Source organism: Aulonocara stuartgranti (genome assembly GCF_965226115.1).
Source record: "Aulonocara stuartgranti genome assembly, chromosome: 20".
Taxonomy (NCBI): Eukaryota; Metazoa; Chordata; class Actinopteri; order Cichliformes; family Cichlidae; genus Aulonocara; species Aulonocara stuartgranti.
In genome coordinates, this window is record NC_138956.1 from 26,782,541 (window position 1) to 26,904,436 (window position 121,896).

Sequence of the window (121,896 nt, forward strand, 5' to 3'; positions counted from 1 at the left end):
TCTTTGTCAACATCGTCATCCGAAGCTCCCCTCTCTTCCAAAATCAATTGGATGGCCCTTGCAGCAGATAATCTTTTGCCATCTTGATCAGTTGTGGTAAAGAACCACACTGGCAAAGTCTTATTTATAGTATTATGCCCCTAATTTGCAGGTGGGACAGGGTATGAGAAAATAAAATTTGGATCCCTCAAGAAAGAGGGTAAAATGTGTGGGAATGTCAGAGCAGACGGTGTTGATAGTTGAATTTTCAACAATGTTGCAACTTTGTGCGGGAGCAGGAGGGGAAGAAAACACTATCAGCAGCACCAGAAAGGAGGAGGACAGAGTGTGGGAACACAGGACCTGCACTTTCAACACTTTTATTAGGCCTGGGTCCAGTGGACCCGAACACCTTGTATGTAATGTAAATGCGTGGGGGGAGGTACAGTATGAGGTCATTGAAAATTAGTTCGGATTTATGTTCTTCACAGAAAATAAGCCAAAGCCAATGAATTTCAGGTTGAAAAAATAATTAATTGTTTAATTTTTCTTTTAAGAAAAACTGAAAACGGGTCTCACAGACCCGAACACCATACAAGGGTTAAGCTGATACTGTGATACTGTCAAAGGAGGTAACACCTCAAATCCGATGAAACACCTGGCGACGCATAGCGTTTTTTTTAAAAGCCCAGAAATGCGCCGTATTTGATAGCTTGCTGCGAGACCTCACACCGAGCGCATCTACTGCGGGTGGGTTGGCTGTTATGCAACATCCCCCAAAAACACGAAGAGGAGAGTCCTGGCCCCTAGCCCTGCCAGTGTAGCAGAAATGATGATGGATGATGATGCAGCAGCAGCCGTTCTTTTCTGCGTGAGTAGCTTAATGTTGTTCGAGTGTAATTTACGTTGAGTAGGCTAACCACGTTATTACATTAATGCATGTAAGGTGAACTAGCAAACACCATCATAGCTACATGATGTCTTCTTGTTTGATGGCAGATACTCCCTTCACCCTGGCCAAAAAGGCTAAAATGACCAAAGAAAAAGTGGAAAACAGTTAAACATGAGAGGTTTTTGGACAAAGTTTGTGTTTTTTCCATTGTTTAAGCACTGCTTCCAGCCAAGAGTGATAACATATATGCCCCATAGCTGCAGAAAAGGCTAACATTGTTATCTTTTTACAAAAAACAGCTAAACATGAGAGGTTTTTGGACCAATTTTGTGTTCTCCATTCTTTAAGCACCGGTTTGAGCACCGTTTGAGCACCGGCACCGTTTCAAAAGTACCGATTTGGCACCGGTATCGGATAAAACCTAAACAATACCCATCCCTACTCACAAGCGTCCTTATTTTTATTTTTTTTACAAACTGTCCTTAACATTTTCTTCTTTCTAAAAGGGTAAAAAGAAACAAACTATAGATGCAAAGCTTTCTGCTTCATTAACTGGAACCAACTATCTGACATAAGACAAATTAGTGGCTAGAGTAGCATGTGTGACCTACATAGAGGACAGACATGGAGACATGGACTGAAAATGAGCCAGAGGATTGAGAAAGTGTCAGAAATAATCATCAAAACATGCAGAGAAGCTCTGGAAGGGTTGACTGACTGAGATGTGGTGTGGTTGAAAAAACAAAAACTGAGACAAGCTTGTTGGGATTTTTTTGTTTGTTTGTTTTATTGTCCTCAGTATACTTAAAGAGAAAAAAATTCAACCACGTAAACAAGCATATGTGTGTCAAGCAAACACATTAACTGTACATTATCAAAATGCATCAAACTCTTAAGGATATTTATGCTGCTATAACTATTTAAAGAATGTTAGCTATGTTTATGTTTCCGTGATGTAGGAGCACATCCACATCCACACACTAGTCATTAGCATGTGTGCGTCTTTGATCACACTCGGGACACGCTTGCTTGTTTACTCCAGTGCAAGGTCACTCTTATCTCTTTGTCAAGTTGTAAAACTCAATTAGTGATTTATCACTTTGTTTCAGTTGGATGAACTGACATTCAAATTCATCATCGTCATGACTACATTACAGTATGTGGCCTGTGCAAAGCCCACGTTATTGCTCGTCTATATATCACAATAAAAGAGCTGTATATCGCCTGCTTGGCATTTTCCAAATCTATATAATGTTCTGCTTTTCTGCATTGAGTGATATCTTCCTAGAACTTGTGTGCATGTTGGAAACTTGCCCAAGACAGATTAGTTACGCTAATGGTGTATTATGGTGCTAGTACTGTTATTCTGAAGGATGTAATGTTTTGACATTTTTTTTACGTGTTACAGGGAGAAAGGCTGACACATCTCAGCGGCTCTAGGCATGCTTGTGTGTAGCACTCTGCCTACACAGTGACAATGATTGTGAGAACCAACGCTTAGTTTACTGTTCATCCATGCCAAGTCAATAAAGTGTTCCTCATGGGTGATGACAGGTCAAATTCAACGACTTGAATGAAAAAAAACAAACATATTTTTTGCAGTTATAGCTCATTAGTCCGCCCACCTTTTCTTCTGCACATTTTCAGTGTAAATATTTAAAGAAAAAAAAAGTAAAAAAAGGAAATTTTGGAAAGAAATGGAAACAAAAAGAGAAAAAATATAAACATATGAATATATAGCTCAGTGGTGACAGTTGCTGCTTTTTATTGCATTTTTTATTAAATTTACACTTGGATTTAATAAATGCACAGGCCTTGTCTGCTCAACAGCCTTACAATATTTAAATAAATAGAGATAGCTGTGTAGTGTGTGTGGAGTGTGTTGCTTTACAATACTGAGGAGAACATTCTCTATTGTAAGTGTTTGTCTCAAGGTTATTTTACAGCATGTGTACTGGGTTCATCTCTGGCCTATGGCTGGCTACAAAAGGAGGGTTTTATTTGTTTGAAGACATTTTATAATAGATTTACTTCAGTGTTTTTCTCCAAGCATGACATCCCGGTGCATTTCAGACCCAGCAACACGCTCAGACAAAAACTGGTTCACCCGAAAGACAAAACTCCAAAACACAGACTTAACAATGTGGTGTATGCTGTACAGTGCAGCGAGGAATGCCCAGACCTCTACATTGGAGAGACCAAACAGCCACTTCACAAGCGCATGGCACAACACAGAAGAGCCACCTCCACAGGACAAGACTCAGCAGTCCATCTGCATCTTAAGGATAAAGGACACTCTTTCGAGGATGCCAATGTTCACATTTTGGACAGAGAGGACAGATGGTTTGAAAGAGGAGTGAAAGAAGCCATCTATGTCCACTGTGAGCGACCATCTTTGAACAGAGGCGGGGGTTTATGACACCAACTCTCTGCCATCTATAATCCAGTTTTGAGATCCCTCCCCAGACGCCTTAACGCCCACTCACATCCTGGGCCATCTGATCTCAGGAATTTGCATGATAAGGTGGGGCCAGGTTTCACAAAGAGCTCACCTGAAACCCTGGCTGATTGGGACCCACACCCAGTTTCACACCTTGGCTCAGGCGATTAGAGGATCATCAAGGGGTCCTTTTGTCCCTCTTTGGGGGGTCACTCCCACTAGGCTTAAATCTGGGACTCCCCACCATTTGATCTTAGAACTGAAGAAGCTTCTCGGATGAGAGGTGAAACATCTTCAAGCAACTTAAAGAAGTCGAGACGCTTTTCTTTGCAAACTCCTTTGACTTCAGTGTTTGCAGTTATTGGTGGTTCCTGTCGCAACGCAAGTCTCACTCAGCTTCAAATTAAGGACATCCCGACCTGCAGTAATCACCTAACTTAATAAAACTGGGAATTTTTTTCCTTTAGTTGGTGCAAGACAGCCCCAAACCATAATGTGTTAGTGGGATTATGTTTTCATGATGGTATATTGTGTCTTTTTCATGGCACATAGTCGATACTCCCAAAAACATTCATCAGTTGTGTTTTGGATTTCTCTGTTCTTTCTCTGTCTTACTCGCTTTGTCTTCACAGCATAATGCCTGTTGATTGGTTTGTTTTAGGGCAGAATCATGCACATAGCTGTTTACAAGGGCTAAATATTAATTAAATCCTTTGGCTGGTAATCTGTGGTTCATTTTTAGCTGATCGTACACTTAGATTTTTCTTTTGAAATCAGCTCAGTGAAGCATAGGGAACGGTATCACAGTAATAAATCATCCCCACTTTTGAAAGATTGTTTAACTGATGAATAGCTAAACACAGATCAACTCTCAGTCTGGAGTCTTCTGACATCTTTTTTTTTTTTTTGACCATTTTAAGACAAAGATATTTATCTTTCTGAAACAGAGAACAAACACGTTGGAATCACAGATACGGAGCTTACACTGGATAATAGTAATGCTCAAATGTCTGTGCAGCATATCTTCCTATTTCAATTATTATGTTATTATGGTGTTGAATATGTATATGTCACAATGAATACTGTTACATGACATTATATTGTGTGAAAGTTCGTTCAGTTATGCACTTACAGCTTTTTAAAAAGCAATGAAAATAAAATTCATTTTCCAACTTTAGAATTGGAACCTAAAAAACATATGTAACCTACAGAAAAACACTAAAACACAACTAAAATACCCATAAGCCTTGAGAGGTGTGTTATCTCCACTGCACCTGGTTCACTGTCATTGTATGTTTGTTTCTCTTTCTCTCTGTGAAACTGGGTAGTGGAGGTCGGCGGTTGGAGGGGGCCCTACCTGACCCTGCAGTGACACAGAGAAAGATAAGACACAACCAGGCAACCAGAAATGAAAAAAAGTTGGCTCAGGTGCTGTATAAAACTCTTATAATTTTAGTAAAAACCCTGTAATTTATCCTTGAACCAGTATGTTTTATGAGAAGTTAATAAAAACACATATTGTACTAAGCTGTTATGGCTGCTATAGGGAAACAGATAAACGTGATATTATCATAGCACACTGATGCATTATAATTACAACAGAAAATAGTTTATGTAGTAAATACTCTCCAACCTAAGATTCTGTACTATCTACGCTAAATTTGAAAAAGCTGTGGTGCCTCAAAATCTGAAAATATGCATTCAGTCATGATGATTCCACATCTATTGGTCTAAGAATCATAAGAAGTCAAATGGATTATTCAATAGCAATCCCCTGACAAGCTCGTGGGAAGTGCATCAGTGTGTGTCCTATTGTAGTCATGCTGGAGAGAGACACAAGGATTACTGATTTGTTACAGTCCAGTGTGTACTAACATGTGACCACAATCTTCTCTTTTTTTTCCTCAACAAAACACTCCATGTATTCCTAGGAGCCATTTCTGTTTTCTTCTGGTTTTTGTCAAAAACCACAGATTGTCCCAGCACTCATATCATTAAAACAGAAAGGAAAAAAAAAACAAAGACAAAGAGAGACAATAAGCCAAGAGAGGCACCCATGATCGAGATATTAGGGTAGGTAAAAAAAAACAAACAAAAATAATTTTAAGGTGTCTGTTCAGTACATACAGCGGTGTGAAAAAGTGTTTCCCCCCTTTCTGATTCCCTATTTTTTGTATGTTCATCACACTTAAATGTTTCATATCATCAAAAGATTTAAAATTAAGATAAAGATAAAAGTAAACACAACATGCAGTTTCTAAATGAAGGTGGCCCACAGGTGGCGCTGTGTGAATAAGTGATTGTGCCCCCCACTCCACCAGCACATCTGCTATAACATCATGTACAACATGTATCACAACTTTGGAAAGCTGAGTTCAATTTCTCTAGCCACACCCAGGCCCGATTAATGCCACACCTGTCAGTCACCAATCAAGAATTCACTTAAATAGGACCTGCCTGACAAAGTGGAGTATAACAAAACATTCTCAAAAGCCAGACATCATGTCATGATCCAAGGAAATTCAGGGACAAATGAGAAACAAAGTAAATGAGATCTCTCCCCCACAGTGAGAATCATTATCCACAAATGGCGAAAACATGGAACAGAGGTGAACATTCCCAGCAGTGGCTGGCCGACCAAAATTACCCCGACAACCTGTCCAAGACATCACAAAAGACCCAAGAACAAAATCCAAAAAACTGCAGCCCTCACTTGCCTCAGTTAAGGTCTGTGTTCATGGCTCCATCATAAGAAAGAGACTGGGCGAAGATGGCCTGCATGGCAGAGTTCCAAGCCAAAAACCACTCCTGAGCAACAGGAACATAAAGGTGTCATGGTCTGGGTCTGATGACCCAGAGCTCATGTATTTCTTGTATATGTTTTTCCATATGTTATGGTGGTTTTCTCTCCCTTTTTGTCCTTTCTCCCTGGGTGCTCCCGGATGTTTTGGGGTCGCTGAGGGGACTGCGACCCGGAAGTGTTCCCGCACTGGGGACTGCCGCACCTGCCGCCCATTAGCCCTCACCAGCTGCAGCTGATGGCTTCATGAGGGGCGCCTTATTTAAGAAGGTGGCGGAGCCCCAGTCGGCGCGGGATTATACTAAGTCGAACCTGTTAAGTACCTCCGTAGATTAGTGTGTTGTGATCGGCTTCGCTACTAAAGGCTGCCTGCTGAGCTGTGTGTGTTTTTGTGTCACCAGGAGTCGGGAGTCAGGAACGTCGTCACGAGGGGAAATCACAGAGTGGAATCGGGTTTTTGGAGTTGTCACCTTTTCACTGCTATGGACACGTGCACTGTGTGGGATTCTTGGAGGAATCGCCACAGGAGTCACAGTGCTTGAATTGTATATAGTTGTCGTTTCTGTCCACTCGCCATAAATAAATCCACTGTCCTTCACTTGAGTCTCGCGTTTGGGCCCTACTTTCTCTACAACTCCACGGTCTGCCGTCGCAGCCCGTGACAGAATAATCCCGCCATTATGGGCCCAGCGGACTCAAGGACCGTCTCACAGGAGGGATCGCTCGCCCAGCTCTGGAATTACTGTCGGAGCATTATCCAGGCGGCAGATCCACATAAGAGACACATACAGGTCGTATTTTTTGATACTTTCCTGTCTTCAACCACCTTTTCTGTGAGCTTTTTGGACATTAAGAGATTAATTTCGATTATAACCGTACTGAGGGCAAGTTCCAGCTTTGAGCTTTTTGGTTTGGGCTGTCCGGGTGAGGCGGATGTGGCGACCTCCCTGGGAGCCCTTGCTGCCTGTTTCTTTTTTCATAGGCAAGTAGCTTCCCCACCGTCGCTTGCAGCTCACTTGTTGGACCCTCCATTGCGGGGGAAACGGTTCCCACGCTCTCTGAACCTCACCACATCTCCACTTACCCCCGCGGCATCTGTTGAGTCAGCAGACGAAGGACCGACAGCTCGAAACCACGCAGCTGCTGTCCTGCCCGGTCGGCTGGTGGAACCTCAGTCGGACATGCCGGCCCCGGCATCGTTTGGAAAGCGACGTTCACACCGTCGGCGCGCCTCACCACCGCCAGGTTCCCTGACTTCTCCTCAGCCGATTGGGTCGGAGGTCGATACACCGGCTGGACCCACTCCACCAGCGCCCCATCAGTCTGCTATGAGCGCAGCTCTCTCGGCTTCACTGTCCACATCACCTACTTTACCATCATCTCCACCGCCTGCGGATGCCGTATTACCATCTACGCCACCGGCTCGACCATCCATAGCTGCAATGCAGCCGGAGGGGCTCGGCGAGCGAGAGGAGCCCTCGCCGCCTGCAGAGGAGCCTGCAGAGGAGCTCGGCGAGCGGGAGGAGCTCGCGCTGCCCGAGCCGGAGCTCAGCGAGCGGGAGGAGCTCGCGCTGCCGGAGCTCGGCGAGCCTGCACCGCCGCTGAAGGAGGGACCTGCGCCGCCAGCTGTGGAGCTCAGCGAGCTAATGCTGGAGGAGCTCGGCATGCCGAAGGAGCACAGTGAGCCGGGGGAGCCCAGCGAGCTAATGCCGGAGGAGCACTGTGAGCCGGAGCAGCTCAGCGAGCCACCCACTGAGAAGCCCGCACCGCTGCTGGCGGACCTCAACGAGCCGGAGGGACCGGCGTTGCCAGCAGAGGAGCTCAGCGAGCCTGGTGAGCCCGCGCTGCCACCGGAGGAGCTCGGAGGTCCGGAGGGATCCGCTGAGCCAGAGCTGGAGGTCGGCGTGCCGGAGGGGCCGCCACGTCCTGCAGCCCGGCCGCCACGTCCAGCAGCCCGGCCGCCACGTCCAGCAGCCCGGCCGGTACATCGGGAATCGTGGGTTGTGCTGAGGCGGGAGCAGCAACACCGTCGCCACCGGACCCGTGGCCGCCCGCCGGAGCTGCAACGCCGTCGCCACCGGACCCGTGGCCGCCCGCCGGAGCTGCAACGCCGCCGCCACCGGACCCATGGTCGCCCGCTGGAGATGCAGCACCACCGGATCTGTGGCAGGCCACCTGACGTGCTCTGTTGCTGCCACTGGACCCGAGGTAGGCCGCCTGAACTATTTTTCCACCACTGCCTGACCCACAGCGGGCTTCGCCTGTTTTGCTGTCCACTGGGTCGGCCGCCAGAACTGTTGCTGCCACTAGGGAAGTGGTTGGACTATTGAACTTGGTTTTTTCTTTTTTGTTGGCTGGTTTTGACGGAGAGGTTTTGGGGCCCTCCGTCCTGGACCCCCGCCGCCCGCCCTGGGTTGGTTGTGCTGTGGCTTTTGTTTTTGGGGTTTTTTTTGGGTTTTTTTGGGTCGTCGGGTGCCGACCCTTAGAGGGGGGGTACTGTTATGGTCTGGGTCTGATGACCCAGAGCTCATGTATTTCTTGTATATGTTTTTCCATATGTTATGGTGGTTTTCTCTCCCTTTTTGTCCTTTCTCCCTGGGTGCTCCCGGATGTTTTGGGGTCGCTGAGGGGACTGCGACCCGGAAGTGTTCCCGCACTGGGGACTGCCGCACCTGCCGCCCATTAGCCCTCACCAGCTGCAGCTGATGGCTTCATGAGGGGCGCCTTATTTAAAAAGGTGGCGGAGCCCCAGTCGGCGCGGGATTATACTAAGTCGAACCTGTTAAGTACCTCCGTAGATTAGTGTGTTGTGATCGGCTTCGCTACTAAAGGCTGCCTGCTGAGCTGTGTGTGTTTTTGTGTCACCAGGAGTCGGGAGTCAGGAACGTCGTCACGAGGGGAAATCACAGAGTGGAATCGGGTTTTTGGAGTTGTCACCTTTTCACTGCTATGGACACGTGCACTGTGTGGGATTCTTGGAGGAATCGCCACAGGAGTCACAGTGCTTGAATTGTATATAGTTGTCGTTTCTGTCCACTCGCCATAAATAAATCCACTGTCCTTCACTTGAGTCTCGCGTTTGGGCCCTACTTTCTCTACAACTCCACGGTCTGCCGTCGCAGCCCGTGACAAAAGGCTCAGCTCAGGTTTGCCAGAAACATCTTGGTAAACCCCAAGACTTTTGGGGAAATACTCTGTGGACTGACAAGACAAAAGTTGAACTTTTTGGAAGGTGTGTGTCCCATTACATCTGGCATAAAAGTAAAAGCTTTTCAGAAAAAACAACATCATATCAACAGTAAAATGTGGTGGTGGTAGTGTGATCGTCTGGGTCTGTTTTACTGCTTCAGGACAGTAAATGTAACAATGAATTCTGCTGTCTATCAAAACGTCCTAAAGGAGAATGTCTGGCCATCTGTTTGTGACCTCAAGCTGAAGCACACTTGAGTTCTGCAGCAGGACAATAATCCAAAACACAAGTCCATCTCTGAATGGCTTAAAAAAAACACAATGAAGACTTTGAAGTAGCCTAGTCAAAGTCCTGACCTGAATCTAATTCAGATGACCTTAAAAAGGTGGTTCATCTTTGAAAAACCCTCCAGTGAGGCTGAATTACAACAATTCTGCAAAGATGACTGGACCAAAATTCCTTCACAGTGCAGTAAAAGACTTATTGCCAGTTATTGCAAATGGTTAACTGCATTTGTTGCTGCTTTGGGTGGCCCAACCATTTATTAGGATTAATGGGCAATCACTTTTTATCCTTTTAATAATAAACACCTTCACTTAAAAGCTGCATTTTGCGTTTACAAGTGTTATCTTTGTTCAATATTTACATTTGTTAGATGATCTGAAACATTTAATTGTGACAAACATACAAAAAAAACGGGATCACTTTTTTCACACCACTGTACAGACATAAATACAGACGCAATAAACACTGTAAATGTTCATGAAAAGTCAAATTTATACTAACCAAAATATAGATCATGAACAAATGTACTTACAGAAATGTGTTTTTAGCAGACATTTAAATAACATTTGAGGGAAATATAAAGGAAACATTGGTGCTGCTACCTCAAAAGACTGGTTGTATCTCGGTTTTAAAAGATTCCACGCATTTAGTCATGTAGACACGGTAATTTGACCTGCTGAAACTCAAACTGAACATCAGAATGGGGACGAGAGGTTATTTAGCTGACCTTGACTTTGTTTATGCCAGGCGAGTTGGTTTGAGTATTTTACATTCTGTGGTTGTCATGAACTGGCTGTGTGGAGGCAGATGAGGACCCAAACGCAAAACTCACGGAGGCAGGAACTGAACTCAAAATCACTGCTTTATTGCAGGTTTCACAAAGGAACAGAACTAAACTGGGAATACTAACAGAAGACCATGGGAACACAGAAAGACACACAGGTTCGGGGAGAAGACATTGACGACGCGACACTGACCTGATGGAGACACGCACATAAATACACAGAGGGTTAACAAGGGAAGTGGGAGCACACGGGGAACACAGCTGACACAGATAATCATAACGAGACAGGGCAGGAGTGAACACAACATGACGCATACTGATGAGAGACTGTCAAAGTAAAACAGGAAGTACACAGAGGTTCAGACAGGAGGAGAGAGAGCACGGGGGGAACACAGACATAACAGGCTGGGGAAAACATGGAATAAAACACAAGGAGAGACGAGGGCTCACAGATACACAGGGGCACACAGGGAGGTAACCAAATAAGGAACATCTTAACTAAATAACCTAGGAACCAAGGCATAAATAGGGAACAAAATACAAAAACACACAAAAACTAAGAATACTGGGCCAACATGGCCCAGGACCATGACAGTGGTTTACAGAGAATGATCCAGAGAAAAAAAGAAAAATATTAAATAAGACACAGTTTGCTGAAGAGTTGATTGAGTCTTGCTGATGCCAGAGATCAATGTAGTATCCTTAGTACCAACTGAGCATTGTTTAAATGTCACAGCCTCCCAGAATATTGTTTCTGACCATGTCCCTCCTTTATGAACACAGTATATTAATCTTTTGATCGCTGCTTCCTGCAGGATAATGTGCAAAACTCAAATTGATTTATTGAACATCACAATAACTTCACTGTCCTCAAATAGTCTCTACAGTCACCAGATCCCATTCCAATAGAGCACATTTGGGATATAGTGCAATGGGAGATTCACATCATAGACGTGCAGCTGACAAACCTACAGGAACTGTGTGATGATATTGTGTCAAAATATGGACCAAAATCTGTGATGACTGTTTCCAGCCCCTTGTTGAATCTATGCCAAGAAGAATTAAGGCAGTTCTGAAAGCAAAAGCGTTCTAAGAAAGTGGCCCATGACTGTAAAACATTCCCAACAGCAATGATGGAGCTCAGGATTCAACCTGAGGGCAACTGCTGTGTATAAAACGTCTTTGTGTGACAGTTCAACTGTCTCAGTTGCACAGAGTAGATTTTTATTTGCTGTTAGGTCCTGATAGAATCTATCTCGGGAGTAATTGATAGTTCTGACTTGAAATAATGAATAGTTATGGATAATGCTTTCGCATGCTGTGTCACGCCATATTTCATTAACTGAAACAGCTGGAAGTTACAAACATTGCTTCAGCTCCTGTTGTCAAACCAGTGAGGCTGACTCCGATAACTCAAGCAGGTAAACCAATCAGTGTTCTCAGATATTCATGGATCAAGTTTGGATCTGAAATGTGGAAAAAGTCACTAAATACTCTGTACAGAAAAAACAAGCTTACTTCGCCATTATCTGGGGAAGTGTTGTGTTTCTGTTATTTTTCCACTCGGCTCCTCCACCTTGGCTTCGCTGGTCTTGGGCGGAGTCTGGCACCAGGGCCAGCCCAGTCTCACCTGCAAGCCATTGGCAGCAATTAGCAGTCCTGCATTTAAGGCCAGCGCTGATTTCCACTCTTTGCCAGATCGTCTGCTACTCCCAGTGGTAAATCAGCCTCCATGTATGAGTTCAAGTTTGTTTTCCAAATGTTAATATTCCGTCTCCCTGTGCTACAGTCTCCACGCCTAAGGACATATTTTCCTACATTTCAATAACTCCTTGGATCACTGTCCCTTTGGCCATTCTTGCAACATCCACGGCTCCTGTACCACTCACCTGCTCTCAGGATTCCCCAGATCACTCACCTGCCCGGCTCTCTGCTCCAGCAAACACCTGTCGAAGGAATTCCCCTCCTGTATCCTTCTCTGTTTGGACACCTCAACACTTACCTGGACACTCCCCTTCCCCCTCAAAGCTCCACAGCTCTGCCAAACAAAGTAAGGAGACTCTTGTCTCTTTCCTTCCCCTGTGATTCAGTCTCTTGAGAAAAAGATGTAATAAACCTTCCATTCCTGTGAAACTTCCCTTCTGTTGAGTCTGCTTTTGGGTCCGCCTTTTTTGATCCAGCCTTTCGGCTGTCTGGCAGACTTGTGTTGTTTTTTTGCTTATTTGTCCTTAGATTTTCTTTTTTGCCTGGCATGAGAACATGTGAAGGAACATAGATCACATACTTCACTCTATATGTTCTATATGAAATGGTATATTTGTAATAACCTGCTTCCTCAGGAAAGCAATAAAATCCTTAGTTTGCTAGATTCTGAGGATAAACAGGGTATGGTGGCTGTGATTTTTCTTTATATGCAAACACTTGAGCTAATGACAGGAATGAAGGTGGAAAGGAAATATTTTGACTGTGGGTTCATGACTTTGTGGTGACATTACTTTCTAATTCGTGTAAGGACCTGGCAACACAACTCGGTGATAATGTGGTAATAGTGGTGTAATAAAGTGGAAACAAGGAGAGCAGTAATGTGTAAGTTTTTACCAATTAATTACCACTTTTGTATCCAAGTAATTATCTTGTATCAACAGCAGATATAGTTTGTGTGACAGGCTAGCAACAGGAGGTACTAATGTGGAAAATAGTGAATACTGAGGAAAACAAGCTAGCGCTACAGAAGAGGAGCGAGCACAAAGAGAGCAATGTTTTTTTTAAGTGGCAGGTAATTTAAAATGCAATTGTTCAAACAATTCAACAAATTTCAGAAACAAAGCAAAGAATTGTGCAATTTCTCACACAGTTTGTCTGCCAACTAAAGTTACAGGTGCTGTTTTTCCCAGGAAGAGAACAGAGTGTGAGATGGCTTCACTCACAGAAGGTGAAAGATGTAAGAAAGGCAGGACAGGAGAGGAAGAAGAGAGGTTACATTTAAAGTTGAGGACTTCTCTGCAATATCTGTTAAATTGGAAATTTAGAGCTCACGTGTAACATTAGGACAAACAGATTAGCTTGTCTTGAATTTAGAGCCAAACATTGTGTTGCCCTGGTGCAGAGTGGCTGTGTGGAGTCTGTTTAGATGTGGAGACAAATACTAATATAACAAAAATAGTTATTTTTGTTTGTTCTCTTTGCACAAAAATAGTTAGTAGAAATGTTCTCTAAAGACTTTTTACTGTGAGTACATTTCAGAGTCTGTACTTTATCACTTTGATTACTTTTACTACACTTTTAAGTATTTGTACTAAAATTAAAAAATGTGCTGATAATGATGAAGAAGACGTTCGCTCCCCCAGAATAAACAAAAAATTCATTGATCAGCAATCCTTCGCTGCATGCAAATTTTTACAATTCATTCATAAATAAATCATTACATTCAAAGGACTTTAGACTACAAGAAACATTTGCCCATACAGCACTTTATTCTGGAGGAAGCCAGAGTACCCATGGCACAGAGAGAACATGCAAACTCCGTACCAAAGGGCCCATCTGCAGAAGATTCAAATGCAGATCGTTTTTGCTGTGGGTGACAGGTAGCCACTGTTAGCCCCTCTTCTGCCGTGTACTAGAGAAGAATTGCACATCCTTATTCTTGTGTTAGATGGGCTATCAGTGATGGGCTATGGGGTATCACCATGTGTGCACTCAGCATTTGTTACCTACAGCCTGTCTCATCTGTCGTTACAGTTTACATGTCAAGTATGCACCTGTCCAACACTGTGTTGTCTCTATGTCTGTCTACAATGGAACGAACTCTGCTTTCAACAGTTGTCTAATTCTGCAAAATAGTATGCAAAACTCTAAAATCCTCCCTCATGTATTTTTATTTTTCTAGGAAAAGGGGAAATAGGTGCAGACATAAATGGAAATAAAGCAAGGGTTTTACAATTTTAAATAACTTCAATGTCAGCATTTAGTTTGGTCACCCTTATTCTTCAACACTGCCTGAACTCTGTTAGATAAGCTTTTTTGTAATATTTATACGTAGTCTTCAAGAATAGTTCTCTGGACTTCTTGAAGGACATTCAAAACTCTTCTTCAGAAGTGTTTTGCACAGGGTTGGTGTGACAGCATGATGATGCTAGGAATAGGGTAAGATGAAGGGAGATGATAAAGACGAATAACTGAAAGAAAAAGACTAAATATGAAATTTTAATTTGAGAAATATTATCTTTTTCATAACCATAGCTACATTTTTAATACACTGCAAGCGATGCATATTAAAAAAGTGGGGTCAAGGGCAAAAGACTGGAAAAATTCTGTAATGCCATCGCCCATCAGTATGTCATGTCACACATTCAAGTCATGAAGACAGATGTGACATCTCAACCAGCTGCGACAGCATGGCCGGCATTGTTTTCAGTCTGTCTTTCTGTGTTTGTGTACTAGTGGTAAAATGCGGATCTGAAGACACCTGCTGTAGCTAAAAGTAGCACAGAGAGTAGTTTGGCAGATGTATACAGTGGGGCAAAAAAGTATTTAGTCAGCCACCGATTGTGCAAGTTCCCCCACTTAAAATGATGACAGAGGTCAGTAATTTGAACCAGAGGTACACTTCAACTGTGAGAGACAGAATGTGAAAAAAAAATCCATGAATCCACATGGTAGGATTTGTAAAGAATTTATTTGTAAATTAGGGTGGAAAATAAGTATTTGGTCACCTCAAACAAGGAAAATCTCTGGCTCTCACAGACCTGTAACGTCTTCTGTAAGAAGCTTTTCTGTCCCCCACTCGTTACCTGTATGAATGGCACCTGTTTGAACTCATCATCTGTATAAAAGACACCTGTCCACAGCCTCAAACACTCCAAACTCCGCCATGGCCAAGACCAAAGAGCTTTCGAAGGACACCAGGAAAAGTATTGTAGACCTGCACCAGACTGGGAAGAGTGAATCTACAATAGGCAAGCAGCTTGGTGTGAAAAAATCAACTGTGGGAGCAATCATCAGAAAATGGAAGACATACAAGACCACTGATAATCTCCCTCGATCTGGGGCTCCACGCAAGATCTCATCCCGTGGGGTCAAAATGATCATGAGAACGGTGAGCAAAGATCCCAGAACCACACGGGGGGACCTGGTGAATGACCTGCAGAGAGCTGGGACCAAAGTAACAAAGGTCACCATCAGTAACACACTACAACGGCAGGGAATCAAATCCCGCAGTGCCAGACGTGTTCCGCTGCTGAAGCCAGTGCATGTCCAGGCCCGTCTGAAGTTTGCCAGAGAGCACATGGATGATACAGCAGAGGATTGGGAGAATGTCATGTGGTCAGATGAAACCAAAGTAGAACTTTTTGGTATAAACTCAACTCGTCGTGTTTGGAGGAAGAAGAATACTGAGTTGCATCCCAAGAACACCATACCTACTGTGAAGCATGGGGGTGGAAACATCATGCTATGGGGCTGTTTTTCTGCCAAGGGGACAGGACGACTGATCCGTGTTAAGGACAGAATGAATGGGGCCATGTATCGTGAGATTTTGAGCCAAAACCTCCTTCCATCAGTGAGAACTTTGAAGATGAAACGAGGCTGGGTCTTCCAACATGACAATGATCCAAAACACACCGCCCGGGCAACAAAGGAGTGGCTCCGTAAGAAGCATTTGAAAGTCCTGGAGTGGCCTAGCCAGTCTCCAGACCTCAACCCCATAGAAAATCTGTGGCGGGAGTTGAAAGTCCGTGTTGCTCGGCGACAGCCCCAAAACATCACTGCTCTCGAGAAGATCTGCATGGAGGAATGGGCCAAAATACCAGCTACTGTGTGTGCAAACCTGGTAAAGACCTATAGTAAACGTTTGACCTCTGTTATTGCCAACAAAGGTTATGTTACAAAGTATTGAGTTGTATTTTTGTTATTGACCAAATACTTATTTTCCACCCTGATTTACGAATAAATTCTTTACAAATCCTACCATGTGGATTCATGGATTTTTTTTTCACTTTCTGTCTCTCACAGTTGAAGTGTACCTCTGGTGCAAATTACTGACCTCTGTCATCATTTTAGGTGGGGGAACTTGCACAATCGGTGGCTGACTAAATACTTTTTTGCCCCACTGTATATATCTGCCTGTATGTGGATAGATTTTGTTAACATGGTGATGTTGCTATTGCTGAGATGCATTCGCTCAGACCCATGAATGCTGAATAAGGGGCACTGGAAATTAATCGTTTCCCACTTTACACCCCCGTCACACAATCTTCTGAAATTTTCATGTGTTTTAACTCCAGCTGAGACAAATTTTTATCTTGTGTATGAAAATGTAAATAGTTTATAATTAGTGTGGTCTGCAAATTCTGTGTTGTTGCAGCTTTTGGGACCCCTTTTTCTCCAGCCTTGTGAAATTCTATTCAAGCAACTTGGGGAGCAAATGCACCCACACTAGTGTGACTTTGCTGGTAGCAATAAACTGTGCTAAGGGAGCGAACATTAAGCATGACATTTTGCTTTCAGTTGCACTTCAAAGTCAAACCTGTGCCCCAGTCCACTCCCGAGAACTCCCCACATTAAGATATTCATTTTGTGCGCGTGTGTCATTGTGCCTTTGCATTCTCACGGTTAGCTTTCTGTTTTCATCTTTCTCTCTTCAGTGCCTCTGTCTTTCTCCTGTATAGTATGTTAAATCTCTAAAATCCAATGTACATCAAGGGTTAGGGCTAAAAGTGAAAATGTGATAACAGAAAAAAATACTGGGAGGAGAGATTGTAAAGAGGGAAAAGTAACTAGAATGAATTGGAAAATATAGAGACATTAAAACCATTAAAGAGTATTTGGGGTAACTACAAGGAGAACGTGGTGTGTTAAGAAAAATGCTGGAACATAAAAATTGAGAGAGATGTACGCGTGTGTGTGTTTGTGAGAGAAAGCGAGGCAGCAGATGCAGTGTGGAAAATGCATGTGTGTACAAGAGCGAGATTTAAGGGGGGAGAGAGAGACAGAGCAGAGCAACACAGACTGGTGAGAGAGTGGGAGCTGCAGACAGAGAGACAGAGGAGAGTGCTGGAGAGCAGAGACCGGCAGCACAAGGCAGCATGTCTGTTTCTATCTGACGACTCTTGGATCTCCCCGAGCACAGCTGTCGGGCTGCTGCTGCTGACGACTTGTGTGCTCACTCGGTGAGGGAGCGCTTGAGCGCGTAGTATACACCAGAGTTTACCAGTGGCAATGCATGTTCAACTCTACTGGTTTTCATAGCACTACCACACGTGTGAGAAGATTTAACCAGCTTTGCACTGGACCTGACTCAACACCCATGATCCCCAGCCAACCCTGGCATACCCTCTCATTAAGGTAAGGAGATCATTTATTTTACTGACTGGATGTGTTTGGTGTTGTAACCAGACTCGTACAAGTTTTCTGTTTCTTTGCTCAAATACTGAATTTCTGATTATAAAGTATTGCTGTACAAGCTTTGTAAATTTAGAATAATATTTTTTTTAAATAAAGAAACTACATGTAGCCAAGTACATCTTGAGCTTGTCCCAAGCTTGTTCCAAGCTCAAGTTTCACTGTTTATTGTCTGACCTGCTTAACATGTACACACATTTTTATAGACTTGCTTATATCAAGTGCTGAAATCCCAAAGCTCTTACATTACCGAATTAACGAAGACACAATCCTACTATATGTTCTTACATCCAAGAGTAACTCTTTTCCTTAAGGAGTTAAAGCAATAAAAGGTGACTGGGTGAGCGTGTAAGTGTAGGTTTAAAAGATTAAGCTGTTGAGTTATTTGGTTTTCTTGCTTCATCATCTATTGAATTAAAGTCACTTTAAATATGTCATGTGAATCACAGTAGCTATGGCTAAAACACCTTTGAGTCATTTACTCTGTACACCGAGTGTATTTTATAAGATGAAGATTCTATTAAACTTTGATTAACCTTGAATAACATGGAGCAAAATGTACCCCTGCCATACATGCGACTCGGATTTCCCGGTTGATGTGTCTGTAAATTGTGTCAGTGAATGTACTTGTAGCGAAGACTCTCATAAAACATAAATAGGGATCATCAGTGTCTCTCCTGAGGAGCTTGACCAAAGATACGTTGCTCCCTCAGTAATGCCAGCTGTATCTATCAGAATCTCTCTCTGTCTCTGCGTGCCTCATGTTGAGACTCCAGTGTGTCTAACTCTATTTGCTTTGGTGTTTTATGGTGAGTTTACCATCAGAGTTTGACACGGAAAGGTCAAATGTGAATAAAGACTTTCTTGTGTTAATGGGCTAAGAACAAATCCTTTATGTTGGTTATCTTATGAGCTAACCAAACAATACTCGATTTGATTTTATCTAATCAATTCTGCTCAGTTACAATGATGCCTTCTTGAACTGTTGTATGACGCAAAAGCTTGCCCAAATAGCTAAATCAAATGTGATTGCCTTCAAGCTTTTTGGTTCTCTAATTTAATCACAGCTCGATAAAATCTTTATCAAAGGTGTTTAGTGCTAAAGATAAAAACAAAAGTATCACAGGGAGAAATCTAACCGCTTGTGCATCTGTTAATTTGATGATCACAGCATCGCTAGACTAGAAAAGCCTGATAGGCAAAGCAAAGATATTTAATTACTTACGGAGGCTATATACAAACCAGCTGCATAATATTTGACTTGTAAAACAAACAAAGACTCTAAAGGCAACTTGTAGCATTAGGCACTAAGACTTTAGCAGCAGTCACATTGTAAGGTTGTTCTTACAGCACAGAAGATACATCAAACTGAAAACAAGTCAATGCCTAGAAGTCTTTGGTGTGTCCTCTAACCATTCCTCAGCAGCTCTTGCAGTGTGACAACATTAGAGATCAGAGCCAGCCTTTACTTCCAATGCACATCACTATGCCCACATCCCTGTCACCTATGCATTGGTTTTCCTTCCTTCCACTAACCTCTGCAGAACATGGCCATCTGACCCTTTCTACCCATCACAGTTTGTCTCTTTTCAAAAATCTCTTAGGTCCTATCACTTACCCACATTTAGCTCTCCAAGGAATGACTGTGTCTAATAGGATATATACCCCAGCTTCCACCCCCTTCACATAACTGACACCTTTGAAACAGTATTAATTAATCTCACCTGTCAGTAGCTGGTAATTGTATATGTAATGATGAGGATCAGACATGGGAAAAGATTAATGTTAAGAATTCAAGGACCACAAACGCCTCCACTGATAAGATATCAGCAGAGGCAAACAAAACACTACGTAGCCACAGTAGTGATTTTAAAAATGAACATGATAAATATCTGAGATACATAAAAAGTACTGATAAATTAAAGTTTCAGTGAATTTCAGTGGAAGGTTTAGCATTTGAGAACAATGCAGGGTTTTAAATCAAACTGGGAATTCTGTGGAGTATTGATTTGTAGTGGGACTTAAACAACCTGACTAGAGGCAGTTGCAAAGTAGACTTCTATGTGAAAAAGCTGACGTTTGAATTTCAAATATTTTAATCAATATGAATAGAAAGATCAGTCCGAGATGAGGACCAATTTCTGGGGCACATCTTCAGATGAGCCCAGGAGGCTAGAAGTGGTACTCTGGGCGATTGCATTGAAATCTGCCCAACAGGATATTATTCAAAGCCTTCCTACATGGGTCTTCAAGTCTTCAGTTTAAAACTGATCCACAGAGTCAAAAGCTTTATAGATGTCAATAAAAAGCTCAATGTTGCATGCTGTTTTTTTATCTGGATAAATTGTATAAGTTGCCACAGAGAGATTAACCCTCTCAGGCTCAAAGTAAACTTTTTGTTGCTAATGCACAACCAAGTCCTGCAGTGGTACTTCTGAGTAAAAAAAACTCAAATAAAATATGTATGTGGGGTAATCAGGTTGTTAGTTTTTAACTGTTGCAAATCGGCAACGCCTGCCTTGAGAGGGTTAAAAAGATATGGCAAAAGCAGAGTAATAAAATCCACTGCTAGCTTTAAAAAGTAAAAGTTTGAGGTTAAAAGGACCTGCCGACTTCCTGGCTTGTGGGCTTCCAAATGTTTGAGGGCTTTATGCACCTGTGGGACTGTCTCTGGAAGAAAATTAAAGGAATAACTTCTGAGAATATTATCATTAGAGCAAACATTAGAGGGAATCTGATAAGTAATGTTAAGAGAATCAGAGAAAATGAAAGTCTTGTTCAGACTGGCAAGAATTTCAGCCTTATCAGAAATTATTTATGAATCCTCAAAGATCTTTGTGACCTTGTTTTTGTTTCAGACATTTTAAAGACCAAATGATTCTTTAATCTTAAAAATTGAGCTATTAGTTGCAGGTCTAACATGAAGTTATGAAGACATCCCTTTGACTTCAGTGAATGGTGAATCTTTTTGTCTTTCATTTCTGACATTTAAGATCCTCATAATAATCGCTGGTTGATGCCCTACTTATTATGAAAGTATACACCTATTTGTGGCACATGTTTAGCGTGTGTGGATGAATGCGTGTATGTATGTGTCATCTGACTCTGACTTTATTTATTTATAACCCATGATATAACCCAGCTAGTCGCACTCTGTGACTTTATGGAGGTGTCATTTCAAGCATCAGTTTCCACATCAATGTGGGAGGGAAGGCGGGTTGCAGTGACGTACCAGTGGGTGTGAAAGGCTGAGTCCACAATAAATCAGGTTTATGGAGCAGATGAAGGAGAACTCCCAAGTACCTTTGTATTAGGAAGGTGATATTTTATATTGACCACTCACCACATCTGCTCTTTCTTCAAGGTGATTACATCATGTTGGTGTCCTGATGTTTCCGGACTACTACTTTTTACTCTATTTGCTCCTGTTATTTTACATCTTTCCTTTAAAATGGGTTGAAGAGTTGCCAGAACAAATTAATGTAATCTATTTAGTTGGGGAAAGTGCTAGCATGCTAGAACGATAGTCAAGGTTACGTCATTGATTATGAATAAAGAGGGCATGCACACACACATGAACACGCACACACTCAAAAAAAGCCTTATTACCCTTGTTTTTATGGTGAGATGTAAGTGGAAGAGGTCACTGACGGTGTATAGGAGTGCATTATGAATGAAGATTCATCATATTTCCAGTGGAAAGCCACACATGTGGTTATTATGTTCACACACAAACTGGCGGAAAGGCTCATTGATCCATTAACTCAGACCTTCCCAAAGTGTGGGGCCCGCCCCCTAGGCAGAGCCATTGCGGGGTGGGGGCGGCATGAAAAGGGAAAAAAACCCCAAAAACAACACTTGGACACTGCTAGCATGGAGCGCCCCACACAAACGCAAAGCAGGAGATGAAGCATCGCAGAATATGTTTCCAAACCAACTTCATTCTAAGCCAAAGACTTGAAAATATGGTGAAGCATATCTGCCCTTTGGTTTCACCTGCACAAGTGCCAGGTCTCCCCTGCAGAATTGGTTTTCCCTGCGTCGGGAGCACGCGCCTGGCTCTCCAAACGGGATCCCACAGCTGTTTATGTTTTTAGACTCATTTTGCACAGAGAGACATTTTTTTTGATAAATGTATTGATAGCAATGTTGAATATTATTACACAGAAAAAAAACCCAACTACACGTAAAATAATTACACCATGATGCTTCTGCCTTTGTAAATAGAGGGACAGTAACTGCGTGTTTATATGTAAGCGTGTAAAACCTGCAGATAGAGACAAAATACTGTTAATCTGACTATCTGCCATTCTGCAATTCATCTCATGTAAACAATAACGTGGCGCACAGCTGACGTGAAAAAAGGCGCATACCTTTAACGTTGCATGACGAACTCTGTATTCCTCGTCCACACGTAAACGCAAAAAATGAGTTTTAAAAAATCTCAGTTTTCGGTGATTCCAAACGCCGTTTACGTGTGGACGAAACAGTTGCGTTTTCAAAAGTACCCGTGTAGGTGCGGACGTAGCGTAAAAGAGTTAGTAGTTTATTTTCTTACTACCTGCAGATTACTTGTATTTGCTTAATTGTTTACTAAATATTTGAGGTGTGAAATAAACCGCAATTGAGCAAAATATGGGTTTGTGTGGTTGGAGGATGTGTTAGCGTACGTTAGTGTTAGCGTGCGTTAGTGTTAGCGTGCGTTTGTGTGTGTGCGCGTGCAGGGGGGGGCACAAACATTTTTCTGTAAAACAAAGGGGGGCCCAGCAAAAATTAATTTGGGAACCACTGCATTAACTAGTAAGACCAAGCGTGCGGCTGTGGGCCAACTAAATCATGTTTCATTTACTTTTGCTAACTTGATGTCTGTCATTTGAATTTCATCTTTTTGCACATTTAATGAAGATGCAGAATGAATGTTTGAGAATCTGACAGGAAATTAAATGATAATCTACTGTTAGTAGTTGATGTATTAGTTAGTGCTGTCAATAGATTAAAAAAAATTAACTAACTAATCTCACAATTTTCTGTTATTAATTGCGATTAATCTCAATTACTTTATTAATAGCCTGGCTCCAATTACATTTTTTTATTCTTTATATTTTAAGTAATTATCGTTGTTCACCGAAGTCCAGTGGTCTCCGGTGAGAGCGACATTCCTTACTTGCACAAGCTTGCTGGACTGCTGAGCCCTCTGGTCCCCATACAAAGTGTGCAGTCTCGACACAATGGTTCCTCTCGAGGGCAGATTGTAACACTCATCTCCTGATGCAGCACGAATGACTTCTCTCAGTCCATCATCTTCTACTATGCTAACTGGTCGGCAGTTTTTAGCTATCCAAACAACCAAGGAATTGGTTACCTTTTCTCTCACATTTTTTGTTATTCGTCCACAAGCACCATACTCCTGAAGCGTAGACTGGCGAGGTCCCGTAGAGGTGGATTCAGTTGGGTGTTTTGCTCTCAGGTGATACGCCAGTGATGAACTGCTTCTGTGGTACTTGAATTCAGCGTTGCAAATTGTGCATCTTACTCTCGTTTTGTCCAACAAGCCATCAGGCAACTTCTTAAAGAGAAACTTTCCACCCAAAAGTCTGCCCTCGTCCATGCTTGCGTGTGTTAGCTAGTGTTAGCTAGATAGTAGCATGGTGTCACTTCTTCTTCTTCTTCTAATCATTTCTGTCAGGCCAAACGCCAGCATAGCACACTGTTGCCCCCTCCTCCAGAGGTGCTCATGAATTTAAAGGTCTTAGATTACAGGAAATTAATAAAAAAACAAAATCAGCGTTAAATTTTTTTAATGCATTAAACATTTCGCGTTGATCTTAACAATTAACGCGATAATTTTGACAGCACTAGTATTAGTACATCTTAATATGCTTCTACCATAATTAGCTACATTGGTATAATTGAATTATAATTGCATTTAGTCAGTTACAGTGTATACGGACAGTCTACTGTGCAGTGTTTTTGTGTTATTACAATCAGTCCAAGTCTTGGGTGATAGAACGGCAACTTGTTTTTTTTATTACTCTGTTTGGTCTAATGCAGCAATAATATTTATTATCTTACAGTCAAAGTAATAAAGGTCAAAATTATTTATCGCTTGTTAAAAAAATTCAAACAGTCTTTTTATAATCTTTATCCTTTATATGAAATTTTACAGGCTTAAAACCAAATAACAGGATCAATAAAATAAATCTTTTACATATCTGGCCCTCCAATAACACTGCTCTTCACTGCTTTTCCAAATTAAAAAACAAAAATAAATAAAACCCAATACAAAACCATATAAACAACAGATCACAAATCCCAGCTTCATTCAAGAATGTCTTAAACAGAAAGTTGGAAAATGCTGCTTAGGGCATTATGAGAATCAGAACAAGTGTAAAGCACATAGTTTTCTACAAAGAGCTTTTTTAGCTGGAGTCTGATCTCAGAGCTTCTAAAGACCATAACAATTTTGTCAAAGATTTCCCCTTCTTCCCAGCACAAATCAGCAGAAATCACAGGACATGCCCAAGGGATAATGTGACACCGAAGAGCACAATACCCTCTTTGCTTTCATTCTCAATTGTTTCTTACCACATTGAGAGTTTAATACATTACAAATACACAGAACGGCTGAGAACCCCAATTTACATCAAAAAGACCCTTGTTTTTCTCTCTTTAGTCTATTTATAGACTACTTCATTTGAAATCCTTAGCTTTTCCTTGTACGCAGCACTATCTCTACTCTATGCTTTGTATGTGGACCATATGAAATTGCATTTTAAGGACAAACACAAAGAGCTAATAAAAGTTAAGAATTTCTTGACTTCCTCAGTGTGTCCAAAGAAGCATTTCTTTGCAATTTAGTGTCCTAATCTGCAACTTGTGTGTAGGAATGCAGTTTAACAGCATTAATTGAGTGAATCCAGTTTGGAGTTACCAAAGTGATTCATTAACCATGTCTTGACTTTTTACTTTTGCTGCATGGGGAAATCATGTTTGCTTCTCACTATCTGCTCTGTTGCAGCTGCGGGCTCAAGTAAAAACAAACACAAGGAAAAGCCTCTCAATTCTCCAACCTACAATGAATATCAGTTATTGAATTGGTAATAATTTGCATGCATTTTACACCTAATGTTTGCTGAAGGCAGACACATTGCACTTCTTGCTTCTCATCAGATGTTAACACTCTGAAAGCTGAATATACACTGTGTAAGGCAAGAGTCAAATGCCCGCCAATAAAACAATTGACATTGAGTGGCTGTAATTTGACAGTAGCTGTGACAACTCATTGACAACTCATTGAGGTAGTAATGGTTCTTTAAAACGCTTAGTAAAAAATCACTTCTCTGAGTTACCATATCCTACAATACTAGGTGTGACATCATCACATGAAATAATTTGCCTTTGATTGTGATGATGCCTAGCAACTAGAGTGACAGGCTACACCCATTGCCTAGCAACAGCGAAAAGGCACCTAAAATGAGACCGCCGACCTCTAACTTCAGGGTGCACTTACTTGAGTCCCCAGCAGTGTGCCTGGATAATCGGTTCTCAGAAAAAGTACAGCAACACACACAGAAGGAGACTGCTTGATTCAGTGGATGTTAGAGATTTACACGTTAGATGATGTGCTTCTATGGCTGAAAAAAAAAAGTACACAGAACATTTTATTTTTTTTACCACGGTTTTAGATTTAATTAAGTCAATAGTGAGTGTGCATCACTTTAAAGGCAATTTTGCAGCTGTGGTTCCTGATGATCACACAGAAACTACCACAGGTAATTAGTGGTAATAACTTAGAAATCACACATTATGACATTCTTGTTACTCTACTATCACCACTTTATTACCGAGCAGTGCAGCCACATTATTACACCCAGTTTTTGGCCCTTTATTATCCAGTTATATTCATTTTAGTGTAATGTTACTCAAATGTGACCACTGTTGCTGCCACGATACTTGGATATTCAGTGGTTATTACTTTGGTAATTGAGCTGTAATTATTTAGATTTCATTTTTGCCTTGTTACCCTACTTTTACCACTTTATTACCGAGCAATAATAGAAAGGGTGACTAAGATGTCAAATGTTTAAACTGGGAAAATGCACCATTTGAAGAAAGAAAAAAAAAAGTAGGGACATTTCGATTTGATGACAGCAACATGTCTCAAAAATAGAGCTATGTTTGCCCATCTTTAGCTTCCCCTTTTCTTTTAACAACAGTACGTAAATGTTTGGGTACTGAGCTGCTGGACTTTTGGGAGAGGAATGTTGTCCCATTATTTTCTGATAGAGAAGTCTAGCTGCTCAACAGTCCAGCTGTATCCATTTGTTTCATCATGCAAATGCCACCAGATATTTTTAGTTGGCGAAAGGCTGCAGTATGTTGTTTATGCAAGGCCTTGCCTGAAATTATCTGGATGAGAAAAGAGTTTTAACTAAATTCTTTAAAAAATTAATTAATTAACTAATTAATTAATTTTAAAGTCTTTAAAATTAAATTTGCAAATTACGATTAAATAAGTATTAAATAAAAAAAATGAATGAAATTTAATTAAAATGTCAAAATTAAATTATTGACTAAATAAACTTACACTGTTGCCAAAGAGTGATTGAGAATATGCTGCTATCATAAACATGCTGCAAAATTTACAGTACTACAAGCTGAAGTCTCTCATACAAAATGTTTTTAGTCATGCTAATTAAACAGTCAGGATTTCAAAAGAAATCTTGCTGAACACATTTAACAACAGCTATATTTAAAAGCATTTGTATTATGAAGTAGTCAGAGGGAAACTTTGCAGTGTGTTTGTAAGCGATCTCATATCACTGAAACTGCATACAAAACAAAAAAACTGGCATTTTCTACAATTTTAACAGTGAATCAGTCTAAGATGATGCAGGGTGAAGTGGAACAAGAAGGACCTTCCACACTGAGGTGTAGATGAAGAGCTGCAGGCAACAGTCGGAATCCAACTTCTGAGCAAGGTAACCAGCTCCTTTGACTGTGCCCTGCTGTTTCACAGGCTCACGTTCAGCATAAAATCAGATCATAATGGTTCCCTGAATAAAGAAATAATGCCAATTGCTCTCTCCCTTTCTCATCAAAACATTAGCAATTTCTTTTTGCTTCCCCTAGAATTGTGTAATTTCCAGCATTGAACCATTTAAGCTGTTTTGTTAGGAGCAGCTAATCAGAGTTAGATGTCCAAATAGAATGTTTTTACTCAGCTGTGTAGCTGCAAATTGGTTATGGGTTTAGTTTTCCAAAACTCTGCAGAGTTACAGTAATAGCATCAGCCAACTACTGCCTGCAGTATAAAGACTCACATGTTCAGTCAGTCCTATACTGTGAATTGTTAACCTAATGGTTGCTGTAGTCAGTGAATTTAAGAAATCCATGAGGAATTTCAGTGGCTGCTTAGTGGCTTTTGGTATGTTCGTATATTCAATTCTATATTGAAATTATTATACAAAAATTTCCAGGTTACACAATGTTCATAAAGTTGACTGAAAAAACAGTCTTGCTTGCTAGCTTTACAAAAACAGATCATGTGATGTGGAATTAAATTCTATCTACCAGGCTGAGACTGTGGCCACAGTAATTGCCCACATTAAATGGTCTGTGTACAACATTTAAAAAAAAGCTTCTGTGTTCACAGTCATTTCAGAGTTTAAACAGCACAGAAGTAATTTTCATGTTTCTTTAATTGGTATCATTTTTAACCTCTTAAGCCCCTACGCCCCCTGATACGGGGGCAAAAAGCAGGAGATCAGGTAGGCTTGGGGCTTAAGAGATTAATTGGGATTTGAGGATGTCACAGGTAAAGTTTTCACTGAGGGCAAATAGTACCAGACTATACTGGTACTAATTATGACAATGGTAAATGCCTTAAATACCCAACTGTGTCAAATTAGGGCGTTCAACTCTCAGCCTAATGCTCACACTATAACCACCTTTAGTGGAGGGTATCTTTTAATTTTTTTTCTCTAAACACTGCGTCACACCGTTCGCATGTATACCGTTCTCTTCTGAAATTCCTCGGCTTGTCGTACAGCCTTTGTTTTCTTTCTGTCTTTCTTTTTTTTTACAGCCTTTCTTGAGCATAGTTTTCTTTTTGAAAAGCAAAATTGCGACTTGAGTTGAAGCTGATATTCACCTGTTAATCGAGTTCAGCTCCAAACCCACTTCCCTTCTCTTGTGGTTCTCTCGCCCATAGTCACAAGTTCCCTGGCTATTAAAAATTGCCCTCAGCGCGAACACAACTTAAGTGTTGATGTATTTAGTATGGTGCAATATTGACATTATCGCAAGTGGCACAATATTCATGTGCTGTGTTGCCTTTTTAAAATTAAATTTACTCACATTACAAGGAGATTAACTCAGGTGAGTCAAAGGTTGAAAATAAAAATCTTTTCTGGCACAAACTTTAACCTTATAACTCTATAATCAAAAGTGTTCACCCAACGCACGGTTTTAGTTAACTATACAAAACAGTAAACCGGTAAATGACTGACAAACATAAATCTAAAATGTTCAGACAGCTCTTTAAGTTTTGTTGTGACATGCTCATATCATTCCCCACATTTGATCTCCTCTTGATGAAATAAACAGACGGTTTAAAAATAAAAGTGTTCTTGCAGCAGTAAGCCCTGGCTGCGCAGCTGCTTCCTACATGTCTGTGTCACCGAGTTATGTGTGTTATGTACTGTATATGCTTCAGTAGACAACATGAACTTATGTAACATGCTGGTCTAAATACCATAACTGATGCAGTGTGGCTACACTTTACATTCTGGACAAATATTATAAAAATGAAAAAAAAAATGTAACTGTGTCGTAATTGCAACCAAAGAATAAGAATTAAAAATGCTTGAATTATACATATTTGACTGTAACTCTCACATTTCACTAAGCATTGTAGACACATGAGCCCATGCTGCATGCACACTGTGCTTTAAGCTGTTTAATCAGCTATTGTTTAATACGGTTACACAGAGCTGAATCCAGCCTTTGACTCTGACTTGAACATCTGCCATTTACAGTACCCGGATGAGAAATACTGTATACTTTGGCTTATGTACAGCAACGTGTGTGTGTGTGTGTGTGTGTGTGTGTGTATTAATACCCATGTGTGATTATCTGAGAGCGTAGTCCCCCCCAGGGGGGGGGGGCAACCAAATGTCAACTATCCTTATCCTCATGTTCTTAATGCATTATGTATGAGGCTGTCACTCTCAGCTTAGACTATAAGGACAACATGAACATGATTTTGCACACATACACCAGTACACTAGCAAATGCATAAATAAAAACACACACACACACACACACACACACACACACACACACACACACACACACACACACACACACACACACACACACACCTACCTGTGTGCTAAATTCCATCACATTTACACACTGAGTTATATTGGTAATTTAATAGGTTGTGTTCATACTTGCCAGATGTCTGTCTCCGTTCCTCTTTAAATATGGTGCTGTAATCTCCCACACTTAAGAAGCTACAATACAATAACTATATTACTGTGTTTCATATAGCGTGTGTCATATATTGTCTATATGTGATTATTAAAATGTGCCTACACTAATGTTAGGCAAGCACATTTAAGTTGGCAAGCTGAATAGACATATCCAACAACCTAGCCAGCAAGTATAACAAAATCAACACACTGTTGGATTTAGAACTGATTATCATGTCTTTACAGCTGGAGCATGTAGCATCCTTTTAGTATGTGTCTTTTGTCTGGTTTTCAGTTCTCTTCTATCTGTAAATCCATATCCATACACACAAACAGAAATACTCTCTCTCACACACGCACACATACATATGGATATATTTAAATATTTACTACTTTGCCATCTTCAAAGAAAAGCAAGTCCAATCACTCAAGTAAAATCAATTTGCAACAGCAACAAATTTGTTCCCAAGATGCATCCATGGCAACAAAAATGGGAAGTACCCATTTGTTGTCTTTCATAATCCTCCCTCCAGTCATTCAGAACAAAGCATCAGCAACACCTATAAGATTAAATATATAAAACCAAGAATACCAGATTCAGGTGGAGAAACTCTGTGCACTGCAAACTCCCACATGCGTTATGCACACAGGCTTTCCATTGCCGTAAACTTCGAGATGATTCATTTAGGATTCAGACAAGCAGTTAGTAGAACAGTCCACATATCTTACAGTGTCGCCTCTTCATCTCTCACATTCTTTTCCTCTGAAAGATTACATTACATCTCTGTGCTATTCTCCCTCTTGCCATTCCCTTTTCATGTCTGACACAGATCCAAATCCCCAGTACCACCCCACACCTTCTATCAACCTATAACCACCTCATTTGTGTCAGGTCTGAGGGTGACACACTCTGAATTCTTTAAAAAATGTAGTAATATGATGCTCACCAGTTTCAGATAAAGAACCAGAATTTGAAAATAACCCAACTGTTGAAAAACTCACACTGCAGCAGACATGTTCCACCAATATACAAATAACTCACTTTGTACCTGCTGATATGAATGAACCTCCTACCTGTTTTCACCTCCAGTCTGTGCACTGGACATCCTACTGGCACAAAACAGTCATCCACACATGTATTTTTCTACAAGGGAAAAATGCATTTCAAGGTCAGGAAAAACAGCTTTCGCTGGCTGTTCCAAACACATGAATAGGGTTTTAAAAGACTACACCGTTTAGGAAAAACATGACTGCCTGTATCCAATATGCTAAAAATACTCGTTTTCATGCTATAAAAATAAAAGCTGAAAATCACAAAGAAGTCCTGTATAATGTATAAGGCAGGATCCTTTTGGTGTATGACATCAACAGCTTATCAGCAAACTACAAAACCTTTCTACAAAACCCTGACGTCAGGGTTTTTGTAGAAAATTACTCATAAAAAATATCCCTGCTGACCATAAATGCTCCAAAAGTTATGCAGTTTCAGGTATTACCTAGTTATTTGTACCTAATGATTTGGCATTTACCAAAGGTACTCAGGACTTCATGTCTTCCTAATCTAAAACATCCAGAACAAAAAATATTATTAAAAAGCCTTCACACCATACCGTAAAGATAAGAGACATGAAAGTGCTACAGAGGCCTGGAGAAGTCATACGTCAGCTAAGTTTTATGATTAATTCTTGACACGAGGCAGCAAAAATTAATTAGTGTTCACAGGAAAAAGTTATAAATGTCATCACGCCAAAATTCTCCAGGAACCCATAAATTGTAGAAATTCATAGAAGTGCTAAAACCACCTGCAGCAGGGGTGTAATTTCTAGTTGTTGAAATCTGTCACTGTTGCCAATGTATCAGAATTTCACAATTTACTTATTTAAAGAGTCTATATACTACCAAGACTACATGAAGATGTGAATGCTGCTTTAAGGCCAATCCATCACTGCAACCAAAGTAGCTGATTTACACCAAGGCAACAGTGGTTCTTGAGAAGCTTGGCAATAAGATGAACAGTACCCAGCAGCAGTAACTCCCATGATGGCCAAGATCAAGGTAGCACAGAGAGAAGCTAGCCAACTGTCAGATCTGTAGAAAGGTGTGATGAAGAAAGGGCTGCCTAAAAATACACCAAGCCGCCGGTGCCTGAGGTCTTACGATGGCCCAGGATCCAGAAACCATCACAGCGGCAGACACAGAGAAAGTAAAAGAAAAAAATACTCTTTCACAGTTTGTCTTGTGTAATGAACATTGTTTGTTGTACAAAGCTTGTGACTGATATATTCTTATGATGTTATTCTATATAGTGGAAAAACAAAAAAATACTGTAAAAATACAAGTCACTGAATAAACAGTATATTTTAGACAAGAATACAACCTCCAGTATCTCATATTATGCCGGGCTCACACTGTGCGATTTTTGGCCCATTTTGAGGGGATTTTTGAGTCGTGCGACCGTTTTGGCGATTGGCCCGATTTTGGCCTTCATCGTGTGTCGTGCATCATGTAGTATACATGGGGTAACGAGAAGCGATTAACACCTCACGACCAGCTTCCGATCATCAATCGCTTGGTCGTGAGGATTTCAAACCTGTTTGAGGTGAGGGTGTCACCGCAGTTTGTCACACTGCGCACGCGCAAACACAAATGTCAGCGAAAAAGACGGCGCAGCACGGCAGTGCAGCGTGTGATCTGGACACAAGCGATGGAGGCACTTGTAGAACTTTGGAAAGCTCATCCGAGCCTTTTCGATGTGGCCTCACAAAATTATCACGACCACAACAACCGTGAAAATAGTTGGATAGACATTGCTGCTCAATCACAGCTGCCTGATCAATGTTTTTCATTAGCAATTTAGCAAAGTTGATGGTGGTGGTGTGCGTGTCTGTGTGAGTGAAAGACAGAGAGGGAGAGGGAGCGACAGAATTTCTGTTATAACCTTCATGGACCTTTTATGGACGCACAGTGTGAGCACTCAGGTCGCATCCGAGCATCGGGTCGTATAGTGTGAGACCCTGCATCGTGACCTACGAACTTCTAACTCCTGCGAGTCAATCGTACAGTTTGAGCAGGAGCTGAATCGCGCGACTGACAAAATCGCACAGTGTGAGCCCGGCATTAGAGACTCATATTTTACTGCCACCTTCTCTTTTGCATTTCTGTGGAAGGGTGAGTTGAACAAAATATAGCATCATTCAAGCAATGCACTTACAAATCTGTGAACCTGTGGTCAGCAAAAACACTTTAGGGAGTTTAGGGATCAAGAAATATAGCACATTCATGTCACAAATGATAGTAAAGGAGGTTGTGGAGTTTGCTTTTGTGACAATGGCTTGGAGGAAAATAGAGTGTCACCCCCTCTATTTGCTTTTGGCTGGTGCAGTATCATTGGGGCATTGATAGGAATATGTGTGTCATTGATGCCATTTATATACACTGTATACAATGTTTCCAATCAATCCATTGTCTCTTGGAGCTGTGCACCATTTAGGACGCCAACGCATATATACAAAAACCAATTCATATCAAAATTCATGGGCAGCACGGTGGCACGGTGGTTAGCACTGTTGCCGCACAGCAAGAAAGTCCTGAGTTCAATTCCACCATCAGGTCGGGGTCTTTCTGTGTGGAGTTTGCATGTTCTCCCCGTGTTTGCGTGGGTTCTCTCCGGGTACTCTGGCTTCCTCCCACCGTCCAAAGACATGCAGCTTGTGGGGATAGGTTAATTGGATAATCCAAATTGCCACTAAGTGTGAATTTGTGAGTGAATGTGAGTGTGAATGGTTGTCTGTCCTTGTGTGTTGGCCCTGCGACAGACTGGCGACCTGTCCAGGGTGTACCCTGCCTCTCGCCCTATGACAGCTGGGATAGGCTCCAGCGCCCCCCGCAACCCTGAAAAGGATAAGCGGAACCGAATGGATGGATGGATGGATCAAAATTCATATGAGGCTACAATTCAATACAAAATAACAGTGACACTAATTGACTATGTGCACATTAGCATATGCTACTTCCGGTGCGGAAACTCCTGTGGGGAGCTTTGTTTCCGGTGTCCTATTCGCGCCTGGTTTAAGGTCCAAAACAAGTTAAGCAAATGAATGAATCAAGCGGCGATTTACATTTCTATAGATGTCTTGGGTATTTACCCAATATATCTGTAAATGATGTTCATCGACTTGTCGATATTTTTGCCCCGCGCCTCAGAGCAAAAGAGAAAAGGGATTCAAATGTTATATTTCTGAGCTGTCCCTCGTTTATCGCGGGTGTTATGTCCTAAAAATAACCAGCGATAGGTGAAATCAAGTAGCCAATTTTATGACGGTAAAATTGACGGTACAAAACGTTTCGTGGACATTGTGGACATACAGTACTGCACTTCAGAGTCACACTGCTAGCGATCGATGCAGCGATTCTGTACTGTACGGGAGAGACGTCACGGAGGAGATCGTCTGGTCGCAGGACACAATGTGACGTAAAAAAACGTGCAAACTTGCACTAAAAAATCTGCGAAACAGCGAGGTGAAAGGTGAACCGCGTTATAGCGAGGGACCGCTGTAATTTTGAAGGTAAGTCACAACATACCCTTCATAAATACTAATGTATAGAAACCGTTACCAGCAATCGTTCATTTTTTTTGTGGCTTTTTTCACGGTTTGTTAACATGCTGTGTAGCTGTGTACTTGACTAGCTGATATCGACATAACGGGGGAAACATCTGGTTTGACTATTCTTCACCTGTAGTTTGAATGCTGAACATTTGCCTGTTTAAATCATAAGACCAGTCACTATACAGAGATGTGCTTCTGAATGTGGACGATGTGTCTTCTGCTGCAGTAATGCAGTTCTGCTGTTGAGTGATGTAAACAACTGATCGATCTAAACTCTTTAAACGTCAAAATTGATCATTAGATTTTTTATGACACAACAGCAGTGAGTGTTCCCACCTTCTGCTCTTTGTAACTTAACGCAATCTTTCCGTTTTCGAGTTTTGGACATGATTTTGGAGTATATCTTCGCAGTAGCGATTGACTGCAAAGTAAAGCTGCCGGAAATGCACAACCCCACATCCGGTCTCAAACCAGGAAGTTAGCATTTTCTCATGCACATAGTCAATATGATTTCACCAGTGTATTGTTTTACTCCTTAGGTTTGACTTAACAAGTTCAGATACAGTGTCAAACATGTTTAGACTCTATTTATCTACATAAAACTGTTGAGACATTTGACCGAGCCACAAAGTCTCATAATCTCCCGCTACTTCCTACTTTCTGTGACTAGCATGAATTGAGAATCCTCTGTTTGCAGCATCTAAAAGGTTAAGACAAATTTATATATTTACTGTTTATGAATAGTCAGAGAGTCAGAGAATTAAGTGGAGAATAACTGAGCTTGACAGACAGATAATCAGATCTGAGTGGATAAATGTGCTCTTTGAGTGACAGTAGCATCTGCCTTGTGACAATTTCAAAGGGGAATATTTGTGTCAAGGGGCTGGGTCTGTGACCCAGCATTTTGAGTTATTTTGTCATTTTTGATTACTTATGAGATAAGGTTAAGTTCAGGGGTTATTATTAGTTCGTCTTAGTTGAAGTTTAGTCTAGTTTATGTTATCCTCCATGTCTACTTGAGTCTTTTTCTGTTTATCATGTATTATCTCCTTGTCTGTGTAGGTTCCTCTTGTGTCTCTCTCCTCTGTGTCCCTCCTCCTCTCCTGCCCCTCTCTCTGTCTCTTGTGTCAAGCTTGCATGTTCCAGTTCATGTGTCTCCATGTTTCCTGCTTTATTTTGAAAGTCTTGTTTCCATGTTCAGTGTGTTTAGTTTTGCTTCCTCTGTGGTGTCATGTTCAATTCAATACAGTTCAATTCAATTTTATTTATATAGCGCCAAATCACAACAACAGTCACCTCAAGGCGCTTTATATTGTACAGTAGATCCTACAATAGTGGATATAGAGAAAAACCCAACAAACATATGACCCCCTATGAGCAAGCACTTTGGCGACAGTGGGAAGGAAAAAGTCCCTTTTAACAGGAAGAAACCTCCGGCAGAACCAAGCTCAGGGAGGGGCGGGGCCATCTGCTTCGACTGGTTGGGGTGAGAGAAGGAAGACAGGATAAAGACATGCTGTGGAAGAGAGACAGAGGTTAATAACAGATATGATTCAATGCAGAGAGGTCTATTAACACATAGTGAGTGAGAAAGGTTACTGGAAAGGAAAAACTCAATGCATCATGGGAATCCCCCGACAGCCTATGCCTATTGCAGCATAACTAAGGGAGGATTTAGGGTCACCTGATCCAGCCCTAACTATATGCTTTAGCAAAAAGGGAAGTTTTAAGCCTAATCTTAAAATCTTAAAATCCAAACTGGAAGTTGGTTCCACAGAAGAGGGGCCTGAAATCTGAAGGCTCTCCCTCCCATTCTACTTACTCTAGGAACAACAAGCAAGCCTGTAGTGCGAGCAGTGTTCATTTGTGTCAGCTGTGTTTCCCCAGGTGTTTCCACTTCCCTCATTACCCTTCTGTGTATTTAAGTCCTCTGTCGAGTTCTTGCCATCATTTATCCAGGTTTTTCCATGTCCAGGTTCTTATCATGCTCAAGGTTTTATTCTTTGTCTATTGTGTTTAGCATTTAGTTTTCCCAGTTTAGTTCTAGTTAGGTTTGCCTCAGTTTACCTCTGCCTTTTGCTTTGTACCTTTTCCCGGCCACAAATAAACTGCTCGCCTTTTGTGAAATTATAGTTTTATTCTAAGTGTCTGCATTTGGGTCCTCTTCGACCCTAAACACGGTCTGCCAAGGCAAGCTGTGACATTTAGTTTTTTTCTATCAGTTTTTCAGCAATATCACTTCCTCACATTGTAGTGAAAGCTCTTAACGACAGTAACAGAGAGGTCAGAGCTGCATGATCTATTTTCCTTTGGCTTCTTAGATTGTTTCAAAAACAACGCTACACTACATTTGTGATGTTTATTGACTTGTATTTTGGCGGTTAAACAGTTTGTATTTGGATATTCAAAATGGAGTGAGCCTGAAGATTTTTTCAGGCAGACATCCCAAGCTGCACTGCTTCATACATAGGTAACATGCAGTTTCTTCGGGCCTTACAATTTGGTGTTGTTTTTAGGCTGCAAAGTTTCAAATTTCTCCATCTGACAGTTCTCTCACACCCCCTCCACCTTCATCCTACCATCCACCTGTAGACATTTAACTCTCTCCCTATATGTAATAAGTATCTTCATTTAACACAACATGAAAACAGTGCATACATTAATGTCAGATAAGTTCAATAAGAAACTAGACAAGCATTGTTTTTGTCTAACACAGATCTTCATGGCCACTAATAATTTTGCTTTAATGCACTGACTACAGACTGGTCTTTGGGCTGCAGGATACAAATGCTGACTGAATGAAAGGATTGTTCCCAATGAAATTATTCCTCACTAGACAACCAAACGCATCATAGTTTCAGTTTAATGCATCCTGTCACAACTTTGAACAAACGCAAGCCTTTTTTCCTGGCTTTCTTTTAACCAACACTCACTGTAACATTGACACTACGAGTAGAGAACAGTTGCCTAAGGCAACATCTGATAGACTTCTGCTGAAATCCATTGGACTGTACATTGCAAAAAGGGTACCCAGTGTTTTAAGATTTGACTCGTGCTAACATTTTTGTGGGGGAGGGGGGGGGGGTCTTTTATGTTGAAATGGACTATAATTTCTTAAATAAAAGTTTTTCAAAGTTTTTTTTATTAGCCAACGTATGTGACAAGCTGTGAGTGAGTGCTCTATTCAGGTATAGTGGAACTGTAACATTGTCATTGTGGATATATATTTTCCCTCAGCTACCTGGTAAATAATCCATCTGGATTGAGATAGCTTTTACTTTGAAAAGACTCAACAGGAATTTTCCTAAATTATGTCCTGTTCCACAGTGCCTCTAATTTGATTGTATTTAGAGGGTTAGGTTGACGCATGACTCATGAGGAATGATAATTGGTTGGTTTAGATGCCAGGAGGGAATGAGTAGGGTCAAAGACATTGAATAACTTTTGCTCTTGAGCTACTTAAATCTCAAGTGAATAAATAACTTTTTAAGGTTTACTTTATTTCCTTGTTTTATACAAAAAACACTCATCTTCCATGTTTCTACATAAACAGCTCCTCCAGCTAAAGTGGGAAACTGTGTAAAATAAAGTCCCTCAGACTTTTCTAAATTTCTGGCTTTGATTATATTGCATCTCTAGGACCTTGTCTCTTTAGAAGTATAGCCTTATCCATTTTTTATTGGACAACAGGTGCTAAATTTGAAATATGACGCATCAAGAAGCAAAATTCTGGACCTCAGTAATTCCCTGGTTACAGCCCTGGATTCAAGGTACAGCAAATGCTTGGAAGTCAATGGCTTTACTTTGGTAAATCTACTCAATGAGCAGTCTCAAGAGTCTAGTTTAATGTGTTTATTTCAGTATTCTGTCAGCATCTGTCCAAGAAATAATCTGCCACTGAATCAGTCTAATGATCTCTTCCCTTCTGCCCCCCTTTATCAATTACTTCATTTCCTTTGGTCAGTTTCATATCAAGATTCAGGATCAAGCTGTTCGTCACCATAAATCCTATTTCCTTTGCCATGGAACTCACAATTTTGAATATAACCCAGCTTGTAAAGTAATTAGAAGGGAGTTTAGAAAGGGTCTGAAATTAGAAGTGAAACATCGGTGAAATATTTTTTTTATAGATGTCTGACCTTGATTTGAGGTGGGTGTAAATTACATTTATGACCAAGCACTGGCATCCTGCCAGCACTTTATCTCTCTTGAAGCTTTTTGGCATGCACATGTTCTGCAGCTTTCACTCCATTACCGTGGATCAGCCAACAGACAATGCAAATGAGGTGTAGCTTTTCTCCATTGTAGCCATTTGATTAACCAAAATTAGATTCTTCAGTGTAAGCCTTCCTCTGGGTCACTGCATGCTATAATAAATGACTTCTTCACTCTGCAACATGAGAATAGTGCGGCTGTGCCGTTTCAAAGGGAACAAATCGCTGTTAAAGTATATACTCACCAAACACACAGCTACTACTGGATAAAAATGTAAAAATTGTATAGTTTTTATAGTCATACGTTTTACATACATCTTTTTTTTATATGACGATTTGTGTTATATATTGGTTGAAGTAGAGAAAACATCAAATATTTAGCATACAGGTTTAATACCTAAGCTTATGTGTGATTCCCTAAGCTCTCATAAAGTACCAGTCATATAATTCCCAGCTAATCCCCTTTAAAAGTCAGTATCTGTGGGTGATTTTTGTCAAAACTTGGATGCATTGTTTTGCGGTCACATGAGATTTGGAAAACACTGCAAACTGGCAAGTTGTCTCTTCATAAGCACTGGTGCTGGATACACTAACAGGATTGTCTTTATGTGTTGTTGTTCCTTCTGTTTAGGCTGAAAACAGTTTGATGTTTGTTTGAAGGCACACTGTGACACCTCTGCTTTTTGTGTAGTGGCATGGCTCCAAGGAATGTTGGCCTATTAGTTAGACTGTTATGCAATTTTCTACATTTTGTGGACAGGAGAAGAATGCTACTGAGACCTTTGATATGTTTTTTTTACTATACCATAGCAAGTCTGATTTTTTTTTAATTTAACTGGAATATCTTTTGTGGGTTGTCAGTACTCTAAGTGTAACACAGGCTTTTATCATTGCCAGAGGATGAATTGGGAAACTGCACTATGTGTTGGACAATGTTGGTATTCTAATGTGCCAAGCCAACATGGTAAAATGCTTATAAACTATAAATGTGATTATAATAACTGTCAGACGATTTGTGTGTGGATTTCAGCATCTAGCTTCATATTTAATGTATGAAGCTAGATGTAAATAAATTAAAAGTTAAGTTCAATTGCAACCTTACCCACAGATAAATTTCATTTTCTTGAAAACCCTTAAAATATCCTTTTTCCAGGGAGTTGGCTGGGCTCACAGGCTTAGCAGGTGACTTTGGGTTGCAAGGCAGTCAGGGTTTGACTCCAACCCGAGGCCCTTTGTTTTCTTTTCTTCCCCCACTCTCTTTCTCTTCTTCACTGCACTGTACAATAAAAGCAGACTTAAATCTTATTTCAGGTGTTATGACTGTTTTAAGTGTAGGATGTGAGAATGGAGCTGACAGGAAGGAGGAAAAGTGAAAGACCACAGAGACGATACATGAATGTAATGAAGGAGGACATGCAGAGGGTTGGCGTGACAGAAGAGGATAGGGTGAAATGGAGGTAGATGACTCTGCTGTTGCAACCCACAAAAAAGAATAAGAAAAAAGAAGTTTTTGTTTCCTTCAGGAAGAACAACTTAAAAGAGGTTTTGACTTTTCAGGAAGAGCCATCAGCGGGTCTGCATTCTTTCCAGCACTATGGAACATAGCAAGTTGTGTACAAAACATGACTCCATGACTCCATCTGCTTTAATTGTTTGTGGTTTGTGATCTTCACTATGCAAAATGCATTGTAATCTCTATTCCTGCTGTAAACATCAGCATAATTGCAAAGTGTGTATATTAGCATGCTGACATTTAGTTTAAAATAAAAAACCAAAAAGTTTTAAGTACAAACTCGACAGTTTGACTACAATAGAATATATTTTTATTGCTTTGATTGAAAGTCAGTGTTTTCGGTTGAGAAGCAGAACCGCATACATCATCATACATATTTTATAACTTAAAGTGTATGACATATTCAGTGCCAAGGTTCTGGAAAAAGGGAAGAAAGTACTGTGCCAAACAGAGGAGGAGCCAGACATTTGAAACACCCGGGGCTTAGCCCTAAAGGGTAGTATGCATGTGGGATTTTTTTTTTTTTTTTGAGGGGGGGGGGGTGTAGAAATGACTGAAAGATTAATTGGCTCTGTTTTGAGTTTTGTTCAAAAAAGAATGACTTCATATAGGGAAATATATATATCACACATGCAGGACACCTTAAACTAGTTTTTTAATTAAGCAGCAAGACAGAACGAAGTCGGGGCTGTATCAAGACACAGGGACTAAACCCCAATTCAACCAGACGCAGAACTGATCCAGAATTAAAACAGGACTACAACAGTTCAAAATCAGGACTACTGAGGACTTAACCAAGACATAACCACAATCAGAACTAGATGATAGTAGCACTAAAAATCATCATAGACCTGCACTACACTTATTTATTTAATTCTACCAAAGTACACTATTTAGATTGAGAAAAGTTTATATAATTATTTAGCCTTGTTGTGCAAACAAGCCTGCAGAACTTAATAAATATAGAATTTGAAAAATAGCAAACCTAAAAAGAAACACTAGGTACGAGATACATGAGTACCTATGATACAGTGATACTTTTAGTAAGCAACCATTTGACTAACATGTGTGTCTCACCTGCTCTTGTTCATCTGTTCTGTCCTCATTCTCCATCTCAATCTCTGCTCCTCTCTCTCTCTCTTTGTGCTGACAATCATCAAATATACAGTTGAAACCAGATATTCACAAACTCTTCAGATAAAAACACAAACACTTTTTTAATTGTAACATCAAATCAGACTAAATGTTTATTTTTTTAGATTGATAAATATAAAAACATATTTGTTAACTTTAAGAGTAAAGAGAGAAACTGTCTGTGTTTTTTAATTGCAAATGGCACCAAATTGTATTCAAACTGAGCCACACTTATGGAGCTCCACAGTTCTTTTCCTGGTGTTTTGGTTGACATCTCTTGATTTTCCCATGTCACAGAAACAGGCTCTGTGTTTTGCCTTATATGCATCCACAGCTGTGCCACCAATTTACTCACATGGACTCTACTAACCTATCAGAAGCTTCTTCAGCTCAGAATGGAATCCTCTGGAGTTTTCTTATTAATTAACAATAAACTTAGTGTATATGTACTCCTAAATTTAATGAAAGTGATAAAAAATAGACAGCTCTGTCTCTCTTTATTCTGACATTTAACTAATTCAAAAGATATTTCAATATTTATCTAAAACAAAAGTTTTGATGTTGTACAGTAAAAATGTTTTATGTTTTCTCCCTAAAGTGTATGTAAATATCTGGTTACAAATGTGAATATCCTGCTGTGTACTGAAATCCCTCTTGTTTTGCATAGAAATATACTGAACAACATACAAAGCATAATATATAAAATAACATTTACCTGAGTTTTTTCTTTGAAAGAACCCTCTAATGTCCATTCTTATGTTTCAGTACATAACTGAAACCGATTTAGTCGGGGAGGGTAAGAACTGAAAATATGAAATAAACACACGTAAGCTAAGACTCTAAAAAAAATAGCATTTGTTCGGCTTTTCATTTTGCCATTTGTTGATTCACTTGAAGAGCAAGTAACATAATATTGGTCAAGTGATCAGTTTCATATCAATCTTTCGTGATGCACCGTCATATTTACATTATTTGTACAGTACGAATGATTTGCTTTGGTACCTGGTCAAACTTAAGCTCTCCTTAGTATGGCTGGCTCCGTCTCTCCAACAGCGCACTCACGGGCAGCAGCTGCCCCGCCCCCTCGCTCAGTCGCTTAGTGCCTGAGCTTGGATCATACCAATATCAGGGGGGGATTCACGCACAGTCGTAAATTCCCACAGTGTGCACTATGTGCTTCGAATATTGTGTGTACTTTTTGTTTTATACAGTTGTCAGCCAGGCATCTAACTATGAAAAAATTACACTCCAAAATACCCCGGGCTTCTGACAAAACAACCCGGGCTTAAGCCCCGTAAGCCACCCCCACGCTCCGCCCCTGGTGCCAAACAAGGATTTGAGTTTTCTTTGTAACGGAAAGAACCACATCATTGAATAAAGTCATTGATTGTGTAATACTGCTAAAAAAAGATCCCATTAATGTCCTCATTCTGTCATCAGCTGACTGAATTAACTATTATAGTTCAAGAAGACTCCTTTGGCTGAACTCTTATGACACAGTATAGCCTATTGTTCAGCTCCCATGTGGACGTTAAACAATAGCCTGAATGCATGAATCCTTCATATGCAGTGTTCTTATCAAGTCTCCCTCGAGAGTACATAAAGGTACACGTAAAGGTATACGTTCCTTCAAGTATGAGATATTTTTGTCTTGTGTTTTATTATAAAGGTGTCCTCTTTCCATAATCTTTTTCTTAGGGGTGAATAGCCGGGGTGTCAAATCTAGTGTCCGGGGGTCAGAATTGGTCTGATAAAGATTCAATTTTGGTCCGCTGGATGGCTTCGGACAATATGAAGTAGGACAAATTTTGGACTTCCCCCATAGCCATTCACAATACACCAAGATAATTAATTTATAGATTTCTGTGATTTTCCATTTTACTGCTTACAATTTAGGAAGTAAATTTACAATTTTTTCATTCACTACAGGAGCATTTCTTTATCACGTAGAAACTAAGAGATGCTGTTGAAATTGTCCTTCTTTCTCTTTTATCTTATTGATTAAATGCATAGATAGTTTAAGAAAGAGATAGTTTAAGAGTTTAAGAAAACATTTTTAACAGTGTCCATCAAACAAGGAAAATGGTATATAAAAATGGCACGCAAGTTTTGGATGTGTTTGTATGTTTGGGCCCTTTTTTTTGGTAATCCTTCACAGCCTGTTCTTATAACCAGTGAAATATGGAGATACTTGTAACTTTTAACCATGATATAAACATGGGTTTGATGTACGTAAATATGCGATTGTCATTAAAGTTTTACTTATTGAATTACAAAATTAAGCAGTGTCTTATGAAATTTGTACACTTTTTGAAACAGTTTCTTCATTGTTGTCTTACACAAGGCTCCTTGTATATTATAAAAGCATTTGTGACCCCCTTTTCCCCTCTCTCTGTGTAACTGGTCAGTTCAGCAGTTCATAGAAAACAAACAAAAATGCTATTGTGTGTTTTGGTTTTATTCTTCCTCAGTGATATCCTTGTGGAAAACAGCAGGCCAAATACTTCATTTGTTGTTTATTGTGAGGTTAAAATAAAGCACTGATCTGAAGTGTTCAATCTTATCTATCTTGACCTCATCTAAGGAGATCTGTAGAGCAGTGACTCTGCCTGAGGTTACAGTGATAATGTCTTCTTGGATTAATTTAGTAAGTCGTCTTTTGCTTTTTTGTTTTCTGTTCATTCCATTGCAGTCAGGATGTTAGAGCCTTGAAGGCCATTATGCTGAAGTTCATGACTGGCTAACTTGTAATGTAATATAAAAAAAAAATTATAATTTATTTATTTTGGAACAACAGAGCATTTTGTAGCGAATCGGGGAAACGGATTACTGAAAGTTGTGGTGGCTTGCAGAGATGTGGTTTACATGGTAATTGCAATGATATGCTCAAAAGTGTTTCCTTGGCAAGTGATCCTGTTTTTGAAATGCTTTTTATTTTACCAGAATACTGTCATTGGGTGATGTGATGATGTGAAATAATGCAGTCATTGTCCTCACTGGTCATGTTACATGACTAAACAGCCCCTCACACATTGACACATGGATACAGGATCTGGACTGATAACATCCACAGTGGGTGTCACATGTTTGCAGCAGATCTGTGTGTAAAGTCTTCTATGATCAGGGTTGTTCTGGTGCATCACTTGTACACTCGGTCGGATGGGGATCAGGGCAGTTTTGCTGTGCTGTTTTTTCTAGCTATTCTTGAGCAGTGTGGTGGGGTGCATTATCATGCTAGAGGAAGGTCACTAGTGTCAGGGAATGCCATTCCCATGAGTGGGTTTGCTTGGGGAGAAATGGAGTTTAGATGCATGCCAAAATAATATAGACATGAATGCCAGAAACCAAGAATATCCAGCAGAAAATAGCTTCAGCATCAGCATTATTCACTTGACCCGTCAGTGGTTTTGATAGTGTGGCTGGTGTGCATACAGTACTATACAATACAGTTTGAATACCCAAACAGAATAAATATTCCCCATAAAAGTCCTTAGTATTTGTAACTTATTTAAGTTGGTTCCTTTATGCTTTGCATTTGTCATGACAGAAATGTGTGCATATCAAAAATGTTGATTTCCAATCTGAAATGGTTCTCTGCAGACAGTTGGCATTTCAAAAGTGTGTGGTTATCTTCTCAGACATGTCCAGAAAGCTTCCAGGGTGGTTCTTATTTTTATGATACTCCCTGGACGTTCTAACCACTTGAACTGCTGCACCACTTCCAACTTCTGCTTCAAACTGACCTGAATTTAATGTGAAGGATGATCACTGAGAATCGTTTACAGCAAAAACATTTCAGTTAAACAGCCCACCATAGTGTAGAAGGTGAAGGGTGAGAACCATGGGCGATTCTAGGATCAGAGCTTTGGGGGTGCTGAGCACCCAGAGAGCTGCCCAGCCAGCCAAGATACACTTTACTTGTCACAATGAGACTAGGGGTGGGTTTTGATAATCGATTTATCGATTAAAATCGATTATGGCTTGGATAACGTGATGTGGATTCATTAAAATCCTGAATCGATTTTGCCCGAAACGCCAGAATCTCAGGTTAAACCTCACAAAATTTCAACAACCACCAAACAGCTAAAACAGTAAATGAGAGCAGGTACACGGATTCTGCACAAAGACGTAAACACAAAGCGCGGACCCGCCGACAGATCAGAATCAGTGAGATGCCACCTTTCTCACCCGACGGCACGGACACGGTCGGGGCTGAAAGCCGACAGCTCGCTGATTCTGATGTTTCGGCGGGTCCGCACTTTGTGTTTACGCCCTTTTTGCGCTGATTCTAAAGCTGTTCGTTTTATCTCTCTCCAAACAATACTGACCGAACCAGCAGCAAAAGAAGATCCCAACTACACTTCACAAAAACATCGTCATGAATTCCCTCTGACTTTTGCTGTTTTGCTTCCTCCACACTTCATGCACAGCTCTCTCTCTCTCTCTCTCTTACTCTCTCTCTCTCTTGCTCTCTCAGTGTACTTCAAGAACAGTTTCCCGTTTAAAAATCTGTTTTCTGCATTATTCGCTTGCTTGTTACGCACAAGTCTACCGTTGTTTACAGGCTGTCGGCCGCTGTTTTTTTCCTTTTACTTACTTCCGAAAAGAAAACCTAATTTCTGCCGTTCAATAGTCTTCTGAACAAATTTAAACTTTTTAAAATTATACAAAATGCAAAACGCCATGTCTCTAATAAAACCGCTGTAACTTCAGAGGTAATGTTCATATGTTGATTAATGGTTTTCTTTTGTTTTTGATGTACTGCAGAATATTTTTATAAAATCCCAGGCCTGGAAAATAACCTTCATGTTTTTCTGTGTTTTATCTTCAGCTACTTTGACACAAAGGCATCTGCTGTGATGCTCACACCTTTGATAAAGTGTGGAAAGTGTCAGCTTCCTTTTTATAGATACAAAAATATGTAAATGTACTGATCTGAATTATAATATTCCTAACTGTCTGAGGCAAAATTTCCCAGATTTAAATCAAATTGAATCAATTCGATCCACGATTTGATTCGACACCTTGTGAATCGGAATCGAATCGATTCTAGGAAAAAGTGACGATACCCAGCCCTAAATGAGACTTCTTCCCTGTCTCTGTCAGTCCCTGCATCAGTTATGCATCCAATACAGATGCATAAAAAAACACTCCCAAAACAGAATAAATTATTACAAATAAATTATTACAAAATATATAGAAAAAAAAAATATAAAAATAGAGGCAACTTTGCCTGTGGTGAACGTATACAATGCATGAAAAAAATCTTTACTGCAGATACTAATTTGACTAATTTAATAATACAAATTTTGTGTTGTAAGATTTATGACTTTCATGCTTTCATAGTGGTACTTAGGAGAGCTTGACATTTTTTATCAGGTGGTACACACTGTAAAAAGTTTGAGAAACACTGATAAAGTAAGTGTATGTGTGCTTTTGGAAAACATTTAAAGCTGCTGTACATAGTCTTTGAAACAAGCTTAAAACATTTTTAGAATATAAACAGAGCACTCTGCTTCTCTTTACAGCTCCTCACGTACGTACTGCGGCAGTCATAGAGACAACTGGACGGTCCAAAAGTTGGCCTACCTATTACTGGCTGAGGTTTTAGTAGAGTTGTGGCTGAACCACATAAAAATATATCATTAATTTTCATCTCCCCAATCAATTATAATGTTATGTTGGAATGTTGTTAAAGAGGGTCAAAATGTTTCAACCCAGTTTGTTTTGCAGATTCTGTATAGCAGCTTTAATATAGGGAGAACACAACTTCCAGATTGTGTTGAGTAAAATCAGGTTTTTTCACTTTGTCGGTTTAACAGTTTTTGTTTTGCCTGTCACTGTTCCCTGTCTGTTTTCTTACCTGGTTCTTCCTGACCTTGCCCTTTCTCCTCACATTCCCCTCGTTCCTCTCTCCCTGTTCGGACTGACAATCATACACAGATTGTATTCAATTAGATGAAAAATGACATTAATATGAAAAAAAAAAACTATTAAGCTCACTAACAAAAAGTCCTCTCTCAGTGTACTTTCAACCAAAAGGCAAATAACCAAACCACATGAACATCTAATAAAAGATATGAATATTAAAACACTGATCCAACATTATTCTTGATTGACGGATCATTTGATTTTACACTTTTACCTGAATGTGACTTCCTTATATCCATTATAAACCTGGCTGTCTCTCTCTACACAAACACACACACACAACAGGAGTTATGAGGTTAATGGGCATCCAGTCAGTTAGCTACTGTCCTGTAAAGTAGCCACAGGACACAGGTGTGAGGACAGCAATACTTTTATTAATACTGTGGTTTTCAGTTCACTGGGACACAGTCACTCCCGCTCTCTGCTGTCACGTCCGCCCTTCCACCTCCGACTGTCACTGTGAACATATAAAGAGTGACAATCACATTCACTTCTCAGCACACCTGTTCACCCCGCCCCTGCGCCACCCCGGGAGCTCACTGCGTCACCCCTCCTCTGCAGCCGGCCAGAGACCACACCCACGCCACAGTATCCATTTCAAACAGGACAGTGGTAACAACAGTAGGCTAAGGACAATTTTAGGTTTTAGATTTTAAATAGGTTATATAAATTTCAATGGGAGCAACAGGACGGTCAAATGTCGCTGATTTTACTACAGAGCAGGACGGATTGTAGGGTAGCAAACATCGTCGTTTTCAACACTGCAGGTTACCTGGGTGTAATGTTTTTCAGCTAAGAAGTGTCATGAATCGCTGTGTGGCAGGCAAGCAGGAGTGGTGGACCCAAAATGCAGAACTCAGACACGGAAGTGAAACTTAAAGCGCAGCTTTATTGCTGGGAAAAACCTCCTACAAACTAAACTCACCAAAAGAAAACCAAAAGTCAGAACAGAGGAACCAAGGACTGAAACACTGGAAAGAAACACTAAACTGGAGCAGGAGACCAAACACTAGGAACATACACTCAACAAAAATATAAACGCAACACCTTTGTTACTGCTCCCATTCCCCATGGGATGGACGTAGAGACCTAAAATTCATTCCAGATACACAATATAACCATCCCTCCCAAACAGTGGTCACAAATCAGTCCAAATGTGTGGTAGTGGGCACATCTGCTATATTGAGATAATCCATCCCACCTCACAGGTGTGCCACATCAGGATGCTGATCTGACATCATGAGTAGTGCACAGGTGTGCCTCAGACTGCCCACAACAAAAGGCTACCCTGGAATGTGCAGTTTTTTGCGCTATTGGGGGTCTGGGGACCCAGAACCGGTCAGTATCTGGTGTGACCACCATTTGCCTCATGCAGTGCAACACATCGTCGCATGGAGTCTATCAGATTGTCAATTGTGGCCTGTGGAATGTTGGTCCACTCCACTTCAATGGCTGTGCGAGGTTGTTGGATATTCGTGGGAACTGGTACACGCTGTCGTATACGCCGGTCAAGCACATCCCGAACATGCTCAATGGGTGACATGTCCGGTGAGTATGCTGGCCATGCAAGAACTGGGACATTCTCAGCTGCCATCTGCCCTGAACAATGTGAACCATGATTCATCCGTGAAGCGCACACCTCTCCAACGTGCCAGACGCCATGTGAGCAATGTGAGCATTTGCCCACACAAGTCTGTTACGGCGACGAGCTGGAGTCAGGTCAAGACCCCAATGAGGACGACGGGCATGCAGTTGAGCGTCCCTGAGATGGTTTCTGACAGTTTGTGCAGAAATTGTTTGGTTGTGCAAACCAATTGTTCCAGCAGCTGCCTGGGTGGCTGGTCTCAGACGATCTTGGAGGTGAACCTGCTGGATGTGGAGGTCCTGGGCTGGTGTGGTTACACGAGGTCTGCGTGTTGAGGGTATGACGCGACACTGACACAGAGAAACACAGGGCTTAAATACACAGATGGCAGTAATCAAGGGATGAGAGACAGGAGGGGAACACACCTGGGAGAAATCACAGCTGACGAGACAGGGGAAACGTAAACTGAGCACACTCACATACGACAGACCTTCACAATAAAACAGGAAACTCAGACACATGGAACCAGACAAGACATTGAACTAAACAGACAGATTCACAAACAGATGGGGTGACACCATAGACAGACAGAGACACATGCGCACAAAAAAATCTAACCTGAATTGAAAGTAATGTAGCGTCCCTCGACAGAAGACACAGACGATCAGCGTTCCAGTTACCGGTGTTTATTTAGAAGAGTAACACGGGCTACTGTGGGCCGTAGCCAACGCCAAAACAACAGCGAAAAAGTGCCTCTCAGCAACAGCACAACCCCCGACACTCTCCTTCTCCTCCGCCCCACACACACACTCTCTAACCCCCACCCCCCGAACACTCTCAGCCAACCACACACCTGCTCTCCTCCAGACTCTCTGTCATTGGTAGCTGATCTGATTGACAGGCCAACCGGCCTCTAGACTACTGCACATTCAAGGACACTCAGTAAATCACCATGCTGCGGGTGTGGTCCAACTATGCCATAAGTAACTGGCAATTCTGAACACAAAACACTGATAACACAACAGTCAACTAACTTGTAACCCAGTCCGTTACATTACCCCGACCCGTCAAAGTCCCTCGCCCACGAGGGTGGATAAAGTCTCTCACTCTATGGTGCCTCCTTGGGCGAAGGTGCCCGGAGGGAGGTGGGGGAGGGGCCACGCCCAAAGTGGCTGTGGGCCCAGGGCTCACAGGACTCACAGTAGGGGCTGTCCCAATGGTGGTGGCAGAGTCTGTATGGGTGGAGTCCATGTCCGTCTGCGGCCCACCCTGTTGTGCCAGTGAAGTGGCCACACCCCGATAGGGAGCCAGTCTGTCCCGGTGCAGGGCGACTCTCCGGCCCCTTGGGGGCAGTTACCCTATACACCACTTCCCCCAGACGTTCCAGACCCTACAGGGTCCAACCCAGTCACTGTTCAGCTTAGGGCATCTGCCCTTTTTCCCCTGGGGGCTGCACACCCAGACCAGTTCCCCCACCTTAAAATGTCGGCCTCTGGAATGGACGTCGTAGTTCCTCTTCTGCCGCGCCCCCGCACTTATCAGTTTCCTCCTAGCAAAGTCATGAGCAGAATCCATGCGATCCTGGAGCTTCCTCGCATAGTCAGGACCTGGTTGGTCCCCATCAGCATCCCTGGCCAACATCAAAAGGGCAGGGATGCACGAAGTGGAGTCTTGGACCGCCGAACGATATGCCATGAGGACCAGGGGAACATGACTGTCCCAGTCACGTTGGTGTTTAGCCGTCACTAGCGCCAGTTGCTCTGCCAGTGTACGGTTAAATCTCTCAACGAGTCCATCACTCTGTGGGTGGAGGGGAGTTGTACGGGTCTTATGGGAGCCTAGTTTCTCGCACATGGCCGCGAACACACGGGACTCAAAGTTCCTGCCCTGGTCCATGTGGATTACTTCAGACACCCTAAATCTGCTGAAAATCCCCTCCACCAGGGCATCCACAATTGTCTCGGCCTCTTGGTCAGGTAAACTGTATGCCTCTGGCCACTTTGTGAAATAGTCCATAGCTGTGAGGATATAGCGGTTTCCCCTTTCTGTGCGGGGAAAAGGACCCAGGATGTCCATCCCCACCCTCTCCATAGGGTACCCTGAAGGAAACTGTTGCAGTTGGGCATGGGATTTGGCTGTGGGTCCCTTCCGTGCTGTACAGCTGTCACAGCGGCGGCAAAACTCCTCTACATCCCGTCTATGTCGGGCCCAATAGAACCCCTGCCGGAGGCGGCGGAGTGTTTTGGTGACACCAAAGTGGCCAGACCCTGGGGCCCCATGCACTGCGCGAAGCACCATCTCCTGCAGGGCCCGCGGGACAACCAGCTGCCACCTCGTCTCGCCCGTAGCCGGTTCCTTCCAGTCCCTTTGCAGCACTCCATTGTGCCGCCGCAAGGCATTAAACATGGACCAGAGTCCCTTTGTGGCCCGTGACAACATGGCGATTTCCTCCCATTGGGGTTGTCGCTGTTCCTCAATCCACCCAAGCACTGGCTTGATGTCAGCATCCTCCTCCTGTTGACGTCTCCACTCCGCTGCATCCAGCCTCTGACTGGATGGCCGTTCCTCCACCCCCGTCACAGCACACTTGGTACCAATTGGTTTGGTACCAAATGCCATAAGTAACTGGCAATTCTGAACACAAAACACTGATAACACAACAGTCAACTAACTTGTAACCCTTGTAATGCGATTTACATTCGTATATATGCAGCTAATCAACGTCGTTGACAGACTATGACAGCGTCCTTATGTGCCGACACCCGTGTTTTAGCTAGCAAAGCGGCGTGGCTGATGTGGAGTGAAGCCACGTTAATAACAACGTGGACAACCATTGGAGATGTGTGAGCAGGACAGATGGAACAATTGACGGAAAAAGTGTGGACTTTATACCAGTTTTTAAATTGTGTTGATAGGCCACGTAAAACCAGAGTTATGATAAAAAATATCTGCAATGTTTGGTTTCCTTGCTGAATACTACCGTTGTTTATATTTACTGCGGGAAGAAACGGTAAAAACTGCGTTTTATAAGAAAAAAGGCTCGAAAGCGCTCTCCACCTGTGAGCAAAAACAAACTCAACCCCCCTCTCCCTTTCCTATTCGTCCAAAAAAGTACCATGTCGACCAATCAAAAAATGATATGGCAACGTGGCATCTAGTTGTTAAGAAACGGGGGGAAGTTTTAGGAGTGACGGCGGTGCTTTGAGATGTGAGACATTTAAGACGTTTAGCGCAAATCTTGTGTAGTTAGTGTGTAGTGTAGTTTTGTTGTGTGTGTCAGAACAATGAGGCGACTGCTGAATGTTACAGGTGACACATCTCCTGTTGTCAGGCCTGCAGGTATCAGACTGTTGTTCTCCTTTATCTCAGAGTGGACAGAAATATTTTTTGGAGTGTCACAAATGATTTGTGTGGCATCAAATTTGACGCAGAACAACTGATTGTTCTGTAAATAGTTTGAAATGTTTATTTAAAAATGCCTTGGCTGCATTTAAAAAAATATAGCTGCAAAAAACTTTGCTATTTGCCAAACTGAGTTACTTTTTTGAAAAAGTAACTATATAATTAATTGCCCAGCATTGGTCATTATATACTATATTTTGCAGACAGGACCCTCTCCCAGACCACAGACTCATACTCATAATACAAGTCAGAGCTTTATAAAAAAGAAAAGAAAAGAAAAAAGTAAGTTGTGTTTTCGAAATTGGAGTTCAAGTTATTTTTACTTCCAATATTAGTAACATGCTACACAGGTCAATGACTAGATTTTGTTTTAAATTTTCATTGTAAGTGGGTTAAAGCAGTTAATTAAAAATAGTCTAACATAAATGTAAATGGTGTAATTTGATTATTTTAATAAACCATGTAATTTGGATGGATTAGATGCCGGTGTGACCACAGCGCACACGTCTGATGTCGCTCATAGTGATCCAAGGGACCGCTCAGGGAGTTTGTGTGTTCGCTCAGACACATGAAAAACTAGAGGGAACATTGGGGTGGGGGGGTGTATCTATACTTTCGTTGTTGAAATGTTACGTTTCAACCAAGTACTGTAATCTTTTTATATTTTTAGTAGTGTGTCACACAAACAGCAAATATTGTGAAAAAAAGGAAGATATCTTTGGGGGTACTTCATTTTGGCTAAAATCACCCCTGGTGAGAACATTTGACAGTTTCACAATTTTTTAAAATTCCTGCTGAATCGTTTGCTAGCTACCCGTAACTATCTTTCTTACTATTTTTCTTGCTGTTTTGACACTAGAGAAGATCCAGCACCCATTTGCAGAGGCACATTGCAAGACTTCCACTAAGAGACGTAAAAACAGCAGTTTCAATAAAGAGAGTTCAGAGGTGCATAAGAAAATAATCCTGAACAAAACTGCAGTTGGGGATTTGACTTAAACAGTTCTGCGTGCTGAGGAGCAGGTGAGAGCAGGTGTTAGAAATAAACACCTGTCCATCACTCATAGTTAGAATCACCATCAACCACCATCATTCTACCACTCAGAATAAAATAACACCTGAGACTTGTGCTTCTCTCTGCACCAAATGCCACTGTTTGACTTCTTTTCGTGCAGAAGCATAATGGAAAAAGGCTGAAACCCTAAATTCCCAAAACACTTAATGCAATGCAGAGCACCAAAACAATGAGCAATGCACACAGGCACACACACATGCAAAAAATCCATGCCCACAAAGACCACAAAACACTGACAACTGCAAGACTTTTTTTTAAATCTAATATTCTGACAGTACACAGTTGCAGTAATATGAATATTGACCTTAACAAGACAGAAAAACCCCACTGCACAGCAGACACTGACAGCTTTTTAATTTAACTAATCACATGTTAACTTTCTGCAGCTGTCTGACACATCCGCTGCCCTCTAGAAAGTATTCCCAGCACACATTCAAATACTGAAATGTCAAAAAGGGGTTGGCTATTGATGTCACATGTGACATCAATAGCCCAACTGGCCTGTCAGATGCAATAGAGTCATGATCTACCAGATGTCCAACAGATGACTCATGCTATATTAAGTGTACTAAATAGTAAATAGTCTGGTACTTGTGTAGCACTTTTCAACTCTATTTGAGCCCTCAAAGGATTTTTGTACAACATCTGAGCACTTTTAATCTAAAATTCACACATCAGTCGCATCAGGGGCAACTAAGGTTTCAGTCTCCTGCCCAGACAAGAGGAGACTTGAGCACCCATTATATGTCCTGACTGAGCCAAAGTTGCTCCTCAACTCCAGTCACAAGGGCTGGCATTTGCACTCAACAGATTAGCTTAAAAAGTTGCAGACAGAACAGAAGAAGGCTTTTTCTTTATACTGCCTTGAACCTTATGGACGTTTTTGTGTAATTTTGTACATGCAAGTAAGACATTTGAAGTTTTGGAAGCAAGCAAAAGATTAAATGGGCGAAGATTGTTTTATTAAATTTAAGCTTTTCATTAATGCATTTGTACAGTTAAATTCATGTTTTGCAAACAAACAATATTACTTTAATAGCCAGATACAGAGTCTCTGTAATATCATGCACACGATACTTTATGTGCATGATAGCCCAGTCAGAAGAGTGTATCAGTTGATGTCTCATTTGAGACCCTCTTTTTTTCACAATAATAATAAACAAAACTGGCCAGTTACTAAAACAGCTTCACAGAAATCATCTTCTGTTCAGAGTTTGATTATTTTTAAAGAAACCTGATGTGGAAAACAAACCCAGGCTCTAGCAACTAAACTTTGATATTTAATCTTCACACGCCATCACCACAAATGTCCTTCAAGCCAAGGAAATTGGAAAACACTGAGATGATAAGGTAGGCATTTACTTATTCACAGGGGACATATTATTCAAATTCCACTTTTTCGTTCTTTTTTCTTTTCTTTTCTCTTTTCTTTTTTTTTTTTACCATAATAAGTTGTGCATCCAGAAATCCAAAAAAATATGAGAAGAGACTGTCCCCGTGTTTCTTTCCTTTCTCCATAGGTCAGAGAGTGCTCCTGAAAGGCGCTCTGTTCAGATGTCAAAAACCTTCCCCTTGTGAACACATCGAAACAGCACAGATCTGCCATAAAATCCACATGATCAGCCACAGTTTGATGCTGTTATTTGCTCACTAGAGTTACTGTTTCTAACTCTTAGTGAAGGAAGCCAGTGGCCTGTTTCTGTCTGCAAGAGTGAACAGTCTTCTTTAACTCCCAGCTGATAACCCAGTGAAAATCTATCAGAAAACAATTTCCTAAACTGCTGGCTGGCTATAATAACAGTCAAATAACAGTCATAAAAAGTGAACTATTTTATAATAAATTGGCCAGAATAACATAATTATTTTTATTTGCACGCATGAAAACATTTAAGAGTACAAAATATTGTTTTCAGGGGTGTGGTATTTAAAACTGTGCATTACAAAACCTAATTAATTCATTACTTCACTTCAGCAAAACATTTATTTTTTTAATATTAGCGTTCGAGATGGAGCATACAAGGCTTGAGGAACATAATGTTGGAATTAATGCAAGTTTTTATGCACTGATTACAGTGGGTGTAATTACAAACAGAGCTGCTGCAGGCTATACAAAATGAAATTAACACTGTGGGTTACACAGTTAAATTAAAATAAGTTTGAAAGAGTGATCTGCTATCTGTTCTGCTTTACCGTTTATTATTGCAGTCCCAGGAGAAGTATTTTCTGCTCGGAGCTATATCTACATTATAAGTTATACAAGGTAAAGAAATAAAAACAAGTAAGAAACGTTTAAATATATGTAAAGTACTAAAAAGTATTCACATTATACTCATTGCCTCAGAGTAAGCCATGGGTGCATGCTAAAGTTTTTTTTCCAGCATGCTCTGACTGAATTGCAATATGACTGAATTATGGGCACAGTTAATAACTTACCTTGTAACTTATCTTGTAAGCACAGTACGAATAAACTAAAAGGAATGGTCAATGCCATTAGTCCTTCTGAAAACACGAGATGGTTGTACACTTCAGGATAAAATGATTCAAAATAATTTGTATGTCTGAAATGACAAATGAATAAAGGGAAAATTGTGAATTATTACATTTATTAAATATTATCTCTCCATCAGTTCTTTAGTATACAATTGGTATCAACATTATCTAAATTTTGGATCAGAAGTTAGTATTGATAAAGCACTCATTAAAAGTCAGGTCATTCCTGCTTCATCCCTGACTTGTTCTTTGTCTTTGCATTGTCTTTACTTTTCCTGAGGACTGCGCTCTTCTGGACAGAGATCTTGGATGCCCTGCCAGCTAGCATCTTGAACCCTGCTGTTACAGTATGTGCATGTGATGGATTGTCTGGGGGTTTTCCTGGTGTGGTAGACCAAGAGACTGCTCCTGTTGATCATGTATAGTTTTGGACTCTCCAGGATCAATGTGTGAGGCATTCTTTTGAGGCTTTACTGTAGTCAGTACACAAGATGCACAGATTGGTCAGTCTGGTCTTACACTCTTCAGTGGGTGCTCTATCAGTCTATTAGTAGTTTGTGTTTTCCCTCTGGTGTTTTGCCACTTTCTCAACGCTGCTCATGTAATGACTGAGCAATGTGCCTGTCCAACAGGAGCTTGCATGCCGTGCTGAGGCTATTGACTGATCACATCTGTGGATCCTTGGGGATCAGAACTGTCTGGCTTTTGGCAGCTCTGGGTGTGTCTCATCCATTAGCAATTGGTTCATTTCTGTTGCCGAACTCTCATGGAGTGCATTTTGCTTCTTAAGCCAAGAGGTACATCTTGTCAGGGCCTAGTGTTGTCCAACTCTTCATGCTTGAGATTCTTTCTTGGATGTCTGCAGCTATGGTGGTTACTTGATTCTGTTCAGGAAGGTTGCTGTGGTCTGTGGGCGTTGTTGTTATGGGTTGTGTCCTCCAATATGCTCTTCCAGTATTGCTCCGTCTCCAGCCTTGGTGGGGCTGTTTTCAGATTTTTACTGAGAGTACACCTCGGATGGTTCAGTGGAGAACAGCTTGTCAAGGCTGTGAGTATTTTCTTGGGAGTTTCTAAGGCCTCAGGTATGAACAGCTTGTTGTACTTCTTAGGCCTACCTTTCTTCATTAGCAAAAACAAGTAAATATCATAGTCTGGGTGAGTCACAGTAATTCCCCCTCTGGGTGGAGCCTTCATCGCTCCTCCCAGGATTCCCACCTGGAGCTAATCAGATCAGCTGTATTTAAGACGACTGTTCTCAACCAGCCTTTGCCAGATTGTCTGCTAACCAATTCGGATCATGGAAAATACTTAACCAACCTTGCCATAACCCAGACCTTCCCAAAGTGTAGGGCCCGCAGAGCCATTGCAGGGGGGGCGCGGAATGAAAGGGGGGGGGGACTGAAGGAAATTGCCTTCCCGGGTTTCCTCCGTGGCGTGAGCGATAAGCAGAGTTTGTCCTTTCCTTATAAGACTCCTAATTATTCAAAGTAACACTCAGGTATGCCATTCAGCTGGGTTAGTTACGACGTCGGGAGCAGCTTGGGAGAACAAGGAAACACAGACTGCTTCAGGTTGTCTTCCCAATCGACTCAAAGGTTTATTTGATACACAGCAGTTTATATAGATGAAAAAAAAGGTTCCGTGTGTCAGCTTTCCCAGTTCAAACCGGTACAGACCAAATAAGGAAACGTCTTCCTGCCTTCTGAGCAAAGTATCCCTTGTGTAGTTTATCAGTTCAGCTACAATTTATGATCATCCCAGCAAAATACACTCCTAGACATAAAATACAGAGTTCTTTCATCAGTGAATTCTGAAACAAACCACCTAGCCTTTAACGAGCCTTTTCCAGGAGATAAAGAAAAAGGGAGGATGGGAGTAAGGAAGTGGTCTCATCTCTGTGGTGTTTTCGACCTTGGGGTACCAGCTTGTGAGTCCTACACATTAATTCTTGGGTCACAGAGAAAGAGAAAAACAACTAGTAGTTGGGCCTTATTGAGTAACAGTTTTCCTGTATAAAACAATATCCTGTAAATGCTACTATGGTATCAAAATACCTAACAGGGACAAAACGCTTGGACACTGCTAGCACGGGGCGCCCACAGAAACGCAAAGCATGAGATGAAGCATATCTGAATATGTTTCCAAACCAACTTCATTCTAAGCCAAAGACTAGAAAATATGGTGAAGCATATCTTCCCTTTGGCTTCACCTGCACAAGTGCCAAGGTAGGTCTCCCCTGCAGAAATGTTTTTTCCTTCGTCGGGAGCAGCGCTGGGCTGTTCAAATCACAGACAAACATTATCCCACAGTTGTTTATGTTTTTAAACCCATTTTGCACAGAGAGGCATTTTTTGAAAAATGTATTGACAGCAATGTTGAATATTATTACACATGAAAAAAAAAACTACACGTAAAATAATTACACCGTGATGCCTCTGCCTTTCTAAATGGAGGGACTAGGGATGGGTATCGAAAACCGGTTCTTGTTGAGAACCGGTTCCCACTGTTTCAATTCCTTGGAATCGTTTGCCACTTTTAAAAACGATTCCCTTATCGATTCCAGTCGCCCCGAATGACGTCATCACGTTGAGTAGCGTCTTTTACCCAGTAGGAAACACGGCGCCTGAGCGGCACAAACGCTCAAAAGTTTGGTTACACTTTATGAGAAAGGATGACAACAGGGCAACTTGCAATACTTGCAAAGTAGAGATTTCATCAAAGGGAGGAAACACTACGAATATGCAAAAGCATTTGCTCAAAAAACACGCGATTGCTTTCAACGAATGTCGTGTTTTTGATCCGCTCCGGACTAGCGAAGCTCAACCCAGCAGCAGCGGTAGCGTTTCCACGTCCTCTCCCGTTAATACTGTTTACAAAAATACAAAACAGCAACTCAGGTAAAAATACCGCCGGATGCTAACGTTAGCACGGCTCTCAGCCTCTTGCTCAACACCATAAACAAACAACAGCTTGCCCACCCCGATGGGGTTTTTATTGTCGCCGGCGACTTTAACAAAGCGTGCCTAAAGACTGTGCTTCCTAAATTTGTCCAGTTCGTGGACTTTGCTACGAGAGGAGAACACACTTTGGACCATGTCTATTCAAACATCAGGCATGCTTTCAGAGCGACACTCCTCCCCCACCTGGCTGGATCTGACCACCTCTGCATGTCCCTCACCCCCACCTACACCCCCCTGCTGAGAAAAACAAAGCCCCAGACAAAGACAATAAAAACCTGGCCTGAAGGAGCCCTTTCTCAACTGCAGGACTGCTTCTCAACAACTGTATGGGATTTATTCTCCAGCCACAACCTCCAGGAGTACACGGACACTGTACTCTCGTACATCAGGAACTGTGTTGACAATGTCACCGTCAACAAAAGGGTCAGGGTGTTTCCAAATCAAAAACTCTGGATGAATAGCGAAGTGCAATCCCTCCTAAAAAGCCGCAACACTGCCTTCAAGTCAGGGGACAGGGCTGCGTATAGGGCGGCCAGGGCAGACCTGAGTAGAGGCATCAGGAAAGCTAAGGCTGCCTATAGGAGGAGGATTGAAGATCACTTTGCTGACAACGACCCCAGAAAAATGTGGCAGGGGATCAATCACATTACCAACTACAGAAGCAATAACCAGGCAACATCTAGGACTGATGCCTCACTGGCTGAGGATCTAAACCTTTTCTTTCTCGCTTTGAGACGACCAAGCCCTCAGCTGCCACACCACTTCCACCCGCCCCCAGCACTGGCACACTAACACTTAGGGAGCACCAAGTGAGGTGTGTTCTAAGGTCAGTGAATACCAGGAAGGCGGCAGGTCCTGATGGAATACATGGAAAGGTTCTCAGAGCATGTGCTGACGAACTGACCGGAGTCTTCACTAAAATCTTCAACCTTTCCTTGTCATCAAACACCGTCCCGCCCTGCCTCAAAACCTCCACCATCATCCCCATCGCCAAGAAGACAGCTGTGGCCAGCCCAAATGACTACAGGCCTGTTGCACTTACGCCTGTAGTGATGAAGTGCTTTGAGAGACTGGTCTGTCAGCACATCAGGGCCGGTCTGCCTCCCACTCTGGACCCCCACCAATTTGCCTACAGGACAAATCGTTCCACCGAGGACGCTATCACCATAGCACTCCACACTGCGCTGAGTCACCTGGAGCACCGAGGAAGCTATGTGAGAATGCTCTTTCTGGACTTCAGCTCAGCATTCAATCATATCATCCCGGAGATCCTGGTCCAGAAACTGTCTCACCTGGGACTCTCCACCCCCATCTGCCTCTGGATCAAGGACTTCCTGACAAATAGACCACAGTCTGTCAGACTCGGCCCCCACCGGTCCAGCACCATCACACTCAGCACCGGGTCTCCACAAGGATGTGTTTTGAGTCCCCTCCTGTTTACGCTCTACACATCCGACTGCTCCCCTACCCATCTCTCAAACACCATCATAAAGTTCGCGGATGACACCACAGTGGTTGGACTCATCTCAAGGGGGGATGAGTCGGACTACAGAGATGAGGTCAACAGACTGACTGAGTGGTGTTCAGTTGACAACCTCCAACTGAACACCACGAAAACTAAAGAACTTATCTTGGACTTCAGGAAGGGCAGAGCAGACCCGGCCCCACTTTACATTCACGGGAGCTGTGTGGAGAGGGTACACTCCATGAGGTTTCTGGGCGTGCAGATATCTGATGACCTCTCCTGGACTGCAAATACTACAGCGGTGGTTAAAAAGGCCCAGCAGCGTCTCCACTTTCTGAGAGTGCTCAGGAGGAACAACCTGGAGGAGAGGCTGCTGGTGACATTTTACAGAGCCACCATAGAGAGCATCCTAACGTACGGCATAACAACATGGTATGCAGGGTGCTCAGCTGCAGACAGGAAAGTACTGCAGAGGGTCATCAACACAGCCCAGAAGATCACTGGCTGCTCTCTGCCCAGCCTGGAGGTCACTGCAAACTCTCGGTACCTCAGCAGAGCTGGCAATATCATCAAGGACCACTCTCACCCCAGCAACCAACTGTTTGAACTATTACCGTCAGGCCGACGGTACAGGTCACATAAAACCAGGACAAACAGATTCAGGGATAGCTTCTTTCCCAGAGCTATCACCGTAGTAAATAAGCACAAAAACAATTGAACCTATTCCATACCGTCACTGTCATTATATTATGCTGCTATTCATACTGTCATTATATTAATGCTGCTATCCTGTATATATTGTACATACTATTGTTTGAGTACTTACGATTGTTTTTTTTGTACTTTTTATATTTTACATTTATATTTATTGTTGAAACTTGCACCAAGGGAGTGGCACTCCAATTTCGTTGTACTCTGTACAATGACAATAAAGGCTATTCTATTCTATTCTATTCTATTCTATTCTATTCTATTCTATACTGCAGGTAACTAATCAATTAGCATTGCATATTATGTTAGCGCGATTTACCTTATTACAAAACCTGCTATTACTGTGCGTTGCATTTAGATAACCATGATGAGAGAGACAGAGTCTGGCTGGCTCAGATGCTGGCAGTTCTCGTTGCAGTCTACCGGTAGCGTCTCCTTTCAGGCCAGGATAGACGAATGTCACCGAGCAGTGACTAAGTTTGTGGTCAAAGGCTTGCACCCATTTGCCACAGCAGATGCCCCCGATTTCACTTTGGTAAGTGAATGTGTTTAATTGTAGGCAGGACATTACTGGATATTCTTGTGTAATTGCTACAGAATAATTTATGTTAAACTTTGTTATTGCTACAGGAGAATATTTATTTTATTATTTTACATATACATTTTTTTTCCTGGGGACCCTGTGACACCCCATTGAAGAGCCGTAGGCTGTGGCTCTCTTAAGATCTCACTGTTGGGTTTGTAAGGCCATGTTACTCCTAAATTTCTATCTTGTTCAAAGAGAAGATATAAAACACAGTTCTAAGCTAATCGACTTTAGTGTTCTCCTTTAAAAAAAAAAAAAGAATCGATAAGGAATCGAATCGTTAAACAGAATCGAAAATGGAATCGGAATCGTTAAAATCTTATCAATACCCATCCCTAGGAGGGACAGTAACTGCGTGTGTATATGTAAGCGTGTAAAACCTGAAAATAGTCAGATTAACAGTATTTTGTCTCTATCTGCCATTCTGCAATTCATCTCATGTAAAAAATAATTTGCGCACAGCGTGACGTGAAAAAAAGGCACATCCCTTTGACGTTGCGTGACGAACTCTGTATTCCTCGTCCACACGTAAATGCAAAAAAGGAGTTTAAAAAATCTCAGTTTTCGGTGATTTGAAACGCCGTTTACGTGTGGACGAAACAGCTGCGTTTTCAAAAATACCCGTGTACGTGTGGACATAGTTAGTAGTTTATTTTATTACTACCTGTAATTTATTGCAGATTACTTGTATTTGCTTAATTGTTTACTAAATGTTTGAGGTGTGAAATATGGGTGTGTGTGGTTGGAGAATGTGTTTGTGTTTGTGCTCGTGCACGCGCGAGACAGGGGGCGCGAACATTTTTCTTGTAAAACAAGGGGGGCCCAGCAAAAAAAGTTTGGGAACCACTGCCATAGCCTCTCACGCCTGGATGTTGGTCTCCTCTGCTTACCCACAGCTGGTAACATTTCTTTGCATGCTCTTCAGCCTCACCTGCCTGCCTCCCTACTCCTCTGTTTTGAAAACCTTTGAACAATTCTCCACTGGACTCACCCAGGTCTCTACCTCACGTCCTCCTCCTCCTGCATCACTTCACCTGCAGACAACCGGAACAGTATTCATTCAATCCTTGGAACCGCCCTGACCCCCTCTGTTTCAGTGGCCTAGACCACCAGCTCTCGATCCGCATTTTGTTTGTCAAGTTCGAGCACCTGAATCCAGTCGCCCTAGCCCAGAACCTCACTGTCCATGTGTATTGCATTTAGTTAATCTCGGTCTAGAATCTCATAGTTCATGTTAATCATTCATAATCATGTTCAGAGCTTTAGTTCATGTTTTCAAGATGCCTTTCTTGTGTTCACTTTGTAAACAAAGCACTCAGTTCATGCTACCAAGCCTCCATTCTGAATCTGCTCTTGGGTCCACTTATTGTTCCTGATGGCCACGCTGTGACAGTAAAGGCACAGTTTAAGTAGGGCTGGGTATCGTCACTGATTTCTAGAATCGATTCAATTCCGATTCACAAGGTCCCGAATCGATTCGATCCACGATTCGATTTAATTCGATTCGATTCGATTTAAATCTGGGAAATTTTGACAGTCAGAAATATTATAATTCAGATCAGTACATTTACATATTTTTGTATCAATAAAAAGGAAGCTGACACACGGAAGACTTTATCAAAGGTGTGAGCGTCACAGCAGATGCCTTTGTGTCAAAGTAGCTGAAGATAAAACACAGAAAAACATGAAGGTGATTTTCCTGGCCTGGGATTTTATAAAAATATTCTGCAGTACATCAAAAACGAAAGAAAACCATTAATCAACATATGAACATTATCTCTGAAGTTACATCGGTTTTATTAGAGACACAGCGTTTTGCATTTTGAATAATTTTAAAAAGTTTAAATTTGTTCAGTAATGAACGGCAGAAATTAGGTTTTCTTTTCGGAAGAATGTAAAAGGGAAAAAAACAGCGGCTGACAGCACTGTAAACAACAGTAGACTTGTGCGTAACAAGCAAGCGAATAATGAAGAAAATAGATTTTTAGACGGGGAAATTGTTGTTGAAGTACAGAGAGAGAGAGAGAGGGAGGGAGAGAGAGAGAGAGAGAGAGAGCTGTGCATCGCGGTGGAAAAAAAACAGTAAAAGTCAGAGTGAATTCATGACGATGTTTATGTGAAGCGTTTGGATTTTCTTTTGCTGCTGGTTCGGTCAATATTGTTTGGAGAGAGATCAAACTAACAGCTTTAGAATCGGCTCACAAAGCGCGGACCTGCCGACAGATCAGAATCAGCGAGCTGTCACCAGAGATTCTGGCATTTCGGGCAAAATAAATTTATATTAAAAAAATCGATTCAGGATTTTAATGAATCGATTTTACGTTATCCAAGCCAGAATCGATTTTAATCGATGAATCGATTATAAAAACCCACCCCTAAGTTTAAGCACTCCAAGTGAAAAACATGTCTTCAATCACTATATCTAGAATTAAAAATACCCTAATGCCATGACAAACAAGCAGGGCATGTGGTGACGAGTCATGTTCACATTTTTGATTAGTAATGAATCATGCTTGTAATTAGTAACAAATCATTCTTTTATGAGATATGGATACACTGTTTAGGCAAAGCATGTGACTGTCCTGTCTAGCAGTGCGGAAGTATGTTTCTTTGTCTCATTGCCGTACCTATATCTGTCTCTCAGCTTGGCTCACGCTTGTTGATAAAATGAACTTTCAAAGCTAATCTTGCAGGCTGTGTTATGTGTGTGTTGTTTGTATATTGAGGAGTGGTGCAGTGTTTCTGAAAGCTTTTTTATTTGGACTGAGATCTCAGGATATCAACTAGAGAATAGAAGCGCAGTCTGGGCTGCCATCAGCCACATGCCAGAAACAGAAGCAGAGACACGCTGCCTTCACTGTCTTATCTTTATTTCATTATTTAAAGCCCAAGGACTTCTAAGAAAATTACCAGTTCTAAACAAAGTTAGACATGGCTCTTTTTAATCTCTACCTTGTGTGCATGTATTTTGCTCTTCTCACAGTTGTTTCGTGCGGCCTTTCAGGACACACAGAAGTGTGCTTCTACTTTATGGAAATGGGAAATGAATTTGGATTCTGACAGATGAGGAATTAGAAATGACAGTCATGCAAGTTTTTTGTTTTTATTTATTTTTTTGTTAGTTATTTTCTTCTGATTTGCATTGTTTTTACTGTAAACCAGATGTTGACCACAATGATAAATGGTGAGAGACTGTGTGTGCTTAATTACTGCGAGCTACATTGTATTCTTGACCCTTATCACAGAGCCAGAAGTGGTCAAAAGCTGAGAATGGAAGACAAAAAAACATTCAAAATCCCAGAGATCAACAAATTAATCTGTCGATAATGAATTGACTTTCTTATAGAATTTAAGAAAAAATATTATTAGAGATTGATTTAGTGTTTCTAATACGCCAATGTTACACAAATGTTAAACTTATTCATTTTGTCTTGTACCAAACTGAACTTTATACATAGTGCACTGGTGGCATGTGTCACTAGGTGTTGAGTTTAGTATTCTTTAATATTTGGATTCTGGGCTTTTTGTTTCTTAGTTTCTGGTTTTTGATTTATTTCTAGTGAAGCTTTTATTCCTTCCAGGGTTTCGAGTTTTATGGAGTTCAGTTCTCACTTTAGATTTGATTCATATCTAAAGTTTGACCTTTGTAAGAGCTAGTTATGCTTATGGTATTTGTTTCTTTGGGTTTTTTCTAATTATAACCTAGCAGGCATCCTTTACATGTACTTTTGGTCTGTTTGTTGGGTTTTGTAGCATTATTTTTCTTGATATTTGCTGATTGGAGTCCTCATGTGCTTATATTTGTACTTGTAACCTTGAGTTTTTTTTACTTTTTCCTAATTTTGACAGTTTGTTTGCAGTATTTATTTCTCTTTCTGTTTTATCCTTAGTCTTTCTCTGTTTATCATTATTCCCGCATTGTTTTGAATCTAGAGTCTTTGCTATATTATAGGCTTTCTATTCTTAGGGTTTGGATTACTGGTTTGATTTTCATCCAAAGTCATTTTAAAGCCTTTTAAATATAGTTATTGTTAATATTTGTGGTATTAGTTGTTCTCTCTCTCTCTCTCTCTCTCTCTCTCTCTGTGTGTGTGTGTGTGTGTGTGTGTGTGTGTGTGTGTGTGTGTGTGTGTGTGTGTGTGTGTGTGTGTGTGTGTGTGTGTGTCATTTCTATGTTTAGGTGTAGTGTAAGTCTTCATGTGGTCGTGTTCAGTATGTATCCTGTAGGTTGTTTTTGTGTTGTATTGGTATGAATGTCTGTGTTAGCATTCCTCAGTTTTACAGTGTTTTACTTTGGAAGGTTTGTTTTCTTTCATTTTGTGTGTAAGTTTTACTTCCTGTCTCTGTGTTCACTGTATTCTGATAGTTATCACTGCTTCTCATTACTCATCTGTTTTCTTTCCACTGTTTATGTGTCTGTGTATAAACAGCCTAGTCATCCTCTTGTTCTTTGCTGATTTGTACTGTGGTCTTTGCCTGCTGGCATGCCTTCCCTGGATGTTCTAGTTTACTCCTCATTTCCTTTGGACTAGTTTTTATTTTTTTCTAAATTGTTTCTGTTTTCATTTATTTTTGTTTTTTTGTTGTTGTTTTTTTTTTGTTTGTTTTTTGTAACAAGGATAACACTCTTGATATTATGACAATAAGTCTTCAGGTTTAGCTTTCACATTTGAGGGACTAAAACTGGTCTCCATAACGGTTGTGATGTCTCCTTTAGCAGATGGATGTATGGTCAGTCTTAGTCTCATTCAGTGTTTTCTTTTAATTGCATAAATGTAGGTTTGCAAAGAAGCAGGAATTCCTAAAGGCTCATAAATAATGTAAATATTAATGTGATACAGCATGCATGAGGCCAGTTAAATGTATTTAACATAACCAACTCACATGGAATATATATGTGCAACTCGACTTTAACCTCACGTAATTTACCTTTAGAACACAAGACTCAGACCCGACAGATGCATGCTGTGGTTGAAGTGTAGCTTCTCAAAAGCTGCCAACAGTGGCAGCAGGTGGATGGTGGATACAGGCATGCAGGAAAATAACGAGCAAAACCCTGAAGTTTTAAAAATACCACCATACTGCACAATGTTCCATTAAGTTTTAAAATGAACATATATGCCTACCGTCAACCAGTTAAACTTGAGCAAACCCTCAGCAAGAGTATATGCATTGTAATAGAAACGGTAAACATATTCACAGTGTATTTAAAGTGTGTATGATGTTCTAGAGAGTTTCATTGCAACAATACTGTGTTTATATGGTGGCACATTTGTGCAATGAACTGCTGTCGTTTAATTGAAGACAGCATTGAAAAACAAACTAACAAACAACAACAAATTTGTTTACCAATCTGAACAAAACCCTCCTCCGGCAAATCTGTCTCCTGTAATTATTTTTGGAGGAGAAACTGGAAATTTGTAGCAGCAAGTATGTTATGAGAAGTGACTTTTTTATATATTAACATAAGAATACATCATTAAAAAAGGTATCTGCCATGTTAGAAAATTATTAAATCTATATATATTCTGAACATGAAAAAATGTCTTTCGTTTTTCCTGCAAAATTGAAATATGTACACTCACGCCAACTAAAGATGGAAACTTTATTTTGAAACACTCAAAGCACTTGAAATATGTTATGTAAGGGATACAGCATTGGAAAATGTTTCTCCCTCCATCCAGTAACCCATTCCTTTGATCTTTCCTGTTGTTAAAATATTTAGAGCACTTCCCCTGAACACAATACAGCATTAATGTTTGCCTTGCAACAAGACTGGTTGTATCATAATTAAACTGGTTTTAACAGTAACTGATAATTCATTAAGTGCACATCAATTAATCACGATTTTCTCAAACGAATGTTTAACATTTTGTAGAAAGTTGGAAAGAAGCAAACGTATCAGCTTTCTAATTTGTGAAACTGCATTTTGGGACATAAACATTTTTTCTCTCGTTGGCAGTCTCCTTTTCACCTGTGACAGATTTGTTCCTTATCCCTTTTCTTTGCATGCTGCTCTTTCAGCATGTAATGAGATTCAGGTTTGACTGTGTCTTTTTACCAAACACCTGCATGTTGTTTGGGATGTATTCAGCAGTGGTGGTTTGTTGGAGAACTGCCCATCAAACTGAAATGTTTTCCTTCTTTCTGTGCCATGCAATTATCATATTTAGATTAACCTACTGAAATTTAAACAGACAATTATTCATAAGTATATTTCTTTGCTGCCTTTCAACTCAGAGGTTGGAAAGAGACCAAATTGTAGGAAAAAGCCAGCAACATGAAGATGATTTATGAAGGAGGAGAAGAATCTTTGTTCTCCTTTAGCCTGAAACTCTTTCGTACACATGGCAGAACTTGCCATCTCTGAATGATGCTGCTTGAACCCTGGTTTTCGGAGGTAAACAATCAAAAACTCTTTTCTTGTTTCTATGAGAAATGAAGCCCAAGTCTAGCCTGTTCCTTTTCACTCACAAACACACACACAAAACAAACAAACAAGATACATCTATATGTCTTTGCCACAAAGAAAAAAACCCTTGTGTAAATAAATACCCAAGCCTTGTGTTTACAGCACCCCAAAGCTTAACTTGAGGTGAGAAGATGGGACAGTAAAATGGTAAATGGCCTGTATTTGTATAGCGCTTTTCTAGTCCCTAAGGACCCCAAAGCGCTTTACACAACCTGTCATCCACCCATTCACACACACACAGGTGATGGCAAGCTACATTATAGCCACAGCCACCATGGGGCGCACTGACAGAGGAGAGGCTGCCGGACACTGGCTCCACTGGGCCCTCTGACCACCACCAGTAGGCAACGGGTGAAGTGTCTTGCCCAAGGACACAACGACCGAGACTGTCCAAGCCGGGGCTCAAACCGGCAACCTTCCAATTACAAGGCGAACTCCCAACTCTTGAGCCACGATCGCCCCCGTCTATTGTCTCAGTAAAGAAAGAGTTGTTGGATTCACTGATATTACAGACAAAGTAAGAACACCAAGAGGAATCACTAATGATGAGTGTTGTTGTGCCATTTGAAATTTGTCAGAGACAAACTGGTGAACAGATGGAGATATAACAGGTGGAAGTCAGAGTATATGTGTAGCGCAAGCAACCCTAGCAAAGGATTTGATTTACATGAGCTTCATTGTTTGGAGTAACACACACATGGTGTCATGCACTATGGAAGGTTGTGCACCTTTGGACAATGAACATCACTACATGCTGTGTGAATTTACTCACACCATCAAAAAAGAAAACACAGTTTTTTGTTTTTAATAATATGACTGTGTTTCACTCTATTAGCTAAGGAGTAAATGTACTTTTTAGGATCTGAAAGCATTTCATGGTCTTAGAGTCACTTATACAGCTTACAGCATATTATATGATCGCTATCATGTCATTTTCTATTAGATCAACTGAAGACAAATCTCTGTAACACCCTGCTTATTCTTTTCATAATTTAAGACCATTTTTCAGGTTTTTATCTGCCCAACCTAGAGCTTGCTTTCACTACACTAGTAATCATGACACTGACAGGCAGGCTATCTTGAGGTGACATAACAAAAGAGTCAACCGTAGCAGTTGTTCACTACCAGAGGCAACAAGTGATAAGTTCAGTCATCTGAGTCCTCAGCTGACCAGATGACCATGAGCTGGAATCACTCGCTTTCAAGGGATTCAAGAAAAATGTGAATTCTGTTGTTTTTACATTACTGTCTTGAGATCATCTACATCACCATGCACTAAAGCTTTACTTTCTCTGTTGTAATCTAATTATCATTTTTTTTTAGATTTTACTTTTAAATGTTGAATTTTTAACACACCTTTTATTAAACATGTTACTTTTGCTACAAAAAGCTCAAAAAAGAAGCAATAAGATACAAAACAGATTTGTTTCTGTAATCCGGTGCCCCCTACAAAAAACAGGAACAGGAAGCTGCAGCAGTCTACTGAAATGTGTGAAGCATTTGGACATAGTAAATACAAACACAGATGGCTGTCATGTGTAGAGGCGTTGAAGTTATTTCCAAAACTCAAATTCTTGCATGGGGAGCAGGTATAAACATGCAGGGCATGTTTTATTTTTCAGTTATCTGCAGGGATTAAAAGATCAGACAGACTTATCTACTGATCGGTGTGAATATAATTAAAGAAAAAAAAAGATTTAGTGTAGTACAACTACAAACATGGTTTACCTAAATGTCATAGTTCACTTGTTCTTGGACAAGCCATTAAAAGACAACATGTTTCGATTTCCCACATTAATTTAAAGTAATTTAAATAAACAGTCAGCATTACCTAAGATTTCTTAAGCAAAAATAATCAAACAGAATCATGTCTTGGTCGAATGTACCTGACACGTGGCTGAAGTAATGATTATCTAAGAAGCAGGAACAGTTCAAAGACTTTATTGCCAGGTGCGGGATCCAAACAAATCCAACAAAGGAATACTGTCAGGGACGTCAAAAGCAGGTTGTGGATCAAAGGGGGAACAGGCACAATGAAAGGGAAGAAGGGATGTGCAAAAAGAGGAACAGGTACGTTGTAAAATATCATGTAGGAACTAAGTACAGTCTACTTATCTTTAATAACTGAAGTTTTGTTACTTTAAAAGGTTTGTTAATTTTAAGTTTAGTTAACTTAAAATATGACCCACTGTATTGGATCTGTGGCGAGTCCAGTCCAGTCCAGGATCTAATTAAATGATTAGCCAACTGCTAATAGCTAAAATAGTACACCCTACAGTAACTTCAAAGTGAAAAAGTCTGAAATTACTGCAACTTCAAGATGAAAATGATTTACATATAATATATATTAACTACACATTTGCATATAGTAATTAATTTCATGAAATTCAGTTGTTTATACAGCATACTGGCTGTGTGCCAGCGCAGCTCTCAGTCTACAAGTCTTGCCATCAGCTATTCTCATTTAAAAAGGAACCAGCAGGATCAAAGCTTTGGATTCTGCTGTTACTCGACCCCCCACATGCAAACCTGTATTTTCATGTGGCAATGTTTCATAACCTAAGATTAAGTTTGGTCCTGGGTTGCTCATTAGAGAAATGTGCCAGTCAACTGATATTTACTTAAATTATAATTACTGATATTTACTGGTAACTGAATTAATTGAAGCACAGTGGGATATTCCTGTTGCTCTATTTTCTTTGTCACCCCAGAAAGGCTTTAAGACATCAGGAAACAGATGCATCCAGCTAACATCAGTTACACTAAACATGGCCAAAAATCCACACTACTTACACACGTTGTGAAGTACACCTGAGCAACTGCTCTTTAATGCAAATGTCTAATCAGCTGATCACATGGCAGCTATGCATTTAGCAATCTAGACATGTTCCTCCAGGCATTCCCATTCTGTCCCTTTGTGCATGAGAATCACCGACCTGGGTAGAAAGCAAACGAGTTCTTTGTCAAAGTGACCTGACTTTCATTTCAAGGATTATCACTGATAATATTCCCAATGTTGGGCTGCATAGGCTAGCTATGCCTGCTTTGTATCAGGGTAGGAGTGGGACCTGGAGCAATCTGACTTTGTTTATTTTTTAAATTGATTTTCAAGTGTTCAAGAGCCTTGTGAATCAGTCCCCAAGGCTCAAACTGTCGCTGAGGAGTTTTACTCAATGATGGAGCATGCCAGTGTGCCATCTTGCACTGGTGCCCAGCAGGGCACAACAACACAGTCTTCGCTCACCATCAATTTAAGTCAGCGTAATTGCCTCCCTATTAATTCTTTTTTACTTGTGTGTGTTTGCTTGTGTTTTAGGATTGAGCTGTACATTTATGTACTAATACTGAAGTAATTATTCATACCTAATCACAGGGTGGCAAGTGGAAATGCACAGGCAAAACTAATACAAATTTTTAAAAAAAGGCCCAAAAAGTGGTCGCGGAAGATGACAGGAAAGCAGGTTACACGTGGGATGAAATAAGGGAACAGCTCTTTACCTATTTCCAGGGTTCTGACAGTGCCACCCTTGTGCACCTTTCAGCCCATTTGCAAAAAAGAAACAATGCACTCCTTTACATTTCATTCATCAACAGTTCATGTTATACTAAGATATGTATACGAGTGAAGAACAAGACCAAGGAAGCATTTCCTTCACAATTTAAACTCCTCTGTTCTAACAGTTACAGTTTATTAGATTTTCTAACAACTGGTATCAAGAAATATAGTAGTTCTCTCAGTAATAATCCGACAAAAATATGACAATTATAAAGCTAAACCATCATCATCTAAAAAGACAAAAAATAAACAAAAAACTTGATAAATCTGCTTAAAATGCTACCTAAAATATATTGTTGTTAAAACTACACAACAATACATGTGTTGGTATTCAGAGAAGATTTTTTCTTTAATTGCACAGATTCTGCATATTTTGGACAAATTCATAGACTCCCCCACCACCAGGTATCTTAAAAACTTAATGAATAGGAATGGAGACAGATTATGTCAATAAAACACACCAGTGATTTTCAGTGGCCTACAAATTCAATCCTCAAGATACTCAGTCACTCACACAGACACTAAACTATTGTCTCTATGAGTGTTGTTTTCAGTTTAACGATATTTAATTTTATTTATTTATTTAAAAGGAAAAATGCAGTTTAATGTAGTTCCAGTATGGAGAATGAAACTGACGTGCTGCACATAGAGTTTATGGCTGTTGCTACATTTCAACCCTTGTCCCCATTTTAACATCATATTAACAGAAGATATCGATGGAATTTTTTTTTACTCTGCCTTCACAGCAATGGAACTGATATCAGGCTGATGAAAAAAGAATGAAACCATATTTATGTAAGAGAAACAGGCTGAAATAGGGTGCTAGAGGAATGAATAGCATTTAGGGATAATGGAACATCAGGTTAAATGATGAAGACAGGAGGTTGTGGTAGGGAAGAGGAGCAATGGGATACATCTACAAACATTTTAACTTCTTTCTCTTTTCGTTCTCTTTCGCTCATCAAGAAACATATTGCAGGAAGCAACAACAGGAACAGAGTTGAGGAATGAAGGGAATAACCCCAAATGGAGCTTGTCTTGGGTAGTTTATCCTCTGTCCTCAATAACTGATACACAGTACTGTGCAGTCACCTTTCATTTCTTTATGTTTTTCTAGGGAAACATCTGCAAATATCTATGGAACTACAAAAAAACAGAGTTTGTTCAATTCTACTAAGCTTTAAAGTCTTTCTGTATGACCACCTTTGTTCTTATCTAAACTATCTTGTAATTTCTTTTAGTAATCTTCTCAAGGCTTCTTCAAGGACAAAGCTCTTCTTTGGATGTTGCGCTTGAATGATTCATAGGTCAGTGTTCAGCAAACAAAAAAAAGCGTTCCACTCAAAATGGTCAGGCACAAGGACAAGAGTGAAAATGAGTCGTAAAAGCAGCAAATGTTCAAAGAAAAACTTTAAAAGACCTCCAGAGTGCCTGGAGAGCTATTACTCACGTACACTTTAAATATTGACAGAAAGTCTGGCTCCTTGGAAGCAAAGTATAAAGAAATGTGGGTTGACTCGTGACTTTTGCACAGTATTGTATGTTATTGATAAAGTGGCCCTGTCAGAAGTGATGTAGCTCAAGCCTGGATTGAGCTACATCACTGGACACTGAAAATACTGCTGGCTTTAACTGCTAATGTTGCAAGTATGAAACTGCATTCACAGTGACACTTACTGTGAGTTATGATGTGTTATATCCACATTTCTGGCTCTCTGACAACCGTGATTTTTCAAAATCTACCAGTGATGTGACCAGAGGGAGCTCGGGTCACCTTTCACACCTTAAACAAGTTCATGTGTTGCAAATGGAAAGCAGCAAGGAATGCATCAGCATTTTGTTACTGGGTTACGGAGTAAAGAATGATTGATGAGTTTTTAATCATAGAAGGGTAAGACACAAACACTGGGAAAGAAAAAAAAAAGGGGGGGGGGGGGGGGGGGCAATCATAGGACTGGATTCTTCATGTTCCATGGCTTTCTTATCTGGATGTAGGGGGGAGGAGGGGGGCTTTGGGAGATAATCACTCATGTCCTGTTTACATAATCGTGCTTATTTGTTGTAACAAGCTCCCACTGTATCATTTCCTTCTGGTTTAGACTCTGCTCAGTTCTCAAAGATGCATCCCTCGGGCTGGGTATTTTATTTATGCTCCTTTTTGTGCATTTGGATTTAAAGCATACACACTTTAGGGTCAATGTAGCAAGATTTGCAATTATTAATAATAAGTTAAACTAGGCTTGTAATGGCTCGGTAAGTGCCAAGCTTCTAGTTGCTTGACCTCACACAGCTACTAGGAGTGTGTGTGTGTGTGTGTGTGTGTGTGTGTGTGTGTGTGTGTGTGTGTGTGTGTGTGTGTGTGTGTGTGTGTGCGCGCGCGCGCCTGTTTCCTCTCTTTTCTGTCTTTTAATGGACTTGTAAATTCTTTTTACTTTACAGCTGGACTGATGTACAAACCAGAAAGACCAGTTGATCCAGTATGCAGCTGTGTAGCTTTATCAAAATCCAATAACTTAACACTTATCTCTGCCTACACTGAGTGGGCTTCTTTATATTTAAGAGTACCCAGACAACAAAGTGAAGCAGAAGAAATAAAAATGTGCAAGAAAGAAATGAAAAGGAAAAAAAAATTCTGGTTAATGGTCTAGTCATAAAACTTTCTCTACATCACATGCATGTTGCCTTGAGCTTGGCAGCATCAGCAGTATTACCTGTACTGCTGTATGTGATTGTGCAGTAGTGAGCCAGTGTGATACCCTTTATAAATTAACCGACAGCAATTCAATTTTATTTTATTTTTCAATTGTATTTCAATTAATTTTTATATAGCAACAAATAACAACAATAGTTGCCTAAAGGCAATTTATATTGTAAGGTAAAGACCCTACAATAATATAAAAAAAACAGAGAAAATCCCAATACTCATATCATCATGGAAACTGAACCCTCATAGGGGGTTCAGTTTCTGTGTCTAACATAATCATCACGCTGTAATCAGGTTTTTGTAAGGCAGAGTAAATTGATTTGTTGATCAATTATTAATTCATGAGATCTAATGTTTAATAATCCACATTTCAGTGTTTTACTCTTTGGTGCAGCTGTGGATACAATATTGTTCTTTCTTTGTGATTTTTTTGGTTTTTTGAGCAGATACAGTCTCTAAAGGGTTTTGTGGGGATAACAGGAGGAGAGAAACTGCAGAGAGGCCCAATAGTCATATTTTGGGTTAATGAATTTAGCCAGATTTCTAGAATTGAGAGATGCTCCATCCAAAGTGGGATGGTTGCTGTCTCTCCTAAAAAAACAGGTTTTCCTCAGAAGGTTTCCCAATTTTCTTCAAAGCCCACATTGTTTTTTTGACACCACTCAGAAAATTTAAGGAGAACATGTGGCTAAACATACCACTCCTGGTCAGATTGGGGAGGGGACCAGAGAAAACTGCAGTCTGACATTGTTTTGGCAAAGTAACACAGCGATTCAATATTGATTTTAGTGACCTCTGATTGACGTAACCAGGTGTCATTTCTGCTGATATGAATTATAATTTTACAGAATTTACGTTTACCCTTAGCCAGCAGTTTTAAATTTCCTTCAATGTCGCCTGCTCTGGCCCCTGGAAGACAATTGACTATGGTTGCTGATGTTTGTAGCTTCACATGTCTCAGTCCAGAATCGTACCAGAGTTTGATCTCCAGTGGGTGTGTCACATAGTGGGCAAGGCAAGGCAAGGCAAGGCAAGGCAAGTTTATTTGTATAGCACAATTCAACAACAAGGTGATTCAAAGTGCTTTACAGAGACATTAGAAACAAAAACAAATAAAAAGCATGATTTAAAATTGATTAAAACAAGCAAATAAACTAACTAACTAATTAACAAACAAACAAACAAACAAACAAACAACAGTATATAAAATCAAAACAGATAAAATCAGAACAGTAGATAAAATCAGTAGTTAAATGTAAGTTTTGAAATTTAAGCTTAAAGTGTGGATTTGGTGCTTTATTCAAATGCAGCTGAGAACAGGTGAGTCTTCAACCTGGATTTAAATAAACTGAGTGTTTCAGCTGATCTGAGGCTTTCTGGGAGTTTGTTCCAGATATAAGGAGCATAAAAGCTGAATGCAGCTTCTCCGTGTCTGGTTCTGACTCTGGGAACTGATAAAAGACCGGATCCAGATGACCTGAGGGATCTGGATGGTTCATACTGGGTCAGGAGGTCATTGATGTATTTTGGTCCTAAACCATTCAGAGCTTTATAGACCAGCATCAGAACTTTAAAGTCTATCCTCTGACGGACAGGCAGCCAGTGTAAGGACCTCAGAGCTGGACTGATGTGGTCCACTTTTTTGGTCTTAGTGAGGACTCGAGCAGCAGAGTTCTGAATGAGCTGTAGTTGTCTGACTGATTTTTTAGGTAGACCTGTAAAGATGCTGTTACAGTAATCAAGCCTACTAAAGATGAATGCATGGACTAGTTTTTCCAGGTCCTGTTGAGACATCAGATCTTTTATCCTTGATATATTCTTGAGGTGATAGTAAGCTGACTTTGTTATTGTCTTAATGTGTTTTTCTAAGTTTAGGTCTGCATCCATCACTACACCCAAATTTCTCGCCTGGTTTGTGGTTTTTAGATGTATAGATTGAAGTTCTCTGGTGACCTGTAATCGTTTTTCTTTGGCGCCAAAGACTATTACCTCAGTTTTGTTTTTGTTTAGCTGGAGAAAATTGTGGCACAACCAGTCATTGATTTCCTCAATGCATTTACCAAGAGCCTGTACAGGGCCTCGGTCTCCTGGTGACATTGTGATATATATTTGTGTGTCATCTGCATAGCTGTGATAGTTTATTTTGTTGTTGTTTATAATCTGTGCCAGTGGGAGTTAAACAGAAGGGGTCCCAAGATGGAACCTTGGGGAACTCCACATGTGATACTTGTCTGCTCAGATGTGAAGTTACCTATTGATACAAAGTATTTCCTGTTTTCTACGTATGTTTTGAACCAGTTTAGTACAGTTCCTGAAAGACCTGTCCAGTTCTCCAGTCGTTTGAGTAATATGTTGTGGTCAACTGTATCAAATGCTGCACTGAGATCCAGTAAAACTAGGACTGACATTTTTCCACTGTCTGTATTCAGACATATGTCATTAAACACTTTGGTCAGAGCGGTTTCAGTGCTGTGGTTCTGTCTAAAACCTGACTGGAAGGCATCGTAGCAATTATTCTGTTTTAAGAAGTAACTGAGCTGTTGAGAAACTGCTTTTTCAATGATCTTACTTAAAAACGGGAGATTTGAGATCGGCCTGTAGTTGTTCATTTGTGTCTTGTCAAGATTGTCCTTTTTCAGTATAGGTTCGATTACAGCAGTTTTTAGTGATTCTGGAAACACACCTGATAATAAAGAAAAGTTGACGATCTGTAACAGGTCTGACTCTAAAGTCTTTGAGACCTTTTTGAAAAAACTTGTTGGCAGGACATCTAAACAGCAGGAGGAGGGGTTCAGTTGACCTAAGATGTCCTCCAGGTCTTTGCTGTTAATAGGTTGAAACTGTTTCATGGTGTTTAAACAGTTTTTTGGTGGACACAGTACATATCCTGGATCTGCTGTTGATGTACCAATTGCTTGTCTAATTTTTTGGATTTTTTCAGTGAAGAATTTGGCAAAGTCATTGCAGGCCATGGTCGAATGAAGTTCAGCTGCCACTGACACAGGGGGGTTTGTTAGCCTGTCAACTGTAGAAAATAAGACCCGAGCATTATGGCTGTTTTTAGTGATGATGTCAGAGAAGTAGGACCTCCTTGCATTCCTCAGTTGTAAATTATAATTGTGAAGTTTCTCTTTATAAATGTCATAATGAACCTGGAGGTTTGTTTTTCTCCATCTGCGCTCAGCTTTCCTACACTCTCTTTTTTCATTTTTCACCAGTGTGGAGTTTCTCCATGGAGACTTTTTCCTTCCAGAGATAACCTTCACCTTAATGGGAGCAATAGTGTCCATTACATTTAACATGTTAGCATTGAAGCTATTGACGAGCTCATTGACTGACCCTCTGGACAGGTCAGGTGTTAATGGGAAGACCTGGTTAAAAATTGCACTACTGTGTTCAGTTATACACCGTTTTGTGATCACTGTTGTTGATATATTTGTGTGGGCTGAGATTTTACTTTCAAAGAAAACACAGTAATGATCAGACAGGCCCACATCAGACACAGTAACCTTTGAAATGCTCAGGCCTTTGGAGATCAGTAGGTCAAGAGTGTGTCCTCTATTATGTGTGGCCTCTGTTACATGCTGAGTCAGCCCAAAGTTGCCCAGAGTGTTACTCAGGTCTTTAGTCCCTTTGTCCTGAGGGTTGTCCACATGAATGTTAAAATCCCCAGCAATAATTACACAGTCAAAATCAACACAGATCACAGACAGCAGTTCACTGAGGTCATTAAAAAAGTCTGTGCAGTATTTGGGAGGCCTGTAAACATTAAGAAACACAACTTTGGATGGGGCCTTCAGCTGTAAAGCCACATATTCAAAAGACTGAAAACTTCCAGGAGATAGCTGCTTACATTGAAATGATTCATTAAATAAGACAGCAACCCCTCCTCCTCTCCTGCTCGCCCTGACCTCACTGATAAAACTGTAGTTAGGAGGGGTCGTCTCGATGAGAACAGCTCCACTGTTACTTTGGTCCAACCAAGTTTCAGTTAAAAACATAAAATCAAGGCTGTGCTCAGTGATTAAATCAGTAATTAAAAATGTTTTCCCAGCTAGAGATCTAATGTTTAATAAAGCCAACTTAAGTGTTTTAGAGGTATTACTTGTCCCCTCGTGTTTGGGAGCAGTCTGTGGCACACAAGGTATGTTTACTATGTTTAAAGATCTTTTAGAGTGCAGCTCTCTGTGTTTTGACCAGGCCACATGTCTCCTGTCACCTAAAAGTACAGAAATTTTAAAACCTTCTAGTAAACAGGGTCCCAGCTTCTCCTGGGAAAAGTCATCACTGCCATAATCCTCACAGCCCGGACCCTTCACACATCACGCATCAGACTGCGGAGACAGGGCATGAAGAGGAACTAAGGGGGGCGAGGCTGGGCAATGTGACTTCGATTGCTCTGTTGAGGGTGGGGCTCGATGGCGAACCTTTGGCCGCTCTGGTGGGGGGTTTATGGGGGACAAAAAGGGATTGGGACGGGGGGTAGATCTGAGCCCAGCATTGACCCACTCCATCATCTCCTCAGTGAATTTCAGGTGTGGGGAGGAGGGAGAAAGGGAGGGGGAGGAGGGTGATGGCCTGTCAGGGGTTTGGGGGACTGGGGAAGGTCGTGGTCCCTTGTCCTGGTCGTTGGTGTTGTTGAGAGAGTTGGAGGCAAATAGGGACCCCTCTTCTTGCCTTAGATGTCTCTCCTTTCTGAGGCACTTTTGAAAGTGGGGAAAAACAATTATACACATGAATGGGCTGGTGGTGTACCAGGGACTTCTGTTGAGGATTATGCTTCCTCCTCACCCAGCCATTCTGTTTCTCCAGCTGCTCAGGACAGTCTTTCGAGGGGGGGGGGCAGCTAGCGGGGCCTGCACTACCTTTGGCTGCACCAGCCACAGGGGCTTGGCTAGTTATGGGTTTTTTTTAAGGGTGCAAAGCCAGGTCTCCAATTCAGTGATCCTGACCTCCAGAGGTGCAAACAGGCTACACTTATTACAGATATGATTATTGCCAAGGAGTAACTAAACATCTGACGCAATTGAGAAGGAAAGTGCAGGAGGGACGTGAAGAGGCCATGCTGCTAGCGAGTAGGGATGGGTATCGTTTAGGTTTTATCCGATACCAGTACCAAACCGGTACTTTTGAAACTGTGTTGGTGCTTAAACGGTGCTCGAGCCGGTGCTTAAAGAATGAAGAACACAAACTTTGTCCAAAATCCTCTCATGTTTAGCTGTTTTTTTTTTTTAAAGATAGCAATGTTAGCCTTTTCTGCAGCTATAGGGGATTTATGGTATCACTCTTGGCTGGAAGCAGTGCTTAATCAATGGGGGAAAAAAACACCAACTTTGTCCAAAAACCTCTCATGTTTAGCTGTTTCCCTCTTTTTCTTTGGTCATTTTAGCTTTTTTGGCCAGGGTGAAGGGAGTATCTGCCATCAAACACAAAGACAGCCGCATGTAACTATGATGTGTTTGCTAGTTCCCCTTACATGCATTAATGTAATAATGTGGTTAGCCTACTCAACATAAATTACACACGAACGACATTAAGCTGCTGACCCAGAGAAGAACGGCTGCCATCATCATCCGTCATCATTTCTGCTACACTGGCAGGGCTAGGGGCCAGGACTCTCCTCTTCGGGTTTTTGGGGGATGTTGCTAACTCCGGGACCGATAACAGGCACCACACCCGCAGTAGATGTGCCAGTGTGAGGTCTACTAGCGAGTCGACTACAAGGTAAGCTAAGCTAGAAAAACCGTAAAGACACAAGTTGTGTCCAAAAACCTACGATGCATCCTTCGGAGGACCCAGCCTTCTCAGTCTACGTGGACTGGGTCCTTCGAAGACTGAGAAGGCCAGAAGTACGAGGCTGTGAAATGGGATGGTCTAGCCTTCAGATTTGCGTACCATTGTCTTTGCGTACCATTGTCTTTGCGTACGATTGTCTTGGTGGAGTTTAATAAATTCAGCCGTCTGCTCCTTATTATCTAAAATATAACAGGACACTGGTGTAAATTCTCGACCATTTCACACTTCTGTTTAATCAGTTTTCTGTTTGATGTTTACTCAGCCGTGTGAAAACCCCGGAGGAACCCATCCAAGGGATTAATAAAGTTTTATTTAATCGAATCTAATAACTTTAATGTCAGCCAAACCGATTTACTCAGGAACAAATAAAACACTGAAAAAAGCCAAACAATAATATTTTTAAGTTATCTAATTGACTTATACATCATGTTTAACTTGAGAAGTGAAGGACCATGGGAGGTCTGAAAATGATGTGCCGGGAATCCGCTGTTCTTACCAGCTCTAGTGACCCTTGAACCCCCGGCTAGCTATTGATGTGGTCGGTAACAGACATGTCCGAAAACGTCGGAGCACTTCTGCATATATGTGATGTCTTGATAAAACAAGCAGATATTTGAAGTTTACACACCCACATTCTCGCCTGAAAATATGTTAAGTTTATTTTGTAAATGGTAAATGGACTGGTTCTTATATAGCGCTTTTCTACTCATCTGAGCACTCAAAGTGCTTTACACAACTTGTGCATTCACCCATTCGCACAAGCACATCTTTCTAAGTGCTTCATAGGTGACATTTGCACACATTCATACTCCGATGGATGCATCAGAGAGCAATTTGGGGTTAGTATCTTGCACAAGGATATTTGGCATGTAGACTAGGGGAAGCCAGGAATCGAACCACCAACCTTCCGATCAGTGGATGACCTGTTCTACCACCTGATCTACAGCCACCCCACTTTTGTGACCCAGAAAGCGTATGAGCGAGCGCTATTGTAAACTGAACTTGCGTCATAACAAATCGTGTTTGTGTATGCATGTTAAATTTGATTTAGTGATAGTCGAGTATGTTTATGCTCGTCTGTGTGGAGAGGATTGTTGGAATTGTGATGATGATGTCCGCTATCACTGTCAATTGTCAGTAAACACTTAATTAGGGATGGGTATCGTTTAGGGTTATCGTTTTATCTGATACCGGTGCCAAACTGGTACTTTTGAAACAGTGCCGGTGCTTAAACCGGTGCTCGAACTGGTGCTTAAAGAATGGAGAACACAAACTTTGTCCAAAAACCTCTTATGTTTTTAGTTTTAGCAGTCTCTTTTTTTCTGCAAAATTTTTCTGTTGATACAACACCGGTAATTAAACAATGGAAAACACAAACTTTGTCTTAAAACCTCTCATGTTTAGCTGTTTTTTTACTAAAAAGATAACAATGTTAGCCTTTTCTGCAGCTATAGGGCATATATAATATCACTCTATCAAACAAGAATACAGCTGCACGTAACTACGATGATGTTTGCTGCCATCATCATCCGTCATCATTTTTGCTATACTGGCAGGGCTAGGGGCCAGGACTGTCCTCTTCGGGTTCTTGGGGGATGTTGCTAACTTCGGGTCCGATAACAGGCACCGCCAGAGCGTTCTCACTCCCGAGGCGTAACATGTCGACGTTTTGTCACGTCCCACGGCGTTCCTGAGGAACGCGAAAGGAGACCTTCGGCGTTCTTATGGTACGCGGCGGGTTATGGCTGGAATCCAGTGCTCTTTATAGATAGAGGGACACACGTCCAGGTTACATTGGGATGGCTGAGGTCCTTCACGATCTTCCTGGCCTTGGTCCAGCACCGCTTGCTGTAGATTGAGTGCAGGTCAGGGAGCTCGGCGCGGATGGTGCGCTCAGCTGACCGCACAACCCTCTGTAGAGCTCGTCTGTCCTGCATGGTGCTGTTCCCGAACCAGGTTATGATATTTCCCGTCAGGATGCTCTCTATGGTGCACGAGTAAAAGTTCCTGAGCACCTTGGAGGGCAGTTGGAAGTCTCTCAAGCGTCTGAGGTGGTAGAGACGCTGACGGGCCTTTTTCACCACGGTGTTGATGTGACAGGACCATGACAGGTCCTGCGTGATGTGAACTCCGAGGTATTTGAAGCTGTCCACTCTCTCCACTGGGCACTCGTTGATGACGGGGGTCTGGTAGTTCCTCTCCTGCTTAGCGCTGAAGTCCACTATCAGCTCCTTTGTCTTACTGACGTTTAGAAGGAGGTTGTTCCTCTGGCACCAGTTCTCCAGATTCCTAATCTCCTTCACGTAGGCCGTCTCGTTGTTATCAGAGATCAGGCCCACCACGACGGTGTCGTCAGCAAACTTGATGATGGTGGTGGAGCTGGTAGTGGCCACACAGTCATATGTGTACAAAGAGTACAGCAGGGGGCTCAGAACACACCCCTGGGGGCAGAAACGGCCCTAACCAATCTGGCGCCCTAGGCAAGATTTTAGGTGGCGCCCCCCTACATCAGCAGTGTAGTGTAATGTTGTAACAAATAATATTTCTATTAAATAAGCTTTACTTTGCATTTTAATTAACGTGGGATTATTTTTTGTATTTAGAAATAATAGTACCAACTTTTTTTTTTTCAACATTTGTGGCACTGGCGTGGCGCCCCCGATGGACGGCGCCCTTAGCATTTGCCTATACGGCCTATGCCACGGGCCGGCCCTGCCTGGGGGGCTCCAGTGCTGAGAGTGGTGGAGGCTGAGACATGTCCGCCCATCCTTAATGCCTGTGGTCTGCCAGTTAGGAAGTTGGAGATCCACTGACACATAGATGAGCTGAGTCCCAGATGCTCCAGCTTGGTGGTGAGTGTGGAGGGAATTATGGTGTTAAATGCAGAGCTGTAGTCTATGAAGAGCATTTTAACATAATTCCCCCTTCTAGTGTCCAAGTGAGTGAGTGATGTGTGGAGGAGATGAGAGATGGCATCGTCTGTGGAACGATTTGGACGGTAAGCGAACTGTAGTGGGTCCAGTGTGTCTGGTAGTGAAGAAATGATGAAGTCTCTGACCAGGCGTTCAAAACACTTCATCACTACTGAGGTGAGGGCTACAGGGCGATAGTCATTGAGAGAGGCAGGGTGGGGTTTCTTCGGGACAGGAACAATGATGGACTCTTTGAAGCATGTGGGGATCACCGACTGAGATAAAGAGATGTTGAATATCTCAGTGAACACAGGAGCTAGCTGGTATGCGCAGTCTCTGAGGATACGACCTGGGATGCCGTCTGGTCCTGCTGCTTTCCTGGTGTTCACTCTCTTGAAGGCTCTCCTTACTTCATGCTCGGAGATGACGAGCACGTTTCCGGTGCTGGCAGTATCTTCCTGTCTGCAGCCGTTAGCGCCGCTAGCACTAGCATTGTTGGAGTCCTTAGCTGTAGCCTCGAAGCGAGCATAGAAAGTGTTCAGCTCGTCTGCCAGAGTCACGGCTGCGTTCGTCATACCGGTTGTTGGTGCTTTATAATCCGTTATTGTCCTTAGTCCCCGCCACAGGCTCCTAGAGTCACTTTGTTGGCTTTGCCTAAAATATATGACTGTGTTATTACTGCTTTAATAAAGTATTCCAAAGTGTGTATGTTTTTGTTGGCAAAAAGCCTTTTTTCAACAAAGGATTGTTTGCAGTGTTTCATTATGTCCTTTTATCTCCAAGTGTTTTGACAAGAAGTGTGTAAGTCCAAGCTGAAACTTAAATTACATTTCTTGTTTTTTAAGGACTTTGTTTCTCTCTCTCTCCAAGTAAGGAAACACTTAATGTCTCTACTATTTATTTATTTATTAGTTATTTATACCTTTACTGTATTACTGTGATCTGCTCTTTTGAATGCACCTGGTCAGTAACCTAAAGAGTTTAGAGACCAGTATGCTTTACATTTTATTAGTGGACGTGGAAATTGAGTATATATCCCTGTTCTATGTATGTCGCTGCTAAGTGGTCATCTCTGTATGTCTGCAGACCTTCCCATTGGTTGAATTTTATATACAAATCTCTTCTTCGGCTGCTTCTTTCCAATCTGTTTGCATATATGTGTAAAATGTACAATCAGCACAGCTCTCACAATATTTTACAAATGTTTCTCCTGAGAATCAGAATAATTTTAAGAGGGATAAGGCTTTTAAATACGCTTGTCCTGTTTCAAGGACTTCAAATTGTCAGGACTGGTAATGAGTTTTCAATCATTTTAAAGGATTGATTAAATAGTTCTTTTGGCGAGTGTTGCTTTTTCTCTTCATGTGTAATTGCACATGAATCAGATCTTTGTATTTAATTGCCTGTATTGAATGTCAGTTGAATTGTTTCTTAACGTGTGTAATAATTGTTGCAATTTCAACCTTAGATCTCTCTGAAAATTGCATTTTTATTCTGAATGAGACTGCATAAATAAAAACTATGATAAAGGTATGAAAATCATAATAAAATAGGGGGGAAAGCAGGAAAGTTCTTTGCAATCCTCTTCATTCCAAGGTGAAATGTTCATTCAAAGGCAATCATTCATTTTCTGTTCATCTAGTAACTTTGTCTACTACAGTATGCCAACTGCATACTGGAGATAGCGCTTCTGAAGGATAACTGCATGAAAACAAAATGAGGCATACAATAATAAATTATGGCTTCAAGCTGAAAAGGATATAGGCCAGCTGGATGAATGAGTCCCTAAGGAAATGAACACGATCATCATTATTTAATCTCATACTGGCATCCAGTATTGAAGAACAATAGGGTTGGTTTAATGTAGCAGAGAATATACATCACTGAAAAGAACATAACTGTAAAAGATTCATGTGAGTCCAGTTCTCTAGTGAGTTTGTTCTAATATGGTGGCTGTAGCTCAGGTGGCAGAGCAAGTCAGCCACTAATCAGAAGGTCAGTGGTTCGATCCCAGGCTGCCTCCTGGCTGCATGCCAAATATCCTTGGGCAAGATACTAACCCCGTGTTTGCCTACTGGTGGTGGTCAGAGGGCCCGGTGGCGCCAGTGTCCGGCAGCCTCGCCTCTGTCAGTGCGCCCCAGGGCAGCTGTGGCTACAATGTGGCTTGCCATCGCCAGTGTGTGAATGTGTGTGTGAATGGGTGAATGACTGAATGTAGTGTGAAGCGCTTTGGGGTCCTTAGGGACTAGAAAAGCGCTATACAAATGCAGGCCATTTACCATAATCATTATCAGCTTTGGTGCTGTAAAAGCAGGTGTCCTTAACTGGCTGTGTGGAGATGTTTGCTATAGTTTGGGTATTACAGATTTACTAACGTGTTGTGCAGTGTAAACTGGGTTTTGGTGTAAAAAAGAAAAATAAAAGTTTTTGCTATATTCACAAACAGAGCGTAGTGAAAAGATTACATGAAAGAAATGGGAACTCAGAAATTGTTATAACTGACCCTGTTACAACCCTGTGGCACATCTGGCTAACACCTTGGCATTGCACCTTCCTAATGAAACCAACTTATCTCAAAAGGTTCAATTCTGAGATTGAAGGCAAACCCTCTCTGTTTCCAGTTTACGTTGCAATTTTGGCTATTTCTTTAGCACTCGTTGGTGAGCGTTTGCAGTACAGATGACTCGTAAGCTGGAGAGGAAATGGCGTGCCACAAATTTAGAAGATCATCATTTAACCTGGAGAAATAGTTTGCTGATTTACAAGAAAGCCCTCCGCAAAGCCAGAACATCTTACTATTCATCACTGATTGAAGAAAATAAGAATAACCCCAGGTTTCTCTTCAGCACTGTAGCCAGGCTGACAAAAAGGCAGAGCTCTTTTGAGCCAACCATCCCTTTAACGTTAACTAGTAATGACTTCATGAACTTCTTCACAAATACAATTTTTATCATTAGAGAAAAAATTACCAATAATCATCCCACAGATGTAACATTATCTACAGCTACTTTTAGTACTTTAGTAGTACTTGTTAAGTTAGACTCTTTTTCTCCAATTGATCTTTCTGAGTTAACTTCAACAATTACTTCCTCCAAACCATCAACGTGTCTTTTAGACCCCATTCCTAAAAAACTGCTCAAAGAAGTCCTGCCATTAATTAATTCTTCGATCTTAAATATGATCAACCTATCTCTAATAATCAGCTATGTACCACAGGCCTTCAAGCTGGCTGTAGTTAAACCTTTACTCAAAAAGCCATCTCTAGACCCAGCAGTCTTAGCTAATTATAGGCCAATCTCCAACTTCCTTTCATATCAAACATCAAGTTTCAGAGCTCATCACAGCACAGAAACAGCTTTAGTGAAGGTTACAAATGATCTTCTTATGGCCTCTGACAGTGGACTCATCTCTGTACTTGTCCTGCTAGACCTCAGTGCAGCGTTCGATACTGTTGACCATAATATCCTATTAGAGCGATTAGAACATGCTGTAGGTATTACATGTACTGTGCTGCAGTGGTTTGTATCATATCTATCTAATAGACTCCAATTTGTACATGTAAGTGGAGAGTCCTCTTCACACACTAAGGTTAATTATGGAGTTCCACAGGGTTCAGTGCTAGGACCAATTCTGTTTACATTATACATGCTTCCCTTAGGCAGCATCATTAGAAGACATACAGTGGGGTAAAAAAGTATTTAGTCAGCCACCGATTGTGCAAGTTCCCCCACTTAACAGAGGTCAGTAATTTGCACCAGAGGTACACTTCAACTGTGAGAGACAGAATGTGAAAAAAAAAAAATCCATGAATCCACATGGTAGGATTTGTAAAGAATTTATTCGTAAATTAGGGTGGAAAATAAGTATTTGGTCACCTCAAACAAGGAAAATCTCTGGCTCTCACAGACCTGTAACGTCTTCTGTAAGAAGCTTTTCTGTCCCCCACCCGTTACCTGTATGAATGGCACCTGTTTGAACTCATCATCTGTATAAAAGACACCTGTCCACAGCCTCAAACAGTCAGACTCCAAACGCCGCCATGGCCAAGACCAAAGAGCTTTCGAAGGACACCAGGAAAAGTATTGTAGACCTGCACCAGACTGGGAAGAGTGAATCTACAATAGGCAAGCAGCTTGGTGTGAAAAAATCAACTGTGGGAGCAATCATCAGAAAATGGAAGACATACAAGACCACTGATAATCTCCCTCGATCTGGGGCTCCACGCAAGATCTCATCCCGTGGGGTCAAAATGATCATGAGAACGGTGAGCAAAGATCCCAGAACCACACGGGGGGACCTGGTGAATGACCTGCAGAGAGCTGGGACCAAAGTAACAAAGGTCACCATCAGTAACACACTACAACGGCAGGGAATCAAATCCCGCAGTGCCAGACGTGTTCCGCTGCTGAAGCCAGTGCATGTCCAGGCCCGTCTGAAGTTTGCCAGAGAGCACATGGATGATACAGCAGAGGATTGGGAGAATGTCATGTGGTCAGATGAAACCAAAGTAGAACTTTTTGGTATAAACTCAACTCGTCGTGTTCGGAGGAAGAAGAATACTGAGTTGCATCCCAAGAACACCATACCTACTGTGAAGCATGGGGGTGGAAACATCATGCTATGGGGCTGTTTTTCTGCCAAGGGGACAGGACGACTGATCCGTGTTAAGGACAGAATGAATGGGGCCATGTATCGTGAGATTTTGAGCCAAAACCTCCTTCCATCAGTGAGAACTTTGAAGATGAAACGAGGCTGGGTCTTCCAACATGACAATGATCCAAAACACACCGCCCGGGCAACAAAGGAGTGGCTCCGTAAGAAGCATTTGAAAGTCCTGGAGTGGCCTAGCCAGTCTCCAGACCTCAACCCCATAGAAAATCTGTGGCGGGAGTTGAAAGTCCGTGTTGCTCGGTGACAGCCCCAAAACATCACTGCTCTCGAGAAGATCTGCATGGAGGAATGAGCCAAAATACCAGCTACTGTGTGTGCAAACCTGGTAAAGACCTATAGTAAACGTTTGACCTCTGTTATTGCCAACAAAGGTTATGTTACAAAGTATTGAGTTGTATTTTTGTTATTGACCAAATACTTATTTTCCACCCTGATTTACGAATAAATTCTTTACAAATCCTACCATGTGGATTCATGGATTTTTTTTTCACATTCTGTCTCTCACAGTTGAAGTGTACCTCTGGTGCAAATTACTGACCTCTGTCATCATTTTAGGTGGGGGAACTTGCACAATCGGTGACTGACTAAATACTTTTTTGCCCCACTGTACATACATTTTCACTCCTATGCAGATGACACCCAGCTCATGAAGCCAGATAACACACACCAATTAGTTAAACTGCAGGAATGTCTTAAAGACATAAAGACCTGGATGGCCGAAAACTTTCTGCTTCTTAATTCAGATCAAACTGGGGTTATTGTACTTGGCCATGAAAATCTTAGAAATATGGTATCTAACCAGACTCTTACTCTGGATGGCATTACCTTGGCCTCCAGTAACGCTGTGAGGAACCTTGGAGTCATTTTTGACCAGGATATGTCCTTCAACGCACATATTAAACAAATATGTAAGACTGCTTTCTTCCATTTGCGCAACATCTCTAAAATTAGAAATATCCTGTCTCAGAGTGACGCTGAAAAACTAGTTCATGCATTTATTACTTCCAGGCTGGACTACTGTAATTCATTATTATCAGGAAGTCCTAAAAACTCGCTGAAAAGCCTTCAGTTAATCCAAAATGCTGCAGCAACAGTCCTGACAGGGACTAGAAAGAGAGAGCAGATTTCTCCTGTTTTGGCTTCCCTTCATTGGCTTCCTGTTAAATCCAGAATTGAATTCAAAATCCTGCTCCTCACATACAAGGTCTTAAATAATCAGGCCCCATCTTATCTTAATAATAATAATAATAATAATAATACATTTTATTTAAATAGCGCCTTTCAAAGCACCCAAGGACACTGTACAACAGATAAAAACTGGAAATATACACAACCCTTTAAGACCTACCATAGAACCAAGTCCGCCAGAGCTTATATTATATTTTTACATGCTGTGGAGCCATTTTTGGGAGCATTTCAAGTTGCTATACATCAATACAACCATTATAGCCCAGATTTTAATAATATGTATTCATTAAGTGCATAGTAATTACATAAATTGCAAAAAAGTGCAATAAACTACAAAAAAATTGAAAATCGTTTTTGCTTTTTTAACATATATTTGTACTTAGAGAAATTTAAGAGGCTTATCCCTCAATACTGTAAATACAAAAAAGTTGCACAACATAGTTTCCCACCACAGGAAATTTATTTTGAGTGTCTTCATAGTTTTATTTTTGAAATACACCAATTTTTATACACTGCAGGAAAAACGAAAATAAATATTATACTGCAAATTTGCAAAAAAGCAGCATATGCATCAAAATAAACTATTTCCAGCAGTGCAATATGAGTCCTAAGCATCCCAGAAACGACACAGACAGTCATAAAGTCAAAGATAACTTTTAAAAAGACCAGTATAGGCCCTGAGGCCCTGATGGTAAAAAAAGACTACATTTCCGCGAAAATGACGTCACTTCCGGTTTCGGGCAGGTAATGGCGGAAATGCAAAAGTTCGCGCTGACGTCTATTCCAACGTAGGAAGTGTTATGAACAGCTGATCTGATCGGCAAAGCGTGTTTCTGGAATGTTATGTTTTTGTTCCTGCAAGCGCTTTTTATGCAGTTTTTGCAAAGCTTTATGTGGAAGGAAACCGTGACCTAGGACAAGCTGATGGCATAAGATGTAAGTACAACTCCTCCAGTTTCATATGCAAAAAAAATTTTTGCGCTAGCTTACGTGGTTGCAGTGCTTCTGGGATTTAAAAATAGTTACGCAAAACAGAGCGTGCCCGCTCCGATCGGCTCTAAAGGGTTAATGACCTTGTAGGACCATATCACCCTATTAGAGCACTTCGCTCTCGCTCTGCAGGCCTACTTGTTGTTCCTAGAGTATTTAAAAGTAGAACGGGAGGCAGAGCCTTCAGTTTTCAGGCCCCTCTTCTGTGGAACCAGCTTCCAGTTTGGATTCTGGAGACAGACACTATCTCTACTTTCAAGATTTATGTTATGCTGCAATAGACGTAGGCTGCCGGGGATTCCCATGATGCATTGGGTTTTTCCTTTCCACTCACCTTTTTCACTCAGTATGTGTTAATAGACCTCCCTGCATTGAATCATATCTGTTATTAATCTCAGTCTCTCTTCCACAGCATGTCTTTTATCCTGTCTTCCTTCTCTCACCCCAACCGGTTGCAGCAGATGGCCCCGCCCCTCCCTGAGCCTGGTCCTGCCGGAGGTTTCTTCCTGTTAAAAGGGAGTTTTTCCTTCCCACTGTTGCCAAAGTGCTTGCTCATAGGGGGTCATATGATTGTTGGGTTTTTCTTTGTACCTATGAAGTGCCTTGAGGCGACTTTTGTTGCGATTTGGTGCTATATAAATAAAATTGAATTGAATTAAAGTCAGCATCTTTAACTAAGGATGACCACAGCAAACTGCAAGTGACCAAAGCAATCAGATTGAGGTTTTCAGTGCAACATTGTATTCTTCCTTTGTGATTGAGTTCACCTATACTGCTAACAACCTCCCACAACCACTTCCCAACCGGTCAGGGAATAAACATTTTCCTAGCAACCAGTGATGACCAGGCAGTAGTTAACCAGTCGCTAGGCCTGCATAACTGGGGCATAAGGGATGTCACAGCAATTTTAACATATACACACCACATATAGAAGATGATAAAAAAATAAATGTTGAAAAGTGAACATAGAATTTACATGCAAATCATATTCTGTTATAATACTTCAGTAACGATTAAACCAATAATCAATAAGTTCTTTGATAGTTTAAAATTAACAACACAGCATAGAAGGTTGCAGAATTTCAGTATGTAATATCAAAACCCTTTGCACAAAGAAGAAAGAAGGCAAACAATTGAAGACTACATGTTACCAAAGATGATTAAAGCAGTAATTTCTTCCAAAACAAAACATCAATTTATCTGTTAGCAGGTTGCCTCTTACTAGCATGTTTTAATTATGAGCAACACTAATGCTAATTCAATCATGTGTGTAATAGCTCTTCCCTAGATAATTTTATTCATTGTGAATCAAGCATTTCACTCAGGAAATTGTGATGTTGTTTATTTACGCTGTCCTTATCACAGTAGCGAGTAACATTAAAGCACAGTGTTGCTGAGAAACAAGATATGTAGAGTTAAATGTATTGTCTGTTACATGCAGCATATATAAGAACAAATAAAGCAATTTACAGTATTATAAACAACTCAAGAAAGGCTGGTTTTGCTAATTTTCAAAGCTACAATTTAAATTTTGTTTTTGTCTTTTTCTGAGAAAAAAATATTTCACCCTCATTTTTAGAAGCTTGAGGTTCTTGGGATTGATATATCAATCACTGACTGCTTCAGCATCATTGCCCTAAAAAAGTGTTCCAACTGCATAATGTTGGAACACAAAGGTTAAAAAAAATATGCTATTTGAATAAATAAATGAAATCAAAATCTGTCTTTAAAACACCAAAATATTCTTCTTCATATACTCATGTACACGCACATATGTTTTTGTATACTTATTTCAAAAATGATATTAGCGTTAGAAGTAGCTGACATTGCATCCTGTGCAGATTTGGTTCCTGAAGAATAAACACTCAGGTCAAAGGTCAAACTCTTTTCATCCAATAAATGTGGTTTGTTGCCTGAGAGCGACGCCATGCCATAGAGAGCTAAACACCACTATTCCAAAGACTCAAGACTTGCAAATTCAAATATGTGCAACTTGTTATTCCCCTACTGCTGTCTTTGATATCAGACTCAGGGGATCAGTGAATGAGAAACAGTCATCTGTTTTCCAAATAACTTCAGGAGAAAAGCTGGACTCTTTAGTGTCCAGCTCTCTTAATCACTTTTCTTTCCACAAGGGGATTCAATGATATGTGAGAGTTGCTTGGATGTTTTCATTTCTACAAAATTTTCTCTTTGTCTCATATTTCTTCTGACTAATCTCCATCATTCTGCCCTCGATGCTTCTGACAATTTCAGTTATAGGATTTCCCTCATCCTACACTTGTCCTTGCCTATTTGTCCCAGCCTACAATCCTTTTATAACATTTCCACCTCCCTTTGTCTCCTTGAAAATTTTGCCCTCGCTCTTTGTTGTTGAACCTTGTGTCTGTACATGTAATTCGTGAAGACTGTAAGTTCCGGTTGTGTGACAGCAAGGCTTAAACTGTCCAAGACGTTCTCTACAGTGATTAGCTCCAATTCCACAACTCGGCTAGAAGCTGACAATCATGTTATGACTTTCTCTTACATTTTATTGCACTTTCCCCTTTTCAAACTAATGGGGGTGAGCATGCATTCCTATCTTGCTGTACGTCCCTCCCCTTTCATTTTCTCATTTTAAGTGTCTCTGCCTTGACTTCATCTTCTCGGACTGCTAATCCAGTCTTGCCCCTTGTACCCCTGACATTGCCGCAAGAAGAGCAAATTGTAAAAGGGAGGAAGTGGGAGGTAACGTAAATAATCACAAAGACAGGCAGACGTGGTGTCATGTGAAGGTCTGTTCTGTGTGTGTGTGTGTGTGTGTGTGTGTGTGTGTGTGTGTGTGTGTGTGTGTGTGTGTGTGTGTCTCTCTCTCTCTGTGTACAGTACTTCTGTTTTGAAGCTTGTCACTTGTATGGAAAGAGGGCAAGCTGAAGTCAAGACAGTTTTAGCACCCTTCACAGTGTTGATAAAAAGTCAGCAGAGAGTTATGTTTTCTGTTAGATGTGACCCCGATTTAAGGAAATGGTTTCACACTAAACGATCACATTCTGTGAGATCTTATGAACCTTCATACTGGTCTCATTGATAACATATAATCCATAAATCACCTCCATAAATCAGCATGCGTGATATAGATCAGCTTCCAGTGCCAGTGCTTGACTCAAGACTGCCAATAAATTGCTAAAATATAGAAAGAGAGAACCTAACGTGGAACATTTCCATTATTGATCTTTCAAGGTAAAACCAGTACGTATAACCATGGTTAAAAAGAAAGTACACCTTCCATTAATTCTAAAGTTTTACATATTACGACATATAAGAAAATATCTGGTCGACAGTGTGATTATTTATTTAACACAAACTAAGCCAATGTATAAAAGCAGTGTATGGAAATCTAAGAACACTAACAGGCACTTTTAGCAGCAATAACTTGAAGTATTATTTTTCCATATCAGTCTTTCACATTGCTGTAGAGGAACTTTGACCTGAATTCATGGTCAGCTCAGTGCCCAATTTGCCCAGATCTTGTGGCAGCAATGCAAAGTCCAGTCATTTCACTGCTTATATTCTCCATCCATCCATCCATCTTCATCCGTTTTATCCGGGGCCGGGTCGCGGGGGCAGCAGCCTAAGCAAAGAGGCCCAGACCTCCCTCTCCCCAGCCACCTCCTCCAGCTTATCCGGGGGAATACCAAGGCGTTCCCAGGCCAGCCGAGAGATATAATCTCTCCAGCGTGTCCTGGGTCTGCCCCGGGGCCTCCTCCCGGTGGGACATGCCTGGAACACCTCACCCAGGAGGCGCCCAGGGGGCATCCTTGTCAGATGCCCGAACCACCTCAGCTGGCTCCTTTCGATGTGGAGCAGCAGCTGCTCTACTCTGAGCCCCTCCCGGATGGCCGAACTTCTCACCCTATCTCTAAGGGAGAGGCCAGCCACCCTTCGGAGAAAGCTCATTTCTGCCGCTTGTATCCGCGATCTCGTTCTTTCGGTCACTACCCACAGCTCGTGGCCATAAGTGAGGGTAGGGACGTAGATCGACCGGTAAATTGAGAGCTTCGCTTTTACACTCAGCTCCCTCTTCACCACGACGGACCGGTGCAGCGTCCGCATTACTGCAGGTGCAGCCCCAATCCGTCTGTCGATCTCCGGCTCCCTTCTCCCATCACTCGAGAACAAGACCCTGAGATACTTGAACTCCTCCACTTGGGGCAGGAACTCATCACCGACCCGGAGTGGGCACTCCACCCTTTTCCGGCTGAGAACCATGGCCTCAGATTTGGAGGTGCTGATCCTCATTCCCGCTGCTTCACACTCGGCTGCGAACCGTTCCAGTGCGAGCTGGAGGCCCTCACCCGATGAAGCCAACAGAACCACATCATCTGCAAAAATCAGAGATGAGATTCTGAGGCCACCAAAGCAAAAGCCCTCCGCCACTTGGCTGCGCCTAGAAATCCTGTCCATAAAAATTATGAACAGAACCGGAGACAAAGGGCAGCCCTGGCGAAGCCCATCACCCACCGGGAACGAGTCCGACTTATTGCCGGCAATGCGAACCAAGCTCTTGCAACGGTTATATAGGGATCGAATGGCCCGTAGCAATGGGCCAGACACCCCATATTCCCGCAACACCTCCCACAGGACACCCCGAGGGACATGGTCGAATGCCTTCTCCAAGTCCACAAAACACATGTAGACTGGTTGGGCAAACTCCCATGCACCCTCAAGTATCCTGGAGAGGATAAAGAGCTGGTCCAGTGTTCCGCGACCAGGACGAAAACCGCATTGTTCCTCCTGTATCCGAGGTTCGACTAACGGACGAACTCTCCTTTCCAGCACCCTGGCATAGACTTTCCCAGGGAGGCTGAGGAGTGTGATCCCCCTGTAGTTGGAACACACCCTCCGGTCCCCTTTCTTGAAGATGGGGACCACCACCCCGGTCTGCCAGTCCACAGGTACTGCCCCTGATCTCCACGCAACATTGCAGAGGCATGTCAACCAGGACAGCCCTACAACGTCCAGAGCCTTCAGGAACTCGGGGCAGACCTCATCAACACCAGGGGCTCTGCCACCAAGGAGTTGTTTAACTGCCTCAGTGACCTTGCCCCCGGAAATTGGCGGGTCATTCCCCTCATCCCCAGACTCTGCTTCCTCCTCGGAAGACGTGTCAGTGGGATTAAGGAGGTCCTCGAAGTATTCCTTCCACCGCCTGACAATTTTCTCAGTCGACGTCAGCAGCGCTCCGCCAGCACTATACACAGTGCAGGTAGAGCACCGCTTTCCCCTCCTGAGACGTCTGACGGTTTGCCAGAATCTCTTCGAGGCAGTCCGAAAGTCTTTTTCCATGGCCTCTCCGAACTCCTCCCACACCCGAGTTTTTGCTTCAGCCACTGCCCGAGCCGCATTCCGCTTGGCCTGTCGATACCTGTCGGCTGCCTCCGGAGTCCCACAGGCTAACCAAGCCTGATAGGACTCCTTCTTCAGCCTGGTGGCTCCCTTCACCTCTGGTGTCCACCATTTGGTTCGGGGGTTACCACCACGGCAGGCACCAACCACCTTGCGGCCACAGCTCAATGCAGCAGCTTCGGCAATGGAGACTCTGAACATGGTCCATTCGGACTCAATGTCCCCAGTCTCCCTCGGAATGCTGTCGAAGCTCTGCCGGAGGTGTGCGTTGAAGATCTCGCAGACTGGGGCCTCTGCTAGACGTTCCCAGCACACCCTCACTACGCGTTTAGGTGCACCAGGTCTGTCCAGCGTCCTCCCCCGCCACCTGATCCAACTCACCACCAGGTGGTGATCAGTTGACAGCTCAGCCCCTCTCTTTACCCGAGTGTCCAGAACATATGGTCGCAGGTCTGCTGATACGATTACAAAATCGATCATCGACCTACGGCCTAGAGCGTCCTGGTGCCACGTGCACTTATGGACACTCTTATGTTCGAACAGGGTGTTCGTTATGGCCAAACTGTGATTAGCACAGAAGTCCAATAACAAAGCACCGCTCGGGTTCAGATCAGGGAGGCCGTTCCTCCCAATCACGCCCCTCCAGGTCTTGCTGTTGTTACCCACGTGAGCATTGAAGTCTCCCAGCAGGACAACAGAGTCTCCAGGTGGAGCACCCTCCAGCACACCCCCCCCCCCCCCCCCCCAGGGACTCTAAGAAGGCTGGGTACTCTGAACTGCCACTCGGCGCATAAGCGCAGATGACAGTCAGGACCCGTTCCCCGACCCTAAGGTGCAGGGAACAAACCCTCTCGTCCACCGGGAAAAACCCTCTCGTACCGGCAGCAAGCCGAGGGGATATTAGAATACCCACCCCAGCCCGCCGCCTCTCACCAGGGGCAACTCCAGACTGAGACAGAGTCCAGCCCCTCTCCAGGAGACTGGTTCCAGAGCCCAAGCCATGTGTAGAGGTGAGCCCGACTATATCTAGCCGGTACCTCTCAACCTCACGCACTAACTCAGGCTCCTTCCCCACCAGAGAGGTGACATTCCATGTCCCTATTGCCAGTCTTGGCAGCCGGGGGTCAGTCCGCCAGGGCCTCCGCTCCTGGCCGCCACCCGGCACACAATGCACCCGACCCCTATGGCGCCTCCTGCGGGTGGTGGGCCTGCGGGAGGATGGGCCCATGTCTCCTCTTCGGGCTGTGCCCGGCCGGGCCCCATGGACTAAGGCCCGGCCACCAGACGCTCGCCCTCGGGCACCCTCCCCGGGCCTGGCTCCAGGGCGAGGCCCCGGTAACCCTATCCCAGGCAGGGTAAACTGTTCCCTCGGTGTCCTTTTCATAAGGGTCTTATGAATCGCTCTTTGTCTGGTCCCTCACCCAGGGCCAATTTGCCTGGGTGAGAATGCTTATATTCTCACATTTTGAAATTGTTTGAGAATAACTGCATAACTTGGCTCCAAATCTGCAGCTACTATTATATTTGTTTCCTATGAGAGTCTGACAAAAACTGAACAGTCCGTTCTTTGGCTCTTTTCAAACTATTTGCAAAAGCATAAACATGCTATTAAAGATGAGGGATTTAGAAATCTTCAGCAGTAGACCCAATAGCAGTAGATTTAGAGTCTGATTTCTTTTATTTTTTGTTTATTTATTTATTTTTTGGATAAATCTTCAGCAGTAGCAAAGATGTTTGTTTGTTTGTTTTGTTTCTTGTTTTGTTTTGTTTGTTTGCGTGCTAAAGAAAACCTTCAATTTTATCTTTTCAATAAAGAAACCTTCAAATCCTGTCTTGTGTAAAGAATTCATTTACAACTTTTCTAATCTATTTCTTAGGCAACCCCAGATGCTCAGCCCTGCTATTAGGTATCTTTCAGACCTGACATAAACCACCTATTATGCTGAAACAATGAGCAACCTTATTGCTTTTGTTATTGTCTATCTTTAACCAGATTCTTTAAAATTACACGTATTAAAGCTGCTTTACATTCTTTCAGCCTTTTGTACTGAATTTTCTTTTCTGTTTTGTGCTCTTTCAGTGTTTCTTTTTGTTGGCATATTGCATTCTTTAGAGTAGACCAGATGAAATCACACTTCAAATTCTACCCCTTACAAGGAATAAATGGTAAATGGCCTGTATTTATATAGCGCTTTACTAGTCCCTAAGGACCCCAAAGCGCTTTACATATCCAGTCATCCACCCATTCACACACTGGTGATGGCAAGCTACATTGTAGCCACAGCCACCCTGGGGCGCACTGACAGAGGCGAGGCTGCCGGACACTGGCGCCACCGGGCCCTCTGACCACCACCAGTAGGCAACAGGTGAAGTGTCTTGACACAACGACCGAGACTGTCCAAGCCGGGGCTCGAACTGGCAACCTTCCAATTACAAGGCGAACTCCCAACTCTTGAGCCACAATCGCCCCGGGAACTGTGTGCATCTTTTGTTTATTGCAATAGCTGATCTCTGATTTTTATGGAAGCATGCTAAATGAAATGAGGTGTCGTGGCTGCAAAAAATAAATGGATAAAGCAGTTTTTTGGACATTCTTCTTAATAGCCTAAATTATACACAAAAGAGTAGTAAATTTGGGTTTATAACAAATATATGAAGTACAGCTTCTACTTCATTTGCTTGTTATTACTGACAACAGCTAGATTTTTTTGTAATATTTAGTTGTAACCTAAATAATGTGTCATTCTAGTAGCCCAAGACCTGAAATGATCAACAAGATGAACCTGAATTATTTAATAATACAATAATATAATGACAGAGAGGTGGTGATATGATTTCAAGTAATCTCGGTGGAAATTCCTGCTATTTGTGTCTTACCTGACTTTGTGGTGTAGTTTCTTAGTTTACTCATAAATAATTATAGATGGTAACAGAAAACATTTTTCCTAATATTTTGTGCTAAAATAATTGCATATATATGAATCTTTCATTCCTCCTGAAGAGTAATAGGTGATTGTAAGTTAAAAGATTGTGTAGTTTACAGTATTTCCTCCACTCGATAATGCTGTTTGAGTGCATCAGGCTTCTTATCAACTAAACCTGTAGATGGTCTGACTTTATAGCTGCAGTACTTTACTGCAATAACAAATATTAATAACTAGGGATGGGTACCGGTGTCCGGTGCCATGATGGCACCGGTTCTGACATAAACGGTAGTAACCAGACCGAAAAGCAGCGCACATTTCGGTGCTTTATTTCGGTGCTTTTTTTTCCTGAGCTGTGATACACTTTAGATTCTAGCCAATCAGTTTACGTTTCCGAGGATAGTAGGCGGGGCCAGGTACGTACGTTCTTTTAGAGCAGAGCTACAGATTAAAAATGCTCAAGGCGAAGCGGTCAAAAGTCTGGCTGTACTTCACAGCAAAAGATGCAAACTCAGCAGCCTGCAACAAGTGCTTTAAGCTGATACTGTGATACTGTCAAAGGAGGTAACACCTCAAATCCGATGAAACACCTGGCGACGCATAGCGTTTTTTTTTAAAAGCCCAGAAATGCGCTGTATTTGATAGCTTGCTGCGAGACCTCACACCGAGCACATCTACTGCGGGTGGGTTGCCTGTTATGCAACATCCCCCAAAAACACGAAGAGGAGAGTCCTGGCCCCTAGCCCTGCCAGTGTAGCAGAAATGATGACGGATGATGGTGGCAGCAGCAGCCGTTCTTCTCTGCGTGAGTAGCTAATTTACATTGAGTAGGCTAACCACGTTATTACATTAATGCATGTAAGGTGAACTAGCAAACATCATCATAGCTACATGCGGCTGTCTTCTTGTTTGATGGCAGACACTCCCTTCACCCTGGCTAAAAAGGCTAAAATGACCAAAGAAAAAGTGGAAAACAGTTAAACATGAGAGGTTTAGGACAAAGTTTGTGTTTTTTCCATTGTTTAAGCACTGCTTCCAGCCAAGAGTGATACCATATATGCCCCATAGCTGCAGAAAAGGCTAACATTGTTATATTTTTACAAAAAACAGCTGAACATGAGAGGTTTTTGGACCAATTTTGTGTTCTCCATTCTTTAAGCACCGGTTTGAGCACCGTTTGAGCACCGGCACCGTTTCAAAAGTACCGATTTGGCACCGGTATCGGATAAAACCTAAACAATACCCATCCCTATTAATAACTCGTCAAAAGAACCAAAACAAACATGAAAATGTTTTAAAAATGGATCACACTAAATTGTTAACATTTTAGTAGAGGTCTGCATAGCTGCGTCTCTGAGGCCCAGGTATGCTGTATGTCATTATTTGATCTTTTCAATTTTGCCACATTCTTCATTTAAATGGTTCATTTCCTGAACTGACTGCCAATTGAAATATATGTTTTTGAAACCAGAGCTACCAACACACTTTTTTATTAAGACTAATATAAATTTTAAATGATATAATGGAGAGTGAACAGCAACACCCAAGTATTACAAATAAAGTATTTGTCCATACCTATTTGTTTGTCCAAACTCACATCTTCTCATGTACCCTAACCAACTATTTCTTCTTTTTAGCCAATAAAATCATTAGTATCTCCTCATTCATGACCCATAATCGCAGTCACAAACAACTCAGGTTGACCAGTACAGTAGTTTACCTCCCTTCGGGCCATAGACATAGACAGCCCATGTGAAAATATCCTTGCTTTAGCACAAACTTTGTTCCAACATGTGATGGTAGAGTATTTTTTTTTTTATCATTTGCAATCATTTAGAATCAACTTGCTGATAGTCCAGCCATGGTATGAAGTCTGAATACAAATGTCTGAATGCTGAATATTCAGTGTTTATTCATTAAGGCATAAAAAACCTTAATGGAAGTTTGGCTTGGCTCCCATGTACACTTAACTTGTTGCACATACTCAGAACTGCACATAAAATGTAGTCTGAAAGTCTGAGTGCACAACAAGAGCACATTTATTCCATCATTCATTTTCAAATGCTGTGTCTTGGGATGTTTTGCTTTACACGAAACAGGAAAAGGGTATAAATATGCATTTGTTTTTTTTCATGTGTGAGATATCCATTTGGTGCTGCCTTGGTGATAAGTCGTCAAACTTGAGTCAGGTTGAGATGAAGGAGAATGAGAAGCAGAAGATTTAAGCATTCTGTGGATTATTGAACTGATTCTGAAATTTCAGGTCAATCAAGGAGACTGAAAATGCAGCATACTTTTGCTTTGGGATCACATTACATGAATGGAATAAAAAGACAAGCTATAAAGCAGAATTTGTTTTTGTTTTTTAACAGCAACGTGTTCAGTGATGATGACAATTTAACAATTATTTTTGCTAAGAGTAATTGTTATTGTGTAATTGTTCACTTATCAAGAGAAAAAAAACACTTTGTTTTCAATGAACATTAAAAAATGCATCTTAATTTAAAGAAGTTCATGCACTAGAAGTTCATCAACTTATTTTCATTAATTCATTAATTCTGCTGTTCATTGGTAAGTATTTTCCTCTTGCTCTCGCTACTGGACTTGAGGTCAGCATACATTCACTCTGGGTTCCTTTATACCTCTATGTTTGCATGCTGACCATTTTTTTCGTCACTAAAAACTGTAATCAGCTCTCTGCTCATCATACAAAAATTGAACCACCATTCTCTGCACCTGATTATAAAACATGCAAAAAAAGATTGCCTCTTTTTTTTAGAATCTCTGAAAAACAAATTTGTATATCAATCAACTTTTTAATTCTCAGCTTGGTCCCTGACTCCCTGGTTACCATCCCTCTTTTGGCTACTGTCCACCCAATTATACTTGTTCCCCATTTTTAGTTTTATTTTAGTATTGTCTTCTATTCCACCTTCAAATTGTACGACCCTGTCAAGGTTCAGTTTCAAAATGGGCCTGTAGTGTGTGGCAGGGTTAGACCGTTAGTCTGGTATCTTCGGGTAGATCACTCTAGGATATATCACTATGGTAGCCTATGCTCCACATACAGTATAACCTGCTCCAACTTGCTCTGTGTTCAAGCTCCAGGCTGAAAACCATTACCATTTTCCACAAATGGGAATGCAGTGGTTTTCTTTCCCTAGACATAAGACAATACGCTCTATGTCTCATCAGTCCTCAAAACATTATTCCAAAAGCCTATCATTTCATTTTTAGCGGAAAACAGATGTGCACATGTGCTCTTTTTTGGGATGCAGTGCTTTATTGTTGCTCAGTATTCTCACGATTATTGACACATGAACATTAGCAAATATGGGACAGGCTTGTAGTTCCTTGTGAACTCTTTCTGGAGTGACGTTTGATCGCTCATGAAGAGCAGATCAATAGTCTTGAATTTCCTTCATGTGTATACCCTGTCTAAGTGGAGTATTTATTAACTACGTGACCAGCCTTCTCCTTTTTTTCCATCATGGTATGAAGTGAAGATCAAATTTTTTTAGAGCCTTCTTTCTTAAATAAAAATTGTTTCCTACGAACAGTTGTCACTAGTGCCATTGAAAACACCTAATTCTAATTTAACCAAACATACTGATAAATCTGGGATTCACTTATTATGGCCCTTTGCAAACGTGAAGTGTATAATTATTTTTCTTAGGTAAATGAACAAGTGTAATGGTTTCACATAATTTGATTAATTAGGTTCTCACATTTAACTTTTAGGACTTTAAAATATGATGTTTCAGGTCATATTTCTATTTAATCTTAAAAAACAAATGAAAAGGGAAAAGGCGAAAAATCATATGTCACAAAACATGGCTGGCTTGAAAGTATACATATCAGCTGATGTAGTAACTACAGCTTGTCACATATTACATCCAGCAGTTTATGAGAAAAAATCTACTTAAATACTGAAATTGCATATCTCAATACTTATGCAAATACTAAAGCAAGTGTTTACACTTACACACAAACTTGAGCAGGACTGTATCTACTTACAAGCTATGCTTGGCCACATAAGGGCCACATAAAATTGAATTAGAAAACCCACACAAAGAAATCTCTGGCTCTTTGAAGATAAATTCTAGTGTGAATGGTTATAGGGATTTATACACAAGCAGCTCAACTCTTAACCCCAGGTGATTTAACTTGCCTGTGCCCCTCAGTACAGGTGAAGTAATTGAGTAAATAGAAAGGCTATGAATATATTTCCATCTTATCTCCGCCCATAATTTTCTGTAGAAAGCTTACATCAGCAACTTGTGTTGGTCACAATGAAAACTGTATTGGCAGTGGGTCATGCTGTGTATGCACATCTCTGCCGGCCTTTCAAGATAAGAGTGATTATGAAGTGAAGGGTGGCATCGGATTTCTGCACCATCTTCTCTTCTCTTCTCTGCTCTAGTCTTTGATGAGACTGCGCGAATTTTCTGAAGGTTTCAAAAAGAAGCAGGGGGAAGCATTAAAGCCACTTGCCTATTCTTCTGTAGAATCACAATATGCAACCAAAAGACTTTTGGTCTCTTGAAGTATAGCAAGAAAAATAAGTTACAAGGATAACTTTTTTGCACATCCAATGGATGCATGACCAGGCTAACATCTGGAGAACTGAAAGGACAAGCCAGCACTTCAGCAGCATGCCTGTAAACATACTGAAAAAGAATTACATGACTCATCAGACCACCCTCACTGTCTTTCGTTGACCTATGGTCTAGTCCTGATGTCCATCACAAGCACATTTAAGTGTGAAACAAAATGGTTTGCAGTATGCAGTTTTGGCACTCTTTTCCTTGGGCACCAATGTCCCCACTGTTGCTTCATCAGTTGATCTTCCTTGGACAAGTTTTGGAAGGTACTAACCATGAAAATTAGTAGCAGCCCCCAACATGACTTGACCCATGTAAAGTCACCTTAAGTTACAATCCTTATCCATTTTTGCCCTCCAACACATCAACTTCAAGGAATTCTTACTTATGTGGCTGATATGTTTAATGACTGTCTGATGTAAATGATGAAATATGCTTGATATGGCCTCCTATTTACACAGTGTTGATCAGGGTGAACTATTTTGTTGTTGTGTTCAATCCTCCAAAGATGTCAGTATGTAACATTTTAATGCAGATATTTTTGCCGTTGTGTTTTTATGCCTGAGGGTGAAAACACATATTCTGTGTTTTTCTTCCTTTTTATTATACCCGTCTGTTTTTCCATTTTTGTTCTAGATGGGAAATGCCTCCGAAACATTTCTGTTCATGTCTAAAATATCAAAAGACAATGACTTCATCATGGGAACGCTCTACACCATTTTTGGTGAGTGATTTATCCCCCCAAGGTCAATCCTTTTAATGTGGACTCAAATTCTTCAGCTCTTTACATTATATTGCTCTGTGTCCTAGGTGTGCTGTCGGTGCTTGGAAATGGCATCCTGCTGTTCGTGGCCTATAGAAAGAAGTCCTCCTTGAAGCCAGCAGAGTTCTTTGTGGTAAACCTGTCCATCAGTGACCTGAGCATGACCGTAACCTTGTTTCCATTTGCAATACCTTCAACCTACACACACATGTGAGTGACAATTCAGGTTTTCAATTTTTTTTTCAAATTTCATCTAGTCCTCTTTTATGTCATCTTCACATTTTTATCTTCATGAGAGACAAGGATAGAAGGAAAAAGACAGATGAAGAGTGAGGTTAGAGGAGTGGTTTGAAAGGCAAGGCTGTAGCTGCCGACGAAAACCAGGGCTTTAACAGCCTGAGCAGTAGTTTACGACATGCATTAAAAGACAAATTAAGGTTTTGTAAGCAGATGCTTGCAGACATAAATTCATCATATTTGATTGTTTGTGGATATGACAGATAAAATACAAATAAATGCATTTTTAAAGGATTTTGTGATTTTTCCATTTGTATAAAATGGAGGTGGAAATATACTATCATGCTAGATTTGCAACACATTAATGGTATATCTGATATTGTCACTTCAGCAATCAAAATTTGAAAAAACCCTCCACATTTATGAAAACGTTGATATTCTAATTTTGAGATCATTTTTGCTTGTAATTCTTGCTGTGTGCTCATAGCATAGACCTTGGGAAGAAGCAGTAAGTGATTTCTCACTTTTTGGCCAGAGTTTTGCCTCTGAGGCTTTACAAGGTTGTTGAGCCCAACTGCAGCCTGAAAAGATGACTACAGATGCTACTCAAGGTTGGACAAAATGCTGAAAAAGACACAAGTAGCATAGCAAGGCCCTGTGTAGTGCAGATGAAAAGCCAGAATTTTCAGTTTAACTCTGTGTGAAGTTTCCAGGTGTATGATTTTAAGTAGTATTTGTGCAAAAAACAATAAACAATGCAAATGTCTTTTTAACTCCACTGTCATTGAGCTTTGGACAATAACATGTTTCCTATTTTTGTAATATTTTCTATGTGTTGCACTGATAAAAATGTTTTAGATAATGTGGAAAGCATTTATGTCTCCTTTGTTCATGCATCCTACATAATACCTTTGTCTGTCTTCTGTCTCTTCCTATGATTGTCTGCCTGCTGTCTTATTCTCTGACCATTTGCTGCTGATAGCTGTCATATGCACCATTATTGGGTCAGAGTGCTTCACCGCATGCTACAGTTGAATATGATCCAGGAGACCAGAAAATGTATTGCAGTCTCATTGACTGAAATTCACCAAAGGGAATTTGCAGGCAAACTCTCACTTAATATCACACAGTAACACATGTTCTGTTTTCTTTCTCTCTCCATTCAGGTGGTTGTTTAATGAGACAGCCTGTACTGTGTATGCCTTTTGTGGTGTTTTGTTTGGCCTGTGCAGTCTGACCAACCTAACAGTGCTCTCCTGTGTCTGCTGGCTCAAGGTCTGCTGTCCTAACTACGGTAACAACACCAGTTTTTAATGCTTTACATTGCAAAACAATGCACTATTTTAACACTAAGGAATTTAGTGACCCGCGAGAATGACCCAAACTGAGGCAATAAAGAAAATCAAAGACATGGTTGTTTAGGGTTATTGTGAAACCAGTGAAATAAGATTCTGTGTGATCTCAGTGAGTTTACTTGAAATGTAATTCCATTATTGGTTGTTTTCCATGGATGATCTACAGAAACCTTTTGCAACTTTTCAGGTGTTTTCCATTTAACATTTTTTCATTCTGCAACTCATTTTGAATCACAACCAAACTTATGCTCACTCACTCACATGAACCACTTTGCTGTGTCAAACTGTTTCTCTATGGGAGTTCTCAGGATGCAGTTGGCATAAGATGCAAGTGTCCCTGCCTCTTTCCAGTATCACTTCACAATAATTATTTCACGATGCTTTATATTGTAACTAAAGACTCTACAGTATTATTCCAAGGCCCCCTAACAATCCAACTATCCCGGCAGCCACTTGGCAGCAGTGGGAATGAAGAACTCATTTTAACAGGAAGAGACCTCTGGCAGACCCAGACTCAGGGAGGGAGAGCAATCTGCTGTAGCCATTGGGGAGTATGAGAAGAAGAGAGAAAGAAAAGCATAGAGAGACAACATACACTACCAACACGTACACATTGCAGTGCATCAAGTAATATTCTTTTGTTAGACGCAGATAACATCACAAACAAACCCAGAAGGTGTTTTTGTTTTGTTCTTTTTTGTTGTCGTTGTTGCTTTTTAAGTGGCTGCCAAAACAGCAGCATTATTGGATGTTACTAGAAAAAGTCTGCATTGAGAGGAGTGGTGGTGGAGTATGCTAGTTTCTTGTTTATACTCCTTTTGGATATTTGAGTTTGGAGCTTTGGCTTTGTTTTAACCCTTTTATTTATTTCATTTGTGGCTATTTTTTATTCTCACCTGACTCACTGGTGCCTCACATCAAGACAGTCCTGAGTTCAATTCCACCATCAGGCCAGGGCCTTTCTTTGTGGAGTTTGCATGTGCATCTCCCTGTGCTTGTGTGGGTTCTCTCTGGCTTCTCTCACAGTCCAAAGACATCCAATTATTGGGGTCAACTGGTAAATCTAAATTGCTCACAGGTGTGAATGTGAGCAATCTACTGTTAGGTCTGTGACAGACTGGAAACCTGTCCAGGCCCAGGGTGCCTCTTCTCCTAAGACAGCTGGGATAGGCTCCAGCCCTGAATTTGATTGAGTGGAAGAATGAATGGATGGACTTAACTCATTGGTTAGGTTGTGTTGTATAGAGTACTTCCTTGGGCGAAGATAGAGAAAATAGGCTTTGGCACTGGAAATTACCTCAATGCGTGTTTACCCCTTCCATTAAAATGATATGCAGGAGTCTATTACAAGCATGTGAGTGAGAGGTTTGTCTCACTGCTGCCTAGACTGTGCACATAAGGCGCTGACAAAAAAAATGACACGTGGCGCATATCTGTGAGATGCTACCAAATTGACACAACATCAATGTTTCATGCCCTTGGAATGAGACCTAACTGATGCATCTCTCTTTTTTCCCTGTTTCATTCCTGCACATTTAACAGATATTTCTTCTTTCTTCATTGAATGACATGATTCAATACTTTGTTCCATTCTTGTTACAGTTTAGGATGAACAAGTCATATCTGATATCCACATTTGGCCTCTTAGCTAGCATTACCTTATTTATTTGACTTGGTCAAGGAATCAAAGGGCTGGCTGTATGATGCTTCCAGTGTAGATATAGCTTAATTCCAGCGTAGCTCTAAGAAGACCAAAAAAAATTACTGTTGCAGAAGGGTTTTTTTCTTATTCTGTATCATACATCCCCAAAGGTTCTGTGTGATATATGTACAGTGGGGCAAAAAAGTATTTAGTCAGCCACCGATTGTGCAAGTTCCCCCACTTAAAATGATGACAGAGGTCAGTAATTTGCACCAGAGGTACACTTCAACTGTGAGAGACAGAATGTGAAAAAAAAATCCATGAATCCACATGGTAGGATTTGTAAAGAATTTATTCGTAAATCAGGGTGGAAAATAAGTATTTGGTCAATAACAAAAATACAAGTCAATACTTTGTAACATAACCTTTGTTGGCAATAACAGAGGTCAAACGTTTACTATAGGTCTTTACCAGGTTTGCACACGCAGTAGCTGGTATTTTGGCCCATTCCTCCATGCAGATCTTCTCGAGAGCAGTGATGTTTTGGGGCTGTCGCCGAGCAACACGGACTTTCAACTCCCGCCACAGATTTTCTATGGGGTTGAGGTCTGGAGACTGGCTAGGCCACTCCAGGACTTTCAAATGCTTCTTACGGAGCCACTCCTTTGTTGCCCGGGCGGTGTGTTTTGGATCATTGTCATGTTGGAAGACCCAGCCTCGTTTCATCTTCAAAGTTCTCACTGATTGAAGGAGGTTTTGGCTCAAAATCTCACGATACATGGCCCCATTCATTCTGTCCTTAACACGGATCAGTCGTCCTGTCCCCTTGGCAGAAAAACAGCCCCATAGCATGATGTTTCCACCCCCATGCTTCACAGTAGGTATGGTGTTCTTGGGATGCAACTCAGTATTCTTCTTCCTCCAAACACGACGAGTTGAGTTTATACCAAAAAGTTCTACTTTGGTTTCATCTGACCACATGACATTCTCCCAATCCTCTGCTGTATCATCCATGTGCTCTCTGGCAAACTTCAGACGGGCCTGGACATGCACTGGCTTCAGCAGCGGAACACGTCTGGCACTGCGGGATTTGATTCCCTGCCGTTGTAGTGTGTTACTGATGGTGACCTTTGTTACTTTGGTCCCAGCTCTCTGCAGGTCATTCACCAGGTCCCCCCGTGTGGTTCTGGGATCTTTGCTCACCGTTCTCATGATCATTTTGACCCCACGGGATGAGATCTTGCGTGGAGCCCCAGATCGAGGGAGATTATCAGTGGTCTTGTATGTCTTCCATTTTCTGATGATTGCTCCCACAGTTGATTTTTTCACACCAAGCTGCTTGCCTATTGTAGATTCACTCTTCCCAGTCTGGTGCAGGTCTACAATACTTTTCCTGGTGTCCTTCGAAAGCTCTTTGGTCTTGGCCATGGCGGAGTTTGGAGTCTGACTGTTTGAGGCTGTGGACAGGTGTCTTTTATACAGATGATGAGTTCAAACAGGTGCCATTCATACAGGTAATGAGTGGGGGACAGAAAAGCTTCTTACAGAAGACGTTACAGGTCTGTGAGAGCCAGAGATTTTCCTTGTTTGAGGTGACCAAATACTTATTTTCCACCCTAATTTACGAATAAATTCTTTACAAATCCTACCATGTGGATTCATGGATTTTTTTTTTTTCACATTCTGTCTCTCACAGTTGAAGTGTACCTCTGGTGCAAATTACTGACCTCTGTCATCATTTTAAGTGGGGGAACTTGCACAATCGGTGGCTGACTAAATACTTTTTTGCCCCACTGTATAGGTTGAAAAATCGAAATAAACCACCAGACAACCAAAAGGCACGAGAGACCACAGAAGAGAACTAAAGTGCGTGATGACAGAATTATTTCCATGGTTAAGAAAAACTCTTCCATCTCCACGGTAGTTTGCGTGTCATTGTTAAGGTTTATAATCAAGATATGTCTATAGTCAATATATGTCTTCATGACTAGATAACAAGAGGGTTTCCTCAAGGTTTATATTAGTAGTTACACTGAAGATTATGAAGGCCAGAAATAGCTGTACTATTTTAATGGTTTGTTAAGCCCCTTGAATTAAAGCTGAAAGTCTGCGCTTTTGTCACAATTTATTTAATCATCCACTCTGGTGTGTACAAAGACAGAAATTACAACGCGAAATGTGTCATTGTCCGAAAACAACTAATGACTGCAGCTTTAGCAGCAAGAAAGGCTGCTATAGATGAATTGAATGAATCCAAATAATTGTAATACATAAAAGTTTGTGTTTCCTGTCATTCATTGTGTGTTTTAAAATGTTAGTTGTTCACATGTGCATTTTTACCACTTCAGATGTTATAGAAAAACTGGTAATTGTTCTTAAAAACTGTAATGAATGTAACATTTCAGTATTTCAGTTATCTAAATATCGTGAAAGCATCAAAGGCATCTTTATTCTGGGTTAAAAATCAAGGTGTTGATTCCTTGATCTCAACCTTTCAAAACTGTGTGCCAGGCTTGTCTGAAAGCTCTTTTAGTTCAGCTACGATGGTCCTTACGTGTTCACTTTCAAACCTCTTCACCGTTTCTTTATTATTTATCTGTATTAGCTTAACTCAAGGTCTGCTTCGTATTCATACAAGTACTTAAGGTAATCATAGAGTTGGCTGCACAACAACAACAATAATAATAATAATAATAATAGTTTCGTCTTCAAAGCATCAGCTCTTTACACAGGTTAAAGTGAGTAATTTTTTTCAATATATACCAATAGAGTCTTAGTGTTATTGCTATGCGAAGCTTCACTAATCATACTTCTACTCACCTTCTTTTATTTGTGGGTTTGCATCCATAGTCTAAAAGTTTTAGATAAAATTCCCATTGAGTTCAGATAGAATAATGAGATTTTTTCCAGTCACAACTAAAAGGGTTCAGCTATTTGCTAATTAGCAGCAGTAAAAGAGTAAAAGTAGACTGATTATTGAAAAAAAGACCAGATTTAGAAATGCTGAAGTTTTGAAATTAAATTCTCAAAACAGGGACAGAATTAGGGAAGAGAAACATTTATTGCAACATTCATGTTTGTGTAGCTGGACAGTATAAACCAGTTAAAATTTCATTGTGTCATATATATTAATTATTCACAGTTAGCATTTTGTTTTTAATCCTGGATTTTACCTCTTTAGTTCTCACCATCATGATGGCGTTTGTACTGCTACAAATCTGATGGTAATATGGTGCCCTTTCCTCTTGAATCCATAGAAACCAAGGGTTTTATGGGACACTATAAACTGAGGGAAATTCTGCTGCTGCACTCCTCCACAAAATGTTAAAAAGCACAGTTACGTTTTGTGGGCTCTGAGAATTTGTTGTTCTACACAGTTATCTATGACTAAGCCAAACCAGCACAAATGGCTGATTCTGGATCAGTGTAACATTTCAATACACCGTTAGCACATCCAAAAAGCACTGAATTCATGGTTGATAAAGGTTAATTTTCAAGACTTATCATTTACTTGTATGTGCTTCATTAAACCATTCTTTTCTTTAATATTTGAAACTTTGATAATCCGAAGCAGCACTTGACTATAATTCATAATTTATAATTCATAAATCATAATTTAAAAAAACACTGAATATGCAGGCATAAATTAATTGATAACCTGTAATTTAGTTTTAATTAGGAACCCTTATTACTATCCTCACTCGATGAATGGGTGTGCTGATTAAGTGCCAGATTTAAGCAATATTCTCATTTATATCCTTTGCACACTTGCCCATACACACTGCAGGGATCACAGAACTGGGGGCTGCATCGATCATCTTTATAGTCCACTAAGTAAAACCCTGCCTAACAGGCATGTTCTAGTACTTTAATATAATAGAAAAGCAGGTCAAGCTGTTCAAGAAACAAAATCAAAACAAATGGAAAAAAGAGCACAGAGAGCACAAAACTAATGTAGTGCTGCAGGATGAGTTATGAGATGCAGGTGGAGATTATATACATCTAATGAAAAGTGTCCACTTACAGTATATGATGCAGATATTTCAGGATTTGTCCTAACTTTGGCTAATAGGCACATTATAATTGAAGGCTGTGTTATGAAATAGCTCCTCTTGTCTGTTTTTCAGTGGCGCACAGTCTATAATGCAGAGAATAAAAGCCAAGAGACTACAAGCTTCACAAGCAAATGTGTTTGAAATGCAAATGAGCACAAATAATTACACTGTCATATATTTTTTCCTGCAAGAAACTTTGTTCAAATGTGTTGTTTTCTTGCTTTTATACACTGTTACACAGCCCTCCTAGTCAAACAAGCACACAAACAAAACAATGTGGATGTTTGGATCCAGACAATAATTGCAAACATGCAGTGACAGGAGTTTCACACCAACTTATCCCATCTGCTAGCAGAAGGTTAGACCAAGAATAAGTGTAATTTATTGACTCAGAGCAAGCCTCCAACATATTTGCGCCTCAGAAATCCTTGGTCTCACGCTACTTTATGTAAGAATGATTCTAATAGCTTCCAGTGGGCTAGACTATAAAAGGGAGAGTTGAGGACTTTCTTAGAAATAATAATTCCTTCATGTGCCACGTGGATAGCTGGAGTTCTGATTGGGAAAGGGGTGGCCAAAATCAGATAAAAGCCAACTGTAATTGCTGACACAGTTGAGTGAGTGCCTTGGGGCAAAATGACCCCCCACCATCAGCTTGAACCATAAAAAAGGGCTGGCATCCTGCTGAAGGGGCTGTGTGGTGTCATGAGTAAGGTTTCCTCTGTTCTCATCTTCACTTCACTCACAACAACTTTAGAAGAGTGTTGCCAGTAGTGATGTGCGAATCGATACTGAAATATCGATTCCTCCGATACCAGTCATTTATGTTCTAGAATCGATTCTCATATTAAAATATCGATATTTTGGTAATTTAGGGTAAATTTGTAGTTTATCTTTAACAGGAACACAGTGGAAAGAAACTATATAATTGTCTACTTTTGAAGGAACTACTTCATGTTCCGCCTTTCATAGTCATGTGTGAAATACGGCTGTATAAATGTGTCGCAGCCCCTTGGCGTGCGCACTCACAACAATGACTGAGCGTAAATGGAGTCATGCATGGATGTATTTTACCTCCACAAACAGCCGAGACGTGGTTTGCGATACATGTGGCAAGACAGTGAGGTGTTGTGGCAACACCACTAACCTCATCAAACACCTCACAGTAAATCGTATCACAGAATATGACGAGTGTATGTTGAGGCGAACTGAAGAGGAGGAGAGGGACAGGTGGTGCTAGAGGGAGACAGACGTCTCTCACGGAGTCCTTTAGTGCTACAGGCAATGTTTTCAAGTAGGCACAACTTCAGTTTTTTTTTATTTCTATATGATAATTCTGCATTATTAAGCGATAAGAACAAGTAGTCTGATGTCCCGTAATCATTATGAAGCTATAATTTGAGATACAGTAAAAGATACAATAAATAAAATATGTTTTTGTACAAAGTATCGGTATCGGATCAGTATCACTGATACCACCCTGAATTTTACTTGGTATCGGATCGGAAAGGAAATCAGTGGTATCGCACATCACTAGTTGCCAGGGTTGTTTTGGCATTTTTTTCTGAGCCCCTTATTTGCTGGATAAGTGCAGTACTACTTGTAGTATGTTAATAAATCACAGTGTATCTTAAATGGAGCCTACTATATCTTCAATAATCAATTCTAAAACTCTTTTCTCTTGTCCTCCCTCTGCCTTCTCACACTCGTCTTTAGGTAACAAGTTTTCATATGTCCATGCATGCCTGCTGGTTGCAGGCATCTGGTGCTACGCTGGAGTCTTTGCTGTCGGTCCCCTGTCGGGCTGGGGAGAGTACGGGCCTGAGCCTTATGGTACAGCATGCTGCATCAACTGGCATGCGCCGAACTATAATTCTGCAGCTATGAGCTACATCATCTGTCTCTTCTTCTTCTGCTATATTTTGCCCTGCACTATAATTTTTCTTTCCTACACATTCATCCTGCTGACTGTCCGTGGCTCACACCAGGCTGTGCAGCAGCATATGTCCCCACAGAACAAGATCACCAATGCACAAGCGCTTATCGTTAAGGTACGTGCATTATTTTCTTTTCAAATGACTTATACTAAATATTATTTCCTTCATGAATTCATGTTTGCATTGCATTTTATTTGCTGTGTTGTGTCTATTTTTTAGCTTTCAGTGGCAGTTTGCATCGGTTTCCTGACAGCATGGAGTCCATATGCTATTGTGTCTATGTGGGCAGCGTTTGGTAACTCAACAACTGTACCACCTATAGCTTTTGCTGTGGCAGCTATCTTTGCCAAGTCCTCCACCCTTTACAACCCTATCGTCTACCTGGCTTTCAAGCCCAATTTTCGCAAGTCCTTGTGTCGAGATGTGGCGAATTGCAGAAGGAGACTCTGTGGATGTTTGTGCCAGGGTGGCTCTGCAGAGAAGGGAATTTGCAGGCAGTCCCATCACAAAGAAGAATGCAACTCTACAAGGTTATCCAATGGGTTACCAGAGAACCACAGGACCTGCAGACACTGTCCTTGCCCAGAAACAGACAACGGTAATAGAGAAAATTGTATAGACTACAGTCCTCAGCAAACCGCCAGGATTCTTCAAGGATCCGTACACAGTGAAGTGGCTGTCAGCCAGCTCTCCAATGAGATGCAGAGTGACTTTCTCTAGAGGAACAAGTGGAAAATGAAGTATGAAGCAAAAAGTGGCACGAATGAAGCCCAAATAACAGTAAGTGCAAGTTGGGGGGAAAGTGAAAATGCAATCAAACAAACAAAAATGGTAAGACTGATTTAAAAGAAATAAAAAGTTTAAAACTACTTTCATGCCTCAAATATGTGATACTGCCAAAAAAATATGTGGTTAAAAGCCAATACAGGAGGATAAGCAAGCCAAACATTTCACTGGTGTGTGCATCAGCATTTTATCAGGTCAAATGAACAAGTGTCAGCAACTATGTGATCAGTTCAAGTGTAAACCAAGACTGAAGAGTCACCATGCAAGTCATTTTACGCTGGGCTTGGAGGGAGGAACTGACGATGAAACTTCCTACTCCCTGAACCACATTTTATCTGTTTATTATGAGTACTGTATTTAAATATTATGTATTTATGTATGCCTCAAATTGAAGGACCACAGGGTTATTGTTGTTATTGTTGTTGTTGTCTTTGTTGTTGTATCTAAAATGAAAAGAGTGCTTTCACCTCATTGTCGAGGAGAAATCAAAACCTCTACTCCTATAGTTAAAGCAGACACTTTGGGTGTTAATACAAAGCACTTAGGGAAAGATTTGGCTTGGTGAGCCACCTTTTTGTCCAGAAGGTACATCTGCAAGGAGGAGATGTTGTCTTCTATTTCCATTTTTCCTAGTCACCTCTGTCCAGGCAAGAAGATTTTGATGGAGTGGAGAGTGTCAGCTGTTTAGGCGTTTCAGCCATTTTTTATAATAAGCCCTTTTTCAGTGACTCAAAAGTAATTGGACTAACTAACATAATTTTATTGTTTTCAATACTTCGATGAAAATACGCTGCAGTCAATCATTGGCTGAAATCTAGAACATGGACGTCACCAGGTTGTTGATTTCACCGGTCCTAATGTTTTTTCTGATAGAACTGAAGAGGTGAAAAGTCTTCATGCAACATCTTCACAAAACTTAAAGAAGTTCAGCCACTTTCTTTCCAAGCTCCTTAGACTATCTCTCTGATAGATTTTATATGACTTTTTAGGCTAATCTACAAAGAAAATATCAACATTTAGAGTGAACAGCTACCAAAAAGCATGTTCAGCAATTAACTCCAATTCTTTCATCAATTTTAATTTGTCGTAGAGTAACGATGGAACAGGTCTCATCTGGGCATGAAACCTTTTGACAGTAAATCGTCCAGTTACATTTGAGCCTCTAAAATTGAGGGACATATAAAGTTGAAAAAAAAATAAAATAAAATACAATACAATAAAAATGACTGTAATTTCTGAACTTAAACTTTAGGTTATTGCAGTTACTTTTGTTAAACTTCTTGTCTGATTTAAAACTCACCGTGATGGTGTGCAGAGGCAAAATTGCCAAAAAGAAAGAAAACACTGTCCAAATACTTATGGACACTAACTGTTTGTGATCAGAACTACATTGAACTCTGTCAGTGATTCTGTTTGGGTGGTTTTAGCACTTTCTGAAGACCAGTTTAAAAGAGCAAAAAGACATTTCTTTGTGCAGAATTTCTGCTGCAAATGAATTAGTATCTTTTATGACATTAACTGTGGAAAAGACTCATTAAAAGGCTGATTGATGATTTATTTATCTTGAATTCCGAGCCTGGGATTATAAGGTTGCCTTTGGTGGCAGAGCTGGGTCATATTTTCATTCTTTTCAAAAGGAAGAAGAAAAAATAAATAAATAAAATGAAAAAAAAAAACACCTGCAGCATTTAGAACTTAAAAGCTTATTTTTCATATTTTGGGTTAGGATTTTTTTTTCATGTCACAGAAGCATCTCTACAATGTAGCCCAACTAGCCAAGGAAAAAGTGAGATGGTTATTTGGTTTAAAACAAGCACTTTAGGAAAACAAACTTTTTCATTATCTTTGGTTGCCTTAGGGCTTGGAAAGAGGCTTTAATCAGGGTACTAAAAAAATGTTGTCCTGTTCCAAATTTCCGCAAATAAACAAGTTAGTGTGTTATTATTACTGGCTTCACTGAGCACCAAACCTATGAGACTAAGACCCAAAATTGTAATAAAGCTGAGCGATCTTTTAATCAGAGCCATTTTAACAAAATGGGAGAAAAAAGCCTGCCTGTGGATAGAACGCTTGCCTTTAGTACTTCTTTTGCTTGTTTTTAATGTGAGAGACACAAGGCTTTGCCTCAGCACCCATCAACATTATTTTAATTAAAAAAAAAAAAAAAAAGCATAGTGAGGATGGATGAGGTTAACTGAAATGTTTGTCCAACAAGCAATTTTATACCACCTCCCTCCCGACAGCATAGGCCATCAACTCAAAAGTACAAAACGACCTGCCATGGGCAAAATTAATTGGATGTGCTGGAGTGCAACTTGTGATTAACTGGCATGACTTTGATACCATGATTCCTTTCTTACAGAAAGGCTGAGACCGAAGACTGCAGTTCTGTGCAGTTTACACACAAGCGCGCACACACACACAAAAACTACAAAAGCATTTCAGATTTTCTGCTTTCACGTTCAGTTTGGCATGGAATAATTAGCTTAAAGTCATGCAAAACAACCAGGTCAGCACATGTGGTGCATTCTGCTGTTTGCTACAATAACTCCTCTAGCCTCAGTCGGGACAGTTTATGGAGAAATGGATTCAAAATTACTAATACCACCTGAACTATAATACTCCACATGGGCTTTTCACAAGACACTTAGCCCTGGGCTTAGACGCTTGTTAGCTCAAGGCTTATTTCTCAGTTGTGAACTTAAGTTGTGTTCAGGCTGACATTAGCATTGCTCAGTTTGCTGAGGCTAGAACACTGATACGTGGGAGATTCAGCAGAATTATGTACTTCTCTTTTTGGTGTTGTGCATGTAAAACTTTGTGGTGAGGTCTATTGAATATGAAAATGAATATGCACAGCTGCACACAATATTATTCAAATGTGGATGATGCCGAAAACAGCAGCTGCACAGTATTTCCTCACTTGCTCTGGCACTGTGCACAGGCAGTAAACTGTATAACCTTGGACAAGCCAGGAAAGAAAAGGAGGGGGAAGTCCAATTTATTTTATTAAGCAGCTTTAATAAAATTGTCCCAAAAAACACTGCCAAACTTATTAACTATTTCAAATCCAGGAATTTTTTAAAATATTAGCAGAATTCTTTCTGAAACACGTATGAGCACTGTGAATCCAGGGAGTTTGAATAAATTAAAGTAAGTCATACTTACTTATATATGTCACAGATATGAACGAGTGCCAGATTCTCCACCTTTAAAGAAATTACTTCTGCAAAGAAAAGACACAAGTTAGGGCAGAATAGTGATTAAATGTGATAACTCACTAGATACTCATTAAATATGTGACAGCAATGCAGAATATGAGAGAGGTAGGTTGCAGAAGCATGTCTCATAGTGTTGTAATTCTAACTTTTGTCTCGGTGTTAGGAATTACTTCACAGTTTTTTGCCATCTGATGGGACTCATCTATTACTTAAACCAGCTTTGCATGAATATGTTACTCAATCAGATCCACTACTGACTTTATGATTAGTTTAGTTTTATTTATTAGTTAGTCACATCTTATTAGTTTATTGAATATATAATTTCCTACAATATTCATTAACTACAATGTCATTAAGATAAGGGAAGGCCATAAGTATGATTGTATCCATTTTGGTTATGCGACTAATCAAAGCTAATAAGGTCAACACTTTCTGCATCGCATAAAAACTCTCTCCCACACCGACACTAAAGATCAGTCAGGAGGTACTTTAATGCGATATGATACTAGGTTGGTGCGTCTTCATCCTCATGCAACACACCACCAACAGTGCAGCCTTTTGCGTTTTCTACTGCAGTGCTGTTTCCTGGCTGAACACCAAATGACAGCTGCTTCAGTCTCTAAAGTGGGATAACCCCAGGCAACCTTCAGCTCAGAGTTTACAAAGCCCAGATCTGTAGTATTTGCTGTGATATAACTCTGATTGTTCTTAAAACTATTTTGTGAGGTTTCACGAGAATAAAAGCAATGGAAAATCTCGAGTCTGGCCATATTAAAAGAGTTATACACGTCAAGTGTTGTGAAGTTCAAGTTTGAGAATCTTTTGAACCTGGAGCTAACTGTGAAATGAGGTGAGGAAAGCCTCGGGCCGTCTGGAGCTCGAGTTTATTTCAGCTGACTCATGTACATGTGAAAACTTGCTCCCTTTGCAAAGACAACAACAGGCTCTCCACGGACTCATAGAGTCAGTTTTTTATTTTTTATGAGGATGTTGTAGACAACATTATCTTCAGCTTTTCATTTATATATCAAAGATTTCCTGGATGTTCAGGGTAAGCAGCTCATTGCTGTTTCTTGCTCCACAACCTCCAGGTTGGAAAAAAATAAGTGACACAAAGCCTTTGAACTGTGTGCAGGATGGTATGGTAAACATTTCCTAGAAAGAAACAAATGATTGTACTTATTTTTCTGTTATGTGACTAATGATGGTGGTTTCATAGTAACTATAACATTTTAAACATGAGAAAAGTAGTATAAAAACTGAAGTGTGTGAAGTTTCTGCTTGTCATGCTGCAACCAAAGGTTACAGTCACCTTTACACTAACTGTCAAAGCCAAAAAAATACTGTCTTGGACTGTCATATTTTTCTACCAATATCCAGGTTAACATAATAAAAAAGAAAAGAAAATGAAAAACAACATATCAAAGACTCGGCTTCAAGTCCAGTGCTTGATAGGCTCTGTTTTGCCCACAGTCTTTGGGCAAAAAAAGGACATTCAAAACAGGAAACATAACTGTGAAAATCTGATTCTGATGTCTATTTTTTCTATTCTGTTCTACTCTATGAACAAATATTGCAAGTACCTAGGTGTGCAGTCTGTACTACTAGCCATTCACCTGGGTAATCTACACTGACTTTACTCCTTCAAATAATATTGCATTGTATATATCTGACGTCAGGGATTTCATGTCGATTGTTTGCATGGATGAAGATAATACGTGTTTGTACAAATGCCTAATTGTGATGTATGTTATTATAAATATCAGTCAAAACATGAAAATAGAGATGGAGCAACACCTTGCAGTGTCTTGAAATGGTGATGATTTTTATTTTCTTGATGTTTTAAATGCAGTCCAAACAAGTTTCAGTCCAAACGAGCTGCTTACTTCCTTTTCCCCCTTCTAATGTCTATAGAAAAGAGAAAAAAGGCTGGATATTCAATTGGCCATAATATAAAGCCCATTATCCAAGTGGAAAACTTATCTATAATGATGTTAATGTGCATGCATCTGGTGAACTTGAATTGAAAGATTTAAGTACTTTGAAGGCTTTAATGTTGTTAAACAAGCTTATATGAGCATTTTACAATGAGGGAGGTTACATTTAGTGCCAATATGTCTGAGCTGTCTGAAAAAGTTCAAGCTTGGTGCAATTATAGTTAGTCCTTGCATTAATAAATCCTGTTCCCACCATTAGAGTGTTTTAAAACTTTTGCTAATCATATTAATCTTAACCTTCTTTCTGAAGGTTTCTGTATCTGTATCTTCTGTATCTCTATATTCTGTCAAGATACAGCCTGGCAACATGGCAAAGACCTTTGAGTCTATGCTTGGTCAGAATATTACGTTACATTCTGTTTGCACTATGTTATAATAGCTGTATTAATGCATTGTAAATAAAGATTAATGTAATTGAGCAATGCAACTAGAATTTTCTGACTAAAACAGCCAAGTCTTTAAATCAGTCCATGTTTCCCTTTTTATTTTCTGAGATGCAGTTTTGTTCATGAGTACACAAACACCAGGAGTTTTGATGCACCTTTCTTCAGCTTTTTAGACACAAACAAAGCTGAATGTGTTGTGTAAATATGTATATGTGTGTCTGTATGTATGTATATGAAAACAATTCTGTCTAACTACATAGGCTTGAACAAATGCGTTAGATGTATTAAATTATTCTCATTGTTGTCAGTGATGTTTCAGATGCACTGTGAAAATGTTTACAGCTTTTGTTTCTTGTTTTAAAATTATTAAAGATTGTTTAAAAAAGTGTAACATATATTTAGCCAATGCAATATCATTTGTTCAGAAGTAAAATGGAATGATAAATAAATATTATTTGGTATTTAATTGGGGTTTTCTTTAACTACTTTTAAATACTATACACAGAGCCCTAAAAGACACAACTTAGTCCTCCAACCATAAACACTGAAACTGGGTCCAGTGCAGTTCAGGCATCAGACATAGGCAGGGCTTCTTGTTGTGACGGGATAGCCACAAGCCCCTGCTGATCACTACTGCTTTTCTGGTGTTTTTCCTGGAGAGCCTTACCTCACTTTAACTTACTGGATCTTACCAACCACGAGTTTGCCTTGTAATCGGAAGGTTGCCGGTTCGATCCCCGGCTCGGACAGTCTCGGTCGTTGTGTCCTTGGGCAAGACACTTCACCCGTTGCCTACTGGTGGTGGTCAGAGGGCCCGGTGGCGCCAGTGTCCAGCAGCCTCGCCTCTGTCAGTGTAGCTGTGGCAACAATGTAGCTTGCCATCACCAATGTGTGTGTGAATGGGTGGATGACTGAATGTGTAAAGCGCTTTGGGGTCCTTAGGGACTAGTAAAGCGCTATACAAATACAGGCCATTTACCATAATATGGTAGTAGTTCCATATATCTGTCTTTATGTGGGGATTTCATTCATCTTCAGTAGAAAAACATGGAGGTTAGTAATGGGAAGATTGGCCTCCCTGACCTAAAACATAGCAGCTTTTGATTGTTCTGCACTAAGCATTAAAAAGCTATCGCAAATATCATGTTCAAGCATGAAGTAGCTTATGAGTGCACTTGTCACTGCAGTACCCTAGGCCAAAGGTCAATAATAGACTTTTTGTCATATCAGCTTGTAGCCATACATCTCAGACGGTCCTGTCAAGTGACCGCCAACTAGATTACTTTACTGATCCGTGTATTTTTGAGCATCAGCCTTCAGTTTGAGGAAAAAAAATGTTCTAAGGAAAAGCATTGCCTGAGGTGAAGGTCAGCCTCTCTCTGTCTCTGCTAACTTGTAACTTGTGTCTATCCCTATTTTCTTGTATTATGTCCTGCTTGTGTGCACACACAAACATGTACATCATGTTTTATTGGGGTTTCATTAAGAGGATGGCATGGACTTTTAGTCATAATTGACTTTTACAACAGCGGTGTGCACTTCCAAAACACGAATCCTGACTGACAGTGGTGATTATTTGTCAGCTATTCACCTAAAATGAGAGGTTTTTACATGAACTTCCTTTCTTGTGTGCGTGGATATATTATGAATGTGAAAAAGAAAAATTGAGCTCATATATTTAAATCTATGTTTTAGCAACATCTTTGACCTTGAAACAACGTTAAAAAGCCAAATATTTTTTCCCCATTTTATTTCATGGGAGATTGAAAACACTATCAGCTGCTGTTGTTTCTGCCCATCATTTTTTTCCCATTCTTTCCCTTGCACACCTGGCTTATTGCATTAACCCTGCAGATTTAGATATAGTTGAGAGCAGTTGCACTCCATGCAAACAGATGGACGTGATCTGGCTACCTCACCTGAACAAGATGTCCCTGCTGAACGCCATCTGCCAAAATAGCTACACTCTGCCAGTAGCAGGATGGGGAGGCAAGTATGATCGTGAAGTGACTGCAGAAGCTAAGTCAACACATTCTCACTGCCGGCTCGTCACATTCTGACCCCATTTGGTTATACTTCAATGAACTGGGTACCCCTTTAGCAGTGTTTTTCCCCTCGCAGGGTAGTACTTTGAAATAAAGCAAAATGCAAATGAGAAAGCACAAACACACTAAGCAAAGTTTACAACTGGAGACACATGAGGTGGTGGTTTAAACTAGGATTTTCAGCTAGAAGGAACAAGATTATATCTCATGCATCCTTCTACTTTGTAGGTTTTCATTATCAGAAACTTTGAGGTTAGATTTACTAAAAATAAAAATAAATAAATACAGGTTATATAGGCACACATTCACTTCACATTCAAACACATAAAGCAAACTTTTTCCATCTGGAACAAGCTTGTCCTCCGCGTTTTTGTCCTGACACATTGACAACACTATCATCTAGCAACTTTCCCACAGCCTTTGTTACGATGGTAATTGCAGCTGGTCGATCAATAAGAATCCAGACTAACAGACATCATCTGGTTTGTTTTGTGAAGAATATAAATAATAAATTACTTAATTACCTAAATCGCTGCACATCAAATCCTAATCTTGCCCAAGGCACCAGGAAGGGTGCCTGACTGTTGTCCCTTTATGTGAAAATTTACTTCAGTGAGCCAAATAATGAGTGAACTAGCTGTGTAAACAGGGCTGAGCATATGTAAATGAATCCCAAGGTCCTTGTATACACTGTCAGCAAAAAGCAGCAAAATGTGAATTTATTACATTTTCCCAAGTCATCATTTCCTGCTTAAAATTCATTTAGAATCCCTACCCTTGTCTTCACTTCCACAGTCTGCATGCTGTAGTGACTCAAACTACACTACACTGCCAGTAACAATAATTTCATCAATGAATAATAACATCCAATCTCCCATACATGAATAAGTCATCCACGAACACAGGATATTAGTCTAATTAGATTTTCTGGCTGGAATAGTATTAAAGTAGGTTAGACACAACTGAAATAACCAACCAATTCAGAAAGGAACACAATGGTGGTCTCTTTCTGTATGCTGTCTTTGTAAAAGTAGAAGTATGTCACTGCAGAAGTCACTGAACAAGCCAATTTGTTTAAGACAAGCTGTGAGAAGATGGGTGGGATAGAATGTTGAGTATGATGCAGTATGGTGCAAAAAAAGTGTCAGCTAGGACAGAAACTGGGCTTCAAGAACTGTTTTAAATGGATCACTGTGCTCAGGTGTTGTCAGTTTTAGAGGTGTTATCATCTGCCAACACCTCCCCTCCTGTACCTGCAAGGCATGCTGCCACAAATCAAGTAAGAGGAAGATAGTAACGCAGGACAGAGAGTTAATTAAAAAGCTGTAATAGAAACACTATTTTTGTTTCCT

General features: G+C 40.9%; 1 protein-coding gene and 3 long non-coding RNA genes across 6 annotated transcripts; 3 read left to right on the top strand and 1 right to left on the bottom strand.

Annotated features, from left to right (window-relative positions):
• Positions 1 to 5,872: 5,872 nt before the first annotated feature.
• Positions 5,873 to 6,714, top strand: LOC309696357. The gene is made up of 2 exons (XR_014273440.1): positions 5,873 to 6,425; positions 6,513 to 6,714. It is a non-coding gene; the product is annotated as an uncharacterized lncRNA (long non-coding RNA).
• A 1,913-nt stretch (positions 6,715 to 8,627) lies between these two features.
• On the top strand, positions 8,628 to 9,181 carry LOC309697763. Its single transcript, XR_014273907.1, has 2 exons — positions 8,628 to 8,892; positions 8,980 to 9,181. It is a non-coding gene; the product is annotated as an uncharacterized lncRNA (long non-coding RNA).
• Positions 9,182 to 17,351: 8,170 nt separating this feature from the next.
• Positions 17,352 to 118,916, top strand: opn7b (opsin 7, group member b). 3 transcript variants are annotated; one of them, XM_082519065.1, is made up of 7 exons: positions 17,352 to 17,536; positions 17,616 to 17,711; positions 102,757 to 102,844; positions 102,931 to 103,093; positions 104,287 to 104,414; positions 111,889 to 112,223; positions 112,329 to 118,916. In XM_082519065.1, exons 3-7 carry the CDS (start codon positions 102,757 to 102,759, stop codon positions 112,827 to 112,829), a joined length of 1,215 nt encoding a protein of 404 aa, XP_082375191.1. In that variant the 5' UTR covers positions 17,352 to 17,536; positions 17,616 to 17,711; the 3' UTR covers positions 112,830 to 118,916. The 3 variants fall into 3 exon arrangements, with proteins under 3 accessions (XP_082375191.1, XP_082375190.1, XP_082375189.1); XM_082519064.1 differs by having other exon boundaries at positions 17,352 to 17,711; XM_082519063.1 differs by lacking the exons at positions 17,352 to 17,536; positions 17,616 to 17,711 and adding an exon at positions 97,928 to 98,321.
• Positions 40,129 to 42,029, bottom strand: LOC309696334. The gene is made up of 3 exons (XR_014273428.1): positions 41,716 to 42,029; positions 41,429 to 41,516; positions 40,129 to 40,725 (listed from the first exon to the last, which is right to left on the bottom strand). It is a non-coding gene; the product is annotated as an uncharacterized lncRNA (long non-coding RNA).
• Positions 118,917 to 121,896: the final 2,980 nt, after the last annotated feature.

Coding starts and splice junctions, on each gene's coding strand:
- opn7b (XM_082519063.1), top strand. CDS start 98,289: ATGATGGTGGCAGCAGCAGCCGTTCTTCTCTGC. Junction 98,322..102,756: donor CAGCAGCCGTTCTTCTCTGC/GTGAGTAGCTAA, acceptor TTTTTGTTCTAG/ATGGGAAATGCCTCCGAAAC. Junction 112,224..112,328: donor CACAAGCGCTTATCGTTAAG/GTACGTGCATTA, acceptor TCTATTTTTTAG/CTTTCAGTGGCAGTTTGCAT.